The 144179-nt window shown below is 43.7% G+C and overlaps 1 protein-coding gene across 1 annotated transcript; it reads right to left on the bottom strand.

The window, feature by feature from the left end:
- Nucleotides 1–23216: 23216 nt before the first annotated feature.
- KLHL14 (kelch like family member 14) lies at nt 23217–118132 on the bottom strand. The gene is made up of 8 exons (XM_074985810.1): nt 116857–118132; nt 96725–96846; nt 47233–47322; nt 43635–43713; nt 34372–34562; nt 34104–34262; nt 26286–26443; nt 23217–23585 (listed from the first exon to the last, which is right to left on the bottom strand). The coding sequence occupies exons 1-8, from the start codon at nt 117780–117782 to the stop codon at nt 23445–23447; spliced, it is 1866 nt and encodes a 621-aa protein (XP_074841911.1). The 5' UTR covers nt 117783–118132; the 3' UTR covers nt 23217–23444.
- Nucleotides 118133–144179: the final 26047 nt, after the last annotated feature.

Here is a 144179-nt window from a genome sequence, read left to right as displayed (position 1 = left end):
AAAGCAGTTATGTAGCACTTTAAAGGCTAACAAAATAATTTATGAGGTGATGAGCCTTTGTGGGAAAGACCCACTTCCTCAGATCAGGAAATTCTTCAGCTCTTCAGAATTTCCAGATCTGAAGAAGTGGGTCTGTCCCACGAAAGCTCGTCATCTAACAGATTATTTTGTTAGGCTTCAAAGTGTTACAGGGCTGCTTCTTTGTTTTGTGAAGATACTGTACAGACTAATACGGCTATCTCTCTGTGACTATCCTTGAGCGGTAAGCCAAATTTTATGCTCCTATTGCCATTTCCCTCTTCCCCTGGGTCCTTGCTATTTTCTTTTCTCTCTCTCTGGCCGTGTCTACACGTGCCCCAAACTTCGAAACGGCCACGCAAATGGCCATTTCGAAGTTTACTAATGAAGCACTGAAATGCATATTCAGCGCTTCATTAGCATGAGGGCGGCAGCGACACTTCGAAATTGACGCACCTCGCCACCACGCGGCTCGTCCCGACGGGGCTCCTTTTCGAAAGGACCTTGCCTACTTCGAAGTCCCTTATTCCTATCAGCTCATGGGAATAAGGGGACTTCGAAGTAGGCGGGGTACTTTCAAAAAGGAGCCTCGTCTGGATGAGCTGCGTGGCGGCGAGCCGCGTCAATTTCGAAGTGTCGCTGCCGCCCTCATGCTAATGAAGCGCTGAATATGCATTTCAGCGCTTCATTAGTAAACTTCGAAATGGCCATTTGCGTGGCCATTTCGAAGTTTGGGGCACATGTAGACGTAGCCCCCCTCTCTCTCTCTCTCTATCCCCCTCCCTCCCTAGCTACGTCTAAACGTGAAGCCTACATCGAAGTAGCTTATTTCGATGTAGCGACATCGAAATAGGCTATTTCGATGAATAATGTCTACATGTCCTCCAGGGCTGGCAACGTCGACTTTCAACATCGACATTGCGCAGCACCACATCAAAATAGGCGCTGCGACGGAACGTCTACACGCCAAAGTAGCACACATCGAAATAAGGGTGCCAGGCACAGCTGCAGACAGGGTCACAGGGCAGACTCAACAGCAAGCCGCTCCCTTAAAGGGCCCCTCCCAGACACAGTTGCACTAAACAACACAAGATCCACAGAGCCGACAACTGGTTGCAGACCCTGTGCATGCAGCATGGATCCCCAGCTGCAGCAGCAGCAGCCAGAAGCCCTGGGCTAAGGGCTGCTCCACACGGTGACCATAGGCTACGTCTACACGTGAAGCCTACATCGAAGTAGCCTATTTCGATGTGGCGACATCGAAATAGGCTATTTCGATGAATAATGTCTACACGTCCTCCAGGGCTGGCAACGTCGATGTTGAACATTGACGTTGCGCAGCACCACATCGAAATAGGCGCTGAGAGGGAACGTCTACACGCCACAGTAGCACACATCGAAATAAGGGTGCCAGGCACAGCTGCAGACAGGGTCACAGGGTGGACTCAACAGCCAGCCGCTCCCTTAAAGGGCCCCTCCCAGACACATTTACACTAAACAGCACAAGATACACAGAGCCGACAACGAGTTGCAGACCCTGTGCATGCAGCATGAATCCCCCGCTGCAGCAGCAGCAGCCAGAAGCCCTGGGCTAAGGGCTGCTGCACACAGTGACCATAGAGCCCCGCACGGGCTGGAGAGACAGCGTCTCTCAACCCCTCAGCTGATGGCTGCCATGGAGGACCCCACAATTTCGACATTGCGGGACGCGGATCGTCTACACGGTCCCTACTTCGACGTTGAACGTCGAAGTAGGGCGCTATTCCGATCTCCTCATGAGGTTAGCGACTTCGACGTCTCGCCGCCTAACGTCGAAGTTAACTTCGAAATAGCGCCCAACGCGTGTAGCCGCAACGGGTGCTATTTCGAAGTTAATGCCGCTACTTCGAAGTAGCGTGCACGTGTAGACACAGCTATAGAGCCCCGCAGGGGCTGGAGAAAGAGCGTCTCTCAACCCCTCAGCTGATGGCCACCATGGCAGACCCCGCTATTTCGATGTTCCGGAACGTGGATCATCTACACGTGCCCTACTTCAACGTTCAACTTCGAAGTAGGGCGCTATTCCCATCCCCTCATGGGGTTAGCGGCTTTGACGTCTCACCGCCTAACGTCGATGTTAACATCAAAATAGCGCCCAACACGTGTAGCCGTGACGGGCGCTATTTCGAAGTTAGTGCCGCTACTTCAAAGTAGTGTGCACGTGTAGGCACGGCTCCTGTCCCCTGAATCTCCTGTCCATTCCCCACATGCTTTTTCCGTTATGTTTTGCCTAATATATGACAATGCTACCCTTGCTGTTTCCACACCACTAAGGTCACTTCTGAGACCTGTTACTTCTGCCTGTATCACTTGGATGAAGAAGATTTCTGTGATCCTGCCTTATTAGTATGGACTTGTAAGTGCTCTATGCACGTGGCATGTGACGTTTCCATCTGAGCAGCTTTTTGTTGTACTTGTTTGGCAGGGAGGAATTTGTGTTTTTAGTGGTATTACTCTTGTAGGAGTCTTATTTACGCAGACATCACACATAAGTTTGCGAACAATTCCTCTGCAAGATGTATATTAAATTATTATTCACTCTTTTGGGTTTGCAAATGTAAAATGGAACTTAGTTATTAATCTTTGTCAAGTGTAGTATGTTTTAATATAGGTCTGTAAAATCTATTTAGTCCAAAAATTACTTACATTTGCCAAGTGTTTTGAATTTTTTAAACGTAGACTTTTAGCATGAAGACTTCCAGCAATAATGTGAGCAGCTCATGCCATCAGGTGTGGCCACATACTGTTATAGTAACCATGCATGGTTAATCTGTGTTTGGAAACTCAGCCATAAGTAAAAGGTTTAGGTTCTGATCCTGCGATTGACGGTACCTGGTGAAATGCTGCCCCATATAGGGCACCAGTGACTGTGGCAGTTAGGCTCCACACAATGAGAATCACAGCATGGGGGTGGTAAGGAGGTAAATGCCTGACACCCTCACTATCCACAATTCTGGTTTGCTTAAACTTTTCATTTGATCTGAGGTCAGCTGCTACCACTGTCTTTCCTATAGCTAAAAAGTGTTTAGGTGTCAACTAGAGAAACAATTTACACATTGTAGTGAACCGTATGTTATAATATGTCAAGGTGGGGAATCTCCAACTTGCCATCTGAATCTGGACTGCGGCTTGCCTGGATCTGGCCCCTAAGGTTCAGAACTCGCCTCCCCAGCTTCCAGGCTGTGGCAGGTGGTGGATGTGGAGCTGGAGTCAAGCAAGCCAGGGACAGATCTGGCCCATAAGATGTGCTGTGGGGTGGGGGTGGGGACAGGGGGGCAAAGAAGTGGCTCTGTGATGTGCTGCTGTCCCATGCTGCCATTCCCCCAGCCAGAAAAATGGTGGGTGGAAGAAGCAGCGCTGCCTGGAAGCTTTATCCTGCTGCTCTGATTGGCTGCAGTTGTGGCCAACCAGAGCAGGAGAGGGTGGTGCCTGGCAGTGGGGGGATGGAGCAGAGAGACCTGTGTATCACCAGGAGTGCTGCACAGATAAGCTGCACCCCCATTGTCCAGATCCCGTAACCCAGATCACTCCTGCATCCTCCCTCCTGCCCCGATCCCCATGCCCATCCTCTTTGTGCACCCTCGCTTCCACCCCCACTCCCCACCCCCACCCCGCACCTGCCCTCTTCCTCCCACATCCCTCACCCTGACCCCTCCCGTCCAGACCTCTCTCCCCAAACCCTCCTGCAACCCATCCCAACCAGACTCCCCTCCATTCGGATCCCCACCCACAGCGTTGCACCCCACTCCAGCCCAGATTACCCATCCCCAGTCTGCTCCTGCACCTCTTCCCACTGAGACCATCCCATCCGCAGCCCACTCCTGCATCCCCCTTCCACCCAGGTCCCCTGATTCCCAGCCTGCTTTCTGTACCCTGCCTCCTGCCTAGACTCCACACCCCATTCCTGGCAGCCCCCTCCCACATTGAACTCCTCATTTTTGGCCCCACAAAATGTGCTCGCCCTCACCTGCCTAAGCTCTGGGGCTGGTGTGCAAGAAGATTGAGAAAAGTGTATGTTTTGTTTTGTTTCTCGGTAGGGAATGATGCCAGTGAGGGCTGTGTGGATTTTTGTTGATGTTTTTCACGCCTTGCGCTTGTATGGCCCCTGACTGATTTTCTGTGACCCCCATCCCTGTAATATGGCTTTGAATACAGATTCTCTAGAGACTTGTTCTGAATGGCTGTTCGGATCTTTCTGGAGAGGTCTTGTACATTTATTGAGTTCAGTTTATAAGTATGTGTATGCTCACATTCTGAGCATCTATTCCCAGATTAAAAATAGACCTAAATTGGAGTTACGGTTCAGTATCTATCAATAATTAAAGAGTAAAAATACCGGGTAGTTGTGATTATTCCCCAAATAAACATTATAAACCCAGAAGACTCAGAATTAAGGTTAAATGTAAAATAAATCCAAAGATATAAAAATACCCAGTTAGGGCACCCAACAGCCTTAAATCTGCTTTCTATGGATGTTGTGAAATAACTGTACAGTTGTGATTAGCATTGAATGCTGAATCTCATTCCAAATGAAATTACTCATATCTTTCTTTAAAGACACATTAGATTTCTCTCTTTTTACTTGCTCATTTTCATTGTGCCTGAACAGGAGCTAGGGAATAATATTCTTCAAAGAATCCCACAATGATCTACTCTCTTTCAAAATGGCTGCCGTCTCCTATTGTTCTCAGTAGAAGGAAGGTTATATGCTGCTTTTACAATGTACTCTTTTTCCAACATGGCCACAGTTTCCTGTTGCTCCCAATGAGAGGGAAGCCCCCCTGGGAAGACTGTAGTTCTTTGAACATTAGCCCCCTTTTAAAGGTGCCAAAATATGGATTTAAGCACCTAATTGTAAGTGCCTAAATGTGAACATTTAAAGCTTCACCTTTCTTCACAATTATTCCAAATAGCTCTGAAAGGCACCAGCTTAGCCCTTCTATTCTAATCTTTTATGCACCTGTGGTTCCCAAAATCACCTCCATGAATAAGAATATTCCTAGTTTGCAATGCATGCCTACATGATAGATTTATACTTCCAAGAATCCACAAATCTTAAATTAATTCTAGAATGTATGTCTCCATGAATCGCAATATGCGCCTAAAATATTAGTGGGCAACAGGGTCAAGTTATGAATGTTAATTCAGCTACTAAAAATACTCATATTGACCTATCTCTTAGGAATTAGTGTTTATAAGAAACACTTCTGTAATTCCCACTTCCAGTGCCTTTTGGCAGAATTTGAAGAGAGGCATGAGAGCTGCTTGGATTCCAGGGAGGTTTCTTGCAGACTTAAGGACTTTATTTTAAAATAATTCCCAGTGTCACCAGGAAAGATTATAGGCTAACGGTTTTTGTGGATTAAGAATTATACCATTTGTTCCACAGCTATCTGCAAATCTTTGCTGGTGTGATAAATATCTGTAGAGCTAACAAAAGATGGGGAGCAACACATGCCCTTGCAAATCAGAAGAGGTCTGTTTTCAAGACAGTGAGGTAGCAAGAGCAACAGTTGTTGTTATAATGCTGTTAATGGGTGACAGTATGCTAATTAGTCAGATTAACTAAGCGGGTGAGTCATGCAGTAACCCTTCTTGACGGAAAGTGCCCATTTTAAGATGCTAAATGAGAACATAAATGCAGTCAGGCATAGAATTCTTGAAAGATAAAAGGAGCGCAGACCTGCTTGTTAATGTAGCCAGTGAAATTAATTTTTCTTTTTGGGAGAGGGGTACATCTTTTCAGGGATCATCTTAATGGAACAGGGTTCAAAGCCACCCAAGATACACAAAAGGTTTCATTCAAATTTAAGCGGTTTCAGTGACCTAGTCTTGCAGAGGTATTTCTAGTACTCTTTGCTATGATTGTACATTAAGAGTTTTATTTCTTTAAAGTAGAGGAATTCAAATGTTTCAAAGATTGAGCTATAATGTACAGAAAATATGTGGATTGTCTCATCTGTATGTGGTACAAAAAGATTACAAATGTTTCCTGCAAATTCTGAACTTTTCATATTTAAAAATATAGACTTACAGGCTATCACTTTCTTATGTGCTATAGATAACATTGACCCAATAATGAGAGATCTGGATGTGCAAGGCAAGCAATGCACACAGTAAGGAGTAAAGCTGGGTTACCATACTCCTGGTGGGATGATGGGAGCCACTACGGGAAGCAAAGCTCTGCATTTTTCTTTTAAAAAGTTCATAGATGGCTGCCTCCTTTTGTACATTTCAACCTCTGTCCCCTGAGAAGTTAGGCGGTATTGTACGACCCCAGGTGGTACATTAAGATTTCTCACTGATAAGGGGTATTATGTATTCATCCTACGCATGCTCCAAAATTTACACAGTCCAAGCAATTTGCTGAGGTCAAGGGAAGGGGGAAAAAAAAAAGAAATGAGAATAAATCCTGAGCCATGCAATGGCTCCTTTGCACTACTGGAGTAGTCCAGAGGAATCAGGCTGTTGAACTGGGCAAATGAGGATTCCCCTGGTACAGATAGAACCTCTCTCGTCCAGCACTCTTGGAACCTGAGTGGTGCCAGACAAGAGAATTTGCCAAAGCAGGGAAGGTCAATATTTTCTAGCACATTAGCAACACTTTTACTCTTAACTGGGCTCTTAGAAGACATTTAGAGGGGATTTACAGCTAATAACAGCACGGAACACTGAGAGCCAGAACTGGTGGCTGTAAATAAACTTTCTGAGGTCATGGGAAACTTGGCGATGCCCATGATAAGTGGTCATCCAGCTAACTAAAATCATGCTGGATTATGGATGTTGCTGGGTGAGAAAGCTCCAGATTAGAGAGGTTCATCCTGTACTGTGAAACCCCTGGGCAGCGTAGCTGGTTCTGCACAACTCTGGTATATGGAGTATGTTACAAAAGTGCCTGGGAGAGAGTTATGGTTGGAGCCCTATTCTTTCTTGTCACCCCTGGCTGGTATAACTTACCCAAGGCTACTCACACCTTCACTGGGCACTGAACTGGTCTCTGACAGTCTCCAAGGATCAGGCACATGCAAACGCTAGCAGCCTATGCAACAACAGTCCTGTACCAAATACAGTGTAAGGAGCCTGCATGTTCAGAGCCACAGTCTGAAACATATAGCATCGAGGCCAGCTTTCCAAGAACCCAAGGGTGGTTTGCACCTGCAAAAATGTGTAGGCACAAATTCTTCTCTTAAGAAACATTAAGTAGAGAGACTAGGTGAGTGAGATAATATCTTTTACTGAACAAAAGATTTACTTCACCCACCTTGTGGATCTTACGTTATTAGGCCAATGTGGCCACAAAACCACTACACATCCAGTAGTCTCTTCCATACCAATAATATGTGACTGCGCTAGTACTTGCGTATACCTGTGTGTACACAGCCATGTGCACACAGGGGCCTTTGTAGGGAAAAGCTCTTTGTGATTAAAAATATACCTGTGTTCTCGACAGACAATGTCAGGTAAACATTAGACATAATGCGGTATCCATATGCAGGTCTCACAGTCAGAGTGAGGCTTAGGAAGCTTACATTGTCACCGGGGGGGGGCTGAGAAGAGAGTGTTGCCTTACACGCAGCTTTCTTATATATTTAATTCACACGTAAAAATATTCTCGTACGTATTTATTTTTGGTGAAATTCAATTTACTCAACATTTGCACTAAAACTGTCCTTTTTAAAAAGATGTTTGTGCTTCCAGTCTGATTCCAAGGCACTTATGAAACAGCTCCTGGGTAGCAGGACCATTAGAAGACACTGGACACAATATTCTTTTTCACTTTCTGACTCTTAAAGGTATTCAGTGCCAGAGGTGACTGCCCTTAGGCAGTAGACAGTAGCATCAACAGCCACCACTGGCTCTGGGGAAAGATGCAGGGGTGCTGCCTCGGTTCCCCTGGAAGGGACAGGACCTCAGGCAGAAGGGGAGGGGCCTCAGGCAGTCAAGCCCTTAGTGCCTCCCAGACTGCAGTGCGCTCCACTCCCCTAGCCCTCAGAATCATGCAGAGCAGCACTTGCCAGCACTTGCGCAGTCGTGGCAGCCAGGGGCTCCACATCCCTTTGAATCTCCAGCCTCGGTTACAATTGCCTCCTTTGCCCCTGTGTTGGTGGGCCTGGCAGCGGGTATAGTGGTCCTATATGTATTTGTAATTCTGTAACGCATTCTGAAGCTAGCAAAAAGCACTATATATATATCAATTAACGCCACCAGCACAGATCATTCAGCCAATCAGCATACAGTTTGGTTTAATGAGATAAACACGGCAGAGAGAGCTACACACACAAAGCCAGGCTGTGAATGTGGTATTTCTCATGGTCATTGCAAGAATTTTCACATACATAGAGGACAGTTGTGTCACTACCATTCCCTCAGTCCAGTGTAATATCTGTTACTGGTTTTGATGTCTTACTTAGCTTTGCACCAGTATGATTTTAGGAAGGGTGTACATTATATTCATGAAAACAAATATGAGCATGAGGAAGCATTTTCCCCTTGCGTGCAATTCCTAGTAAAGAATTTACATTCTTCTAATTTACTGGTTTACCGCACCACTTAGTGCACTCCTGAGATGTGCAGAATGTCCTCGCCGTTAAGAATGTGAAGATGAAATTTACCCTTTTTGCACCGAATCACTCACTCTCTCCCTGATGAAGTCACCATATTCTTTGTTCCTTCAAATTCTCTTTTAACCTTCCCCATAAGAGAGTTTATTTTGAACACCTGCACATAATGGATCAAGAGCTGTTAATGAAACATTTGTTTTGCATTTTCAACAGTTTTACATTTTAAAAATTAATTTGGTTAATTCTCATACATTCTGTTCCTCCTATCTGTATAAATCAGTGGAAAGGAAAAGAGGCATGTCAGAACAGACTCTGGGACTCAAACAAAACCATGTGACACCCTGTCTCTGAAAAGTCACACTTCATAAGTTGTCAGAGGGAAAAATAGGCAAGGGCAGGAAACCCACTAATTCAAGGGCCAGCTGGGCAGAGTGTTACTCGTGATAGGTTTGTGTTCAACTAGTAAATGCACTGAAGATGCCAAGCAAACTTTCTGTCCTAGATTATCTGGTTACAAAATTGAGAGCAGAATATTATACCTGTGTATCTGGAGCCAAAGATTCTGGAATTGATCTGACCTGTAGATTCCAGGTGAGCAGGTCAAGCAATGCAAGTGAATGCTAACTTGGTCACCATTAACTTACATTCAAAGTCTGGCCTCATCTTATGCATATTCCCCTGAGGAACATGTCCCATATGGGGTTATTCCCAGACAACTTTCATCATGTCCAGGCCCTCATGGCAGTACCAGGTATGATATTTGCCTGTGTCATGTCATGCCACCCTTTCATTTCATATTTAGCAACAGGAGAAGGCCATTCAGGGATTTTTGAGATGCACCTTCAGAGGGATTGTAGTAATCTACAGTAAATTTCTTCTTGCTATGGCAGATAATAAAAGGAAGCAACTGGCCCTAAGCATGGTGCTGGAATATTAAATAACACATTATTGTTTTCAACTACTGTTCTATTTTTTTCTTGTAAATGAAGTGCTACTTAGACAGTCCCACACCACAGTAAACATGCCACGTTATACAGCAGCGAGAAAGTGTGAAGAAACTAGAACTACTCCACCAATAGTAGCTCATTCACTAGCTCACCCATGACCTGTTCTTCCTTCTGATCAGGTGCTATTTTGAACAGGAGAAGTTGTTGTCTGAATGTATTAACTTGCTATTTATGCATCCCTTAACCATAAAGTTTCCCTAAAAGTCTGAAACCAGACTCAAACAACAGCAGAAGCAAAAAACACTGGAATTAATTATCGAAAAAGCAAACCCGGTCCCCAAACACCTGTAAAATTCATACACAGCCTGGCTAATCCCCCTTCTAAATTCCTTCACTGATTCATAAAGCAGAAGAAAAATCCAGATAGAAATGGGTTTGCATTCTTACACTAGTCCTACTTCATGGGAGTCAACAGGAGTTTGGAGTGTGCATAGAATGTCAGTATGCACCTGTTGTCAGTGCAGCTATTAATCAGCTATATAAGTACAACCAGCAAAAAGCTCAGACATGCTCAATTCACAGTGGAGAGTTTAGTTGTGAAGAAGTGTCTCACGATGGGCCCAGCCTTGCTCCCACTTAAGCCAACAGGAGTTTTGCCATGGATTTCAGTCAGAGCAAGATCAAGCCCATGGTGAACTTTCAGGAAGGTGCACTGCGGAGAACAGGAATGGGTGCAGTTTAATAGCATGCAAAAGCAGTCACCTTTGCATGGATGGAATTTAAATCAAAAGCAACCTAGGACAGCCTGAATCAGTTCCTGAGCCTGCAGATGGAATGGCAGTGGTTCACTCAGAGGGTCATGCTGAAGCAGAAGACTAGTTATAAAAAGAGGAAGCCATTATTCAGTCTGGTAACTTATCCATGCACTGTACTTAGCAATAATGGAACTCGAATCCTCATGGGCACCTAATGAACAACCAGGTCTGGGACCAGGAGCCTTTGGATATGTGGAAGTTGTGGGTTTTTTGTTTAATTCCGTTTATTTTTCATAGTGGCAACTTCCTTATTTATGCCCTTTGACTAGGCAGTTTCCAACTTAGGAGGTCAATTCAAATGCATTAAGGAAATTAAGGTATGTGATATAGGACTTACTTTTGCATGGCCCTCTTCGGGGCTTGACCTCTAGAAGAATGCTCAGGAGAAGCACAGAATATGATAGAACCCCATTGTAAAGCCATATTGTGAGGGGCTCTGGCTATCGCTGAGCCGAGAGTAGCTGGAAAGTAAAGGCCTTGCATCCATTGCTGCTGTTCCCTAGTAGTTGTCAGTGGCTTTAAGGCCATAGCCTTTTGTTGGGTAGCAGCCACAGACTCTCCTCCATGTTAGGGCTATCACTGGCTCCTCCCAGGCCAATGGGTCTGTGCTTCCCTTTTACCTGGCCTCACACCCCTTCAAAGGCCCCTTCAAAGTACATTGCCTCTTTAAGAGCTTGTTCTTTTAGTCTTTCCCTCAGCTCCTGCTGTTCTCAAAGCCTTATGTGAGATTCCTCACAGACTTGGTAGAAGGATCACAGGGAATCTGGTCTTGCTTTAGCTCCTGGAAGCCTGTTTAGACTGGTCAGATTTTTCCCCCAGCAATCTCACCTCAGTCCTCAGGGCCTTTTCAGTCCTCCTCCTTGAGCAGTTTGCTGCTGGCAGGGTATTCCTGAGCTTCTCTGGCAGCAACTCTGGGCTGCAGATTCTTATCCTGGCTCTTTTTGGTCATTCAATTGGGGAGGCAGCTGCTCTGTCCCACAATCCCTTAGTGATTGTATTTCCCATCATGCATGCCTTTGGTCATGTGGAATTGACATCAACCCACAAAGCATAAAATAAGAGGTAGGATATGTGACTGTACATTTTCTGAAGGTCTACAGCCTGATCTTCCTTCTTGGTTGCAGTATGACTCCCTTGAAATTACATCAGTAATTAATTTGCCCAAGGTATTTCCACCCACTATGATAGCTCTGATTACACAGAAATTAAACACCCCAGGCTACCCCCCCCCCCAGTTGGACATAGTCAGTGCTTTGTCATCTTTCTCAAAATGACAGTTGCAATACTGGTCACTTCGATAATCTCCTGTCACTTTAAAAAACAATTAGAAATGAGTCTTATCGGGGAAAAGCAGAGGACGGTTCATTCTCTAATTAGACACAAATGAGTAAGGCGACCAATTTAGGATTCTTTTCAGTATGCATTCTAGATGTCAAGATGAAATTCTTCACCGTCTGCCCAGGAGTAAATGATGAAACTGTCATCAGAGAAATCTGAAAGCCAGACTCTGAAATGCAAAGGGTAGTACAGGAATGAAGTGACAACATACATTTATTATAGATAAAGTTCTGGCAAGTATGAGAGGAAACACCCGTGAATTCCATCATCCTTAGTAGATAAGCTGAACTATCAGTTTATGTTGACTAGAACCTACTTTAGTCTGAGACTTCAGTCTTCACCATTTCTGGGCTATGATTTGTTAATGTGATATACAGTAAAATCTTTCTTATCTGGCATTCTATCATCCAGAACTCTCAGATAACCAGCAATTTAACCATATGTAAATTTTAGTTATTTTTTCCATAAGTACAGTATAGTGAAAGTAAATACAAATAAATACCGTATAAGTTTACAGTGTACAATATTACTGTGGTTGGTAAATAAAGTCCTCTGCATACATTTTTGTTTGTTTCTTAATAGCTAATCTTATAGAATCATAGAATCATAGAAGAGTAGGACTGGAAGGGACCTCGAAAGGCCATCGAGTCCAGCCCCCTGCCCTCATGGCAGGACCAAGCACTTTCTAGACCATCCCCGAAAGCCATCTATCTAACCTCTTCTTAAATAGCTCCAGTGATGGAGATTCTACCACCTCCCTTGGCACTTCATTCCCGTGTTTGATCACCCTGACAGTTAGGAACTTTTTCTTGTTTTCCTTTAGTGTTATGCATTGCTAGGTATACCTCTCTATTACCCAGAACATTTGAATAACCTCCCAGGCCTGGGGCTGCTGGATATGAAAGAGTTTACTGTATGACTTATTTTTCCATGGCCCCTCTTTCAGGCCTTGAACCCTAGGACTATATCAACCTTTTACTTCTGCAGGCTGGGGTAATAATCTTTTGGGCTACAAGAGAAAAAGTTGCTTCTAGGTCCACCTTCATTCCACTTCCAAATACCCAGCTAACACAACAGTCTTTCTTTCCTCAATGGAGGCTAAAGGTTGTAACTGCAGGACTCCTGAGCTACAAAAGCCCCTAATGTCATTAAACCTATGGCAATTAGCCAGTGATGCTCATTCCTCCCTTTCCTGAGCAAGAAGCTCACTCTGTGAGTTTTTGCCAGGGAAGAGAAAACACAAGCAAAGATATTCCCCGCATGACAAGGGCATGATAGAGAAAAATGGAAAAAGATCGATATAACATTATGGTTGACAGAGACAAAATTCGAAGTTTTAATCCCCCTGCCACCTCCATACTATAACACAACAGTGTTGGCTTGATCCATCTCCCACTGAAGTGAACAGGCAAATTCCTGTTAACTGCAATGGTGCAGAATCACATTTTATATTAACATAATAGGTCAGATTTACTCCTGAACCAGAGATCCGCTGTACCTGAGGGGTTCCACCTCAAAAAGAAGCAGTGTTGATGTCACTGCTCTCATTGAGGAAACAGAGGCCCATGTAAGGCTTTGCCGGAGGGCTGCATAGGAGAACTGCCAGGGAAGGCTGCAGAAACAGCACATTGCCTGGCTACACATCATTCCTATCTAAAATTTCCCACTTTGTAGGCTGTGCTGGTCCCTGATTGGCTGGCCCTAATGTAGAGGGAAAGTTGGGGATGCCTTGTGTAAACAAAGGCTGAACCTAGCCCAGTCCCTTAATCTATATATGTAGAATATGATTTATAACCAAATGTCCGTGCATGGGTCTATTGCTAAAACCAAGAGGGTACGTATTGTTCAAATGTATATAATATTATTTCCCAGCCAATTTTCTGATACCTTACAAATTCTGAATTTCTCACTGAGGGCTGCTCATCTGCCAGTCCAGCACATGTAAAATGAAACATTTCAGAACAAATATTTTTGAAAACTTTAAACATCTTTTTAACATGTGCAAACTTTTATTATTATTATTATTATTATTACTATTATTGCACTTAGCTACTTCACAAACTGTGAGACAGACTTCAGCTTTTTCTAAAAAATCCTCTCCTTTGGGTGGAGAATCAACACACGACCTGGCAGTCCTCCCCATCCCTCCCATCCCTGCATTATTTATTTTGGAACATTGCAAGTTTTTGATAACACATAGGGTGACAGCCTGCAAATTTTTACTACCACATAAAGTGTTTCCGATCAGAACAGTCACATTCGATTTAAGAGATGATACTGGATAGCACCAATGCCTGAAATGAAAAGACAAAAATTGTGACATTTGTCTTTTCATTTCAGGTGTTGGTGCTATCCATTAGCTCTTGAAATCACTGGGCTATGTGATGGCGGAGCAAAGAGTGAATGCTCAGAGCACATTTCAGATATGGTAATGCCGTGACAGACGTAACTATTCATAAATGTGTTTCATCTTATTCTAGTAAGGGAAGAACATGAGCCTAAAGGAAAGATGTCTTTCCTCATTGCCCATCCACTGAGCAAACTGCCATTTTCTGACAATAGATCACATCTGTGTTCATTTGGGTGAATAAACACTGTTGACATAAGTAAAGTTTGTGGGTCTGAGAATACAGGATATCTGGATTTCAGCTTTATTCCTCACCCTTGAAGGAAAACCTGACATGACTATTAAAACGTGAATATATCACTTTCTTATTGAAAAATGCTGAAATATCTGTCCCAGTAAACCCTAGGCTGGGCAACTTATATAACGATCTAAATAGTATGGAAATAATGAACTTTAAATCTCTGAGTCTGAGGATCTACCTCCTCCCTGAAAATGATCATTCTATCATGATTTTGACCTACAGAGTAATCTGCTTTCCTACCACGGTTATATACAGCCTCCTTGTGGTTATGCTCTCAGCTGTGACTAAGAGGATCTTCAAAAGCTAGAGTGTCTTAGAAAGAGTTTCAAAGAACTTCACTATTACCCATAAGTTTATAGTATTGAAAAGAACTGACAAAGGGGCCTTACAGACCTCATACAGATTGGACCCCGGTCTGGCACCCTGGGTAATTAGCTGGACCAGGGGAGGTCAGTGCTCCCCACCTCTCCATTGGCCCTCTGTTCCGGGGCTCCCCTCTGGCCCATCAGTCCATTCCCACAACCAGTCCTGGCCACTGTGTTCCACTCCCAATCCGGCAGGGCTCCTGCCTTCTGCTCCCCCTGCTGCCAGCCTCACTGTTGTTGCTCAGCTCCCACTGAGGCTCCCAGATGCATCTCTCCAGCCACTGTCGGCCCTGCTGCTGCCAGCCTGGCCTGGGGCCTTTTGGGTCCCTGCTCCCAGAGGCTGGGGCTTGCTGGTCCAGCAACCTCAGTGGTCCAGCAATATGTCGCTGAAGCAGAGAGACATGGATTTCAGTGGTTCAAACCGTATATACAAAATACAGCTCCATGTTTCTCCATTTGGTTACTATTTTCACCAACAGACCTGTGGTTGGGATTTAGGTAGTGTAGCAGTATAGCAAACACACACACACAATCTGGATACTCATAATTACACCACCAGCAAAAGAAAATTTGTTTCTTGAGCAGGGTGACCATATTCCCTAGCCCAAATATGGGACCAAGGGGGAGAGGGAGGTGGCTCCCCAGCTGTGGCTGACAAGAAAGTGCAGCTGCCTGGCTGCCCCACGCCATGGGTTGCCAGGAACAGGGCTGTGGCCCCAGGGGACATCCTTGGCTGCCCCACACCTGGAAGTGCCAGGAAACTGGGCTGCTGCCCCTGCAGTGGACCTCCCTTGCTGCCCCATGCCTGGGGTGCCGGGAATGGGGCGGCAGCTGTGCTGGTGTTCCTCCCAGCTTCCCCGAGCTGTGGGGAGCCAGGAACTGGCTGGTGCAGCTCCCCTGAGCTGCAGGGAGATGGGAACTAGGTGGTAAACACACCCCAACCTACTTCCATGGCAAGGCCCCCTGCTGGCTTCCTCTCTGGCATAGTCGGAGAGTACACGAGTGGTCTCCAGCCAGCAGCTTCATCTGTGCTCAGCTGGGGGCCTGAATAGGGACAGGGAAATTAGCCCGTTTGTTAAAATAAATCAGGATGTTCTCCTGGTGCCCACAATACAGGGCTTTCCTGGCCAAAATGGGACAGATGGTCACCTTACTCCTGAGCCAGGTGATACAGCTCAGCAGTCTAAGGAGTCAATGTTCACAATCCAAACAAGTTTGGTACGTATTATCTATTCATTTCATGTGAAGTACCTGTAAGGAGCCAGAGGTTCTTTGAAAAAGAACTGTATGGAACCACTTTGAACAAACGAAAACAAAAATTGCGGCAAATGGCAAACCACTGGAAAATGCCCAAAACACACAGAAATGAGGAGCTAAGCAAGAAAGCCGTGAGTGCAATTCTTCCGGGGCTTAGGCTAGATTATATTTGTTTTTATGCATAGCTGTGAGCTGAGTGCTAATGAAATGGAATGACGTTCCTGAAACTGAAGTAGTTGTCCACTGAATAAGTAAAACTGAGGAGCTGCCGTACACTGCTCTACCAGTGTTCCTCAGCACGGTTGAGAAGTCACTTCTGGAGAAGGGAGTGTTCCATCTCTGTGCCCGTTCAGACCCTGGCTGCCAGGGCAGATTATTAGCATTTGCAGTTAGGGCTGGCCTTGCAATGTAAGCGGCCCTAGGCGTATTACCTAGGGCTGCCATAGTGCACCACTGGCCAGCTCCTCCCAGGGCTTCCCTCGCTCCTACAGCACACAGCTCTTTATGGGGTCAGGCCTTCCCTGAGCTGGTGTGGAGCCACAGAGGCTGAGGGCTGCTCTCCACCCCCGCTGTGGCATGAGGGAGCCCTCTGCTCAGTGGCCAGCTGGCTCATAGGGGTACATGGGCAGAGGGAGGGGACAAGGAGAAGGCAGCCCTGCTGCCCCTGAGCGAGCTGCAGGGGGAGGGGTTGGGCCAGAGGGGAACCAGCAGATGGTCAGGGCCATCTAGAGGCACATTAGCACATATGGCTGTGGAGGGGGACCCACACCTTTGGTGCCCCACTTTTGCAGATACCCTACACAGCCACGTACTCTTCATACAAGCAGCGACTCTGGTTTCCAACTGTGGCCACCTCTTCCCTGGAAATTGAATGGAGAACATCAAGCTCAACACACGTTGGCCACCAAACAGCTCCAAGGTAATAACTTTGTTGTTGCCAATCATTTTGGGGTCAATGGCATTGGGGCAAATTGTATTGCATGGTGGTGGTGGTGAAACCCATTGAACAAAACTGCAAACCCTATATATAAGGAAAACCACTTCTTGCCAGGGCCCACAGCATCCTTAGTGCCAGTACATATGTTTGGCAATCTAAGGTGCTTTTGCAACAAAACTAACAGCTGGGCTGAAATCTGAACCAGCGTCCAAGAAGCAAAAGGCTTCATATTCCATTACTTATCTGATGGAAACTGTGCTATGCAAATTGTAATGACGATTCTGATTACATGGGAAATTTCCTGGTGAAGGTTCCTCTAGATCTGCACAAACCTGAGTGCACTGAGACCGCTTAATAAAAATAACCTCTCCCTTGAGCCCAGGAGTTCCTGGGTTGGCAGGTTCTTGCTTTACTTAGGGCAGATAAGTACAGATAATTACTGCTGTCATTGCCTTAAGAAATACCAACATGTATTTCCTTTGAATTCTTGCATTTTTAAATCCACAGTGGGATTCTGACACATTTATAATGGCACAGGGAAGCTAAAAAGCCAATTCAAATTTGAAAGAGTTTTTGAGGCATTTGCAAGAGACTTGCAGCTAATTTACCTCAGCCATTAATAAACATTTCTTCTGTTGCCATTGTGATGATTAATTGCAGTTTTCTGAACTGAGGAACAAAACCACGAGTCTGAGGATGCTACTTTCCATAAATCCAATTGATTGCTCTTTCGATACTAGTGGGGAACAATAATTCGGGAGAAAGCAGAATTTGTAAAAAGCAACAAAGTAGTTTCCCTGAATCAGTTCACATCCATTTGGTTTTATTTCTAAGGCCATTTTAAATACAAGTGCAATGAATCCTAAGTGGATGATGCTTCTAGAATAAGAATTCTAATCTGGGCACAAGCACAGGGAAGTAGAAAGTACCAACAACAAAGAGATCTGAGTTAGCTAATGGTTAAGGTCTTGCATTTGTTGCCAGTGATATCATGTAAGTGATGAGTGGAGACTGTGGGAAATAAGCCAGTGACTCTGTACTTAGTCACCGTATTTACTGGTAAGCTAGTGTCTTTGTTCTTCATAAAAGCAGTGAAGTGACACAATAATAGATTGCAGTCGAAAGGGAAAACACAAACCATTAGGAAATAAGTATTCAGTCCCCTACAATTAAAATAACACATTGGTTGACCACATCTCTTTGAAGTGCACATTCCCGTCTTAAGCTTCAGTAAAGGATACAAATATAACAGCCCCACAAGTCTTCTCTGGTTTTATTTTGCAATCCATGGATGCTTTATTAATCAACGTTAAGATGCATTCATTGAACTGGATTAATCCTGCATAAGTAATTTTGAAATTTCCTGCTGAAGTTATTTTTCATTTCTGTGAACAAATCATTTTATTTGGATTTTCATATATCAGGATCACAGAGATTTGCCACAGTCAGATTTTAATTTTAGCTACATCTGAGCTGGCTTATGTATTAGGGCACATAGTTTTGCATGAGAGCATCTTCTAAAATCTGTAATTGGTGTGGAACACTGACATGCACAGAATACATCTGACAAGGTCCAGGGACTCAGGTTCAGTTCCACTGATCAACATCTATGCTGCAGATTAACTGAATCTTTTATGGCATTACAAGCCCTCTAGAATTCATTAATGCAGTTTCCCCCCCGCCACTAATCACTGTGAACTCCAGCATTACCGCTGCAACTTTTTGGTCTGAATGTTAAAGGCCTAAACAAACCAGGGTGCAAAACAGCTTTTCTACTGATGCTATATAATAGAAAGCAGGATCTGTATCTTCCATTGTACAGAATAATATCTTTTGATAACTGAAGTCTTGTACTGCCACTTGCATGGAATTTCTGTCTCTGCTCACACCCTTCCAGCATGCTTAGTTTAAGGAAGGTTCTGTAATGTGAGCTGCAAAGTGAACTACAGTTAGTTGGTCTGATTCAATCCTTTGTGAGTTACTGCCTGAATTTTCCCCATAGGCTGGCCCCTGAGAGGCAGGGAGACCATATGGCCCTGTATTTTACCAGCAGGAAAACACAAAATAAATAAATGCTAGCAATAGCCTTACATCTCTGGCTTCCTACACAAAACTTCAGGGCTTCATTTTGCTGTGGAGATGGTGAAGGCTTAGCACTTTTCAGGACGGCAATTAACCAGTGGAAGACATGCACCCTAAAGAAAAAACTATATCCCCGCTCTCCCCTCTTGTGCTTCCTGAGCACTGTGGAGGGATACTGGGATGGTTGAATGTAGAGGGGGAAAAGTCTCATTTCCCCTTCTCCCTCTTCCCCCACTATGACGCCAGTCAACAAGATTTTGTCCTGTTTAGGGACCCAGACCTATAGCACTTTCTATGAATTGGCTTTGGACAGCAGAACAGCAACTGTCACAAATCAGCTTACTTTACTTCATGTCTCTCCTTTTTGAGTATTTCCTTTTGTGTCTACTCCACTCCAATCTTCACTCCGCTGGTCCTCCAGCTTGTATCTTTGAACCCTTCTCCCCTTCCTTTGTCATCCTGTCTCATCAGTTTCTCCTCTGACCCTGATCCAAGAGAACTTGTTCCTTTCTAAAACTTCCTTATGACTTTTCCTCCTACTAGTGTCCTTCTCCTCTCTCAGGACTTCCTATTTTTTTCCTTTCATTGATACTTGTTCTTCCTAGTTTCTGTTCCTTCTTTTATGTGTCCATCCCTCTCTCCTTTTTGTTTCCAGCTTCTGTTTTGCTTTTTCTCTCCCCATAAAAAAAGAATACAATCCTCTTCTTCATTCTCCTTTTTCTTCCCTTCTCCTTTGTCACATTTTGTGCCTAATATACACACTCAAAAAAACCCTCCCCCATCCTCTTCTCATTCTCCCATCACTCTTCCCTTCTGGGCAGAAGATTTTTACATCCCTCCATCTCCTTTTTAGAACAGGGGTTTTAAAAAACTCCATGTTTCTCTCAGCCCTCTAACAACACCACCACTGCTGCGGGTTCAATAGGACTACACTCAGCAAGATCCATTCCTTTCCTCCTCTGACCAGCCCATGGCCATTACCCTTCCCAGCTCCTTAACCTCTCACCTGCATTAGTGCTTCCAGGCTAATGACTAAGGTACACATACTCATAAGTGTTAATCACAGTTTTAAGGAAATTTTGAAAGTGGACAAAGAAATCCCCATGAGTACAATGTACTTTACAACTGAGAGTTTGGATTTAATTTAGTGATGATCCTTTCCATTTATTTTATGATGAAATGGATAATAGATGGTTTTTCCTTCCCCAATGGGCAGAATACAGTGACACTATGGCTACGTCTACACGTGCCCCAAACTTCAAAATGGCCATGCAAATGGCCATTTCAAAGTTTACTAATGAAGCGCTGAAATGCATATTCAGCGCTTCATTAGCATGCGGGCGGCAGCGGCGCTTCGAAATTGATGCGCCTTGCCACCGCGCGGCGCGTCCAGACGGGGCTCCTTTTCGAAAGGGCCCCGCCTACTTCGAAGTCCCCTTATTCCCATGAGCTCAGGGGAATAAGGGGACTTCGAAGTAGGTGGCGTCCTTTCGAAAAGGAGCCCCGTCTGGATGCGCCGCGCGGCGGCAAGGCGCATCAATTTCGAAGCGCCGCTGCCGCCCGCATGCTAATGAAGCGCTGAATATGCATTTCAGTGCTTCATTAGTAAACTTCGAAATGGCCATTTGCATGGCCATTTCGAAGTTTGGGGCACGTGTAGACACAGCCTATAGGACCAGAAGAGGTATATTTCAGAAGTGTGTGATAGAACTGTATTTTCCTGGGGTCAAATTCTGCCCTCTGACCTGCATGTGGGGCTTTCACTGACTTAAACGTAGTGTAAGCATGTGCATTCAAGGGAAGAATTTGATTCATTACACTTACAGCATAGAGTTTATGATCATTCTTGGAGAACAGTGAAACGGCTATGCATATCCGTAAAATAAAAATGTTTACACACCTACATGATAAAAAACTTCCAAAGAATTTAATGCAGATAGTATTTATACATACACTTTAGAAGTAGGAATATGGCAGACAGCTGAATTAGTACATAAAGTTTTATTTAAAGTTTTTGCCCTACAAGCAAGCTTCATTTACACATTCTAATACTGTACAAAATTTACATTCTTTGTGACTTATTCAGTCAGCACTTTCCTTGGTCATGCCTTTCTGAAAGATAAAGATTTACATACAAGCCTCATAAATCTTTAAATTAGCTTGGTAAAAAACAGAACCATTTAAAAGGACAACAAATACCCTTTTAAAGTCATACATTTTAGTACAGACAGGTAACAGTCAGTGATTTATGGCAGACCTTATCCTGATCTTAAATGTCATTCTAGGTTTCCTCGTTTAATATTGTAGCATGTTTCCTTTTTATATATATTTATATATTTTAAACAGAAAAGAAAAAAATGTCATGATTGCACCAAATATATTTTACAAGGGATCCCAGATATGAACAATACAAATAAATACAAAATCAACTAAAATTGCACTATACAGTAGAAATGGATTGAGATTTCAGGATACACACTCCACCTTTATGAGATCCTTAGTGATGCTATGTGTGGCTTTGGAAAATAATTTATTTAAATAACTTTTGTCTGCATGGGCAGCTGCCTCACCAATTGCTTTACTGCATTTCCACAACTTCAGTGTCTACTGAATTACTCCAGTTTTACTTCAATGTAAATCTTCTGCATCCAAGAGTTACACTCTCATAAAACTGGAGTGAAGCCAGGAAGAAACAACATTTATTCTCCACTGTGTATATCACACTTGGAAACGTGAATGTGTGGTTTAATTTCCAACCAAACTTGTCCTTTTTCTATTTCCGTATATGAAAAACACAGTAATTTTAGCCTTCTGTCTATTCTTCTATGGCAGCAGAAGCTAACATATGGTAGCTGTTTGCTTATTGTTTATGGATCATCGTCAATTAATATCAACAGAAATATGCACACCTTTGGAAATACTCAGCCTGATCCCAACTGCCTTACACCCAGTACAAACACTTACAACTTTACAAATGAAGGGCCAGATCATCAGCTGGTGTAAATGGGAATGGCCTGATTAAGTGTCATGGAGCTATGCCAATTTATACTGGCCGAGGAGCTGACATGAGTGCATGTGGATGTAAAGTATTTTATATGCATTGTGCACAGATTTAAAATCTTATACAAGCCAAGAGGCAATGGAGAATCAGGTACAGTGTTTGTTAGTCAATTACTGCTGCAAAGGGAAGACATAAGCATAAAAACATATAGGGCCTGATCTGACACTGCCTGGCACTCTATGGTATCAAGTACAACTGTGTAAAGTGGGTGGAACATGCAACTGTTCTGATCCAGCAGCATTTTGCACTCACTTTACCAGATGCAAGCTACATAAGGTATAAAACAGTGGAGAATCCAGGGCTGTATTTCTCTAGATCAACAGAGAAAGCCCTTCGACTTACAAACATCTGAAGGTAAATCAGAGGCATGGATTGCTTACCAGAGTCCTTTCAATTCTATGCACTTTAATTTAAGACTCCAAAGAGGTACCATTATACTTAAATTAAATGCTATTGTCTTTGAAAGCAAATAGCCAGTGTGTTTACTTCTAACATTAGTGAAAACAAAGAATTCTTCTGTGTTTATGATATTAAGGGACTGTGTTCTCTTCTAACTGCTTGTGATATAAACTGACTTTGTAAACCCACAATCTGAGGTTTATGAGAAGGTTTCAGCCACACCAACCATAAAAACATTCATTCCAATGATTTTAGTGGATTGCCTCTGGATTTACACCAGTGTCACTAAGAGCAGAGTTTATTCCTAATCCTTAAAATAACTATGGCAAGAAATGCTCTGTAAACCATCACTGTCATCGTAGTTTGCTCTTCACTACACTTACGCATGGAGACTTTGGAGGCAGAGTGTATGATAAGCCAAGATGTGCAAAAATGGAGTGACATTTCTTTACCTGTTATGATCCTTTGATGCTATGTTGCTTGCAGAGCATGTGAAGTAGCTGTAGGTTAGGATGATAGAGCAGGAGACAGTTCTGCAATGCAGAGTGAGCTTGTCGGTATCTGAATTTTGAAGTGTTCATGAACACAGCATCCTCATGACTTCACACAGACCACAGGCAGTTAGAATACAATGCTCATCTTGTGTTTTCAGGCTGTTTGTGGGCATTCAATTTTAACTGTTAAAAATCCATGTGAGGAATATTTCTGTTGTGGGAAAAAAAGTTAAAATCAGTCTGAAATGGCAGTCTGTCAGCATGTAATGTCCCGTGTGTTCTAGCTACTTGTTTCACAAGACACTGGCATCTATCTGAGCTGGGACTTTTTGTTGCTAGTTTGCTTTTTAATGCATAAATCTGAAACAAGGGGTCAATTATGGTAGTTTTGTTTTACCAGGAATTCTGTCCTATTAAAATATTTACGTCACCCGTCATTACTTTCCAGAATGTAATACTGTTCATTTCAGTGCTTCTCAAATATTATTTGTTGTACGGTACACAGGCTGGCAATATGACAGTTGAACATGCAGGTCCTGCGAGTGGCTCAGCTACATCTCCTTCTAATTCTGTCCAAGTTCCTTTCTCAGGACTGTAGCAAATAGTAGAAGATTTGTAGGCTCCCTACAATAGAACAAGAGCTTATTGAAATACTGTGGGAGCAAAACTCAAACGGCAAATGTAATGTAAAGTTCAAAGGCCAAGATTTCCAAAACTAATGAGTGATTCTGGATGACAAATATTAGATGCACTGAAGAGCCTCAATTGTCACAAGGGCTGAACGCTCACCCCTTCAAAATCAAGTTTACCTAAAGATGTGTTCAGTGAGGAACACAAGGACTGAGCAGTGGTCCCACTAATTTTTTCCATCCATGTGTGAAACAAATGTTGTTATGTTGCACCACCAACACAAACACATGCTGCTGGCCATGGGAACCACGGGTGCTCTGCTAATCAGTTGGGTGGCACGTGAATCTTTCCTGGGTGGCTGCCCGTTTGCCCAGCTTACGGGGAACAGTGTTACGAAGATACTCAAAATCACTACTCGCTTTTGCCAAATGACAAAAGCGTATCTTTCGTATCACTGCCCTTTGTCTGAATTAAAATAATTGATTCTAGAATAGTTTATCTTAAAAGCAAACTGCACTAATGAATGAATGCTAAAAGTTCTCTCCTAGTGACTCATGCTCATATTTAAAAACACCTGATGTTGTCTTAACTCCACCCATGTCCCCTTTTCCAACTCCATCAATGCATATATACTTGTACATCATGCGAATAACATTATTAAAGCTTTACTTCATTTATTCCAAAGCCAACTATACAGGGTCAAACCTTCTTACTCAGCTGTGACACAAGAGATCAGAAGAGCTACCCGTGCTTGGTTACTTCTCCATGAGAGGCTTTTCCCAGCAAAACTGGGCTTTTGTTGGGAAAAAATGAGGAGCGTCTATCTGCAAAATGTGCTCTGTCGACAGTTGGTCAACAAAACCCAGCACATCCTCTGGCAGTGTTATACCTCTCCCCGTTCACGTGTAATGCCTCTCTCATCAGTATTGTGTCGACAAAACAGCCAGGCAGATGCTCTGGGACCCTTTTGTGGACAGACAGGACTTCCGGTTCACTGGTGGCGCTGTTTGCAGAGCTTCCGGTCAACCATTCTGTTGAGAGAGAGCCGGGCAGTCTGGTTGCTCTCTGTTGACAGAGCGGATTGCTCTTCCAATCTGCTTTGATGTGCAGACGTGGTCTGTCGACAAAAGTTTTGCCGCGAAATCCCTTCCAACTGTGACTTCTGTCGACAGAGGCTTCTTGTATTGACATAGCCCTTGTGTAAGTTTGAGGAGAACCAGGGTCAATGAGTTTGTAAAAATATTTTAGTCCAAGTCGATGGGACCATTAATGTAAATAAGACAGGCAAGATCTCTAACAAGTACTGAAATTATGATTATTTAATACTATTCAGTTTGTTTATAGCCACCAGTCATGGTGTTTTATGCTATTATTTAGCTCTAATGAGGTGACCATCCGCCCCATATTAGGCGGGATGGTCCCATATTTGGGAAGCCAAAAAGGCGTTCCTAGTTATTTTTTAAAAGGGTCTAAGTGTCCCATATTTGGGCTTTCCCCACCTTCCACTGACCTTTTCTGCCAGCAGAAAAGGCTGGCTGGACAGCAGGTAAGTTACTTCCCTGAGCTTTGGGGAAGTGGGGGAGTGTGGGTGGCTGCTCCATCCCTGCCACTTCCCCAGGGCTCACAAGGAGGGCTGGGGGCTGCTGCTTCCCCAGGGCTTGGTGGAGCTGGGAGGAGCTGCACCTCCCCCCATATCTCCCTGTCCCAGGGAGATATGGTCACCCTAACTCTAATTTACCCCTAAATATCTTCTCTGGAAGTGTTGGCAACGTGCTAGACCATATGGACCTCCTGCGGTCTGGCAAATTCTGTCATTCAGCACCAGTCAGGTCCTGATGGTGCCGGAGTAGAGAGGTTCAACCTGTAGTCCCTTCCAGGGAATTTAGAATGTGAAATGACAAGTGCCAGGCCATGCATGGAGCTAGTGCAAGGACTGAGCTTATAACCCTGCACCTTTTGATACCCAACTGTGTGCTAAATCCTGTCGACTACAACATTTCACATCATCCGTTCTGCATGCTCATTCTGCACTTTTAGAGCTCTGCAAATCTGTGGATATCCATGGGCATCCACAGGTGGGGCTATCTGCCATTCATTTTTGTGGACACAACTACAAATTTTGTATCTAGAACCATGCAAATTTGCAGCTATCCACATTGTATCCATTATATATGTGTATTTTATGGCTGGAACTTGAGCAACGGTACTTGCAGGCTAAGGCCCAACTTTTTAAAGCTATTTAGGTATTGGTGCTCCCAGTGTTGCAACAGCTAACTGATTTAGGACCTTAAGTCCCATTTTCAAAAGTGACTTAGGAACTTAATCCTTTAAATCTCACTGTCAGTTAACATCCTAATTGCCTAAATCACTTCTGCACATAAGACGTAGGCTCTCAGGTCAGGCAGTGCAACATTAAGTGCAGCAACACCTATCTAGCTTTAAAAATCTGGGCCTAAGCCCTTAATTTATATTTTCATAATAAAATTATTTCCAGCGAAGAATCAACAGGTAATGCCAACTGTGCACACTGATCTGTAAATCACCCTCAAAAACATTTTCAATGCATCCAAGATTTTGACAGCCCTTGATTTATATTTTCTGCATTTCATAAAAAGAAAAAAGAACAGGCACAACTTTTTTTCAGACAGTAACTAAAACTGCATGAGGATCCTTTTTCAGAAAACTGGTACGCACCATACTCCAGCTGTAGCCTCCGACAAGGTAAATACTGTCATCAAGAACTGCGCATCCTGGGCCACTGCGACCTTCCAAAATAGGAGTCTGAAGAATATTCCACTGGTCACCTTTTGGGTCATAGCATTCCACAAGCATGACATCAAGATGGGAGAAACCTGCATAAAATATTTAGAAAGTACCTTAAAGCAGACATTTTAAGTTTCCAGATCCTTTTAATAACACAAATTTAGCTGAAAAGAACAATTGCAACCACTTCTAAAAGGTGCCTGATTATCTAATAGAAACAAGAATTTTTTAAAAAATATGGAAGTCAGGAGATACATGCAAAGTCTGGATCTGAAATTCTGGAGTGAATTTGTGCAGTGTATTGGTTTGGGCCCAACAGAGTGTGAAACTACACAGTAACAGTTCCAATTGCAACTCTGTATCTTATCCTGGCTATTATCTTGCATTTAATTTCCATAGTCATCAGAAATAAAGACACCGTACTGGCCTATGAGCTGCGAAACTATTCATATTCCCTCCCCATCACAGAGATCTCCCACGGGCCAGTGATCACACTGATTTACATTACTCTCCACAAATGGGCCATCCATGACAACTATAGCTGCAGACCAATTTTGTGCTACACGTTGAACCTCTCTAGTCTGGAAACATCTGTGGTTTGGCATGCTTTTAGTTAGCTGGATGTTCACTTATCATGAGTGGGGCCAAGTTTCCTGAAGCTCCATAAAGTTTGTTTCCAGCCACCAGTCCTGGTTCTCAGTGTTCTGTGCTGTTGTTTAGCACTGATTTACCCCCCCCTCAAAGATCTTCTAAGAGTCCGGGAAGCAGTGGAAATGTTGGTAATGTGCTAGACAATACTGACTTCCCATGGTCTGGCAAATTATCTCGGCACCAGTCAGGTCCCAAGAGTGCCAGTCTAGAGAAGTTCAACATGTAGTAAGTTTTCATCTTCTAAAAAAAGTTATTTTAGTAAAGAAGGCTGTAAAAAATCTTTCACAGTGTATGCAGACATAAGCCAACTCCTCTAATATTTATTTCTACAACTATTTCAGTTTATAGCATCTCTTTAAAAAGCCCCAAATCTAAGGACTCTGAGCCTCTGTCATGAACCAAAACCACAACTCCATGATAAACTGAACCAAACCAGAGGCTTCTCTGCACCCCAAATGACAAAGTAACTAAGAAATTATAAAAGCAGACCCCAATCTAAGAAATGATGAAAACGGACTCCAAACAATATTCCTCCTCTCCAACCGTTATCCTACTCATCCCACCCAGGTCCGTCGATGGGGGCGGGGGAGAAGTGGGGAGCCACAGCAGCAGCTGCCCCCAGACCTGGCCTTTCAAGGGGGCCCAGAACTCCAGCTGCTGCCACTGCCAAAGAAGCAAGCAGCAGCAAATGGGGCTCCAGGCCCTTTTGAATGGCTGCGGCAGCGCAGCTCCAGCTGTGTGCAGATGGTAGGGACCAGGGAGGGGGCCCAGCACTGCCAGGCCAAATGCCTTAGGTCCCACCCCTTCTGCCACTGGCCCCACCCCTTCCAGGGCATGGAGCTGGGCTCCTCTTCCACCTGGCCCCAGGGGTTGTGGTGGCTCTTGGCGGCACTGATTCCACCCCAAAAGTGTGGGCAGCGTTCCCCAAGAGTTAACAGATCAGAGCTATTCTGGACCAAAAGATGGGGAGTGAGTCTCAAAGTTTAGGTTGCCTCAAGCAGAACACCTTGCTAGTAGCTACTATTTTATACAGATGGGATTCCCACCTAAGCACCAGCACTGACCTCTTCTGCAGCAATAGTGCATGGCAAGAAGCTGTCCCTAAAGCAGACAGGTTACAAGGCAGTTGGGAGTCTATCATTCAAAGCTCTCTCAGGAACCACTAACAGCTAATGCAGACAGGGAGCAATGGGGTCATATGCTTCCAGCAAGATACTCTGCTTAATAAGCAGGCTGCCATCTTCTGAAGGAGCTTCTGTTTCCAGCTGATTTAAGGCAGCCTCATTAGCTGCAGTCATGCAGTGACAAAGACACGGGTTAGGGTGACACAAACGACATCCACAGACAGCACCGTCACCCTCTTCTAACTGAATGGCAAAACATGCCTGATCACCGCTGCCATATTTATCATTCAACAGCAGCGCGGAGGCAACAATTCATCCAGACTGTGAAAATGTGGGAACAAGTCTTACAAGCAAGAGGTGGCTGTCTGGTTGGTTCCTGCAACCAAGAAAGCATCGCCTCAGTCTTGTCCTCACAGATTGCAGCCAGCTAGATTGTATCCATGCCCCAATCTCATCTGGAGACTGACTAAAGTATTCTAGAGCACTGGCTGGACCAGACAAGACAGCCAAGGAAAACTGGGATGTCATCAACTAAATGACCATACTGCAGCCCAAGATGGACTCCTCTGGAACACCACAGCTGAGCTCCCAGGAGTGACTGCTTGAAACCACCATCAGGGAATGCTCAGTAAGGAAAGAATGAAGAAGCCACATAAGAGAAGCCTTATGACACCACTTGTGCAGGAGAAGAGCACTTAGCAACCTTGCCACCACTACTGCACTTGTACCATTCACAGGTCCATATCCAGACTGCCAAGGAGATCTGAAGCATCTAGGGTGCCTGACGAGTCTCCATCGCTCTGTATCATTTACAGTTTTGCAAAATGGGTGAAAAGCTTTTGTAAAACTATCCAATCAGAATGGTAGCACTTTGCACAAATGTAGATGGCCATACAAGATACAAGCAGAACTGAAGAATCAAGATCTGTATGTGAAAGCCTACAAACAATATATAAAAAACAAAGAATTAAGTCCTCAAGAAAGCAGAGCTAGATCTGTGCTCCAAGTTTCACTGAGGATCATTACATCGCACAATTCTGAGTTCTTGTTAAGCCATTATGGCTGTGTCTACACGTGCCCCAAACTTCGAAATGGCCATGCAAATGGCCATTTCGAAGTTTACTAATGAAGCGCTGAAATGCATATTCAGCGCTTCATTAGCATGCGGGCGGCAGCGGCGCTTCGAAATTGACGAGCCTTGCAGCCGCGCGGCGCGTCCAGACGGGGCTCCTTTTCGAAAGCACGCCACCTACTTCAAAGTCCCCTTATTCCCGTGAGCTCATGGGAATAAGGGGACTTCGAAGAAGGTGGCGTCCTTTCGAAAAGGAGCCCCGTCTGGACGCGCCGCGCGGCGGCAAGGCTCGTCAATTTCGAAGCGCCGCTGCCGCCCGCATGCTAATGAAGCGCTGAATATGCATTTCAGCGCTTCATTAGTAAACTTCGAAATGGCCATTTGCATGGCCATTTCGAAGTTTGGGGCACGTGTAGACGTAGCCAATGAGTTATAATAATTTTTAAAAGTGTAAATCTACTTTTTGAAAAACAGGTTGTTACACTGCTCTCAGAGATCAAGCCTGTGAATGTTTTAAAAGGGTCAAAATGTGGTTTAGAATTTACACTGTCTTACAGTCTAGATTGTGAAGACTACAGGTTCCACATCCTTAGTCCGGCACTCTTGAGACCTCAGTGGTTCTGAGTGAGGGATTTTGCTGGACCAGGGGACATTAATGCCTCCTAGTCCCTGTCCACACACACACCCGCTTTGGCCTCCTTCAGCTCCCTGGCCCTGCAGATGTGGCTTGCTGCTGCAGCAGGCTCCCTTCCCCAGCTCCGTGCGGGACTGCTGGCAGACACCTGCACCCTGGTTCTGCACAGTTGCTGGGAGACACCAGCATCCTTGCCCTGGCTCTGCGTGGCTCCTGGGGGGCATGGGCACCCCAGACACAGTTCCGGCTCCATGTGGCTTCCCAGGAATTTCATCTCCCCTACCCTGTCCCTGGCTCCATTCGGCTGCCAGGGGATGCTGGCTTCTTGACTCTGGCTCCCTGGGAGGTTGCTAGGAGGTGGCTTTCTCTGCCCTGGCCCTGCTGTCCTCTGGGGGGCTGCCGGAAGGCCAGCTTGTCTTGCCCTCTCACCCTGACCATCTGGTCCAAGAGCATCCCTCCTCTTTCCAGATGAGGGGCGTTGCTGGACCAGAGAATGCCAATTTTAGGAGGTGCAACCTGTTATGATTCTATGATTCTCACAATGCCCCTCTGAGGTAAAGTGTATTATAACCATTTTACAGGTGGATAAACTGAGCACCAGAGATGTTAAATGCTTTACCCAAGTTCAGCTACAGATTGCGTTTAGCTAGAAACAGAAAACTCCTAGTATCCATGAGCCCATTATACAATATTTTCTCTTATCAACTATCCTAAAGATCCCAAACAGTTTTGTTCTTGGGTACATTATAACAAAATTACAGTCTTTGTCACACACCAATATGATTTGTTTTACACTCGTATCTTCTTTCCTTTCTGTTGAAAGGGAACAGAAAACAGAAAAAAGAGAATTTAAGACTTTCTGAAAGAAGGGCATTTGGTTATATGTGTAGGCCTTTGAGGCGAACCTAGTGTGCTCAGAATCTGTTAAAGACCCTCTCCCTCTGATCCCTACCCCGGATGTATGTATATAATTAGTTATGATGAGGTAAAGACACTGCTGACACTAGTACAGAATTCCAACTTCACAAACGAGTGCTATCGGAACATATTTGCTACCCCTAGTCAACACAGTATTTGTTGAAGAATCTATAGTACAATCCACTCTCCCATCCCTTTGCTTACAAATCTTCTTTGAGCTCCTCAACACTGGGCAAAGAAGAAGAAACGATTTCCAAAGAACACTTTCTCAGAACAACAGGCTGCATTTTGGAAGCGAGGATGGCAAACATCCCACAACTCAGCTATGATTGAAGAATACAAGGCAACAATATGTTACAGCAGAAAATGCAATGCTTGTAACACAGTCCATTTTATTTGTTCAATGAAACTGGGAGATGCCACCTGGGAGACCTCAACTGTGGTCACAACTTCCTGAGGGAATAGCCCTTAGTAAACTGTGCACTACGGCCATCACAGTTCCATTTTACTTTCATCAGCACATGTTCAAAAGTATTTTAATAGACTTTTTGCTACTCTGTGAAACACGAGTCAAGGACTGTAAAACACTTTACTTAAAACTCCCACTTTGAACAGGTAGGCCTGATCACAAGGCCGAATCCTCAGGTGGTATGTATCAGTGCTATTCCACTGAAGTAAACTGGAGTGATCACAATGATTGTGAGCTGAGGATCTGACCTCTATTTATAAAACATGAAGAGTCCAATGCCGAAACATTTCTGCGAGAATACTGGAGATATGTAAATGCACTCTCTTTAAAGGTATACAGTACTGCCAACTCAGTCTCTTTGCTTTTGTCTGTTGCAGGGAATGAGAAAACAGAACCTAGCAGAAGAAGAGGCGACCATTTCCAGTTTTTACATACCTCTTCATTTTGCTATTCCTACAGAAAACAGAATGGCATAGCTCTGTGGGAATAAACCTATGGCTACACTTAAATCTCTGGAACCATGCAGGTTCAGCGCTTGTATCGCCTTGATGCAACAGCATGGGTGTTTCCACCACTGTAGTTGGTCCCCAACAGGTAGTAGCTAAGCTGACAGAAGACTTCTTCTGCCAACCTAGCACTGGGTGTACAAGGGGTTAGGCTGACTTAACCACATCACAGATTTTCAAAAACAGACATTTCAAAGCACTCAGAGACCAACATTTTCAAACTTGGAACCTAAAAGTGGCCTGCTTGTCAGGTATGTAGCACTTTAAAGACTAACAAAATGATTTATTCGGTTATAAGCTTTCGTGGGACAGACCCACTTTGTCTGTCCCACGAAAGCTCATCACCAAATAAATCATTTTGTTAGTCTTTAAAGTGCTACATTTCTGCTGTTGCGATTTGTTGGAGTACAGACTAACATGGTTACCTCTCTGATTTTCAGGCATACAGAATATAGATAATGCCTTCTCTTTTCTTTTGGCCTGTCCTCTAGGCTGCACAGAACTAGCTGACCCAGTTCTGCACTTGGCTTAGAGCCACTATGTCCACAGTGCTACTTACAGAGCAGACTTACTGCTTACTTACTCCTATCTACTGAGGGGACTTTATGCTTCCCTACGGTCCTTATATGTGCCAGCTATGGTGATTCAGACCATCACGCAAAAAGAGGAGTTTCCCAAGTGCGTGAGGATATATTTACAAACATAGATATGATTGTATCACCCTTGTCAAAGTTAATCTAGCTAGCATGGGTAACAGCAGCACTGTGGATGCAGCGGAACAAAGTGCTAGCTCAGGCTAGCAACCAGAATATGTAACCAATCTCCCTGCAGGGACTGTACTCTGGTTGCTAGTCCATACTGTAGCCTGTGTATCTGTAACAGGGTTATCCATAACAGGGGTCACAGCAGTACTCCATTATGAACATCCTTCTAAAGGAAATATACTTTTAAATGCACAGGAAGGTGTTGCCTTGCACTAGGAATTTGCCTGTGAAATTTTGTACACTACTATGCTGCATTTGCATTGCAAGCTAGGGGTGTGAGTCCCCTGCCGGTATACCTATACTGAGGCCTGGTCTACACCAGGGAACAAAGTCAATCCCAGATACGCAATTCTACCCACGCTATTAGCATAGCTAGAATCAACATATCAGATCGACTTTGTTTCCTGGTGTAGATCTGGGCTCTTTGGGCTCATGCTGACAACCCTTACTCCATGCGATAGTGCTGTGTATCACGGTCAACAGAGGAACCCAGAGAGACTGATTTTGCCACGTCTTCACAGAAGCAGCAAACTCGAACTCCGGAGGGTTGATCGTGGCATGTCGAACACAAGGTAAGTATACACATACCCTAAAACTAGTTGGAAGGCCTCTGCTGCCTGAGATATTGTGGCTACACTGTTAACTTATACTTGTGGTATCATGGTGAGAAGTAGCTTGAGTATGCGTAAACAAGGAGGGGAGTCCTACTTCACAGCATAGGCGCAGCCTTTATTTTTCTCCCATTTTAGCTAGATTAAGCTACACATGCTACACTCATACTTTCACGTGTTATGCAGACATACCCAGAGTGAGTTAGGATTTCATTGGAATTTAGGCTCCTACATCATTTAGACACTTTTGAAATTTTACCCATACTCATTTTGACAGCATTGCCAATTAGCTTCCCCCTGTCTGTGAGGTATATTTATCCTGCAACAGTGGAGACAAAACAAACACACACCCAAACAAATGGCATTGTCAGGGAAAAGCAGGGGGAGGAGAGGTGTATAAAACTTCTTGAAACTCATTTTTTAAACTGACTAAATTAAACAGCATCCTTTAACATTAATGAGAATAGCACATATGTACTAAAAAAACTTTTAAAAGATGAAAAGAAGAGAACTTTAAACAGAACTAGTAAAGATTTAAAATTAACAGGCTACAAATGGATTTTAAGGGTCTAGCCCCAATATTTAATGTATGTTTTTTTTCATTAAATCAGGGACTTGTTTCTCTGTGCAGCTCTGAATAAAACTCTTACTTCACATCTCAGAAATTGTTTTTGAGAGGAAAATATTGCTCTTATCTTTGGATTAAAGAATAATCTGTTTGTTTCACTTAATTCATAGTAATGACAAATTGTTTGTGCTTTTGAGTAATGGAAGCTCCTGTTTTGTTATTACCTAAAGAATTCATTACTCATGTATTTAATGTACTGTTATTATTTTGAAACAAACAATTTGCATAAAATGTTATAAAACTGCTAGTTCAAGCATCCTGTTAAATTGTGTTGCAGGGTTTTTAAAATTAGTTTAACAATGACTAGCTAACAGAAATATCTTTTGTTCAGAGGCAGGACACTGAAATGTTGTTTTACTATAAAAATGTGACCTTTTAAATGGTTTCCTCCAATTGCATACAGTCGATCATTCATTACAGCCAAAGTGTGGATTGCTCGCTTTGTGTTCATGTCCTGTTTTCGGGCCCAGACGTCCATAACCGGGTCATAGCAGTAAAGCCAGGGGACATATTCTCCATTATGAACACCCCCTAAAAGGAAATATACCTTTATTAATTAAATGTAAATGAAGATGTTGCCTGGCAACTGGAATTTGCCTGTGAAGTTCTGTATGTATTAGTATTAGGAGAAGAGACTTGCCTGAAATGTATATTTTGCCATTGTGCACTGCTCCTGCATGCGCTGCTAAAGGTTGTGGTAAGGAAGATACATAACGCCATTCGTTTGTCTCTAAATTATAGCATTCAACGCTGGACAAGTAGCCAGTTTCATTTCTTCCACCAATCACGTATAAGTTCTTATCAAGCCGACATGCATAGAAACTGGCTCTCCTAGAATCAAAAAATAAACAAAAATAATAATCCAATCAGTTAGTAACCCAGTTCTTTCATTCCATTCTTTGAACTAAATCAGCTGCTAAGTCAAATTCCACTTCAAAAAGCAGCGTCAGTGGGTTTCAAATGTCTACGGCCATTTACAGATTGGATCTAGTTTGCTAATAAAATATATGCTCTGCACCAAATTAGTACTTTGTTTTTCGTGTCAAAACAATTACACATGTACCTGGTGAGGAATACTTTTTTTTTCCCCCAAAACACATGTTGCTTTTAACACTTCTGAAGGATAATAAGGTGCTTATTACTGTTTGGGGCATTTGGTACTTTGTAAGGATATAACAACTCAGTAAGACAAAGTGAAAAATGAGGTAGATAATGTAACAATAATAAATTATCTTGACATTCACTTTCTTTATGGTCCTTCAAGGGTCATTGTTCCCAATTTACTAAGAGAACCACATCATCAAAATTTTTCTTCAATTATCATTTTTTTCTTTCTTCTGCAGTACTGCAAATAGAACATCTTTCCTTAAGCTAAGCACAGTATTACATTTCTGCCCTTTAACTCACAAAGGTCTAACTAACTAACTCTGTACAAAGTTTTAGCCATCTGCCTGGTTTCACATACAACTCAGGTAGACAGAAAGCTAATTATTATTTCTGGTCAGGACTGTGTGCTGACAGAACGTCTCCTATAGTTTGCTTTCCTGGCGTCTTCAAAATGTTCTGTGTCTATCACAAGAATAACAAGAGAATTTTGGGGGCATTCTGATACTTTCCTACTTTGGGCCAATCCTTACCGAGGGAAGACTCCACTGATGTTCATAGGAGATTTTCCAGAGTAAGAATTGCGGAATTAGGCCCTTTAAATTATAACAAGCATCAGTATGAGGAAGAAAACAGTTGTGGTTAGTAGTTACATGCTAGGATTAGTACATAGTTTAGACTGACAACAATTAGAGGGCCCAATTCTTCAATTCTCACTTTGGCAACACACCCAACTGACCGGAAGCCCAGACTAATGTTAGTGTTTTAGATACTACTTGGTACAGCTGTAATTAGGCCATGTAAATGACCCATTAAATCCAATTCATAAATCGTGAATGTACCGCGTAAAGAAAGCAACTGCATTTTTTTTTAAATTGTTTAGCTAATATAAGGCACCTTCACTGATATCTAAGTGCCCAAGTTTGAAAAGCAGAGTGTTTGTCTATTACACAGCCAGTCTTTTGAATCACAAAATAAAGTTCCTTAAAGTGTCACACAGACTGTCAAGTGTACTCAGGCCTCGATCCTGCAAATCTGCAAAGCAGTAAGCTCAGGCTCTATGTAGGAGTTTGTAAGGCTAGAGAGCAGGCATAATCCTCCACACTAAACTGCAATCTCAAATCCTGTATGTTGCCCCCTCCTTCCAGAGTCAGTCAATGGAGTAGAATGACCACATCTGATGTGCTCTAGCTGCTCCTAACTTGTTCTGTGCTCTTGCTACTGTGGATAATGCTATCAGAGGGCATGTCTATAAAGGGAAGTTATTTCGATGTAATATCTGCTATTCTGAAATAACTTTGCGAGTGTCTGTACTATGCAACTGCTATTTCGAAATAATTTCAAAATAGCAGACAGGTTATTTCAAATTTGGCAAACCTCATTCTACGAGGGATAGCGCCTATTTTGAAATAGGTATTTTGGAATAGGGGCTGTGTAGACAGGTAATAGGGGCTATTTCGAAATAAGCGATAGCGCACCCAAGTGCTCTAATCTGAAATAGGCTCTATTGTGTCTGGTTCCTCTATTTTGAAATAGCTGAGCACTATTTCGATTATTATTATTTCGATACTCATTTCATATGAAGCTGCGCTATTTTGAAATCAGTGATTCCAGAAAGTCTCGTCTGGAATAGCTTATTTTGAAATAATGCTGCTGTGCAGACACTGCCAAAGGGAAGAAGGCTCATACCTTACGAAAAAGTAAGGACTGGGTTTTTGCAGGTTTGCTGTCTCTTTTGGCGTTTATGGAAATATATTGCATCGTGTTGCCTTTTGCTATCTATCTATCTATCTATCTGTCTATGTCCATACACTACATGAAATAACTGTGGCCACTTTAGTATGTGACAGCCTATAAATTATGATGTGTTTTTGTTGACAAACCATATTATATTCTCCTTCTGTATGATAACTTTGGAGACCTGCATAATATTCTGATTAGTATGTGACTGTCCAATAAAATTGAAAGTATAATTTCATGAACATTCATTTTGCCAAACTGTGTATATGTTAATTAGTTATTTATCGAATGTCAGCAATATAGAGTGCTTAGATATTACATTTTCTCATCAGTAACATGACCATCTACAACTGGCAGTCTCTAACTTATGTCCAAGCTCACTATACACCACAATATACAACTGGCAGATCTTACAATTAAAAAAAAAAGTCTAATATGGTCCTGCATGTGTATTCCTGGTTTCATCCACAGAGTGTCACTGTTAGGAGCAAAAAAGAAATAGCATGTTTCAATCTTCTGATTAAATGCGTATATATGTAGAAACTCCAACAGCAAGGACATCAAGTTTTCCTCATCTTTCTCCTTCATGAAATACTTTAAAAGAACATAATGTAAAAGCAGTGTGTGACTAAAAGTCTTTTGATTGGTGTAAAATGTGCTCTAGATTGCTACATAGTATGCAAAGTCTCAGTCTAGGAATTTCTCTCCCACAAAAATGGGAAGAGTCTGTCCACTCTAGCAAGAAAAATTACTCTGGACTGTTATTGTGGATCATAAAAATACTGGTCCATCTACTTGTCCTGCATTATGCCTCTTGCAGTAGCCAATATTTGATGCTTCGATAGAAAGTGAAAAAGAACCCACAAGGAACACAGGTAAGTTTTGCAGTGCTGGACGTGGGAAAACAGGACAAAATTCCTTCCTGATCTTCATAGGCAATGAGTTTATGCCCCAAACCATTAAATTTATCAGTATTAGACTCAGTGGCTACTAATCTTATTAGTGGTCATAACAGAGTCTGGCTCTTTTAAAAGAATGCGTTTATTTTTAAGGAAAAGTGTTACTTTTACTTACATTACTATTAAATCCATCGATGAAATTATTTTATTATTTTTCTTTCTCATTTCACTTGGGAGAGTGAAACAAGGCTGGCAGTTTTGAGACAGTTTCACTTTCTGTTTGTCATGCACTGGTACAATGCTGTATGTTTTAGGTTATAAACAAGGGAGAGGAAACTGTAAATAACAATTTTTGTCCGAAAAAATTAAATGTCATGGAAATGTTTTGAATTATATCAGACTTTGTAACCTGCAACTGTGGGCTAAAACCGCCTAGAGTTGCCAACTTGCTACCAGTACAAAGCCTAATATCCTCGCCCCACCTCTTCCCCAATGTCCCACCCCCTGCCCACTATATTCGTCCTTGGTGGCTTGTTCCTCCCGACTCTGATTCACTTTCACTTGGCTGGGACAGCGGGTTGGGGTATGGTATGTGCTGAGGGTTCTAACTGGGGGTGCAGGCTTTGGGGAGCTGCCAGAAATGAGAGGTTCAGGTTGCAGGAGGTGGCTCTGGGTTGGTGGGTAGGGCTGAGGGATTCAGTATGGGAGAAGGAGTTGCAGGTTGAGGCAAGGAGATGCATACGGGATGGAGTGAAGGCTCTGGCTGGGGGTGCTGGCTCTGGGGTGGGTTGCAGGAGAAGCCTCCAGGCTGGAAGATGCAGCCAAGGGATTTGGAATGCAGGAGGGTTCAGGCAGGAAGCTGGCAATGGGGGTGGGGTGAGAACTCTGGGATGGGGATGAGGGGCTTGGGGTGAAGGAGACACTCCAGGTTTGGGTTATGTCATGGCTAGGGCAAGGGTTTGGGGCCTGGGCTTACCTTGGGAGACTCCTGGTTAACAATGCATGAGGCTAAGGTAAGCTTTGTGCCTGTCCTGGCTCTGCACTATGTCCCGGAGGTGGCCAGTAGTCCTGCCACCTAGGTGTGGAGGTGTGTTAGGAGAAGCTGTGCACTATTCCTGCCCAGAGATACTGTCCCCACAACTCCCATTGGCTGGTTCCTGGCCAAAGGAATTGCAGAGCTGCTGTCTGGGGCAGGGCAGTGCACAGAACTCCATGGTCCCCTCACCAAGGAGCCTGCTGGCCACATCCCAGGTGCAGCGTGGTGCCAGAACAGGTGGGAACTACCCTGCCTTAGCCCTGCAGAACCACTAACCGGACTCCTAATGCCCAGTCACCAGTGCTAAGCGGGGCTACCTGAATCCCTTTTCACTTGGGTCAAAATCTGGACACAGGGTCATCTAAAACTACCTGATGGTTTCTCTTTAGATCCAGATACAGGATCCGAAGCTGACATTTACCAGCAGCGAATTCCACAGGTTGGGCAATATGACCGCTATAAAGGCATTTCCTTTTATTGGATATATTAGCTTAAATGCACTGCTTTTCAAAAAGTGTCCCAGTGTGATTGGATCAGAATAGTGACCCAACTACCATTACTGGGTGGAGTAAGAAGGCAGGACTAATTAGTTTTATTATGCCTTTCTTAATGTTATATCTAATCAATTATTTAATATACATATAAAGTGTTATATACTAGTAAACACTGAGGATTAATTCAAGCAAATGGCACAAAATAGTTGGCTTTAACAAAAAAGCAAAACACGCTGCTGTGGCACTGAGTCCATAGTATGGATTAGATGTTTAAATATTTTTTATAACTCAAAAATGAGATCAGTCTAATATGGATTTCGGCATATGAGATAAAAGTTCATCCATCACAGATTTTCAACTCGAGAGTTTACTGCATGTGTACACGATCCACATTACCTGACAGGCATTTAAAAGCAGCCAGTATAATTTATTTGGTTAGTTATTCTCAGATTAAAATCCCTACATTGGCCTTGACTTGATGGACCATAAAGAGTCAAAAGGATCCATTAAACAGGCTGTATTGTCAATGATGTCTTCCTGCACTGTGCCAACAGAGAGGTTTTAATCCTGCACTCCCTACTTGGCAGAAACAGCACATTGACGTGGAAGAAGAGCTTCATGTAAGCTCAGAAGTTCTCTCAACAGCAGTAGTTGGTCCAATACAAGATACTACCTTAGCCACCTTGTATATTTATTGACATTACCAAGTGTTTTGCCTGAATAAGGAATGGAGGTGGGACTGCTGTACAGTTCTGTAATCAGTTACATTGTCTCCTCAAAACTGTCATGTTAGGCCTTGACACAAAAAGTTGTAGCACCTCTGAGGAAGTCATTATAATCTAGCAAATAACAATATATGTTTTTAGAAATCTCTAATCACATTTTTTTCAGTGAATTCTCCGTCCTCAGAGGCTGTATTGAGAGATAACTGACCACAACCTAAGTTATGTACCCGAAGTAGAAGAAGTGTTAAATTCACTTACTGTAAAGCTCTTAGCAAAAGGGACTCTTAAGATTAGAACTTCACATTACAAAAATTGTAACACTTTAAATCACTGTTGTGATTTATCACCAGACAGAGTAATAGGGAAAAGATGAGTGGTCACAAGGCTCTAGAAGAGGAAGTTTTCTTGAGTTTCTTGGTACAAACTCACCCTAAACTAAAACTGACTTTACCTAGGAGCTTTGATCCAATACCCATTGAAGCAAATGGCATTCTTCCAAATGATTTCGATGGTTGCTGTCTCGGGTCTTGCAAGCATCTTAGTACAATACTATCTTGCCAGTGCCTATGGAATTGCTACACTCTACCAGTCGGGTAACTAGCAAAGAAAGTACTCTCCAGGTTTGCTGAAGAGATCGGTCAAATCCAGAACCTGGAGGCCAAGTGATGGCTGCAAGTTCTAAGATAGTTCAGTCTTCTATGACTGGGCCTGTGATCGCACTCACAATAGACAGGGCCTCTTGGTTCAGATGCAGCGAAAACCCCACAAGATTTCCAACATTTCTGAATGCCAGACCTAACGTAGATGCAAACATCACTTCCTCAAATCCCACTCTTCTGTATCACAGAAACAGTTGGTTTAGCACAGACTAACCAGGCATATCATTTGACACAACACACAGAGTGAAGGGCACACATAGGCATTCAAAAATATAAACTTGTTCCAATTTCTAATGGTACTGCGCTGCTCATCATAGCTGCGTCTACACGTGCACGCTACTTCGAAGTAGCGGCACTAACTTCGAAATAGCGCCCGTCACGTCTACACGCGTCGGGCGCTATTTCGAAGTTGAAATCGACGTTAGGCGGCGAGACGTCGAAGTCGCTAACCCCATGAGGGGATGGGAATAGCGCCCTACTTCGACATTCAACATCGAAGTAGGGACGTGTAGACGATCCGCGTCCCGCAACATCGAAATAGCGGGGTCCTCCATGGCAGCCATCAGCTGGGGGGTTGAGAGATACTCTCTCTCCAGCCCTTGCGGGGCTCTGTGGTCACCGTGGGCAGCAGCCCTTAGCCCAGGGCTTCTGGCTGCTGCTGCTGCAGCTGGGGGTCCGTGCTGCATATACAGGGTCTGCAACTAGTTGTTGGCTCTGTGTATCTTGCACTGTTTAATGAAAGTGTGTCTGGGAGGGGCCCTTTAAGGGAGCGACTTGCTGTTGAGTCCGCCCCGTGACCCTGTCTGCAGCTGTGCCTGGCTCCCTTATTTCGATGTGTGCTACTTTGGCGTGTAGACGTTCCCTCGCTGTGCCTATTTCGATGTTGGGCTGAGCAACGTCGAAGTTGAACATCGACGTTGCCAGCCCTGGAGGACGTGTAGACGTTATTCATCGAAATAGCCTATTTCGATGTCGCAACATCGAAATAAGCTATTTCGAAGTTGGGTGCACGTGTAGACGTAGCCCATATGTCCTACTCTTGTTTCCTTCCCCCATTCCATCCTTCTGCGTCTCCTTTCTGACTGGCCCTTCTCTCTTTCTCATCCAAATAAGCCTCACGTGCTGCCATTCCTTAAGTTTGGACGAGCACATAAAAGAGGATAGCCTACCCACCCTCTTCACAGGACTTTTGCTCTCATAAGATCTAGTGAGGATTTAGATCAGACTTCAAAATCCCTAAGGGCTTGTCTACACTAGCTCCCTACTTTGAAGTACTGGCAGGTAAGCCGCGGCTAGATGTGAGCCGGCACTTCTAAGTTTAACACTTCAAAGTTGCTGCGGGGGGCAGGGAATTTGCTTAATGAATTGCTGCATATGCAGCGCAGCACTTCATTATAAACTCCCAACACTCTACTTACCATCCTCCCTTCGAAGCAGGGAGCTAGTGCAGACAAGCCCTAAGAATAGTATCCAGCTTCCAAGCTCACTGGGTGATCTACATATATCTATGCGCTTTTTACATGTTTGTTACAGAGCTAGCCCCAATGTCTGAGGTGTTTCTGTCAAAAAAAAGAAAAAGGTATCTTTGCTGATCCCCATCACGTAACTGTAATTTTTTGTATCAAATCTTATTAATTCCCAGAAACAAAATTTTATTGCAATAGGTTGTAAATACATTATGTGTAAAATACCTTAAGAGGAAAGCCCTTAACAGAGCAGTGCTGTTCTAACTGTCTTAAAGGCAGGAAAAAGAATCCCAGGTATTTGTAAACATGGAAATGCAACACAAAGGTACTCCACAACAGTCCAAATTCTGCCCTTACATCCTGACAATCAAAAATGTAGATTCATGATGATTTCATTTGACTATTTTGATTGAAAACAAACAATAAAATTTCCAAAAATACTAAGATGTTTCATTTAAACCTTTTCAAAACAAAACATTTTGAACTTTCAGTTGCAGTTGATTTTTCGTTTGGAAATTTCCTTTTAATTTTTTAAAAATTAAACACATACAAATTTCTGGAAATGAACACAAAATGTTTTGTTTGATCTGAAATGATTACCCTCACCCAAATTTTCATTTTCCTTGAAATTTTATTTTATTTTTTTTGTTTCAGTGGACCTGAAAACCACATTAAAAATTGCTTTTGGAAATGCAAGCAAACCAATCCATTATTCAAACATCACTACTAGTAAATTACTTAGCAGTCCTTACAGCTAGAGCTCTCTTCAATCCCGTACTGCTTGACATTTCACCTGTGGCCCTCTCAAACTACGACCATAGATGCATGCAGCGGGTCAGCAGCACCCATTGAAGAGTAAACAAAGTTTCAACATACCCAGCTTTGAGAGTTAGGAAACTATCTTAGGAAGGATGAGAGCAGGTCAGGCCTTTGTACAAAGTACAAGAGGAGAGATTTTGGTGAACTGGAAGACACTCTTTTGATTTTTTTTTCCTTTAACCTAAGTATAAATTTGGATTTCTTGGCTTTCAGATAGTTATTTTAAACCTCCACTGAGGTCTTTTCCCCGCTATGGATAGTCTTTTTGATGGAGAGGTCAGCAGAAGGAACCTTTACTTTCCTCTGATCCTGGTGCTCTAGTGCCAGGCCACGCTCCACTACAAAATAAGAGTAGCAGACTGCCATCAGTTCGCACTGGCAGACCAAGATCACAGAGGAATGCGGCAGCTCTGGCTAACTAAGTTATGGTCAGGCAGTGCCTTTTTTGTGAAAAAAGAGGAGCCGGCATCCAGCCAGCTCCCCAGAGATACCAGTACTGCCACAAAAAAAAGCACTGAGTTGAGGATATCTTTGCCTTGCTGGAGTGGCAAAAAATGCATTCATTTTGGTGTTTGTTTCTGCTGCCTATAACTGATACTATATTGTGATTTGTCCTGTGTCTACTGCACACTCTGTGATGATCAGCTCATGCCATATGACTGGGAGGTGATGGCCAAACAGCTTCAGAAAGGACACCGTCCTGCCTTGCTTTCTCAGGCTGCTTTCCCCCATGAAGTCAATGGGAATTTTGCAGGAAGCAGCACTGCAGGATTTGAACCCTTGACATCTGAATTTGTAATGCTTCAATAAAAGCAGGAGGACAAAGGGAAACAAAGGTTGAGATTTTATCTTCAATGTCTTTACTAATTGTACAGCATTCCTTTCTCCCAGAACTGCGCCAATCTTCCGCTCCTTTTAGGACAACAAAAGAAACAGTGAAAAATGCATATCAGGTTTTTACCTCTCTTGCATAGGTGGAAGTTGTATCCAGCTGTTAAACCTGGGATCATATCGACTGACAAAGTTTGTACTGTGTTTCCCTGCAAAGACAGATTATTTTGACACTTGACTGTTCATTTCATGTACTCAGCATCACCATTTAATATATTAAATATATTTCACACGTTAACAGCTTTTATGAAGGATGCCCCTTTTTACAACAGTATGACCATGGCTACACTAGCCTCCACCTTTTGGAAGGGGCATGCTAGTGAGCCACTTTGGCAGATGTCATGAATATGCAGCGCTTCATTAGCATAATGGCGGCCACGCATGTTTCAAAAGTGCCACTTTCGAAACGCACACTGCTGGTGTAGAAAGGGGCCTTTCGAAAGGACCTCTGGACTTTAAAAGCCCCTTCTTCCCATTTGGTTCCCAAAAGTTGGGGCCTAGTGTAGCCGCAGCCCGTATGAAATCAGCACGTTATGCAATAAATGGGGAGATACAGTATTATGCGACACAGTTAGTAAATATCAATGGTATAAATAAAGGTGTAAAGAATATTCTTTCCTTTTCTAACAAGAACTTGGAAATTTGAATTTACTAATAGAAGTCCTGGTGTTTTCAAGTCCACCATAAATAAAGTTCTCATGACAGAACAAAAAATTACTGCTTAAGAGGGGGCTTCTTCATGGCATTTTTATGGCTAGCGGATTTTGTGACAGATTGAAAAATCACAGGAAGAACATGTGCTTTCTTTCCTCCCCACTTCATTTCTATTTGTAGCAGGGTGGAAAAGCTTGTTTAAATAACCAGGAACTGCACAGACCACTAGGATGTGTTGTGCCACTACTCCACTATTCCATTTTATTCTATTCTCTACTTTTGGTGTAAGTTAGTAGGAGTCATGTGTGTGCAATAAGAGATGAATATACTCTTCGGGTCTTATTACAAATGTGTTAGCTAAAATGGCAAATATAAACAACAGAAACCAGTTAACTAACTTATTTCTGCTGTCAAACCCCAGAACCATATGCATGCCTTCATGATATTAAGATTTCACCTTATTTTACATACAGATTGACATCAAAGCAAGAAAACTGAAGCAAAGCAGCACATGGCAATTTCTGTGTAACACCTGAGACTTCAACACATGAGAGTCTCTGAAAAAGAAACCTTTGTTTACATACGTGTGACTAAAAAATTGAATTAGAGGTGCCAAATGGATAATCCATCCCTATGTGTCACAGTTAAATAAATGATCAGTGGGTATTCTGCAAAGTGAATATTTTATGTTGTCAAAGCATCTCTAGGACTGGTCCCCCTTGCCACTTGTTTTGTGCACATACCATAGAAAGCATTTGTAAACATCAAAATTACAGATAAGAACAATAGTACAGCTACGGTTTTTATCTCTAATAAGCTAGGAATACATTTAGAGAAAGGCATATGTTGCCTTCTGCTTCTGGAGGTAAATTTATCTGCAGTACTCTGTGTGAGGAATGTTGCTTGCAAGACGGCCTGTAGTATGTGACAGCTGAAAAGTGCCATCTTTTCTGCAAGGCCTGGAATGTCCCAAAATCAGGACTGAGGCCCCATCTTCCTGGATATGACAAAAATATGCATAGCCTTGAGAAGGGGCAGCAAATAACAAAATGGGTCTCAGGCTGCCAGGGTGGAGGAGAGGTCCAATGTATGTCTTGGAGAGTCCAGGTGCTCTCTTTAGGGGTTCCAAGTTCTGTGCAGGTGGGAGCAAAGCTCCTCAACTGCATGCCAGCCTGATGGCTCATCCCCATGGCCCCCAATCTAGTTTCACCCATCCCAACGCAAATCTCCATCCAACAAACACCGAAGTACCTCTGAAGGCCCCACTGTAATTCACACAAACAAACTAACCAGGTTCCTATTAACACTACAGCCCATCTGCACAGCTCTGATAAGTCAGTTACATTCACACCCTTTTTTTGCCCTCCCACCCAGCCCTGTAGGCTGCCAGCATGGTATAAAAGGGCCTTACTGTGAACGACATCGGGTCTACTGTGTGCAGTGATGACATGCTCTATTTAGTCTGAATTAGTTTAAATAAGTGGACCAGGAATGGGTACACAATGTATAGTGGATGATATTTATGGTCAACTTTTTGTAATGTCTCAGATCCATCTTTCATGGAGTTTATGTGTTTAGTAAACACTAATACCAATAGTGTTCCCATGTCAGATCCAGTCTGTCCATACATTACACTTATTTGGTATTTACACGGTTTGAAAAACTTGATCCTGTGAGCTAAGGTCTTACATGGCAGTTCTTCTACTCCTAGGGGAAGTTTCTTCAATTCACAGAATGAACTTCAGACTGTGAGAGTTGATTTTGATTCCTTTGCGGTTATGACACTAGCAGGGATGGACTGGTGGACTGTCTACTCAGGAGGGCTGAGTGCAATTCCTGCTGCTACCACATAATTCCTGTGGAACCTCGCTCAAATAAATAAGTTTCCTCATCATATCGATATTTACATTTCCTTCCTGAAACCTTTAATTTGTTTTCACTATTCAACTGTGCACACATTGATGTAGGGTTTGTTTCTTACTATGGGCCTGTACAGCACCAAGCACAATGGACCAACAAACAGCACCTAAGGGGCCTGAGTACTACCACAGTACCGAATAATAATCATAATGAATAACACCATGTACAATCTCCTTCTCAGAATACCAGAGATTCAGCAGAGATGAAGGGTTTTCCTTTCAAGACATTCAGTGATATTTTTAACTGCACCAGAAATATGCTTCTAGAACGGACTGGATTGCTTGACTCAGATTTTAGGAAGTGAACAGATGTAACAATTTTCTATAATTTGGTTTAGTGCAGATGCTGAAATGGGGCATTCACAATAAAATATATGCTGTATATGTAATTTCAGTTGGATCTTCTGGTGTTTTAAAGTAAAAATGTGTACCTGCAAGCTGTTTTATGGTTTCTCAGACATAATTATCTCTGTTACACCGACTGCTACAACTACAACTCGTTCTTCATGTGCATGTTTTCTAACAACATCTTGACAATTTTGTGAATTTTGCAAGACACGGTTTTCTCCTTTTGCTTTGCTTGGGAGCCATTTAAATTGTATAAATTCTCTTTGCAGTAAATTTATGAAGTAATCAAATCAAAAGAAGGTAGGGTGGTAATCTGTAGGGGAAGCTTTTGTACAAGACTAAAAAAGGACCTGTTAAAGAGTCTAGATACTTTAGATAATTAACACACTAACAACTTTAGCTGCAAGTGTCTTGTCAGACATCAGAAAGACCGAATTCATTTACTACAACAGCATTATTGTACATGACTGGAAGAAGGCTGGAAATGAAAGTTAAGATTCTTAACAGCTGTTGCCTGGTGCCTTCACTTGAAAGTGTCTGCTCTGATGCCTCTGGCATTTCCCAAAGGACATGGGACCTGATAACAAATGGAGGAACTAAAGCTCCAGATATTTATTATGTCACTGGTCGGGCATAAGGGATCTTGACCAGACCAATAACTAGATCAGGCTCATTCACTGACTACTGCATCATTTGGCGTGATAGCTCAGAATTTGTGCATGCTTTCTTTTAACGTTGTGTACATACCATTTGGGTTCCACTGGTCTTCTCCTCCCAAAACGAACAAAAAGTTTTCTACTTCCACAACACAGTGATGGGCGCTATTATATGGCATAACTGTAAATACAACAAAAAAATTCTTTATAATGCTCTATCTTAGCACTCCAGTTATTTAAAAACATTTACGTTAGCAAAGGTACAAAATATGACTGCAAAATCTGGAACTGGATATGAAGGCAATGCGTTGCTCCAAATGTGTTTATGTCCAGTGATTTAGCAACAGCCAAGATCTAATTGTTTCACATAAGAGTGTTCTGCAAATTACTGAAGAAGAATTCATGTTACTAGAATTATGGTTACTGGGACTGCCCACACTTGTCTGACTGACATCTATGGGCATTCTAAAAAGAACAGAGACACAAAAATGGGTCAAGATGTTTGACATTTCTCAGAAAAAAAGACAGAAAATGCTAGGACACATTAAAAAAAACCTCATCCCAGCTTTGTTCTGTTGGCAATGCTTCCACAGCAAGAGTCAGTGTGTTCAGCAGCTTTCTATTACACAGCAATGAACAAGCTGCATTTCCATACAGTTTTAAGTTTTTAAATTAAGGTCCTGCTGATTTAATGCTTTCTCCAAATGTATACGCTTAATTTCCTGTACAATGTCATTAGCAGCACAACCACACATTTTCTATTCATCTAATCAGGAAGCCCTTCATTAACAAAGATCAAAACTGTGATATTAGGTTTGCAATATCCTTTTTTGGAGGAGTTTTTAGGATTGTTATTATAGATCCTGACTAAAACCACCAAGACTCTAGTTTTCTTTTCATTTACATATGCTACAGCAAGAGGTAAGGTATAAAACCAGGCCGCATCTATGCTATAATGTGTACTGATCTGTGCTGTACAGCACTATTGTAATATTATATGGTAAATATAAATGTACATGGTATTAGTTATCATACCATTTGCAGTAGTTTTAGCCCAGTGACACCAGTAGGAAAAATGATGTCCTTGTTCAGCTCATCATATGGGCACCTTAAATCTAGGTGAGGACAAATGGGGAGGTGATGTGCATGTACAGGCAGGGAACTTATTGCTTGACACGGATCAACAGAGCACTTAGGAAACCAGTGCAGTGGGAAATCAATATGACTCAGGGCCAGCTCTTACTTCGTGCTCTTTTGCCAATGCCAAAAAAAGAAAGAAAAAAAAAAGGCAGCCTATCTCACACTTGGATTATTTTGGGTGATATATCTCTCATTTCATTTGTTTTATTATCTTTTATTTTTCTCAGAACGCAGTTGTGCAGTACAGCATATGCAAATAATAATAATAAGACATATGCATAGCTTTGTTATTTAGGACACGTTTTCTTAAAGATCAAGTGGGCTCATTTAAGCTCCTGATTGAAGTTTCTGCAAGACAATGACAAATAAGCAAGGTGCATTTTAGTTTTTACTGAAGGTCAAAGATTATTTTCATAGTCTGTGGTCTCACAAGCCATATAAGCAAAGTAATTCTTAAATTAAGCATCCTGGTTTAGTGGAAATACATTAATTAAGGTTATTTGCTCATGGTAAATTTTATACAACCATGAAGTGGCCTAGATACTCTATAGCCGTGTCTACACGTGGACGCTACTTCGAAGTAGCGGCACTAACTTCAAAATAGTGCCCGTCACAGCTACACGTGGCGAGCGCTATTTCGAAGTTGAAATCGACATTAGGCGGCGAGATGTCGAAGCCGCTAACCCCATGAGGGGATGGGAATAGCGCCCTACTTCGACGTTCAACGTCGAAGTAGGGCACGTGTAGACGATCCGCGTCCCGCAACATCGAAATAGCGGGGTCCGCCATGGCGGCCATCAGCTGAGGGGTTGAGAGACGCTCTCTCTCCAGCCCCTGTGGGGCTCTATGGTCACCGTGTGCAGCAGCCCTTAGCCCAGGGCTTCTGGCTGCTGCTGCCGCAGCTGGGGATCCATGCTGCATGCACAGGGTCTTCAACCAGTTGTCGGCTCTGTGGATCTTGTGTTGTATAGTGCAACTGTGTCTGGGAGGGGCCCTTTAAGGGAGCGGCTTGCTGTTGAGTCCGCCCTGTGACCCTGTCTGCAGCTGTTCCTGGCACCCTTATTTCGATGTGTGCTACTTTGGCGTGTAGACGTTCCCTCGCAGCGCCTATTTCAATGTGGTGCTGCCCAACGTCGAAGTTGAACGTCGACGTTGCCAGCCCTGGAGGATGTGTAGATGTTATTCATCGAAATAGACTATTTCGATTTTGCTATATCGAAATAAGCTATTTCGATGTAGCGTGCACGTGTAGACGTAGCCTATAAGGCTTTAAACTATATACAGGTTGCTAGCACACTGGATGAATTTAATCTCTGGAGGTTTTTGTACTTTATTAGTGAATGCACACTGTTGTCCCCAAAGACAAACTATATTTTCCTCATTCTTTCCCCATTTTGCAAAGCCTACCTTATGAACTGGACCTTAGCCATTTTTAATGTAGCTTGCATTGCACAATGAGGTTGTATCCATAGGACATTAATGGTTTGTCTCCCACACACCAGTAAGGGTCTCTTCAGCCACAACACGTAGAGCCATCAACTCTTACCTACATACCTACTGTTATTTTCTAAAATAAGGACCCAGCCAATGACTTGCATCTATAACCAAGCTCTCTCTTGCTCTCCTTTAGCCAATTGTTGAAAGATTTTATATTTCCCAAAAAACAAAACGGCCATGATACATCACACACAAATATTTGTTACCCTTTGTGTTTGCATTACAGTAAACTCTTTTATATCTGGCACTCCATCATCTGCAACTCTCAAATAATAGACCTTTTAACCATAAGCAAACTTAAGTTATGTTTTCCAAAAGTGCAGTATAGTAAAAGTAAATACAAATAAATACAGTAAATACAGTATGGTTATGTCTAGAGAGCTTTGTAGACAAAACTAGGGTTGTGTTCACAAAACTCGTGGAGCATCCACACACAAAATATGTTTTGTCTGTCAACAAAAAAATGTAGACACTCTGGGGTGCCCTTCTGTTGACAGAGCAGGTCAAAAGATGATCTGCGTTTATGTGTGGACATGATCTATTGTTGCAAGTTTTGTCAGAACATCTCTTCTGACAGGAACTTCTGTAGACAGATGCTTCTAGTTTAGACATAGCCTGTAAGTTCACAGTGTCCAATTCTACCGTGGTTGGTAAATAAAGTACTCTGCATACATTTTTCTTCATTTCCTAATAGCTGATCTTGTTTTTCTTTAGTTTAATGCATTGCTAGGTATACCTCTCTATTATCCAGAATATTTAAAAAGCAGGTCCCAGGGCTGCTGGATATGAAAGAGTTTACTGTACTTTGTTTAATCCCCCACATTGGTACATAGAGAGGGTCCGCAGAGAAAGAAATTATATTTTACATATTTCAGCCACTGCCATGAACATACATAATCACGTATCCAGGAGTCTCATGCTTATGAGGACAACTAAATTTTGAAAATTGAAGGCTTAATCCTGCTCCCACCGAAATAAATTGTGGAACTCTTGCTGGAAGTTTACCTAAGTAAAGGCTGCGATATTGGCTCTCAAGAAAAGAGGTGCTATGGCCTGACTTTACACTTGGGCTGCATCTACACTATTAAGTTTTTTCAGAACAGCTGAGCCTTTTAAAAAAAATGTGGAATATCTACACACAAAATGCACTGTTTTGATCTAAAATCGGAAGAAGGCGCCCCTTTTTCTGGTGGCCCTCTTCCCTTCCCAGATGAAGAGGGCCTTCTTCCGAAAGATTCTTTCAACAACAAAAAAGCATATGTAGGTGCTTCATGGGCCCTTCTTTCGAAGGAGCAGTCTTTATGCTGCTAGATTTTTCAACCCCTGGCCTGTTCTTTCAAAAGAGCAGGGGCTGCATGGACATTCTCTGTTGAAAGAGCGGATTGATCTTTCAATCCGCTTTTTTGTGTGTGCATGCAATCTTTTGAAAAGAAAGGTTACTCACCGCAGTAACAGTGGTTCTTCGAGGTGTGTCCCCGTGGGTGCTCCACATTAGGTGTCGGGCTCACCCAGCGCTGCAGATCGGATCTTCCAAGAAGTTTCTGCCGGACCGCGCATGCGCCGGTGCGCGCCGCTCCCTTACGCGCTCCTGGCCACGTGCGCGATCCGGTCCCCGCCAGTTCCTTGACCAACCACCTCGGATGCTCCTGCAAAACACTAAACAGAGATCCGGAGCGGGGAGGATGGGCGGGTAGTGGAGCACTCACGGGGACACACCTCGAAGAACCACCGTTACTACGGTGAGTAACCTATCTTTCTTCTTTGAGTGTCCCCGTGGGTGCTCCACATTAGGTGACTACCCAGCAGTAACCCAAGATAGGAGGTGGGTAATTGGATTATATGCAGCTTGTCCCCTAGAGGACCGCTGTCGAGAGACGGGTATCCTCTTGGAATACCCTGTGAAGGGCGTAATGTTTGGCGAAGGTGTCATAGGATGACCAGGTCGCCGCTCTGCAAATGTCTTTTAGCGCAACGCCCTTGAAAAAGGCTGTTGGTGCCGCCACCGCCCTAGTGGAATGAGCCCTGGGCGTGGCCAGTAAAGGAGTCTTTTTGAGTTTGTAGCACATTTTTATACAGGATACGATATGCTTCGAGATTCTCTACGAAGAGAGACCTTCTCCTTTCGATTTGGGAGCGAGGGAGACTAGGAGTCTATCCGTTTTCCGGAAGGACTTGGTCGTGTCTATATAGAAGGCTAGCGCCCTCCTCACGTCCAGGAGGTGTAGGTGCGCCTCTTTGTTAGAGTTATGAGGCTTTGGATAAAATGAGGGTAAAACAATAGGTTTGTTAATATGAAACTCAGAAGAAACTTTAGGAACAAAGGCTGGATGCAGCCGTATGGTTACCGCCTCCTTGGAAAAAACAGTGCAGGGTGGCGTTGCCATAACTGCCGCAAGCTCGCTCACCCTGCGAGCTGACATGATTGCTAGAAGAAAGGTTGTCTTTATCGTAAGGAGGCGGAGGGAAACCATGGCCAAAGGCTCGAACGGTGGTCCCGTTAGCGCATTAAGCACCAGGTCCAAGTTCCACGAAGGTGGAAGCGCCTTCCGAGGCGGGTATAGGTTTACCAACCCTTTGAGGAACCTGGTAACCATGGGATGGGCGAACACCGTGTGCCCTTCCTCTTCGTGTCTGAACGCCGAAATGGCGGCAAGGTGAACCTTTAACGAGGATAGTGAGAGTCCTCCTCTCTTGAGGTCCAGTAGATACTCTAATATTACAGGTATAGGCACCGAAAGGGGGGCTAGCTGTTTGGTAGAACACCATGCCGTGAAGCGAGTCCATTTCTGCTTGTAGGTCTTCCTGGTGGAAGTCCTCCTGCTACTTTCTAGGACTTGCTGCACTTCCTCCGTGCATGTGCTCTCTAGGGAGATGAGCCATGGATTAACCACGCTTGTAGTCACAGACCTTGGGGGTGCGGATGCACTATGGACCCCTGGGCTTGCGTGAGCAGATCCGGCGCCACCGGAAGAGGCATCGGTGGACGGTCCAACATGCGCAGGAGTAGGGGGAACCATTGCTGTCGATCCCACGTTGGGACTATCAGGATCTTTTGGGCTCCTTCCCTCCTGGCTTTCTGCAAGACTTTGTGGATCAGCACTGTGGGAGGAAAACCGTAAAGCAGGGGCCCCCTCCAGGAGATCGCGAATGCGTCCCCCAGGGATCCCCGTCCCAGTTCTGCCCTGGAGCAGAATTGTGGGCACTTCTTGTTGTGTTGAGTAGCAAACAGGTCTATCTGGGGAAAACCCCATGCGAGAAAAATCGGTCGTAGCAGATCGGGATGGATCTGCCACTCATGCGTGAGTGCAAAACGCTTGCTCAGCTGGTCTGCCTTCACATTGTGAGCGCCTGGTAAGTACGAGGCTTTCAAGGTTATATTGTTGGCGATGCACCAGTTCCACAACCGGACTGCTTCCGTGCATAAGGCACAGGACCGAGCTCCTCCTTGCCGATTTATATAAAACATGGTGGAGGTATTGTCTGTACTGATCCCGACTACTTTGCCTTGTATATGGTCTCGAAAGTGTCTGCAGGCGTTGAACACTGCTCTGAGCTCCAGTATATTTATGTGCAGTGACTGCTCCGTGGAGGACCACAGCCCTTGCATCACCTCTTCGCCCATGTGTGCTCCCCACCCTATGAGGGAGGCATCTGTAGTAAGAAAAACCGATATTTGTGGTTGGTGGAAGGGTACCCCTGTTAGCAAGTTCTTGGGGTTTACGCACCACTGCAGGGATTTGCACACCTCTGTTGTGGGCGACACCACCCTGTGAACGGTGTGTGCTGCCGGTTTGTATACACTCGCCAGCCAGTGCTGCATGCTGCGCATGTGTAACCTGGCGTTCTGCACTATGAATGTCGCTGCTGCCATGTGGCCCAGCAGCTGTAAGCACGTCAGAACAGGCACCGTAGGGCTGAAGGTGATGACTTGCACGAGGGAGCCGATGGCCCGAAAGCGTGTCTCTGGTGGATACACTCTCGCTGTAATAGAATTTATGCGTGCCCCTATGAACTCTATGTGCTGTGTGGGGTCTATCTTTGATTTTGCCAGATTGATAACCAGGCCGAGCGAAGAGAACGTGCCTGCTGTGACGCGTATCATGCGTAGTACCTCCTCCTTCGAGGCCCCTTTGAGTAGGCAGTCGTCCAGATACGGGAATATGAATACCCCCTGTCTGTGCAGGTAGGCTGACACCACTGCCAAGGTCTTGGTGAAGAACCTGGGGGCCGAGGAGAGGCCAAACAATAGGACCTTGTATTGAAAATGTTCTTTGCCTACCATGAACCGGAGGAATCGTCTGTGAGCCGGATGGATAGTTATGTGAAAATACGCATCTTGTAAGTCGAGGGCTGCGAACCAATCTCCATTGTCTAGTGCCGTAAGGATGGAGGCGATTGTGATCATCCGAAAGCATTGCTTGCGCAGGTACCGGTTGAGGCCTCGAAGATCTAAGATGGGCCTCCAGCCTCCTGTCTTTTTCTCCATGAGGAAGTACCTCGAGTAGAACCCTTTCCCTTGCAGTTGCTCCGGCACTCTTTCCACTGCCCCTATGAGCATGAGATGGTCTACCTCCTGCTTGAGCCTCGCTACATGGGAGGCCTCCTGGAGGTGGGGCCTGGGTGGAGGTTGTGGCGGTGGGAGCGACTTGTACCCCGTGGCTATGATCTCCAGCACCCATTTGTCGGTGGTGATCCTTTGCCACTGGTCATAGAATGGTCGGAGGCCATGGTGGAATAACCGCTTCGGATGACCTTGTGCGATGGTAGTGATGGCGCAGCCCTGGATCTGTGTGTCAAACTTGTGGCCTTTGGCCCTGCCCCGAGGACGCACGGCTCTGTTGGGAACGTCGCCTGGGAGTTCTGTACTGCTGGTGCTGTTGATGTCGCCCTTGCTCGTAACCCCTGTGGTACTGGGGACGCTGTTGCTGGTACTGGTACCGTCTTTGTTGAGGGTAGTACTTTTTTTTTCTGTATGGAGGGGTGTAAATCCCCAGGGTCCTAAGTGTGGCTCTCAAATCTTTACTGGAATGAAGGACCGAGTCAGTTGATTCAGCAAACAGCTTCTGCGAGTCGAAGGGAAGATCGACTATCTTTGCCTGCAGATCCCTCGGTATACCAGAAGTCTGGAGCCAGGACTCCCTTCGCATCACCACTGCCGTAGCTGTGGAGCGTGCTGCTGTGTCCGCAACATCCAGGGCGATCTGAACTCCCATCCTCGAGGCCGCGTAGCTTTCTTGCAAGATGGCCTTGAGCACCGGTTTCTTGTCCTCTGGAAACGAGTCCATGAGGGAGGTTAACCTAGTATAGTTCTCGAAATTATGGTTTGCTAGATGCGCTGCGTAATTTGCCATTCGCAACAGTAGAGTGGAGGAGGAGTAGACCTTTCTGCTGAACAGCTCTAGCTTCTTGGCATCTTTGTCTGTTCCCCCTGTCTTGAATTGAGATGTCTTTGATCTTTGTTGCGATGACTCCACCACCAAGGAATTTGGTTGTGGGTGGCTGAACAGGAACTCCATGCCCTTCGCCGGCACGAAGTATTTCTTATCCGCTCTCTTGTGAACAGGCAGAATAGTCGTGGGGGTCTGCCATATCATAGTGGCGGACTCCAAGATTGCTTCATCAAGCAGTATTGCTATTTTGGAGGAGGCCGGAGGTCTCAGATTTTTGAGGAGCTTATGGTGTTTCTCTTGCACCTCTGCTGTCTGGATGCCTTGCGTGAAGGCCACCCTCTTAAACAGCTCTTGAAACTGTTTGAGATCGTCCGGAGGGTGGACGTCCCCCAGGGCCATAGCCTCGTCCGGGGAAGAGAGCGAGGAACCACTAGGGTACGCCTCTCTGGACCCTTCCAGTTCCTGTTGGTGATGGTACATCCACTCGCTGGAAGCTTGCAAGGGAAAATCTCGGGGTTCCATAACCAGTTCCCCCTGAGATACTTGAGTCTCTGTCCCTGTTCGCGACTGCCCTCGGGGATACGGGACCGTCTGTGGGGATCTTTCCCTGGTCGATTGCCGGTGGTGTCTATGCCCCGCGTGATAGGGGTGACCATGGCAGCATGGGCACTGTTCTTGGGAAGGTGACCTGGACCACTCCCTTGGTGCATACCCTCTGCGTCTGGGGGAGCGAGATCGTTGAGAGACCTGGGACACTGGAGAGAGCAATTTCTGATAGTACTCCAGCAGCTCAAACCCCAGGAAGGGTGAAGGTGGTCCCAGCCAGGGCGAGGCTGGTTGTAAAAATGGAGACGGGGGCTCTGGGTAGGCTAGGGGGGACCCCTGCCTTCTAGCTGGAGTCTGCAGCATGAGCGGAGGGCTGAGAGAAAGCAACTCTGCAGCCCTGTCTGGAGAGGGGCTGCGGTGCCTTGTTTTGTGTGCAGCCTTCCCCCTCCCTTGAGGGGGTAGCTCTGCCCCCTGACGTGTAGGGGATCTCAGCCCCGTCCGCGCCGCGCTCGGCACGCTTATGGGTGGTGCCACACGGGCGGTGTCCTCCAGTGCCTGCAGGTTGCGTGCCTGCGCGCTCTGCACCGCCGGTTCCCCGGGGGTCGGTGCCGCTGCTTGCGGTGCCGCTGGTACCGGCGCTTGTTTAGCCGCCGCCCTGCCTGCGGTGTGGGGCGCCTGTTTGATTATCGGAGGCTGAGCCGCCTCCACATGGCTCTCCGTGCTGCCACCGACCAGCTGTTGCTGCGGCTGGGGGCTGTGCGCTCCTCCCGTCCCACTCGCTGTTGCTGCCGGCAGAGATCGGGCTGGGGAGACTTTCCTCCATTTTTGAGCTGATGGGGTGAGGGAGGCGGCTTTCCTTTTATGGGCCCCGGCGGGTCCCTCCTGCTGCGGCCGCTCCGGCACGTCTGGCTGGAGGGCCTTGTCGAAGAGCAGCATTTTAAGCCGCATCTCCCAGTCCTTCCTTGCTCTGGCTGTTAATTTTCCACAGAAGGAGCATTTCTGCGTGACATGGGACTCCCCAAGGCACCTTATGCAGTGACTGTGCCCATCAGACGCTGGCATTGCCTCTCAGCAAGACTCACATTTCTTGAATCCTGAAGAGGACATTGTTGGTGAGTCTTTCAGTTGTTAATGGGGTACTTAGCACCTTCTCTGTGCTGTTTTCCCCCTCTCCGATAGCCTGCCGCGGCAGGAGGACTAATGGCCCTAGGCTCCTGGCCTCCGGTGCTCTGCTTGTTACTAGGACTGGACTGAATGCCGTCCCGCTTGTTGTTTCTTGTTTTTTTTTTTTTTTTTTTGAAAATAACAACTGGCTAACTTAACAGTAGACTAAGAACTTGAAAACTTTAAAGAAAAACAGTTAAAACCATTGAATATGCTAACTTGGCCGTAGCCTAGTCGGACTCCGTCTGCAGCCGATGGCGGTTAAGAGGAACTGGCGGGGACCAGATCGCGCACGTGGCCAGGAGCGCGCAAGGGAGTGGCGCGCACCGGCGCATGCGCGGTCCGGCAGAAACTGCTTGGAAGATCCAATCTGCGGCGCCGGGTGAGCCTGACACCTAATGTGGAGCACCCACGGGGACACTCGAAGAAGAAGAAGTAATTTTGGAAGATCTCTTCTGAAAGAACTTCTTTCGAAGGATTACTGTAGTGTTGACGCAACCTATTTGTGCTGAGCCTTAGTTTACTGTAACATTATAGGCAAATATTGTGCTAAGCACTACATGAATCTGGGCTGTAATATTGTACTCTGCAAGATGTTGGTAAGGCAGAATATCAGTTAGTATTAGATGGGACCTTCTTGCACTGAAACTGCAGTATCACCAAAGTTACATTCTTAACACCTAAGCATTTTCAGCATCCTTCATTATTCTGAATTAGTTATGGATGAAAACTATCAGAATGTATGGCTTTTATAGCTCTAAAAATGCCCATTAAAAGAGAAAAAAATCCTCTAGGTCTAAAATGTATCTTTTTAAAGACAGGTATCTTAGGGTAGGTCTGCACAGCACAGTTATTTCGAAATAACAGTTATTTTGAAATAATTAACGTAGCATCTACACAACGCAACCACTATTTCAAAATAAATTCAAAGCAGTTTCTGTCTTATTCAGAAATTGGTAGACCTCCTTTCATGAGGGATAGCGCCTATTTCAAAATAGTTATTTTATGTTAAGACAGGGTAGAGAGCCTATTTCGAAATAAGCCATAGCATACCAAATGGCTCTATTTCAAAATAGGCTGTATGGCTATGTTTACACTTGCATTCCTCTTTCAAAAGAGGCATGCAAATGAGGGAAATTGAAAATGCAAATGAGATATAGATTTACATATCTGGTGCCACATTTGCATATTCTTCTTTTGAAAGAAGAAAAGCAGCATAGATGAGGCTCTTTCAAAAACCCATCTTCAAAAGAACCCTTCTTCACTTTTTTTATTGGAAGAAGGGTTCTTTCAAAGATGGTGGTTTTTTTCGAAAAAGCCATGTCTCCACTGCTTTTCTTCTTTCGAAAGAAGCTCTTTCAAAAGAAGAATATGCAAATACCACACCAGATATTTAAACGTGCACCTTATTTGCCTTTTCAATTTCCTCATTTGCATGCCTCTTTCTAAAGAGGAATACAAGTGTAGACACAGCCTATGTGTTTAGAGCTGTGTCTACACGTGCACGCTACTTCGAAGTAGCGGCACTAACTTCGAAATAGCGCCCGTCGCGGCTACACGCGTCAGGCGCTATTTCGAAGTTAACTTCGACGTTAGGCGGCGAGACGTCGAAGTTGCTAACCTCATGAGGGGATCGGAATAGCGCCCTACTTCGACGTTGAACGTCGAAGTAGGGCCCGTGTAGACGATCCGCGTCCCGCAATGTCGAAATTGTGGGGTCCTCCATGGCAGCCATCAGCTGGGGGGTTGAGAGACGCTGTCTCTCCAGCCCGTGTGGGGCTCTATGGTCACTGTGTGCAGCAGCCCTTAGCCCAGGGCTTCTGGCTGCTGCTGCTGCAGCGGGGGATTCATGCTGCATGCACAGGGTCTGCAACTCGTTGTCAGCTCTGTGTATCTTGTGCTGTTTAGTGCAAGTGTGTCTGGGAGGGGCCCTTTAAGGGAGCGGCTGGCTGTTGAGTCCGCCCTGTGACCCTGTCTGCAGCTGTGCCTGGCACCCTTATTTCGATGTGTGCTACTGTGGCGTGTAGACGTTCCCTCGCTGCGCCTATTTCGATGTGGTGCTGCACAACGTCGATGTTGAACATCGACGTTGGCAGCCCTGGAGGACGTGTAGACGTTATTCATCGAAATAGCCTATTTCGATGTCACCACATTGAAATAGGCTACTTCGATGTAGGCTTCATGTGTAGACGTAGCCTAGATGACGTATTTTGAAATAGCTAAGTGCTATTTCAAAATGCATTTTTGTGCGTAGCAGCGTTATTTTGAAATAAGCTGTTTCACGATAACTCTTCCAAAATAGCTTATTTCGGAATAAGACTGCTGCATAGACATACCCTTAATTTTGCACACAGTCTACCTTTTCATACTGTGAAATCAAAATGTGTCAGTGGGACAAACCAAAAATAAATTCAGGATCCTATAGCACTGATAGAATCTACTGATGTCATTAGTGTTACGAGGATGTAACTGACAGAATTTGGCCCATCACATTGTCTGCCTATAGACAACATCATTAATTTTATCTCTATCCCTTTTTCTGCAGATTTATTTTAATAACATGGATCTCAGGCTCTCATTTTTACATTTCAACTCAGGTGAACACCTGCCTGTCCCATGGAAAAGGTATTTGAAGTTTGTATGCCATGCTCAAACACAGCCCAGTGTGAGTTTTTAGCGTGTCAGTCAGTGAGTTAGAGGGAAAGGGTAAAGAGAAGCTAATCAGGATGAAATGAGATTAAAGGCTGTCTAATTTTACAGCAACTGTGATCCATCAGCCACTGTGAAAGTGACAGTGGAAATGAATGATGGAGACAGACAGGTGGGGCTGTACATTTCACTGATTTATCCTCAAATGCACTGGGCCTTATTTTATTGAGTGAACATGACCGCATTTATCATGACTGTCATCTAAACCCACTTCCCTCCATTTAAAAAGGTCACTTTACTTGGAAGGAGTAGGATAGAGGCACTTTCAAAACAGATTTAAAATCTAACAACACATGTTTATAAAGCACTGTGCTAGAATTTTCAACTTTATTAAATGAACTAGTAGCGTTAAAAGAAAGGGGGGGAAAATCCACTAAGTAAAAGAGAAGAAGGTCCCTGGCTATTTGAAGAACATGCTTTGATACTAAGGTGGTAAGTGCCTCAGAAATACTGTAGACAGACAGATACAGGTGAGACAGAATAAGCATACATCACCTCTTTTAAGCCTCCATCTCGTCAATGCCCTTGGACCTGAATATACATCAACTCAGGATATACTGGACTAAATGTGGAAGCCAGGTGGCTCAGCTGGCAATTCCTCAGGTAGTTAGGTACCAAACTTTTTAGAGCTTTTCAGGACTATGAATAATATCAGAAAATGACCTGGAAATCAGTGGAGCTAATTGTGGAAGGAGCTGTCTGTGAAACACCCCACTAAACAAAAGATCTGTTGCATTCTGCTTGAGCTGATTCTCCTGAATGCTCTTCTAGTGCAGTTCCATGTAGGAGACATTCCAGTAAGATAAACATGTAGTAATGTGCCCCTGAAGAACTCTGTAGAACAGGCCAATTTTGAGAAGACAAAAGACATAGATAATTCTAGTGACACACCTAAAAAGAAAAATTGTAAACTTATAGCCAAGGACTGATAGGAAAAAAAAATAAAATAAAAAAGCACTTCCTGGTCAATGCCACATGGCTATCCAGAAGCAATGGGGATCCGGCAGTACATCCAGTCTACAAACCTGTGTCACAGCAGGCATGCCCCCGGTACACATCTGGCTGTGCTTTGCACTGCTCCCCTGATTCAGTTTTGCACAGATTGAGCCTTAGGCAGCTCTCTCTCATCCCAAGCATAGTCCGTGATGGGGGCCCCAGAAACTCCCCAGCCATACCGAAACTCCTTTGGTGCCTCCCACTCCAGACTCCCCTGACTGGCTTGTCTTCATTTCAGCTCTAACCAGTAAACAGGCTGAATGAACAGGAGTGGACCACCCCAAATCAGGAGCACTACAACGGGATCTTCCTCCTGGCTTCTACCAAAGGAGGAGAGATGTGACAGAGATGCACACGTGTGTACGCATGCCTCCTTGGATTTAACTCAGGGTGGGGGACCTTTATGGGGTTGGGGGCCACTGACCTACAGAAGAATCAGTTGAGGGCCATACAAAAAAGAGAAGCAAAAACAAAAGCCTTGAGAAAAGCAGACAAAAGACACCTCACTCCCTTTGCCTCCAGCCCCATCAGAGGTGGGAGGGAGGACCGCAGCTCAGGGCTTCCCCATAAGCCGGATGAGCACTAGTAGATTGTGTGGGACACCCTGGGCTCTAGGGCGGGGCCAAAAATGAAGGGTTCTGTGTGTGGAAGTGGGCTGCCATAGAGCAGGACAGTGGTGTGGGATCTGGGCGGTAGGTAGGGTACGGGAGCAGTGTGGAGGGTGGGGATGAAGGATCTGAGCAGGAGGCAGGATGCAGAAATGGGATGTGGATGAGGGTGTGGAATCTGGGCAGTAGGTGGGATAAGGTTGCAGGGTCTGGGCGGGAAGCAAGGTGCGGGGACGGGGGGGCAGGGTCTGTGCATGGGTGGATGTGTGCGGGGTGTTTACCTGCACAACTTCTAGGGGCTTATGTGGCTCTGTGACCCACCCCTTCTCCCACTGGCCATGATTCTGCCTAATGAGAGCAGTGGGGGAAACACGTCCAGGTGAGTGGTTCTCTGTGCTGCCGTTCCCCCAGCCCCGGAGGAGAGAGAACGGCGGCATGCAAAGCCACATCCTCCACCTGCCAGGAAGAACCCACGGGCCAGATTCAGCCCATGGCTTGCCTTGATCCAGCCCATGAGGCTTGCCCTCCTCCTTCCCTCTGTGCCCCCACGCAGTAGGGAGCCTGTGCTGGAGCTTTAGTCACAGAGGAAAGGAGAGGGACGAACCCCGAGCCTGATGGGTGAGATCCAGGCAAGCTACAGAGTGTAGGTTCCCCATCCCTGCCTTAACCTCCTTGGCTATGAAGAGTCAGCAAACAGCCTGAATCTGAGTGATCTTATCTGCCACAAATCCCATCAGAAACCATACCTGACTCTGAGCCTTGCTGTAAACAACCTAGTCAAATAGATTTTTCAGTACCCAGAACAGTTCATGTGATTGGGATTTTGCACGTGCTGTGGGGGAAGTGAAAAAACTTTTCTTTACCTACAGCACAGCCATAGATTAGCATTTCAAATCTCTATACATCCCAGTCGTGCTTGCCATCTGTTGTAGGCCTTCAGTACACCACTACGACTTCCGAGGATGAAGTAAGGCAAGAGAATGTTTCAAAAGGAAAGGATAATGCCTTTTAGGATGGCAATATTGTCGTCTTTGGGCTGGATAATATTAATTTCCTCAATCCAAACAGTTTTTACTAATGTATTTGCTATTTGTTCATATTCAACAAAGCGTTTATACAAATAAATGCCAACCTAGAAGTTTTTGGTGAGCTGTTCACTTTGAAGGTTAACCATTATTTGTGATGCATGACTGATCATTTAAAGAGCTTGGTGTGACATTCTAGCCCCAATGAAGTCTGAAGTCAATCAGAGGTTTTGCCATTCATTTCAAGGGAGCAAGGGTTTCACCCCTGGACATTTTCAGATCATCAAAAGATGAAAGTAACTTCAACCAGGAGAATAAGCTATGACAAACAGCAAATAACAAAGACTTTGTTTTCATGTAGATGTAGTTGAGCTATTTTAAATGTTAGAAATTATTTGTGACCTGTTTTTCCAGTATCAGAGCAGCTCCAGTATAAAGTATGACTGCCTACATGAGCTGCAGCAGAAACCACTTGGGACAGTCCAACACTAATTGTACCAGATCCTAAGTTGATCAAGACAAGTCACTGTTCCCATAGATGTTGAAGAAACCCATAAGAGTAAGTCTCAGTGACTCCAGCAACAAAGCACAGAACCACTCTATCAGCACCGTTTAAGATTCAGCAACCTTTCTGCTAGTTGGCGACATCTATATCATCATCAACCCTTTCTTAACTCCATTATAACACTCGCACACAAGATGGACACACACTATTAGATCTAGACTGGGGTAAAGGTCTTCATTCAATTGAAGTTGGAAGTAATCAATATAACATCACCTTTCAACACATCCTCTAAATTCAATCTAAACTGAGTAACACGTAGGTGGCATCTGGGCGAATAAAGTGATAAGGGTCACCCAAAGCATATTATATATGCTCTCTATTTAGTAACATACTCTATTTTAATGAAAAGATTAACAACAGCCAGCATTTAAAATTAAGTTACTAATGGTTGTTAATTATTTTGTTTCTCTTTTTATCAAAAATTTCTGCAGCATGGTTCTCAGTTTTAAAAAAGGTATCACCACTGATTAATTTTTCAAACATGAATGCCTACAATAAACTCCCCAAATCCATACTTAAGCACCTAAAGAGAAGATCTGATTTTCAAAGGTATCAAGCACCTATGTCTCCTCCTGAAATCAAATTCTTTAACATGCTTTAAATGTGAGCTCCTTGGGGCACAGACCTGTCTTTTTATATGGATGAAATTCACCTCAGTGCACAAAGCATTAGAAGAAACGTAAGTGGTGATAAGCCTTGTGCTGCTGGGTTTACCCATGTATTTGTAAGGGCTTGTCTATACTTACCGGAAGATAGATGTGCTGGTGATCGATCTTTTGACGTTCGATTTTGAGCATCTGATAAAGATGTGGCAAAATCAACCTCTCTGGGCTCAGCAGTCAACCACTGTACTCCATGTTATTGTGTAGAGTAAGGAACACTGATGCAAGACTACAGATGCTTGGACTTCACTAGGGAAGAAAGTCGATTCCGATACATCGATTCAAATGCCACAGCTAGAATTGCGTATCTGAAAGAGACTTATTTCCCTGGTATAGACTTACCCTAAAGGTCCTACCATTCACCTGGGCACTACATACATAATAAAATAAAGGTATCCACTTGGACATATAGCTGCAGGGCCCAGATACAGCCAACAGATACTGAGTTTACATTCTAGTACTCGCTGGCCCCTGTGCACCTACCTGCTGACATTATCATAGTCACATACTGTTCGGAAATCACCCATTGACTTCTCTTTGCACTCCTCAAAGAGACTCTGTTCAGTGCAGCCAAACTGCCATTTTATTTTCTGAGATGCAAAAATACAGAAATGTACCAATCTTATTCTTATGAAGTACAGTAGTGAGAATTGATGGATATTATTATTGGGGTGTTAACAGTGACTAGTTTGGGACCCAGGAATATTTCCTCTTGTATTGTTTTTCTCTACTCCCTCCAACCGCCCGCCACCTCACTGAAGGCTGCTCATCACTGCCAAAAAATTCTCTACTACAACCACTCTATCTACAGGCAGACACTTCATGAGGCAACATTTTGGCCACAGTATGCAATATTACATCAGTGGCGTTTTGTTCCCAATAGCATATACTGTACACACACTCAGGCTTGGATTTATTATCTGTAAATTAGAACCCAACACAGATTACTACGGATGACATCTCATCACAACTAATAGTATTATGACAAAGCACTCATGTGTGGCATTTTGCACAATAAAATCTCATCATGGAAGAAGTGATGAATGGTCCCTGCTCAGCTTAAGCCATGGCAAACATACCAGAGCTCCAGAAAGAAATACTGTGCAGTCTCATGAGAGGCTGCTGGATCCTCCAAGATAACTGTTGAGGACAAAATTTCCCTCTTCCAGCGGCATTGAATCAAAAACACGTCCCCTCCCCCATATCTATCTATAACTGAAACTTCTGCTCCTGGAACTCCTTAGAAGAGTGGTAGCACTGCAAATAGCAGCTACCAGGGCTCTTGTATGTGGTACAGTGCAGAGTGCAGAGTGAATTTGGCCCAACAGTTGTTTCACACATAAAATGGATAATAAAACTAATTTTGACAATATTCTAGCTATAGCACTAATGCAGTGTTCAGAGAGCAAGAAGAAATGGAAGGTCCACACAAAAAATCCTGCATCAGCTCAACCACAGCTTAAGTGAAGATGCTCCTATGCCCATGGGAGAGACTTTTGCATTGGTGTATTTAGTCCACCTCTGAATCCCGCTATGTGTGTGGAAGAAGATCTCCTGTGGACATAGTGCTGACTACATGGGGGTGGCATATAGTTGGTATAATTACATTGCTCAGGAATATGGATTACACTGACATAGGTCTGTAGTGCAGACATGGCTTTATTCACGCAGAAGCTAGAGAATGCAAAATTAAGCTTCCCAAAAATACATGGAAATGGCATGGGAGGCAGTTCTCTTAATACCCATCCTAGAAATTCCTCCCTGGGCAGGGAAATGGATTGTCGGATACGCAGTTCATCAACGTTTAAAGAAGGAAGTTTGACGTGTTCAGCATAATAGCTAACATGCAAAATCGGCATGAATTACTTACTGAGTGGATCTGCATATGGGGTAATCTGAGGACATTTGAACAAAAACCATAAACCCATTCTGATGATATTTCTCTCTCCTTTTATTTGCTTTCTATGAATAACGGTAAGTGAAAGTGTCACAAGCACTCAGGCAAATATGTATTCACATGAGCATTCATGCCAGAAAATTTTCAAAGCCATCTTGAAAACTTTTTTTGAGTTTGGGACTCATCCAGTCAGGAAACAAACAAAGCTGTTTCTTAAGTGAGCAATCACACAGCTAAGTACCAAACTGCTGATAGTTATTACTTGAAGAAAGGGTGGTGACAGTTTTTCAACAATACACAGGCTGACATACGTCCATATAAAATCATTCATGAATAATTTCAAATAACATACACTTATTCATAAACATTAATGTTTGTTCATAGACAATTCACAACCAGAATAAAGAGCTAAATTCATGGACAACAACGCCCACGGTGGTTCATCCAACTGAGCATAGTATGCCTATGTCTAGACGTCGGGAGCTATTTCAGGATATAAGGCGTAACGAAATAGCTGCCCACATCTATGCAATGTGCCTGTTGTCTCAAAACAGTTTTTGAGGTAATTGGTGCACTATGCTGGTATCCCTGTATACTTTGTCACAAGAGGAATAAGGGATACCTTGAAATAGGGCTTTATTTTGGCATGTGGCACTGTTTAGACAGCACCAAATGCTGAGTTAGCCTATTTCGAAATCTAATCAAAATAAGCTATGCAATTTGCGTAGTGCAAATTGTGTAGCTGAGCTTATTTCAAGGTTAGGGCACCATCTAGACATAACCTATCTCCCCCAAATTAGTACCTTAGTTATCTGTTGGATTTATGCACAAATTGGTAATTTCAGCAGCTAGCACTTTAAGATATTCAACTGTTTTCTCCCCAAACTGGCTTATTGAATGTTCCTTCTTAACAATAACAATGATGCCAAATATGAAGTTTATAATTTTATTAGTTTGAGTTATTAAAGTATACAAAAAGTTAATAAAATTTAAAGCAATTGTAGTTTATGTTTGTTTACTGTAACTGAAAAACCACTCAACAATAGTTCAAATACAAAATGAGAAACAACTTTGTCCTGTAAGAGGTCTGAATATAGTTTTGTGAAATGTGTCAATGTATGCAAAATATGAGCACTTTCACAGGTCGGTGTGAATTCAGGTTCATAACTGAGTCCTGTTTTAGCAACTATCGATACCAAAACAGGCCAGCTTCTGAACAAATCTGTTTTCATTATAGCAACATGTAACAATGAAAGGGTCTGACATGTTTTCATGTTTCCATGTCATGAAAACTTAAAATTTTCGGGCATGTAAGTGAGGAAAATTAAAAGGGAAAATTTAATAAAATGGAGCACAAATATATGCAGCCTCAAATGGCAATGACTGAAAGCATGAGTTGAGAATGGAAGAGCATTTACAACCTTAATCACAATGCTCATTATAGCGCATTTATACACCACAACAGAATGAATTTTGCTAATACAGGTTGAACCGCTCTAATCCAGAACTCTCTCGTCTAGCAAACTTCATAATCCAGCATGACTTCAGTTAGCCAGGTGACCACTTATCACGGGTGTGGCCAAGTTTCCTGTGGTCCCATAAAGTTTATTTACAGTCACCAGTCCTGGCTCTCAGTGTTCTGTGCCTTTATTTAGCTGTAATTAACCCCTAAATGTCTTCTCAGAGCTCAGTAAGCAGTGGAAGTGTTGGTAATGTGCTAGAAAATATCGATCTCCTGTCATCCAGCAAATTCTCTTCTCCGGCACCAGTCTGTTCCCGAGGGTGCCGGATGAGAGAGGTTCAACCTGCAATGGAATTAATGTCATGTGTCTTTAAGTTTGAATGATAGCTAACGACCTCCATATCCATGTTTGTCATCACATATTGAATCTATTTTGGTGTTTCTTGGGATCATCCACAGAAATGCTGTAGGAACTCCAGTCTGCCAAGTGAATTGTGACACTTAAGTAGCCGGTTGTTGCCTTCCTTACCATTCTTCATAAATTGCAGTTCTGTACTAAGCCACTAGATGGTGTGCCCTGTTCTCAGCTCCCTCCCACCCCCTTTCAGAAAATCACTTAAATTATCCTTAAGCTTTGCATTTTGAAGCCAGCCAAAAACAAAGAAGTGAAATGCAACACAGAAATGACATAGCCAGTTTCCTCCCAAGCAGTTCACTTCTGTTTGTTCCTCATGTTCAGTCTGAAAGGAGAGAAATCAAACGTAGTGCACAATAAACAAAAGCATTAGGCACAAATCCTGGGAGGTGCAAAGCCCCTATAATTTCCTTTGAGAGACTGCCCACTGACTGAAATGGGAATGTCAAGTGTTCAGCAATGCTCAGGATTTGGCACCATATCAGTTATACCTGCTTTGTCTTATCTGGTTTCAGTTCCCCGAACCCAAACTGCACAAGAATCAGTCAGTGATTCCTCTGGCAGTCCACACACATCTGCTTTTCTACTCCACACTACAGTCCCAATGAAATGTAACAGGCACAGTTCCCTTCCTTACCAATACATGGCAAAACTCTCTCATAATAATGCTGAGGAAACCAGAGAAAATAAAGTGCCTGCCTTTGCCAACAAGAGTAGTTCCCCATTATGGGAATCAGGAGGGGTAGGGAGGATCCTCAGGAACCGTGGCTAAAAACAGGGACTTGTAGGAAAAAAAATCATTCTAAATCACTCATTTCTTCCCAAGGAAACACAGTATTTTATCCAACACTAGTGAAGCTGCTGGACAGAATAAGGTCAGATGTATTATAGCTGTCTTCTTGCTCTTTCCCTGAAGAAAGCTGTCATGGCTAAAGCAGTGGAGTCTTGGAAGGAAGCCCAGGCTTTCAGAAACATACAAGGGATTTACTACTGCCTACTTCTCCATTCTGAAACCTTTACCCACCACTTCACAGGGCCCAGGGGCAGTATTCTCTGTAAGCGAAGTCCTTAGGCATCTGCCCCAGAGTGATTCAAGGGCCACCCAGCTGATTAGCCAAGTGCCCACAGACACCCACAGAGGGCAGCATGTGTTTCTATTGGTGGGGCACATTCACACATGCCTTGGTGCACATAAGAAAATTTACTTGGCCCATGGATGGAAAAAATTAGAGGGAATGCTGCCTAGGGCCACAGTGGCCCAGCCAGAGGGGAGAGGGATGACAGACCCATTGGTGTGAGAGCTTTTGGCGTTGGAAAAGTCCTAGCCTCTCACCTTCTGCAGAGCATGTCAGGAGAAGCAGAGTATGTGCTGAGTTTTCTATCACTACTCAGCTCAAGGCACCTTTGTTCAATCTCACATCACATCTCTTGACTCTTTTACACCTGGAGACAAAGTGGTTGCCTAAAAGTGTATTACCTGTCCCCGGGTGGGCGACAGCACCCTTCTCATGGATCTGGCAGGGATGTGGGGAAGGGCCAGGGTTTCGTACACCAGCCTCTTCTCCTTAGATTAGACTAACGATGCCTGTGGGGTTATGTAGGATGAACTCCCTACAGTCAGTGAGATGTTAGAGGAACTGTTCAGCAAGGCTGAGTTCTTGGAACTCTGATGCACTCCAACAAATCTTGGGGGCATTGAAAGGCTGACCATAGCATTCAACTCTGCATTCCGGGATGTCCTGGGCTCAGACCAAGCCACTGAGTGGTCCAAGTTCTTAGGGAGCAGGGTGGTCCCCCTGTCATTCAGGTGGACAGTGATTGCCCGCTTGCCTAAAAATGGGGACCTCTGAGGCCTAAAGAATTGGTATCCTGTTTCACCCTTCAGAATGAGGTGGAAAGTCATAACAAAATCTATCTCATTGCAGCCTGTGCTAGTGGACGTGATCCACTCTGACCAGACTTACACCCTCCAAGAGCAGACCATCTTTGGTAAACTCTGTCTGGTCCATCTAAGATGCAGGGACGATCTGTCACTTGCCTTCCAGCCCCTGCCACAGGAGGAGGTGCTTGATAGGATTTATTACAGGTATCTTGAGCTCTCTGTGGTCTTTTGGCTTTGGGTCACACTTCATGGGATTTCTCCAGGGGCTACATGGTACTGCAAAATGTCTGGTCAACTGCACCTTGACCAGACCTATCAGCTTCAGTTAACGGGTTTGCCAGGGTTGTCTGTTGTCTGGACAGCCCATAATCACTGATATCAAGCCCTTCCTTCTGTTGTCTCCTCCATAAGAGGAGGGTTGTTAATTCAGAAGCCAGGCTTGTGCGTGGTCCTGTTGGCCTATGTTGATGACATGCTCTATGAGGCCCAGGACCTGTGAGACCTGGTGCAGGCAGAGACTTGCCAACCCACCTCTTCAGTTGCCCCCTCTACTGTGATGAACTGGGTCAAGAGCTCTTGCCTGATGTCTGAGGTCAGGTAGCAGGCAGACACTCTCCCACCCTCGTGCTATGTGTCATACAGAGCAAGTCCAACTCTACTGCTTTATCAGCGCATGCACCTTTCAGCCACTGATCTCTCCCTGATAAAGACCTGTGTCACTCTAGAGGCTAGGGTGTCTGACTGGTTGTGAAGGTGGACAGGGCTACGCCGGTACCTTTCCTTTTGGCGGAGGACACTGGTGCTCAACCACCTGGTCCAGTCCATGCTCTGGCTCTGTTTCACACACGGAGTCAACTCCTGGTAACTGTGGACAGCCTCCAGGAGAAGATCCTTGGAATTCTTCTGACTTGAGTTGCCCTGAGTCTCTGTGAGTGTCCTGAGCTGCCCCCTATAGGGGGGCAGAACAAGGCCTGGTTTATGTCCCTCACCTTCAGGCTCTGCAGAGACTCCTTTAGAGAGCAGATAATCCAGCATGTTGGCACAGGCCTTCCTCCACTGCCTACAATACAAGTAGCAGCTCTTTTATCTCCACCCAAGAGGTTTTCCACAAGACTCCTCTGACCTGCTGATCTTTTACCACGACCTCTTCAGCAGCTGGAAGCTAGTTTCAGTGACCAGATCTGTGTCAGACACTTAGAAGGTGATCCTCCTCACCGAATCCCATGCGGGAAAGTCCTGGCACCCCCTTTGTTGCTTCAGAGGTTGAACCTGGCTGGTACCACCAGATTCAGAGACTTCATGGACAATGATCAGAGGTACTGGCTAGACCTGGCAGTGCTCAGCCATTGTGTGCTCCAGGAGGTAAAGGCACCCTTGACTCCTACTCCTCTCTCACGATGCTCCTAACATGCCACTGGAGATGGTACCACTGGATATGGCACCACAGTATCTAGCTGATCTACCTCAATACTGTGTTCAGAGAACATCTGTACATGATTATGGTTCATACCATCCATTTCCATACCCCTGTATCCTGTCCTGACACTAAGGCTGCACCTACACTAGCAAGTTCTTTTATAAAAACTGGGCCTCTTCAGAAAGAACCCACAAAACGTTTACACACAAAATGCGCTCGTTTGATCTGAAATCGAAAGAACACTGCAGTTTTTCTGGTGGCCCTCTTCCTCTCCCAGCTAAGGAAGAGCACCTTTTTATGAAAGATTCTTTACGAAAAAATGTGTAGACATCCCAGGGACACTTTTTTTGAAAAAGCAGTCCTCACAGAACCGGATTTTTCGATCCCTGTTCTTTCAAAAGAGCACGGGCTGTGTGGACACTCTCTACTGAAAGAGCAAATTGACTTTTTGATCTGCTTTTTTGTGTGTGGATGCACTTTTTCAAAAGAATCTTTTTCAGAAGAGATCTTCCAGAAGAACTTCTTTCGATAGATCGCTGGCGTGTAGATGCTGCCCAAAGGACCTTTGCCTGGAGGCATGACTGAACAAGGGAATGGAAATAAACCATGGCCAAAGTGGTGAGACCTGTTGCCAACCCAGGAAGGCAAGGAATGCTGATGGGCCAGCATGTATTCCACTCTGGTTCTATGGCCCACCAGAGAAATTATCTGGTCACTCCTCCATGGAGCCTTGAGTATGAGCACATGCCTGATGTGGCAGACAAACTCCTATTCTCTTTGGTGGTGAGCCAGAAAAGCTGACATCCACTTCTCTAAGGCAGGGATTCCCAACCTACAGATAGGGACCCAAACATGGGTTGTGATTATATTTGTTAAGGGTCACCAGCAGCTCGGAGCTGCACGTGGCTCTCAAAGAAGCCATGTCCAGCTCCTTAACACTGCCACATCCAGCAGCTATTGCTATCAATAGAGAAGCAATTACGCATTACAGTGTTCACTTCTCCACCTTTGATATTTGTAGCTATCCCAGGCAAGCCATTTAATAGATTCTTGCAGTAAGTCATTTTCACCTCCCCTCCACCGTTGGGTCACCAAGTCTTCCTGAATTGTTAAAATGGGTCCTCGCCTGGAAAAGGTTGGGAACCGCTGCCCTAGGGTGTTGGACCCCCTCTTCTGGATCCTCTAGAACCTCTTATTGGGGTTCTGGCTGCACTTCTTCCTGCACCTCCTTATTTATGCACACCCCATATGTGACCCCACAAAGCCACAGGACCTTCTTGTCAGCCCCTGCCTGGTGTTGGCTAAGATGGCCACCCATCATTCAAGGACTATGCTGATGTCCTGGGATGCTCTGCAACAGTTGATTTATTTCCATTCCCTTGCTCAGTCATGCCTCCAGGCAAAGATCCTTTGGGCAGCACTTACTGACAGGCTAGACATCTCTGAGGTGGTCGGGTGCTGTCAGGGTTTCTCTGCTCAGTGTCCCTTCTCGTTCTCTTATTTATTTTGTAACTTTTGCCCTCATACCTGTTCCTTTTTATTTTATTTTTTTTTCCCTTGTGATCTCCAGGAAACAATTGTAGACTGAGCTTAGTGGTACTTTCCCCTTTGCTGAGGATGCAGACTTGTAGTTACGGGTGGGCCTTGACTCATCTGCCCAAGTGCTACAAATATTATATAGATAGATCAGTGGTTCCCAACCTTTTCGAGACAGGGACCCATTTTGACAATTCAGTAAGGCTTTGTGATCCAAGGCAATTCAAAACGAGGAAGGTGAGAGGGAGGATCTCCCCTGGGAAAAATGACCCCCCCCACCAAATCCCCTGACTTAAAACCCTCTCAGCCCCAAAACGCCTCCCCCGCAGACTTAAATCCCTCTCAGCCCCAAACCTGTCCCCCACCTACCTCACACAAGCTCAGTGCACTGCCGCTGCTGCTCCTTCGCTGGGCTGTCACTGCCTCCTCTGTGAAGCTCCCCCCATTTCTCCTACTCCCTTCTTCCACCTACTGTGTGGGCAGATCCCTGACCTGCTGCGCTGAAATAATGGGGCTCAATTTAATTGATTTAACACCTGGATCCTTCCTGCTGGCCATTAAACCAATTAAATTGAGTTCCATTTCAGAGCAGGAGGGCAGGGACTGGGAGCTGGAGAGTGAGCAGTGGCAGTGGCAGTGGTGGGAGCTGCAAATGGCTCCTTAAAGAGCCACATGTGGTTCAGAGCTGCCCAGCTAGCGACCCTTGGAAAATCTAATGGAGTCCCATGCTTTGGTCCTGACCCATAGGTTGGGAATCCCTGAGATTTATGGATAGAAAGAACAGTTCTTCACAACCCAAAATATGGTCTCACTATCTGAGATAACCCTTCCATAGGACAGTTTGGGGGGGCAGGCCCCTCGCTTCTAGGGGGGCCCTGCTGTGGCCACTTCAACCATACTATGGATGGGGCTCAGGGTGGCCCTGGGGATTACCTGCGGGCCTGATGTAGGGCAGCGGCAAGGGTTACCTCCACACACTCACCCTGGTGGTGAGGGCTGGAGCAACCTGTCAGCCTGCTACACTCTGCCACCTTCACCCAGCCTGCTGCGTTCTGCTTCCTGCTGCTGTGGTGTCAAGGAGGGATGGGGGGAAAAAGGCTGACTCCTCCTGCAGGTCCCTGGTAGTCCCACGGCTCTCATTGTCTGGGGGCTTCAGGCAAGGGAGAGATCCAGGTGGGGCTTGTGGGAAGGAGTGTAGGGGGGGTGAAACAGAAGTGGAGCAGCATCAGGGCCTACAGCATGGGGGGAGGGGTTTGCTTCAGGACCCACACCCTCCTTGGTCTCCCTAGGAGTCTCCCTATTGCACATATCTCACCCAAGGCCCACATGCACTAGTCTAGAGTGCTTTCTCTGCAGATACTGGGGGAAACTCTTCCTCTCTCAACTGGCCAAGAGATGGCGAGAGCACCGTCTTCCTCAACGAGGGGAGGATTTGGAGGTTCAGCAGGTAAAAGTAAAGGAGCACTCAGCACAGCTGCAGCCTGGTTATTTATCTCTCTCTCTCTGCTGAGACTCAAGCGGTCCCCTGCCAACTGGTGCCACGCTGGACGGAGAGTGGGAACCAGGTAAGGTAGGAATTTCAGGTGCCCCCTGCTGCTGCTGTGTGGAAACACCAGGAATGGTTTAAAACAGATGCACAGGCAGCTCAGCCAGCCAGTTCCTGGCTTTGTTTCCACCTGTCCTCCTGGAGCAGCAACCCAGTCCAGGAGACAGAGATGGATGTATCACTTATGCTGATGCCTAATGTGGTGTGCAAAGGAGGAGTGAGGCGTGGACTAAGCATGCACACAACTCCACCGTCACTCTCAGCACAGAGCCTCCAGCCACCACAATTCCGTAGTCTGCGAGAAATTGTCCTCTCTCTGGTTTGTGCACGTGCCCACGCTAGTACCTGCATTGTAGGCCAGGCACAGCTACAGCAACACTGCTGTATATTCCTGCGGAATACTGCACCGCATCATCAGCTGTGCCAGGGAGGATAGAACCAGAACAATGTAATCTGATCTAGGGATGAACAAACACCCCCACACACACTGCATCTGAAGATGTAACTTAAGTGGCCTTATTATTGAGTTTGAATTCTCATTAGGAATGAATGGAAAAAAGGCACAAAGGAAGAGAGAAAAGAATACCATAAAAAGAGGTTGGAAAATAGACTAGAGAAAAGCAAATACGGAGTGTGTGATAAAAGGAGCACAGCAGTAAGGAGAATAATTTCTTTATTATGTGTAAAGCACAGACAATTTGCTCAGTGCCAAACAAAACACAAAATAGACGACCCTTCCATGAAGAAGGGACCCTTCCATGTACAGTCTTGCAAATGAAAAAAAAAAAAAAACCCCAAGCAAACAGATATTTAATTTTGAAAATACCAAAAATGCAGCAATTTTAGATATTTGCACAGTCGTAACATAAGGTAAGGACACTTCTCATGTGACTATACTTTGCCTGTGCAACAGTGCTACACTGAGTATTTTGTACTTCCTTTGCACAGGTTAGCAAATGCAGTCTGTTTTTTCTAGTAGAGAAATGCTTCATTTAAAAAATAAATTCCTTGTAGCTATGTTTGGATATCTAGTCTGGATGGGTCTCTGCACAGTATAGGAGAGCTGGAGTCAATTTCAAATAATCCTTCCTCTGGCTTGATCTTTTCTGACCTTTAGAAGTAGTTTTAGTGTTACAGTGTTTCCCACAATAGACAGAATACCTAGCCGATCACAAAAATGTTTTAAGAACTGTTGTTGAGGTCAGTATCATCTCATGATTTCAAAAATATACTCATTCACGTCATAGTACATATGCTGAATGTAGGCATAATTTTCATATATGTGTGTGCTAGCCCTTTATATAGCAGTTCTAATCTCCAAAGTAAAGGGTCTAATTACAAACAGTAAGGGCCCACTGCCAACCTTTAACGTTCATGAGGCAGACCCAAAAGATTGTCTGATTGGCTTAAAAATGAGTTTGTTGTTTTTTAAAGTAGCCTGGAGGGTTTATTTACTTTCTGGTTTATGAGCCTTGAAGTGTGCACATGAGTAACAATTTCAAGCTTTTCTCTCAACCACAGCTAGAAACTTATTCTTTACAAATGAAAGCCATCACTTGAGCACAGGCACTTTAGGCCTCGCCTACACTACCAAGTTTTGTTGACCAAACTTATGTAACACCCAAAAGTCGACAAAACAAAAACCGCCAAAGGACGTTCACATTTGGTCCCTCCATCGACAGACCATGCCCCCACTGGCGGTGCCATTATCGACAGTGTGAGCAATGCACTGTGGGTATGTATTCCACACTGCAGTGTTGTGGGCAGGCAGAGCTGATCCTGGCGCATCTTGGGATTGCCTCTGAGTTCTCCCCCAGGACCCTCAGCTGCGGGAGCAGCACCAGGAGCAGCTCTGTGAACTCGCTGTGCTGAGGAATGTCAAAGCTGCACAGCAATCTGTTTCCCTCCCCCCGCCTGCTCTGTGTTCCTGGTGCAGAGCAGAACAGGGGCAGTCCAATGATTTCTTCTTTAGTCCCCAAATGAAGCAGCTCACTCAGCTGTCAGGCTCTCCCCTGAACTTTGAAAGGTGAGGGGCAGCAGAGATCTGAACACAGGGCTGGTCCGAACTAATTGGCAGCCCCAGGCAAATAGGGGCTGCAGGCTGGGGAGAGGAGGCAATGGGTGCACCCTCCTGGCTGCTGAGCCCTTCTGCATGGCCCTGGTGTTCCCTGGCCACCCAGCTGCTCCCAGCTGCAGCCTGACCCTCCTCATGCGGCAAGTGCCCGCTGGCTCCGGCCCCGCATGGGCCAGTCCATTTTGGTGGCCCCTTGAACTTGATGGCTCCTGGTGACAGCCCAGCTCGCCCACCCCTAGGACCTGCTCTGACTGAACAGAGGCATCAGGGCAGGCACTGTGGGATACTGGTGGAGACTAGTTCTGTTGACAAAACAAACAACAGTGTTTACCAGCTCTTGGATGACAGTGAGGGAGGGGAAAAGAAAAAAGTCTTTCCTGGGGTGGAAGTTTTCTGTTGCTGAAACTGGGTGTTTTTCCTGGCAAAAGTCGCACTCCATGTGCACACTTTCACTGCTTTCTTACCAAAAGGCAGTTTTTGGTGACAAAATGTGGTAGTGAAGAGAAGGCCTTAGGTAACACATTAAGGCTGCATCTACACTGCACCTCTCTTTCAGAAGGGGCATGTAAATGCAGCAGATCAAAAATGCTAATGAGGCACTGATATGAATCTTCAGTGCCTCATTTGCATAATAACAGCCACCTGCCACATCAAAAGTGCTGCTTTCAAAATGCAAACTAGCCATGTAGATGGGGTTCCTTTGAAAGGAAGCCCCATTTTCAAGAGCACCCTTCTTGCTAAGTTTTTTTCAGGAAGAAGAGTGCTTTCGAACGCAGAGCTTCCTTTTGAAGGAACTCCGCCGACGTGGCTAGTTTGCATTTCAAAAGCAGCTCTTTCAGAACAGCGAGTAGCTGCCATTCATAACAGAGCTTCATTAGCATTCTCGATCCACTGCATTTACATGCTCCTTCCGAAAGGGAGGGCAGAGTATTTGCAGCCTAAATATCGTGAGTGGTGAGATAAAATCACAAAAGCAATAAAAACCAAGAAGTCACTACAGGCTGGTTTACTCCCAGACCCACAACAAGGAGAGGCTTGTAGTTGCACTACCCCACGGCTTGGAACTGACTGGGGAAGAAACTATGACTCTGGGCAGTTCTACACTAGATCTGAAAGTCGATCTAAGACACACAATTCCAGCTCTGACAATTGCATAACTGGAATCAACATATCCAAAACTGAGTTTTCTGGCCGTCCATACAGAAGGAGGTTGGTGGGAGAAACTCTCTCGTTGACCTCCCTTACTCCATGTGAAAATGAGGATTACCAGGGTCGACTGTTGAACCATGATAATTCCATTTAGTGCACCCCCACTACGTGCGCTAAATCAAACCTTGTAACATCAACACTGAGTGGGTTGGTCTATCTACCCTGCTTGACAGGGTTGATCTTCTGGTAAGTGTAGAAGTAACCTCTGCCGGACACAATTCCCTCCCTGGCTTCTCTGTTCTTCCACTGTAACTAATTACTTCTTCTGCCCCAGTGACGCGGATGTGTTGGGCAGCATGTTGGAAGGGTAGAATTGGGACCATTCTCTTCTCCTATTTCCCCAATCCCTACTGAAAATGCTGCTCTCCCCATAACAGCGCTACATGATACCCAGTGAGTGAGGCACAATCCTACCCTAATTAACTCTCTTAAACTGGATGTACACTTACCTTGAATATTGACAGCTGCTACACAATTTTAGGTATGCCAATTGCGTACCAAAAATCGATTTTGCAGCCATCAATATTCATTCCTGTCGTCATGGAAGAATGCCGATGGGAGCACTCCTCCCATCGTTTTTCCTTAATCCTTGGGGCTCGCAAGGAGTTCTGGCGTTGACCCCAGAATGTGCTGTTTCGTGCATGAGCAAAACAGCACCCTGGAAGATCGAACCTAAGCGTTCAATTTTCCATGGCCAGTGTAGACCCAGCCACACATACTACTGAGGAATTACTCTCCTGCCACAAGGATAAATCTCATTAATTCCAATGGGAATAAATTATATACCACATTCAGTTGCAGTAGAGCCCAGAGGTTCCCGTAAGAAGCAGGGCCATATGCCGCTGGGCACTGTGGGATGGCTCTATAGCTCTATACCATCTAACTGAAAATGCCGAGAAAGTGTCACTTGGAACTGTGTCCCTTTCACTTGGATAAACACATTCCCTCTCTTGCGCTCTCTCTCCAGAGATGGAAAAAGGCAGTAAGCTAGGGGAGAAGAGCTAAGGTCAAGTCTCACTGAAAATAACAAGAAAGCAATGTTGGGGAGAAATAGTCAACACAAACCTGTCTGGTGAAAGTTAGAATAGACACACAAGGCATGAGCATGTTTTTAATATTGGACATTTCCTTTATCATTATTAGTGAGATAATGAAGTCAGATTCTCTCTCTTTATTCTGGCTAGCAGAGAAAACGCCCATTTTCCCCAGCTTCTAGTGTTGGCTTGTGTGTGTATGAGTTAGAGACAAACAAGGCAGGTGAAGTAATATTTTTTTTGGACCAATTTCTGGTGGTGAGAGAGTGGTCCCAGCCTTAGAGCAAGGCAAGCAAGGCAGTTGCCTTGGGCCCTGTGTCTGCAGGGTCCCACATGCCCACCAGCCAGGCCCCATTGTCAGTATGGCCCCTTGGGCCCCACAAACTCTTTGGCCAGACCTGAGAGAGAGATGAACTTTTGAGCTTTATCCAGAGCTCTTGAGAGAGGGAGAGAGAGAGAGCACGACAGGTGGCTTCCATGTAGATTAAGGGGAAGTAATTTAGAATGGCATTCTGAGATAAAATGCAGAGCTGCATATTAATATATTAACGCTAGATACACTAACATCCACCTACCAACCTGCGCCTCCTTTTCATTGCTAGTGGCTACCTGTTATTAGGGAGGTGGTGTATTTGCAGTGAGGTTGAAGAAGTTTTAGAGAAGTGAATTAGTCTCTACAATAATTAACCCAGTAGGAGCCCAATATCCTAAGTGAACTGTGAAGTGAAGAGACTCCTTTGTTACAAAAATTGGTTCATTTCTACTACACAAAAACTGCCCTGAGTCTCCAGAGGACCGATATGAATGCCTGTGGTATATAGAAAGGCAGGTAAAGTGCTAGATCATTAGCCTGAGAATCTCAAAAATGCCACTGTGTTTAATGCAAAGTACTGCTGAATAGGAAACACTCAAGTTTTTAGTAGATGTATTGATTTCAATTCAGTGACACTACGGATAATGCCTGGACCATTAAACTGAATATAGTTCCCAACCTTTTCAGTCAAGGATATAGAGTGAAATTTCCAGGCCTTGCTTCTTCTGCACTCCGTCTAGCCATGTTCTACCCTCACCCTGCCTCCTCTCAGCCCCCTTGCTGCCAAGACCCTGCTCACTTCTCCCCATATTGTCAGTCCCCGTTCTGCCACCCAGAAGAGACAGTCCCTGCCATGAAGGTCTTACAAAACAAACTCCGAAACTGCTAGTCAAAGTGGCTCTTTCCAGGCCTCCAGATACTTATTCCTGGTGGAACTGCCACGAATCATGATAAATCACTGTTAAATTGCATGGGGACAAATGCTTTCCCTTTCTTACCTAGTAAGGGCTTTGTTTCACTCTCCCTGAAACACTTGAGACTCTTGTTCTAGTGCAGATTTCGTCAGCTAGTATTTTCTACCATGACACTCAAATTTTGGATCAGCATTTCCTGCCTACTCAGAATTAATTCTAGGTGTCGCCTAGCAAACAGAAGGGTAATTTTCATTCCTTTCAATTTTTCATATATTACTTAGACATTAAAAACCAGACACAAATTTATTATAATGGAAACCTTAAATTAAATATGTCATGCCCAAAGAGAAGCCTGAGCCATATTTAGACACTTTAGTGTGTTGGTGTCATGTTACAGATTTGCTTATTCAATGTGGGTAGTTTGGCCCTAGGCCTAGTGGGAGAAATCATATGCCCTCAGATCCACAGGTACTGGAGTTAGAGCCAGTATAAGGTCCCTGCATGGACAACTCCAGCATCTCACTGATCCTGAAGGAACAGCACCTCACTGCTTCTATGTAATGACACGGAACTCTGCAATGATCCTACCACGCCCATGCAATCCAGTCTTTCATATGGCTAAAGCACTGTCTGTGACAAAGAGTAACTGATGACTGCTCAACAAACAAGCAAATGCCCTCTGTGCTATATGATTAAGTCACCAATCCTTAGGGAATGTTTCCATAGAAATCACCAGAAGATTACGATTTTTCAGTAGAAAACTGTTATCCTCTAAATTCTATAGGGTGATTAAAAATCTAAGGAAAGATTAGCATTACCTAACCAATTGTGCAGGTTTTTTAAAAGAATTACTCTAATTTTTACTGAACATTATTGATTTTGTGATTATTTAATTCTAAGCACAACTTTCCCAGAACAAATTATAGAAGATCACTGTGTTTCCCATATTAAAAATCTCAGGTAAGAGCTCTTAAACAGCTGTAGCCATTTCAAGCAGGCTGTTGCATTATATTATAGGAAAAAGCCTACCATGGCAGTCCTTTTTCTGTGAGCAAAGGCCTGGCCATGGAATTGAAGCAGTTGGAGTGAAGCAAAACAATTCCCACAGACAAACGGACACTAAGGAAGGACTTTATTGACTCTATATACATCTTTAAGAACAATAAAAATTCAGAACATATAAATAATTATTCTTGGGAGCTCTGTTGTTTGGCTAGAAACACTCTGTGAACACTGGGTGGGAGAATGTTAGTTGCTCCGGCTTCTATCACAGTGGTTCTCAACAAGGGTTACATGGAGACCCAGGATCCGTCTTCCGGAGTTTACACCAACTCATCTAGATATCTGCCTCATTTTACAAAGCCTATCTAGCAAGCGCTTGTGCAGTGAGTATAAACTAAAATTCCACACAGACAGTAACTTGTTTGTACTACTCTACCTACTATACAGTAAGTGTAAATAGAGTTCTTATGTTCAATTGGTTTATAATTATAGGGGGAAAATGAGCAAGCAATTTTTCAGTAATAATTTCCTGAGATACTATCTGTGTTTTCAGGTCTGATTTGGTAAGCAAGCTTGTTTAAAGTAGGGGATATGCAAGGCAAATCAGACTTCCAAAGGGGATAGAGCTGCCTGCAAAGGTTCAGAGCCACTGTTCCGCCAGCTTTCAATAAATGAAATCCCCACCCCCAGTATCCTCTGGCAAAAGGACCACAAAATGCTAAAGGCTTAGGTCTTGTATTGGCCTTTTGCATGTGGATGTAGTTCTCTGCTAGGGCAGAAATTGAAATTCTGCTGAATAAACTGAAGTTTAAATGAGCTTGTGCATACATTAGGGGTAATATAGCTGGGAGACAAGGACTGTTTCTGTACTAGTCTGAAAAGGGAGGTTAGTATGCCGCAGACTCATCAATGCTGTAGGACTGGCTACTACATTTGTTTGTTTTTCTACACCATCTCAGTTCCCTAGTGGTAATGAAGATAAACTCTCTCCTGTCTAACTGCACAATGGCACACATATATTTATAGATCTTTATTTAATAAAATACAACAACATGGACTTGTCTACACTTGCCCCCAACTTCAAAGGGAGCATAGTAATCAGGACCATGGGAGATTACTAATGAAGTGCTGTGGTGAATACGCAGCACTTCATTAGGCTAATCTGCCCTCACGGCAACTTTGAAGCTTCAAACTTCGAAGTGCCAGCATGCGTTTGAAGCTTCAAAGTTGCCACAGGGGAGAATCAGCCTAATGAAGTGCTGTATATTCACTGCGGCACTTCACTAGTAATCTCCCGTGGCCCTGAATACCAGGCCCTCTTCAAAGTTGGGGGGAAGTGTAGACACAGCCTATATGTTTAATATCAGTGCTTTGCTGTATAGCCATGGACTTAGGCACAAGCTTACACAGATTGCTGAAATAGGGCCATGTTGCACAGACATTTCTCTGTTATTACACTTTTTGATTATATATGGTTTTCTGTTTGGATAATAAAGACTTCCTTTCAATTTTACCTCTGACCATAGGACAAACTCTCGCGTTAAATTCTGCCATCAGTTACATGCCGACAAGTCCACTGATTTCAGGGAGGTTGCAGATGTATGACAGAGGACAGAAAATGGTTCTACAGCCTTTGGATATTTTTTTCCAACAGTCCTTAGCTATTCAACCAGAAAGGCAATCTTTTTTCATCTGGCAAAGGTTTGAAATCACTTAAAATGCCTCTCATGTTATTTCAACAGGAAATGAAAAGCACATTTTAAAATATATTCAGATGGTATAATTTAACAATACATTCCTGGGCATCATCCTCTGAACCTGCTGATCCAGAAACAGTGCTCCTCCAACATCCTTTCCTGCTTTACCAGAATCAGAGCATTGCAATTCTTCTAGTTAGCTATTTTGTAGAAAAACAATTTGAACATTCAGGCTTAGGTGTGGATGAGAAACTATTGAAAGTTCAGTTTCTCTCCCTTACAGGACTATAAACTTGATTTATTTAATACTGCTTAACCTTGCCTATCTCACGTTTGCTTTTTTAATGAAAGCCAAAGCATGTGAATTAAATACTTTGTTATAAAAAGGGACATTTTAGAAAGCTATAGTCACAGATAAATGGCTAGTGAAAGCTGAAACCACACAGAAAGTCATTAGTAGTTTATGGGTGTTTGTTGGTCTATGTGAAACATGTTGGTATTCTCATCCAGTTACTAATGATCAGGAATTCATATAAACCTCACTCCCTTCAAATACCACAATGGTCCTTAACTGGCATTCTTGTTGACAGTCCCAAACAAAACCCAAGGACTGATGGCCTAATGACCAAGAGATAGTCAATTATTTTTGTCAGGTCCAAGTATCTTGGTCAAGGTACAGTCAAGGTCCAGACCTCAAAGAAACAGTTTTCACACCATGATCCATTAAAAAGCACCTCGTGGTCTGGATTTTGCCTGTCATCTGCCTATTGACTACTCCCTGTCTACTCCAAAGGCTGCCAGAGTCAACGAAAAGACTCCCAATTAATTTCAATGGGGTTTGGATCAGGCTCCGCCTTAGCAGAGAGATTTAACTACATTTTTTTTACCCCTAAAACCATATGGGTCTACTCTACAAATTTTTACTGGCATAGATACATATCTTTCAAAGATGTGATGTGGCACAATCCCTGACTGAAACAGCTGTGCCAACAAAAGGCCCTAGTGTAGATGTAGTTATACTGGCAAAATTACATTTGGGCCAGCATATGACTTGGGGGGAGCTGGATATACTATATAAGCAAAAGCACAGCTTTGCCCATTCAAGCTGTATCTACAACAGGAGCACTTTACCGATATAGCTATACCAGCAAAGCACTTCTGTGGTAGATCTAGCTCTAGTCACATGGCAGGTGAGTCACAACACCGTCACTACAACCATCTTTGCTATTTATGTTCTGTGAATGACATGAGGACTTAAGTCTCCTAGGCTCTCACGCTGGTGCATTTCGAAAGCAATTAATTCATTTTCCAAAAAGATTGTGGTCAGGCCAAGAGATGAACCTCTTCTAGGGCTCTGGATGGCTTTAAACAACTAAAGTAATGGGACTTCCCCTACTTCCCAAGGGAAACTATTTTACAGCCTTATAGATCTCAGTGTCGGAGAGATTTTCCTGATACAGACTGAACCTCTCTAGTCTGGCACCCTTTGGACCTAACCTGGTCACAGACCATGGGAGGTCGACACTGGCAGCATTACCAACACTTCCACTGCTTACTAGGCTTACTGCTTACTTAGAAGACATTTAGGGGTAAGTTACAGCTAAATAAAAGCACAGAACACTGAGAGCCAGGACTGGTGGCTATAAACAAAACTTTATGGGACCACAGGAAATTTTGTCACACCCATGGGAAGTGGTCATCCGGCTAACTGAAATCATGCTGGAGTATGGATATTTCCAGATGAGATGGTTCCAGACTAGAAAACTTCAACCTGTAATTCATCTACATGAATTATGAGATCCTTTTGACATCACAACCATTACAGCATTGTTAAGGTCCGGTTCATTTAAAATTATATGCTCTAGTTTATGCAGGGTTTCTCTGTGACTATGGCAAAATACTTTCTAAGGTTAACGTATTATTATTCAATTCACTTTTTTTTCAGTGAGCATGGACACCTCTAATTTACAGACCCCAAAAATGCATAATCCCAAATGGGAGTGGAGTCAGAAGAATGATGAGTACACAAAAATAAATCTTCCCAGTAGAAAACACATTAACTCTTTTATGCAAATATTTACACTGGTATTCAGATAAAACAAAGTAATGCTTCATATAACATTTGGTATAACATATCATGCTTATAATATCATTCTTCCCACTGAAATATTTCTAAGATTTTGTTTTAGGTTTTTACTGATTCTGCTTTTTAAATTTGGAGGTCTAGAAAAACTGCACTTCATTTTTTACTGATTTTCACCTGAATTTTGGATCACTCAAGTCCATGAAAATACTGATTATGTTAAGAAAATCCAATATATTAATATAAAAAGCGTTGTGTATTAAAATGACAGCTTCTCACCTTTCAGAAGGAAGCTGTCTTTTTATGAAAAAAATGTTGACAAAGTCTGAAAATTCTTTCACTTCCCTGCAAAAATGTGACTATTTTTGTGAGAATTTCTTGTGATCAGATTAGTTTTGCTCACTACAGAAACTTCACCAAGCTGTCTGTAATCCATTCATATAAAACTAAAACATATACAGAAACAAAAGGAATAATTTTGATACAAACAACCAGAAACACATTAAACCTCATTTTCAATTTTGATAACGTGCCTCATTCCCATTAATGTTACACGAATACCAGTGCAACTAGATAAAAATAAACACATTAATTTTACCTGAAATCATGCAAGAAACTGAAAACCACATTTGCAGTGAGGATCCTGTTTATTCACTGGAACACAATTTTGCAAGACTGTTCCAGATGGCTGGAACTGCAGTGAAGATTCTCCAACCCGACAGTGTTCAGAGAACCCAGTATGAGATGAGTAAATGGGGTTGGAAGGAAATAAGGTCTGTGAGGCTGGAGATCGTCCAAGAAAGATTTTTCAGCAAGGGTTTTGATTTACTCCCAAGCAGGGAGCAGTATTTCCAGGAGAGACCAGCTTTAAATTTTGAGCAAAGGTCCAGAGAAGCCTTCCAGCAAACCTACCATGGAAAAACGCTAAACAAACGTATCTCCCGATTGTCTTAGACCAGTAGTGTCCCACAGTAACTCAAGGATCACTGCGCTTGTGGTTGTGGTCTTTCCATATTTGCCACAGCTGCCTCTCGCCTGCTCTAAACAAATGCCCTCCCCCACCCTACAGCCAGGCTCCCCCAGCCCCCCGCCCCCCAACTGAATGCCCTCCCCCCGCCGCAGAGCCAGGTGCCCCCCCGGCCCTCCCCAGTGACTCACCAGAGCCACCGCTGCTGCTGGAGGCGCAAGGGCCACTGGAGCCAGAGCCCTTGGGAGTGCTGGGGCCACTGGCATTGGGGCTGCGAGGACTGGTGGGGCTGTGGGGGCCCACAGGAGCTGTGCTGGGACCAAGCCAGGGCCGCAGGAGCTGCGCTGGGGCTGGAAATGCCTAGGCTGCAGGAGCCACATGGGCGCTGGAGTGGCCGGGGCCTCTAAAACTGGAGGAACTGCACCAGGACCAGAGGATCCGCGCTGGGGCTGGAGCCGCAAGAGCTGACGCCACACATATATCCCATCAAGCAGTGGGGCACTTGTGCGGAGCAGGCGGGGGGCACTCCGTGTGTGAAGCTCTGAGGAGCTGCATTTAAGGGCTCCAAGAGCCACATGAGGCTCCACTGCCTGGAATCGCCACACCGTGTTGTTCTGTTCGCCACATGTGGCAAGTGGTGAATGTACTGAATACTGTGACCTTAGACCCATCCTCCTACCAGCTGAACCTGCTCACCTTCAAGGCTGTGCCAGTCATCTCTGAGGTCCTCCTCTCTATCAATGAAGGAAAGGTTGCAAACAGCTTGTTTCCTGACCTCTATTCCATATTGACTTTCCACTGCTCAGGGCTTGATTATTGGTGGCTCAGTGTAGAAAGAAAGATAGTAATTTTCAATTATGTCTTGAAATGATAAGATGGCAGTGAAATTTCTGAGTAGGGAGGTAACTCATGCTTCTTTGTACCTCTGAGAAGGAAAGCAACAGCATAACACACATGGTGGAATCTGGAGGGCTAGGAGTTCAGAAGGCCATAGAGAAAGGTGATATAATAATCATGAAGAGGCGAGCCTATGGATGAAGATGGAGTCCCAAAAATGGTATGCCATAGGCAGTGTTATAGAGGTAGTGACAGTAAGACATGATGACAAAGGGAATATGGGAAGAGATGGAATCAAGAGTCAAGGACAACGCCAAGATTATGAATAGAGGAGGAAACAAAAGTTCTGAGTCGTGGAGATAAAAAAAAACGAACTGAGTTACTGGAGGATGCTTTGATTATCTAACGGTATGTCTACACAGCGAAGTTATTTCACAATAATAGCTGTTATTTAAAAGAAGCTGTCAGCATCTACAGCTATGTCTACACGAGAAGCCTCTGCTGACAGAAGTCACTGTTGGAAGGGATCTCCCAGCAAAACTTCTCTCGACAGTTTGTGTCTACACATGAAAGCAGATCAAAAGAGCAATCCACTCTGTTGACAGAGAGCAGCCAGACTGCCCGGCCCTCTCTTGACAGAACGGCTGACCGGAAGCTCTGCAAACACGGCTGTCTGGGGAACCAGGAGCCCTGTCTGTTGATAATAGGACCCTAGAGTGTTTACACGGCTGTTCTGTTGACAGAACACTGTCTAGAAAGGCATTACACCTGAAGAGGGAGAGATACAACGCTACTGACAAATGTGCTGGGTTTTGTCAACAAACTGTTGACAAAGTGCATTTTGTGTGTCGATGCTCTGTGGCTTTTCCCGACAAAAGCCCAGTTTTGCTGGGAAAGACCCTTGTGTAGACATAGCCTTCATGAACACAATCACTATTCTGAAATAATTTCAAAATAGCAGGTGTCTTATTTCGAAATTGGTAAACCTCATTCTATGAGGAATAGCACATCAAAAAAGCTATTTCAAAATAGGTGCTGTTAAGACAGGGAATAGAGCCTATTTTGAAATAAGCCATAGTGCATCCAATGGCTCTATTTTGAAATAGGCTGTATGTGCCTAGACACTGGATTTTGAAACAACTAAGTGTGTAGCAGTGTTATTTTGAAAAAAGCTATTCCAGAATAGCTCTTCCAGAATAGCTTATCTCAAAATATGACTGCTATGTAGACATGCCTAAGAGGATCACTTTCGTCTTTGAACCTTTTAGCTGACAGAAGATGAAATGAAGTCACAAGGCTGTTTGGTGAAACCAGGCAGAGTCATTAAAATTGTCAAAGGATAAGAACAGTTGAAGACCATCAGTGTAAATGTGGTAGCTAAGGATAGTCTACCAAAAACACAAATATGTAAGAGCCATGTTATCTGGAATTCTGATAACTGGCACTCTCCATTAACCAGCATCTGCTCCATCGGTGGCCACCTGGACAGGGCTGGCAGAGCAAGACTGGTGGCTACAGGGACGGGGCACATTTGATTATCTGGCATCCCCTGTTCCCAATGGGTGTGGGAAAATAAAGCTTATACTGTGCCTAGGTTCAAGAAAGAGTGCTGACATTTCTTGGAAGTTATTTCAAATGGTACTGCAAGAGAGAATAATATTTAATACACAAATAGAGCATGCATTTTAACAACTAGCTATATTTTCACTCATTCTCAGAGTTCCATATTGCTCTTAGATATTCAGGCGTGCATCATTAATGAGAGTTGCATGGTTGAATTCCCATGCATCATGCTCAGAATGAAAGTTGCGTGGCTAGCTATCACACACAAAAATTACTCTTTACTGTCTTTATGCTTCTCACAGATGTATTGTCACTTGCCCATGTGGTATAAACCCGTGGCCTGTTTGAAATGTGCTTAGTTGCATCAAATAAAACTCCTAAGTTTAGACACACTACTGCACATTTGTTCCCCTCATATGAGCTTTTCAAAGTATTCGTGTTTCTTCTTTCATGTTTGTGCTTGACTGTTTTGAACCTTTAAAAATGAGCTAAATATATGGATGGAACAAACTGAAGGAATGTACATTAAAAAAGCAGTTGGCTTTTATGTAATTATTACATTTATTTATTGATGAGGAAAATAATGTGTTTTGGGGGTGGGGAGGAGGGTCACTGCTTCTATAGATCTCCAAAACATTTATTACATCCATCTAGCAAGGAGTGTCAAGGCTTCTGCCTCAGTAATGTGCCAATGCTTGCTCAAGCTTTTCAATGCAGTGCTGAAACCAACCTCGACATGGCACTGAAGCAGAAACCTTGGTGCTTGAGACTGCAGAATGAATGGAGTACGGTATTTTAAATTTATCAGGCCTGCCAAGAATGGCTCAGCAGGTTACCTTTTCGATGTGCACATGTGTATGAGTCACACACGTAACTGATAAAAACAAATGTGAGGACATGTCGCAAGGTTTATCCCTCTGCCCCACTTCACCACCCCTTTTAATTGTTATTCTTCAATTATAAATCATGTGGGGGGGGCGGCAATGGCACAAGGAAGTTCTCAAAACTGCTCTAACATTACTTTTCAAAGAAGCAAAAGTGAGAAATCCTGGGTTCTCTAATGCTGACTGATTTTTGTTCTGCAAACTTGGGAAAGTCATTTAACTGCCCGTTGCTTTGGTTTCCCTCTTCGTAAAACAGAAAAATACTAATGCTTGTGCTACTTTGGAAAGTGCCTTTAGAACTAGTCGTATGGACTAAAGTTACAACATACTATTATTTACGATCCAAAAGGGTTTATATGAAAGGAAAGATATTCAAATTATATTTTGAATGAGTCTGAGGGGCAGATGCAAAAGAAGGGGCTGTACTGTAGAGGCAGATGTTCAAGGAAAACCACTAGATCAAAATATGGTAAAAGATATACATATTAATCACAGAATGGGCTACATCAGAGATGTGCAAAGAGGGGGTGGGTCTGAAATTTCATAAGCGGGGTGCAGCATTATCAGTTGCTGGGTCTCAGGCACATCCATCTCATTAAAAATGTTGCAATATGTTACTCTTTTTATGTATGTATATTCACATTTATGTGCTGATTAATAAAGTTTTTACATTCAACATTTATTTCCTTACACATGCTGAAAGTTTTTGTCCCATATGAACATTACCAAAATTTCTGTTGGTTTGGATTACATTATTAGATGGGCTTCGGAGGCTGCTAACTGCAGGGATGAAAAGTGGGGCCTGATGTAAAAAGTTTGTTCACCGCGGGGTTACATCATTGACAAGATAAAAGTGAGTGGAAATAAAAGCAGAGGAATGAAACTGATCTGGTGAAAGAGGGTGAAGAAAGACTACTTATGAGGTGTTTTATCATTTGTATGAGTGAGTCACAGACACAGAAGAAACGTGCAACATCCAGTCTGTGTCTAGACTGCATTTTGCATATCTTTTGCCAACAATTCTGTTGGGAGAGGCTTTTCTGACATTTGGGCCATCCACATGGGGCTAAATGTCAGAAAAACCCCTCTGTTGAGACACCCCTTCTTCCTCATGGAAGAAGGTGTACAGGGATGCTGACAGAACACTCCATATCGGCAGATCTCTTCCAAGAGATCTGCAGTCTGGATGCGCACTGTGTGGACAAAACTTCTGTCAACAGAAGTTTCTGTCAACGTAAGTCTGAAGTCTAGAGATAGCCCCAAACAGCCTATGGTTGGCTGCAAGCATAAGGGAGGGTTGGTTCAGTCAAGCACAGAGCAGGACATTCAAAAGTTTCTGGTCCATTACTTTTCTGGGTATAGCGACCCAAGCACCACAACCCTACACAAGTAAGCATATCAAGCACCAGAAATCAGAAGGGAAAGAAGCTGAGAGCAATTGAAGTATGGGTGAGGTAATAAGAAAGCATTGGTCCTTTTGAAAAAGAGAGGAATAAAAACTCTAATTCAATGTCTTCTGAATGAGTCACAGTCACCATTTCTTACATATTGACTACAATAATATTCTTTTGCTGGACAAATGATGTTTGTAAATTGTTTAAAAATCCAAATTCGTATAGTTGCTGACCACAAGTGTTTTTCTGCTCAGCCCATAGATGTATTTGCCACTACTGTCAGCACTTGTCAAATCCTATTTGTGGTTTTTAACTACATGATGAATTCCTATTTTGAAAGCTTGATGCAAGTTTCAGTTAGCATGTTATTGAAGAAAGAAGTAAGGATGTTAACGTCAGACTGCAGTTTAGTACCAAAAGGAATATGCCCTCTAAACTTTCAGAAATCTTTCCTAATAGTTTCTCCATTCATGTTTTAAGGAAGAAAATCCTTCACTGAAACTGAGGATGCAATGTATAACCAGAAATCTATAAGATATAATCTCATCTCTTCTAATCATGCAGATGAATATGCTGCTATTCAAGAAATAGAAAAAGTAAATACAAAAATAATGACTGCATCATTTTTATCTCTTCGGTTCTATGTTCAGACTGCAAGAAATTCAATTCCAGTTGGACCACACTCTTGCTTTTTATTTCCTTTCACCTAAGATTTTTTTTTAAATGCGAAGAGGTATTAATATAGAAAAGCATGTATTTTGCCCTGGTTTACACCCATCATCCTAACCATTACAACAAGACAAAAGCATTAAAGTAAAATTAATCATGTCAAAAGATTTTAGCAAAAACAAGTGAGACCATGCATAAAGCATCGTTTTGTCTAGTGTGAAGTCATGCTCTGATTAAAAACATATAATGAAAGTGAAAGTAATACATCATTGCCTTAGCAGTAGGGTTTTTGGAAGTGCTATGCAAGTCTGAACACAAAAAAATCTTTATGGGTTCTGGCTTTTGAAACTTACAATTATTATAGTTTCATTTTAAGAAATGAAACAATGGGTGTTTTTAAAATTCACTCAATCTTAAAGGTTACAGTTACAAAGAAATAGTAAGGTGTTAGGCATAAACAAGGGGACTCCTGGTAGGATTATGGTTGATAATTAAAATATAAGCAACAGCCATTGATCTTGACTAGTGAGGCACAGTGATGCTGCAATGAAAGAATCACCTTCAATGCCCACCATGTAGTTTACTCAGTTTTAAGGAGCACTGAGAGAGTATTAAGTGATGAAGCACCCAGCAGCAGGGGACTCCTTCTGTTCCTAATTGGGACCACTAAACACCTGTCAGTTTAAGATTAACTAGCGTCATTGGTAGCTGTAGTAGCCTATTGCTGCTATGAGACACATAACAACCTTTAAAGAGTGTGTGTGAATGCACATGCACATTTGAGAATCTGGGTGACTCAGCAAAGAACAGTTAATATGGTAAATGTGTTCACTCTACATTGCCATGTAGCTTGTAAAACCTTCTACTATGCTTGGATGCGAATGTGCAATACTGAATATTTCAAGATATATAGCAACGTGCATCCATGTATCTCAAATTAGAATTGAGCCCACTGAAGGTAAAATTGGCTGTCAACATATTCTTTTAAAACACCACATTTCCTCCTCTCTTTTGTTTCCCAGCTAAGAAACAGCCACTCTGTGAGGAATATTAGCAGGGAAAAGGGGAAAATACACAATAATACTGGACTGTAAAAAAATCTAATTAGCCCTTGAACCATAACATTCTCGCTTATCGAAGATGACATTAAAATTGGAAATGGGTTCATATCTCCCCTCCTCTTTTGGTTGTATGATGAAGGTGAGTTATTTTCCTGATACCTTTAGAATTACTCCCATTAGTCCTGATGCATTAGTTGCTTTGTGAAGCCAGGAACAGAGAAGAAGGCAGTATCCTTTGCCAACAGATCAAGTAAGCTAGCATGAACAAAGCAAAATTTTTATTTTGCAAAGCTCTTATACTCAACAGCTGCAGTACTCATCCTGCTACTCTCTTCATATCCCTGAGTATCAAGACTTTTGCGGAGTCTTTGGTCTCCCACAGATGATATTCTTGCTCTGATTGTATTTCACACAGGGCATCTCATGGAGCTTTGATACAAAAGCTGATACAACTCTTGAGAGTTGAGGGTAACTACCTTCCTCTAACAGATTAACAGGGCCACTTCAATAATATCTGGGTCTCATTCCTGAGTCATTTGATACAGTCTCCCAGTTGCAAGACTTAAAATTTCCTTTGCAGTCTTCTCTTCTCACCTGCCATACTCCTATTACACACTACTTGTAGAAGCCAAGGGAGAGGAGAGGAGAATAAGTAATATGGACAAACCAAGGGCCAAATTCTGTGTACATGTTACATCAGTGTAAATCCAAAGTGACTCTACATAAATGGACTAACAAATTTATTTATTAGGTAATGAGCATGAAATTTGCCCTCTTGTGACTGGATAAGTGATATTAGGAAAACAGCTGATAGACACCACAGTTAACTATGAAGAACATCCATTGTATCTCAGCCACTGATGAGATAAAGGGAGAGACATCCTGCATCTCCATAGGACTTCTCAACACAGCATTGTGTTAGCATGATGCAGCTCACACTCCACTTTAAGGCTCACTGGAGAATGAACAGTACATTTTTACTTCCACTTATGGGCTACGTCTACACGTGAAGCCTACATCGAAATAGCTTATTTCAATGTAGCAACATCGAAATAGGCTATTTCGATGAATAACGTCTACACGTCCTCCAGGGCTGGCAATGTCGATGTTCAACTTCGACGTTGCGCGGCACCACATTGAAATAGGCGCTGCGAGGGAATGTCTACACGCCAAAGTAGCACACATCGAAATAAGGGTGCCAGGCACAGCTGCAGACAGGGTCACAGGGCGGACTCAACAGCAAGCCGCTCCCTTAAAGGGCCCCTCCCAGACACAGTTGCACTATACAACACAAGATACACAGAGCCTACAACTGGTTGCAGACCCTGTGCCTGCAGCATGGATCCCCAGCTGCCGCAGCAGCAGCCAGAAGCCCTGGGCTAAGGGCTGCTGCCCACGGTGACCATAGAGCCCCGCAGGGGCTGGAGAGAGAGCATCTCTCAACCCCCCAGCTGATGGCCGCCATGGAGGACCCGGCAATTTTGACGTTGCGGGACGCGGATCGTCTACATGGTCCCTACTTCGACGTTGAACGTCGAAGTAGGGCGCTATTCCGATCCCCTCATGAGGTTAGCGACTTCGACGTCTCGCCGCCTAACGTCGAAGTTAGTGCCGCTACTTCGAAGTAGCGTGCACGTGTAGACACAGCTATGGTGTCATCATGATGTGGGGTTGCCTTGTGGCTCTGGGATAGGCAGGATTGTATAACCTGGTCCTACTGGTAAGACAGAAAAAAAGGATATTCCTTTCTCACTCTCCCTAGCAGTCAGTAATTGGGGTAAAAAATAGGAAAATTATTCTCCTTTTCAAACTCTTGGTACCAGACAACAGAAAAATATTTCATTTCTAAGGACCAAAGCTGTGTCTATGCTAGCCCAAAACTTCGAAATGGCCATGCAAACGGCCATTTTGAAGGTTACTAATGAAGCACTGAAATACATATTCAGCGGCTCATTAGAATGCCAGCAGCCATGGCACTTTTAAATTGACATGGCTCACGGTTGCACGGCTCGTACAGACAGGGCTCCTTTTCGAAAGGACCCCACCAACTTTGAAATCCCCTTATTCCTAACAGCAGATAGGAATAAGGGGATTTTGAAGCTCCTGGAGTTCTTCCAAAAAGGACCCCTGTCTCGACGAGCTGCGCGACAGTGAGCCGTGTCAATTTCAAAGTGCCACAGCTGCCAGCATTCTAATGAGCTGCTGAATATGTATTTCAGTGCTTCATTAGTAAACTTCAAAAAGGTTTTGGGCTAGTGTAGACATAGCCCAAGAGTGTGGGGTATGACTAAAAGAGATATTACATCAGAAAATACAGTTGGCTCAATGTACTCGAACTGCACTGTTATATTTGTCTCATGCTACCGCTGCAACAAAACTAGGAGGGCAATCTTTTGTGATAACTAAACACACCAACACATGCTGATGCAACACCATGACCGTGATCCAGTGTTTGGGTGTTGTGATGTGATTCCTTTCTGGTTCTCTCCAAATCTATTCCCTCCTGCTCTTCAAGTTAATGAACCACTGCTCTTTTAAGTGATAGTTTATGTTTTATGAAGAGCTTGGGAAGAAAATTTTCTACTCATATTTCCATACTTCCCTTGGTTCCTGTGTTGCTTTGTGGAAAATTAGGTAATGGTGATGGTGGTGGATTACAGAACTTGAAACAGTTTATGGGCTATTTCAACTTTTTAAAAGAGTTTTAAATTATTGCCTTTCACATTTAACGGCATCTGTAATATGTTCTAAGAAGATGTCCCTATTACATTTGACCTTTTCTACTGTAAACATGCTAATATTTTTCAGTGTTTCCAATATAACATGAGGGATGTCTTCACACCACAGTTAGTCTGAATTATAACTTGAATGTTACCCCTAACTTAATACCTGTCAACACACACAAATCTCTACCTCATTAAGTGGTACTTTAAAGCTCAAGGTGGAAGATTTGCTGGGAGGTGAGGATGGCTGATGCTTAGCTATCAATGCAGTGGTACTACAGGGCTGTGTCTACATGAGCCCTCTCCTTTTGAAAGGGGCATGTTATTGAGGGAGTTCGAAAGATGCTAATGAGGCACTTCTATGAATATGCAGTGCCTCATTAGCATAGTGGCAGCCATGGTGATCGAAAGAGCCTCTTTCGAATTGCGCACAGCCCATGTAGCCGGGGGCCTTTCAAAACAACTCCCCAGTCTTCAAAAGCCCTTTCTTCCCAAAACGGATAGGATGAAGCGGCGTTCAAAGTCTGAGGGGGTTGTTTCAAAAGGCCCCCGGCTACACGGGTGGAGCGCGATTTGAAAGCAGCTCTTTCAAATCGCTGCAGCTGACCTTATGCTAATGAGGCACTGCATATTCATGGCAGTGCCTCATTAGCATCTTTTGAACTCCCTCAATAACATGCCCCTTCTGAAAGGAGGAGGCTCGTGTAGATACAGCTCATCTGAGTTACAACTCATTAGCAACTAATTTAATTGTTCTGATACTCTGATCACTCTATGCTGTTAATCAAAACTGCGTAACTCCAGTTTTGCTTTATAATCTGGTTGTGCTCACTCAAGCTGGGTTCTGAAAAGTACTGTCCTAGTGTGCACTGGGAAACTTTGAATTCACACAAGTAGGGTCTACATAGACCACTTATTGTACATAAAACTAGTGCCTAGTAACGGGAAGAATATGCTTTATCTTGGGAAGTTGTACAAAATTAATCTTTAAAAACGTCTTGAAGTTCAGAATCATACCTTTTTAAAAAAAAACAAACACTAGTCCAAATTCATCTGGGGTGTAACTCAAATTCAGTCATTTCAGTTACAATGCGTGTGAATTGGGGTCAATAAATTTAGAATCTGAACAACGTTCTTTACCAGAACATACATATAATGTTAGCATGATTCACTTTTTCCCCAAACTAATGGATAGTATCTATTTAACTAATCAGCTGTCAAATTTAATTCCTAAAAAAGTATATTTGCAGCATAAATAGATTCGGAACACTGTCCAGGTCTGCTAGACAGTGAGTATGCAATGAAACAATACATCCTTCACTCAGCTGTAGACCAAGAACTTGAGTCAGGAACCGCCTACTCTACAGAGAGCTCTTGTTCACTTGTGCCTCACTCTGAGGTGCTATATTTTACTTAACAACATCAGAAAATAGATTACTTCTGTCTTACAGAACACATTGTTTTTGGGCTGACTATTATTATCCTACAGAATATTCTTGAAAGGAATCTGTCACAATAAAAGGCAGTATCATCATAGTTTTGATGGTTGAAATATTATTAGTGACATGTCTACCAGAACAGAGTGATTAATGTAGACTTTTCTAGACTATAGTTCATATCTTCCCTTTAATACTGCTATTCTTACACAACATCATCTACAACTAATTCGGAGTATTTGTACCTAGGGAGTGTTCTTGTAGTTTGCAGATAATGCCAGTTTAGTTTCACTCTGTAAAACTAAACAGTTTGAAAAAGCATTATTTCACACGCTGCATCTCATCTATCTTTACTTTTGCTTTGTCTTATGATCCAAATACTATTTTTTGCTTTATCCTATTAAAAGATTTGTACAGAAGTATAGAATTTTGTAAAAGATGTTTCACTGGGAAAAACCAGAAATGTTAAGAAATCCAAGTTTTACTAGCTGTTCAGTGTAAGATGTATGTGTTTGGTTTATAATTCAAAAATGTTCATTTATTAATTTATCTATACAACTTTGGCTAAAAATTAATCTTATTGATCACTGCAGCCAGTTTCACTACAAGGGGCTAATACACATGTACCCTACTTCATTCAAGAAACTGATCTGATTTCATGAACAAGTTAGACTGGGAATTGTAACTAATAAAACAATAAGTTCCAAAACTCAATGCTCAAGGCAAAATACTTGCTGTAAAACACAATTACACTTTAAGAAAGGAATGGAGTGAAAACATCTGTACACAAAACCTCTGAGCACTGTCTACTGGAGCTGATACATACCAATATGCTGGGAGCAATGTACATAGGGGAGAATGGGGTAAAGTACCTTATGAGAATATGGACACGACATAAAGGCTGAAGAGGGATGCAAAAGTGCGAAAGAGAACAGGAAGTGTGTTCTAAGACCCAGGTTAGCCGGAGATCTGAACAATTCCAACATCACATTATTTTTTTAAAAAACGTGATTATATGTGTTGTGGTAGGAAAGCTTTGCAAGTTTACTTTTAAAACTTACTGGAATGATTTTAAGCCAGTTTTAATTTAGGCCTGCTTTATTACAAAATTAGCATCTTCTGCAATCTCAATTTATTGCTCCATTGTGAAACCTCTTGTGATACATAAACAAACCTCTGAAGGGAAACAAATCAATAAAATGTCTTATTTAATTAACCATGTTTTTAGATTCATCAAGACAACTCTACAAATAATAAACTACTTACTTGTCAGTATTTTCCATGTCTTCTTTTCATCATCATAATACTGAACCAAATTGCTGGGTAGCCGGTCAGGTCCGGGAGGCAAGCCTCCGACCAACAACAGCATTTTCTTATTGGAGCGAATTCTTCACCCAAAACAAGAGAAAAAGATGAATAATTGCATTATCATGGAGTAATTTTAGCGGCAACAAAATCATAACCATCAAAGGAATGTTCACTGCTTGCAGTTTTCTATTTCATCTTTTGTGTTTCTCTCTCCAATCATGTCTTAACAATTTTTTGAACCAAGCAGAAAAATGATCAGAAAAGCTGCATATCCGTCTACTCATGGAATAATAAGCTTCCTTTATGCAATTTGTTAGAGGTTCATTCTAGAACGACCTTTTTCTTATATTATCCCTTTAAATCATCACTCTTTACAGCTGAATACACATGAAATGCTCTGGAGTTGTACTAAGGTTAAGCATTAAAGTTGCATGTCAAAAATCGTATTAGTCAAAATCATTATTATAAGCCATTCTCCACTCAAAGAACCTTGAAAAAATTAAGGTTATGCAGAGAGTTTGTGAGCCAACTCTTTAATCACACAGTGAACTTCCAGGACTATAGTTTATTAGTAGCACTAGGCAAATGGTTATGGGTTAGGTGCTAACTTACAAGTACTTTTGTGTTTGTTTAATTTAGCCCAGAATCCTGCTTTCCAATTCCCCCATAGCGCTCTCCCCACACCCGCCAGTTTTCTCTGCTCTCCCCCTGTGCACCACTGGCTATAGTAACACCAATTGGTAAAAATGAGACTGTGATGTTGTTGTGAGCCTCCCCAGAGTGGAGCCCTGCCAATGCTTGCTACTGATCCAGCGGCATGAACCTGCTCAACTGTGCAAAGTCACTCTAATTCCCTCCCTCTGTTTTTCTACCTTCTCCCCCCAGGGGGCAACCACTGAAAGGAGTGACTACCCACCCATCAAGAGCTGGCAATTCGCTGCTATTAACCGTGACCGTGAATCCCAATCTGCCTGGCAGTTTTTAAGAACAGGACTGCAATGTCTCATATGCAGTAAAAAGCAATATATGCACCCCAGCCTCCATCATTATACCGAGTGAGTGTACATTTCTTTGCAACATTAATGAATTTAGCACAACTATATGCGAAGACAGGAAGGAAGTCCTAGACCCCCGGATGAGTACTGATGCTTTAATAATAATGTAACATATAACTGAACTTCTTATTTGTCATCCTAAGTCTCAAAATATACATAAACACGTCTGATAAAACAATTCATTCTAAATGGGATGGTGATATGACATTTTAAAACACATCCATACTATTTATTGGCCATAAGAAACAGCATGTTTACTATAGTACACCCTTTCTATACACCACTGCTTTGTTGATTAGAGTAGTGATGTTGGCACTAATTTATATATTGCTAATGAACGTTTCTTTGAAAGAAAGACAGAAAATTGCATTAATCAAGCCCCATTATCACTAAATTGTGTATACTCATGAACAGGGTGAATTCTCTGCACAAAAACTTCTTAGTAATACACTCCAGTAGAGGGAGCCTTACACTGATGTCCATAGACTGTTTTTTTTATTTATTTTTAAATACATTACACTATTATTTGACAAGACTGTCAGACTAATTTACACGTATATTTATATTGCATCACATTAAAAATTGTGCAAAATAAACTCAAGAAATAGTGATTTTCTTTCTATATCAGTTGCCTTTAGATATGTGCTATCCCAACTGATCTTAATCAGAGTGAGGATATACAATGGGAGATACCAGCTACATTTATATTAGGAATCAAACTTTTTTCATGATACTGTGAGATGTTGCTACACAGATTATACTCGCAGACTTTGGGAAATACAACCACATCCATCAGAGAGAGGGGAGATACCATAACAGACAGCTTTATACACTCTGAAATGAATTTAAAGCTTTTGTAAGTTGCCAAATTGATAGCACAGAAAACAGAAACTCCATTTTATGTACAGAGCTTATACAGCATGGGCAGTGACACAGCATGATTCACTCACACTGCCTTATCAATGTGCTTGAACCCTGATTTGGAGAGAGTCATTCAGTCTTTCTGACAACTCAGACTTTAGCTTCTGCACCAAAATTTCTATTTATTGTCAAATAATGGTTGTTACCAGTCTACTAGACTCTATATGTAAGTGAGGTCAGAAATTGGGTCACAGTCATTTCCAGAATGGATCTGATTCAAGCTATGACTGAGCTGTCAAAGCTTCTATACAGCTACATCTATACTTGGGCAAAACTTCAAAATGGCCATGCTAATGGCCAAATTGGAGAATACTAATGAGGTGCTGAAATGAATATTGAGTGTCTCATTAGTATGCTGCCGGCCACAGCACTTCAAAAGTGCTATGTTTTGCTCATGCGCAGCTCGTCTACATGGGGATCCTTTTCAAAAGGACCCTGCAAACATTGAAATACCCTTATTCCTATCAGCTGATATGAGTAAGGGGATTTCGATATTTGCAGGGTCCTTTCGAAAAGGACCCCTGGGTAGATGAGCTGCGCGCAAGCGAAATGCAGCACTTTCCAAGTGCCACGGCTGGTGGCATGCTCATGGGGCGCTGAATATTCATTTCAGCACCTCATTAGTATTCTCCAATTTGGCCATTAGCATGGCTATTTGGAAGTTTTGCCCAAGTGTAGACACAGCGTACATGTTACCAACTCCCTGAGATGTTCAGTTCCTCCAAATAAAGACTTTTAATGAAAGTAGAGTAGATAGGAAACATGCAATGTAAGAGTATGATAAACTCTTTTTTGTCCGAGTTAGGAATGACTGCATAGATAACTAGCATTACAGCAAACCGGAGCCATTTATGTATGATCATCCCTAATGACAGAGAGTAAATTCTTTATTCCAACCCTCCTGTGTAATATGTTATAATTATATCACAATCAATTCTGCTTATATTTAAAAAAATGGAACACTCTTGAAAGATCTAGTAGATTAAGGAGCATATTTCAATTTTCAGTTTTCATCTAATAAACTCCCTTCTCCTTTCAGGTCACAGCATGGTGAAAAACCAGTGAATGGCTATGGTACAGAATGAAATGTCAGATGTAACTTTGAATTTCAAGACTTTGGCAACGTTCAATCTACCTTCCATTTTATTTAAAAAAAAACCAACTTGTATATTGACAATATCTGAAGAGGGAGCAACACAGCTATAAAAGACGTTTTTTTTTTAAAATGTTTTAGTCAATGAGGTAAATAAGAATAATTTTATAAAAGGGTCATGCAAACTCCATAGGCAGTATTTTTTTTGAGGAAAAGCATCTAGGTCTTTCAGATATTTACAATATGTTTTTACCTCAAATATGCACTATTTAACTGATTTATGTTTAGAAACATTCCAATAGATTGGGTAAATAAAAGTGTCTACATATCTTTTCAAACATGTTTTATTGGCTTGGTAAACCAGATTCAAAAGTAAGTAAATCCCTCTACACTAGGTTTTGAAATAGGTACTTTTTTATTTTCTAGATCATACTATATCCATCTCTGATATTACATCCACTGGTAGTATTACAGCAGAATGTTAACATACACACAAACATATTAAAATATGATGACGTGAAAAATCTCACTGTTCACAGGCAGTAACATAGCTTCAAATATTAATGTAATTAAATAAAAACAGTAAGATAAAAGCATAGTCTAAAGCTCATGTGATTTGATAGCAGAACCCAAAAAGAGCTATTTTCACTATTACGTTGCTAACTAGTTCTTATTTTGGTAATACGTAATTACCCTCTGACACACTTCAGACTGCAACTCCAACAATATGTTTATATTCTGTATTTCATGGCACTGTATGTCATATGACTTACTAATAGGATCTTCATTCACACTCATATTAATATGGCTATTCATATTCCCAGATACTCAGTTAACACTACAGGTTGACCTTCTCTGATCCAGCACCTCAGGACCTGACCAGTGCCAGACGGGAGAATTTGCCAGACGAGGAGAGGGCAATATTGTCTAAGAGTGTTATCGACACTTCCACTGCTTACTGGGCTCTTAGAAGACATTTAGGGGGTAAATTACAGCTAAATAACAGCACAAAGCCAGGACTGGTGGCAGGAAACAAACTTTATGGGACCACGGGAAACTTGCCCACACACCCCATGACAAATAGTCATCCAGCTAACTAACATCATACCAGATTTACGGATGTTCGTGGACGAGAGAGTTCCAGATTGCAGAAGTAGGCCTGAACCAGGAGAGCTTGAAAAATGTTGTTGACCAGTCTGTAGTAGGCATACTTGCATAGCATTAAAAACTGATACAAGGTACTCTAAGAATTTGTCTACACGTTCAAGTTCAAAATGCTGCAGCAGCAGCAATATACCACAGCAGTGTGGTTGCAGCACCAGCACTGGGAGAGAAGGCTCCCAGTGCTGTAGATAAGCCACCTTCATGAGGGGAGTAGATAATAGTGTGGGACGGCACCTCCCAGTCCTGGGAGCCTGTTTACACTGATGCTTTATAGTGGTGTAACTTGCCGCTCTTGGGATTTTTTCAGATCCCTGAGCAAGAAAGTTACAGCACAGTAACCTCTCCTATAAAAAGATTTTTGATAGCCACACTGTAAGTGGTATAGTCTACCCAATGCACACACATATACCTGTTAACTGTTGTTATTATTTTCCATGGGCATAGCCGCTTCCCCTTGAAAATCTCAAAACACTGAAAAAACATAATTAAACCTCAGAGAACCCCAAACCATGTGGAATTTATTTTACTCAATTCTAGGTGAGTAAACTGGAGCAAAGATATTTTAAGGCCAAAATTTTAAAATGTGGAGGTCTCAAGTAAGGCACAAAAACATATCTTAAGACCTATGACTGGCGTGATTTTCAAAGATGTTGACATTTCTGCAACTCCTGCTGACTTCAAAGGAAGCTTCAAGTGTTCAACATCTCTGACCAAAGATGTCTAAGCTAACTTTGTGTTCGCAAGTTGAAAATTTCAGCCTAAAGATACACCAACAATGCACTTGCTCTTCTTTTGGTGGTGTGTTCACAGCACAAGTGTAGTCATCCTAGCAGGGGTAGAAAAATCAGTGGAGCCAGTCACACATGGTTCTGGCAAGTACAGTACAATAAATATATGCCCGATCAGTGTGGGTACATGAGTACATACCCTGCATGACTCAGCTAAGCCATACTTCTCCATCTACACTGTATTTTAGCAGTGTGATATCCTTCTGCCTCTTTGCTGCTGGAAGCTTTCCCATCTGCAAGAAGAGACTTAGCCAGCATGAAAAGACTGTGGCAGGAGGAATTCAGGGAGAAAGACTCAGGCAGCAACTCCAGCAGCAGGGAAAATCTTTGGCAGGGGTTTCTCTCCAGTGCCTCTCCCCTGCCAGACCCTTCTGTGTTGCAGTGAAAGATTTTGGCAGTGGAGAGCTGCTGAAACCTTCCCCTGCTGCTTGAGTATTTCACTGACACATGTAGCTACCCACCGCAGTGCGAATGCTTCTTGCTTTTCACTATGGCATGAAGTTACACATATCCTATGCACTGCCCTGCCAGCAGTGTTTAAAACAGACATAGTCTAAATCAGCGTTTCTTTAACTACGTTCTGTGGAACACGGATTTCCGTGAACTTGCAGGTGTGCTGTGAGTGTTTGGCACTTTTTTGATATATCCTGATCACATATATTTTTTGCTTTTAAAATAATATACAATGTCACTTCTTCATTGCTATGATACCTGATTAAATGACTTCATTTTGGTTTTGCTGTATATGTTGCTGTTGGTTTTATGTTTTTGCTTTGCCAACAATTTTTTGAAGATTTTCATAAGTGTTCCGCATAAAAATATTATTTGGTGTTCCATGGTCTCAAAGGCTACATCTACACTTGCCCCATCGTAATCAGAATGACGGCATCGCAGCACTTCATTAGTAATGTCCCATCAGCCTGATTACTGTGCCCCTTTCAAAGAAGGGAGCAAGTGTAGACATAGCCAAAAACTTTAAGAAACATTAGTCTACTGACTTGCTCCTGGTCATGCCATGAGTCAGGGTAGAGACAAGCACAAAACTCAGAACATCTAGTCCTCAGCCAAAGCAGTTATGCAGCCTGGCCATCCCCATGTTAAAGTAAAACAACACTAGGGGAGATACCTTCTTTGTCAATTTATTTCTTCTGATTAACCACCACCTGCTGTGTTTTCCTCATCTCAGTAGCTACGGATAGCCATTCAAAATTCTCTCTACTAGTGAAGGAAGGAAAACCTCCTATTCCAGGTTTGCAAGATTCCAACCTGAATAAGGAAATATAATCTACATTAATTAATATTTTAAAAACAGATTGGAATAAAATTCAGAAATATCAAGCTATTAACTCTTTGTATCAAGTGTCTATGTGATTAAAAGTAATGAAGAAAGCTACATTTTAGGGTAGATCCAGACTGGTGGTTATGTTAATCAAAGAATGGAAATTAGTAAATAAAAATATGACCCCTTAATTCAGTAAGACATGATTATCTTTATGCAAAAATTTAAATCCCATTGAAGCCAATTAAGTATTTTGCTGAACTGGGGCCTTTATAGGACAACATAGCAGTATTCAAAATCATAAGTAGTACGTGTCCTAAGAAAATCATACTGGCAGATTGAGCTGAGTTAATTACCAGTGTAAGCAAACAATTATTCTAAGGCTCTGATTTGACCTAAAAATTAAAAATACATTTAAATATACAGCCTCATTCAGTCCCAATGTTAGTCCATTCATTTAAAAGAAGTAACACAAGTGATTAGTTTGACCCGCAGTGTTCGTGACAATTCCTGGAAAACCTTTACCCTGAAAGATACATCTGAATGCAACGGTGCCCAGTTCATAGTGCCCAGCAAAGGTCTAAAGAGAGAATCAGGTTTGTGCACTGCAAATCTCTTCTGCTTCTGCTGCTTCAGTCTCCTCTTGGAACAGTCTGAAGGTATTGTTCTTGCAGAATTTGCTATAAATCCCCAAAGAACTACTTTGCCATGTTCTATACAGCCATTTTTATTGTGCAATATAAGCTATCTAAAGAATGTTTTCTTTGATGTTTTCTGTCTTCTGCAGTTTAGATGGAAAGACAAAATACATTCGGAGCTTCATCAGTCTCTTTTTCACTCTTTACGGGCATTCTGAGAACTTTTATCACAGCACATTTAACCCACAGCTTTCCTTTTTCATGTTCTAGTTTAGGTCTGAAATTTAGGAAGATGGTCTCTTGCGGCTGGTGGGCAGCAGAATTGACATCGGGCATAAGTGTTCAGGGATGATTTAAGAACTATCCTACTGCTGTGGGAGGTGCAATATGAGGTCTTCTAAGGCCACGGTTTCCAATAAGCTCTCCATTCACTACCTATGGTGAACGGTGCATTGGGGTGTGGCGAAATGCAGCTCAGGAGAGCTGCTGCACATGTGGAGTACCCCTCTGCCTGCTCTGCGCACGCGCTCCACCACTTGGTGGAACGTGTGCATGGTGGCAGTGGTGGGGGTGGCCCCCACAGCAGTTTCCCTGGCATGGCTCCTTCTGCCCTGATGCAGCTGCACCATTCCTGCTTGGAGCCGCCCAGCTCCTTCGGCCCTGGTGCCGCTCCAGCCAGGAGCCCCACGGCTTATGCTGCTCCAGGGTGGTCATGGGCCTGTGCAGCTTCTGTGGCTGGGGCTCAGCTTCTGCTGCCCCAGAGTGGCCACAGTGCTGCTTCTGCTGCCCTGGCATGGGTGTGGTGTGGCTTCTGCTGCCCCAGTGTGGCCGTGAGCTGGTGCAGCATGGCTCCTGCAACCCCAGTGGCCCTGGCTCCAGTGAGTTGCTGGAATATACAGCTAGAGCCGGGGGGGAGGGGTGCCTGTCTCTGGAGGAGGTCATCCATTTGAGAGGGGGTGGCAAATATGCGAGGACCATAATCATAAGTGTGGCCATCCTTGGATTATTATTGGACTCCACTGTATCTAAGGCTAATGCACCCAGCGCTGACTCCCTTGTTTCACAGTCAGTCAAGACTAGAAACATTCATTTAAGAGAAAGCACTTTAAAGTGCTACTTGACTGCTTTGTGTTTCGATAGTGTATAGACTAGCACAGCTTCATCTCTGTTACTATTCATTTAAGAGATGGAAGATAACAAGATACAGATAACTATGGGCTTGGATTACTGAAGACCTGGAACACCAAATATAAGTTTTGGTTCGCACACATATTTTCAGATACTCTTTATTAAATTAACACATCCCATGGGAATGTATATATATCTGGGGTCTCTTCTATCTGATACTACAGACAGACAAGGTGGGCGAGGTAATATCTTTTATTGGACCACATCTTTTGATTTGGGGGTTGGAGTCACTGTGTTGTTATATGGACTAAGTATGAGCTGCTATCCTTGAAGGCTGTCCTCCATTATAACTGCCCCTCCCATAGGAACATCACAAATGTCCTTTTCACCATTGTCTCCTTGCATTAGCAGTTTATTATTTATCTTGACAAGAGACTGGTACCAGTTCTTCATAAAGAATCTCTGTAGTTACTGAATATGGTATCTTGTCAAGGTTGTTATACCATTACATGAAAACAGTTTTCCTTGTAGCTTGAGACTGGCTTAAAGGCTTTCTTTGCCTGAGTTTCACTGTGAATAACCAGCCAAACTTATCTTCTAGAATCTTTCCTTTACCAAAGGCATCTCTGATCTTGTGTTAATGACTATGTTGAAACCACCTTCTTTTTTGCAGAAATTTATTATTAATCTATGTTTCTGCATTTTTGATGCTGCAAGAGTTAGCTGGGTCCTGTTTTTGTTGTAATGATTATATCCACACCAGAAAGTCATCCAAGCGCAGGTATTCGTAAATTCACTGAGACCTGAAGTTTGCAACCATATTTACTAACAACTCATTAATCCTTGAGGCACTCAGGATCTCAATGGAAGGAACCTATGCTGACAATGTTTAACTCAGTAAGGCTGTGTCTACACTAGCCAAAAATTTCGAAATGGCCATGCATATGGCCATTTCAAAGTTTACTAATGAAGTGCTGAAATACATATTTAGCGCCTCATTAGCATGCGGGTGGCCGTGGCACTTCGAAATTAACACGGCTTGCCGCAGCACGGCTCGTCCAGACGGGGCTCCTTTTCTAAAGGACCCCGCCTACTTCGAAATCCCCTTATTCCCATCTGCTCATAGGAATCAGGGGACTTTGAAGTAGCCGGGGTCCTTTCAAAAAGGAGCCCCGTCTGGATGAGCCGTGCGGTGGCGAACCGCGTCAATTTTGAAGTGCCGCGGCGACCCGCATGCTAATGAGGTGCTGAATATGTATTTCAGCGCTTCATTAGTAAACTTAAAAATGGTCATTTGTATGGCAATTTCGAAGTTTTGGGCTAGTGTAGACATGGCCAAAGTGAATAACAGAAACTTCTGTGCCAGTCTTATGAGCATGTAGACCTTCGAAAGGTATGGGAATGAAAGTTTCCTGCAGATATGGGCCTTTGCTTAATTGCAATGTTAGGAGTATGTGTCAAGGTTCTCAGAGCTGAAGCCAGACCCAGCTCATTGCCCTCCGACATATCCTTAAACCTTGCAGCAGGAGTTGATCCCTGGCAGCTTATTAGTGTTCTATGCCTGTGGCTATGTTTCTCGTCCTGCTACCTGCTCTCAGTTCCTTTACTGTTCCTACCTCTTGCTCTGTGTTCCTAGATCCACCCCTGGTTTTCTTCCCCAGCTCAGAGTTCCAAATTTCTGCACCTGCCTCTGCTGCAGATAACAAACTGACTCTGATGCTTGACTATTGATTACTGGCTCTTGACAATGGTTCACTTCCTGAACTTAGTTGACTGACTCCGGATTTGGGCTCTGGACATTAGATCTGCTCCACCCATCCGGACTCCTTTCCTGACCATTAGGTAAGTTTGCCCACAGCCTGTTTCATAATGGTATGTGGCTGTATGGGGTATTCTAGATCAATTTATTCTTTCTTGCTATCTGTAGTTCCTTTCCATTAGGAAGCTCAGCTTATGAAAAGAGAATTGCAGCTGTTATCTGAATAGAAGTGATCCTGGCTTGATTTGTCTCCTCCATTGTCTCTGTTCCTAAATTTGTTTCTGTTGTATTCTGAGTTCTTCCTAAAATTTCTCCATAAGTCCCACTGGAGCTCTAAAAGGCCTGTCTGTTCCTTTGTTAAGGTTGGTTATCTTCTTTCCTCTCAAGTTTCTGAAGGCAAAGGCATTTATTTATTTATTTATTTGTCTGCTACATCAGTTTCTATTTTTCCCCGCTTTCCCTGAACAGTTCGCTTCCTTCAAACTTGGCAGGTGATAATATTTCTTCAAAGTTGGCTGTCTGCCTTCCAAGGACACAGCAGGAGCTATCTACTAGCAACAATACTGGGTGCCATGGTCCTCAGGGAAGTTTCAGGAAGCCAGTGATTATCTCAAATACGAAAAATGATGCCAAACAGTGTTTTGGATGATAGATTTTAACTTTCTTGTCCTTTGAAACTTCTACATATTTAATTTTGTTACATTAAGAAGAAGTGGGTGGGCAAAGCCAGTGATGAGTAGAGCTAACTAGGAAATGATTTCCCAGGGATATTTCAAAATTTTTCCCACTTTGAACTGGGATAAAAAGTCAAACTCAAAAATAGTCAGTGAACTATAAGTAACAATAATATAAAAAATTAGGTTCAGGTCAATTTTAAACATTTCATTTTCAAATCTTCATTTAATAACTAAAACCATTTTTGTTTTGATAAATTTTCATTACAAATGGAGTAGACTTAAATGTAAAAACAATTAGAAGTCCTGTGGCACCTTATAGACTAACAGATTATTTGGAGCATAAGCTTTCTTGGGCAAAGACCCACTTTGTCAGATGCACCTGCCCACGAAAGTTTATGCTCCAAATAATCTGTTAGTCCGCTAGGTGCCACAGGACTTCTCCTTGTTTTTGCGGATACAGTCTAAGATGGCTATCCCTATGAGACTTAAATGGAGTGGATTTTAAAATGGAAAAGTTAAATTAAATTAAATGAACCCATTCCCGCAGAAAGTTTTGGCTTAAAAAATTAGTGTTTTCCTGTGAAAAAATATTTTGCTGAAAAATTCCCAGCTAGCTTTACAGTGGAATTCAGCTCAAAATTTTGCCCAAGCATCCCCACTGAATGTCCATAGGTTTCTTCTTTTGGGAAGACACATTGCTGTACAAGAATATTCATGGCCTTTGTCAAGGATGAAGCTGCATTCACTTTTTGGAACAGAAAGGCACTTCACTGCATTTTCAAGACTTACCTGAACTATGAAATAGTGACCTTATTTTTATGGGGATTTTCCCTCAGTGTAGCTGGGTCTACACTTCAGAGTTCTGTCAACAGAAGAGGCCTTCTGTCAACATAACTAAGGAGCATCCACACTAGAAATGCGTTCTGTCTAGAATCTGTTGACAGAACACAGCAGTTTTCCCCGAAGAGTTCTCTCTTGACCTACGAGATACAGTGCCTCTGTCAACAGATTCTTCCAACAAAAAAATAGTGTAGACGCACTGGGGAGCCCTCTGTCAACAGAGAGGGCTTCTGGTTCACTGGGCTGCCCTGTTTGCAGAGCTGCTGGTTGGCTGTTTTGTCAAAAGAGGGCTGGGCATTCTGGCCGCTCTCTCTCTATAGAGGGTGCTGAGAGGGGGATCCTGTATTCTGTTCTGTAGACAGAGGTTCTGTCAGCAGTTTCACAAAGTTACGTGTTCTGTAGACAGAGGTTCTGTCGGGAAATATCTTTTGACAGCGACTTCAGCTTTTTCTTATAAATATCCAGGTTGGTTACCACTCTCTTAACTATGAAGCTGAATGATTATACTGAAACGGACCTTTCATTTACAATAGCCAGTAATTAAAGATTCAGAATTTAAGAGTTATCCATTGAGATACTTCTCTGCCTTCAAGATCCATGTGCAGAAGGTAACAAATGTATGACACTATCCTCCTTCAGCAATCCTTACTTCTGCCCTTCATGGGACTGGGATGCCTGTTGGGGAAAGGGAAGCAGAAGAATGGATTGGGGGAATATCTCACTAAGAACATCAGGACAGCAGGGGGACAGGCACATTCTCTTCCCTCTGGTTCCATAGCACTAACATGTAAAAGATAACACAGCCTGAATCTCTTTGTTCCATGAGGATTTCTCACTGATGGCTCCTCCCTTAGGAGAATTTCTGGGGCCACTTCTATTGGACGGTGAGATGCAATGAGGAAAGGAAAGCAGCCAGAAAGGTTAAGGAGAAATGGTTAGAGCAGCAATGTGAAGATCTAGAGAGGTATTACGGTGAATGTAAGATCATGGAGGTGTATAAGACAATTAGGAATATTAACAGGAAATAGCAACCGAAGCAGATGGCGATCAAAGATGAGAATGAAGGAGTGCTCATGAACAGGGAGAAGACTGTTCAGCGATGGATGTGATATTGCACTGATCTATACAAAGCACAGTTGGACACGAGTATCTGAGAGAGACTGACTGAAGAACTGAAAGAGATATCTCCACCGAGCATCGAGAGCGAGAGTGATATTTTGAAGGAGGAAGTAGAAAAAGCAGTGAAACGACTAAAGGACAAGAGCCCTGGAAATAATAAGCTCATGGGAGAGATGATCAAATATGGCAGAGAAAGCATGATTCGGGAACTATACCAACTATGTAATATAGCATGGAAAGAAAGGAAGGCACCTAAGGAATGGACAAGATCTGTGCTAGTGACAAAACACAAGAAAGGAAGTACATTGGAGTGCAAGAACTACAGAACGATCGCCCTAACGAGTCATCTAGGCAAGGTGCTGATGATGATACTGATGGAGAGACTAAGATCGCAGATAGAAGAACATATACCAGACGAGCAAGCGGGGTTCCAAAAAGACAGAAGTACCATACAGCAGATATGGGCACTAAGACTGATAGTGGAGAAAGCTCGACGAAAGAACAAGAACTTATACATTTGCTTCGTCGATTTTCAAATGGCATTTGACAGCACAGATCAGAAAGTGACTTGGGTGGTGTTGGAATTGTACGGAGTGGATAGCAGACTGATACGGTTGTTGAAGGATATCAGTGAAAATGCGGAGGCAGTAGTGAGAACATGTGGCGAGTTGGGAAGTTGGTTTAAATCAAGTAGAGGTACGAGGCAAGGAGATCTAATATTGCCAAGTATCTTCATCACACATCTGGAGAGAGCGAGGGACAAGATCAAGGAAAAGGTAGAAGGGATATCTGTGCATAGGAAAAGAATTAACAACTTGAGATTTGTGGATGATATAGTTATCATTGAGGAAGATGAGGAGAAGCTAGTGAAAACGATGCAGGTGCTAAATGAGGAAGGGAAGCGGTACAGACTGATTATGAACATCGATAAAACAAAAACAGTGGTATTTGGAGATAAGAAAATAGGAAGGAAGGTCAGTGTAGATGGTATTGAACTAGAAAATGTAGAGAAGTTCACATATCTGGGGATCAACATAATGTATGATTTTGGCTGTGTCTACACGTGCCCCAAACTTCGAAATGGCCATGCAAATGGCCATTTCGAAGTTTACTAATGAAGCGCTGAAATGCATATTCAGCGCTTCATTAGCATGCGGGCGGCAGCGGCGCTTCAAAATTGACGAGCCTTGCCGTCGCGCGGCGCGTCCAGACGGGGCTCCTTTTCGAAAGGGCCCCGCCTACTTCGAAGTCCCCTTATTCCCATGAGCTCATGGGAATAAGGGGACTTCAAAGAAGGTGGCGTCCTTTCGAAAAGGAGCCCCGTCTGGACACGCCGCGCGACGGCAAGGCTCGTCAATTTCGAAGCGCCGCTGCCGCCCGCATGCTAATGAAGCGCTGAATATGCATTTCAGCGCTTCATTAGTAAACTTCGAAATGGCCATTTGCATGGCCATTTCGAAGTTTGGGGCACGTGTAGACACAGCCCTAGACTGTAAGAAGGAAATAGCGACTAGAATAGTGAAAGCAAGAGCGAGTTTGAAGGCAATGGATAAGATCTGGAAAAGCAAAGCAATTAGCTTAGGAATGAAGCTGAGCATCTTGAAAACATGCGTATTCAGCAGCATGTTGTACGGATGTGAGACATGGGTGATAACAAAAGATTCAAAAAGAAGAATATTGGCATTTGAAAGGAGTTGTTATAGAAAGATTCTGAGAATAGGATGGATGCAGAAAGTCACCAATGAGGAATTATATAGAAAGATACAGCCAAAAGAGAACCTGCTGCAGAAGGTTATAAAACAGAAGCTAGAACTATTTGAGAATATTTGCAGAATGAATGATGAACAAAAAATTAAGACCCTGCTATTTGGTAAAATGGATGGCTCCAATAGGAGAGGCAGACCCCACAGAGAATCGATAGATGATATAGTAGATTGATGCGGAGCTAGTCAACAGAAACTAAGCCAGTCCACACTGGACAGGGAAAGATGGAAGGAAATTGTGAGAGAGGCATCAGACACCAATGGGCGCTGAGCCCACAGTTATTGATGATGATGATGACTGTGATTGGAAGTGTTCCCAAGGAGTGGGACACGGTGGGTACAAAGCCTCATTTAATGGCTTAGATGGATCTCCTAGGAATCCCCTAAGTTTGTGAGTGTGCCACACAGCAAGTTTCCTGTAGTAGAGGATGAGGGCAAATCTAGCCCCTTCCAAGCTGAATGACTGAGGAGTTACCCTATGAAGAGATTTCCAGATTTCCACCCTCACTAGCTCCATCCCAGGGAGAGAGATTGTTTTTCTGCTTAAAGAATGGAGTCAGAGACTCTTGAGCAGAAGACTTGATCTGAGATTCAGAAAAGTGCACTTTTAAAATAAATCACTTACACTTCATTGATGGTCCCAACACAGGAGACTTCCAAAACAGACTTTGGAATGTATGGCAAAGTCCCTTGTCAGCCCCTGTGGGTCCCTGTGCTTCCTGGCGGTTTCCTCTGTTGTGCCTCAGAGACTCACGGAGACCCCTTGCCTGCCCAGTCCCTTCCAGAGGCCAGAGTCTCCGCTTAGCGAGCCATCCTCATCATAGGCAAGTCCCAACTGGGGAGGACGCAGCTAGTCCCCTTGCAGGCCCATGCCTGTTCCAATGTAGTAACCCACTGGAGAAGGGTGGGAGGAGTCCAGACCCACCCTCTACCCTGGACTCCAGCCCAGGGTCCCTACAAGGTCAGGTGCCTGCTGGCAGGGCCTTCTCCCCTGCCCCAATGTAGCAACCTACCCCTGGGCCACTTCACCCACCGCTTCCCTGTGTTACCACTTGCTCTTGCTCTTGCGCGCGCCTTCCAAAACCTTTCGCCTGCAACCAGCTAGGGGGAACCTTTTATGTGGAGTGCAGGGCCTCAGCTAGCCAATGACTGCTGACTTGGCTACTAGTTAATGGGGCCCCCAGCTGTCTGCCTTAGTTGGGAAACAGGAAAGCATTCCCCCACCAGCCTGTGTACCTGCCCTCTTGTAGGATTCTGTAGCCCCCAGGCAGCGGTCTGTCACAAATGCTATCGGAGATGAGACATTTCTCCTAACTCACACTGTAGTTGGGCCTAGAAACTGGGTATCACTTAACCAAGCTGTAGTTATAAAGCATCTCATCTGTCTCACAAGGATCCCTCTAAACAATTTTCTGACCTACTGTTGAAGTAGAAGTCCCACTGGAGTCTCAGTATCTCCTTCCACAATGGTTAGACCTTTAATCCTTCCTCTGTCTGGGATATATTAATATACCTATGCTTGCTCTTTGGATGCACAAATGGATGGACATAAGACAAGTGAAACTAATTAGGATTAAACTAACTACAGTTCTTTGGCTCACTTTCCTGCAGTCTCCATTGTCAGTCTTAATCGGGAGCTCAGTTGAGGACATCTTATTGAAGGTACAATTTACAGATATTAATTCAAGCACATAAGGCCTGATCCAAAGCCCACTAAAGTCAACGGAAAGCCATGATCCAATTCCACTAAAATCAATTAGTCTTTCCACCGAGTTCAATAACAGATGATTGAGCCTAATATTAACAGACCTCTGGAGAGCTGTTTTGAGGTTATTACAGTAACCTATGAACTATTCTTTGTCCTAGCATATGAACACACATACACATATTTCCATAACAAAGACTTGGCCTGATTCTGCACATATTTATGCCAGAGTAAGGCCCTGATTCATCAAGAAAAAACAATGGTGAAACTCCCATTGACTACACTGGATCCAGAATTTCTCACATGTGACTAAATTTAAGCAGTGAGTGATCCCCCTGGACATGATCTTAAATACCTCCCTGAACCAGGACCTATAACAGGAACAAGACCACTATTAAGAAAGAGAGTATCATTTTTATAGTTACTTTTTGACTCAGAACAACCATATGTTAACCTTTCTGATATTTACTCTTTCTACTTGGTGAGAATTTAAGAAACATGTCTAGGTCAAATCCCAAAGTTATTGTGAGCTACAGTTTTCACAGTAGTACAATAGGAACAAAAGTGTCGTCTTAAGTAAGGAAGAAAGTTATGAGGTGAATTTTTAGAGTGTGTGTGTGATCTTCCCAATTTCTTATACATTTACCAAGCAAATGACTATGTCATTGTTCTGTTTACTTCTCAGGGTACATCTACACTCACCGGGAGATCAACCAGTTTGGAGTCAATATTCTGGGGTTTGCTTTTGCATGCCTGGGGGAACATGAAAAATTAAACTATTGGGGTCAGCAGTTGACCCCTGTTCTCCTCATTTTTGTGAGAAGTAAGGGAGCTCAATAGGAGAGTTTCTCCTGTTGACATCGCTCAGTGAGGATGGCCAGGTAAGTCAATCCTAGATACGTTGATTCCAGCTATGCAACTGCCATAGCTGGAATAACGTATCTAGGATTGACTTTAAGGTCTAGTGTAGATCTGTCCTCAGTGATTAAAAACTTCAGTGTAAACAGGGAGTAACTTCTCTCTTTCTAAAAAGGCTCACAAATCCTTTCTAAAATAACCTTTCATCAATTTTGTAAGTTCTAGTCTATTAAAATTATTATTGCTCTCAGGAAACCAACAGCAAACTTTGAAAATCCTACACATATTTTCTTCATCCATTTATTTTACTGTTTAGTACTTCTTAGATATTATTTTTAAAATTCATAATTCCCAAAAATGTTCCCTTATCTTTTGCCCTAAAAATAACATTTTACTGAATGTTAAAACTATCAGAGATCTTAGTTTTAGCAAAACTATATACAGCAGACTGCAAAAGTCTGTCTGGAGAGGTATATAAGTTTCTATTTATTTATTTATTTAGTTAGTTAGTTAGTTCATTAGGTAAAGTGATGTGTCTGATTCAATATTACCCATGCTTTGTACGTATTCTCAGTCATATGTTGGTCAGTAAAGTAAATGGTAAGTTTTTGCTCTTATCAGAACTTCAGAACCAGTATAGTTACGAGAGTGTGACCTGGATTTTTAAAGGGATGTGCAGATTAGTACCATCTGATGACAACGAGAGGACTCTAAGATCATCAAGACAACAATGAATGAGCATTAGTAATTCTAAGCACTGTGATGCAACCCCAAATATGAAAATACACCAAATGTGTTCTGTATCCTAGTTTGTTTTGGTACTTTTAATATTTTAGAACTTAATGGAAGGTTTTATGTTAGACCTACCATTTGTGATGCTCAAAACAAAACTACCGAAGCTAGTTTCAACACTATAGCTAAACTATGTTAAGGTTCAGAAGGTGACAGTGTATTATTCACCTTTGAAGTTAATAAACAGATATCTGAAATATTATCAACAATACCCAGACCTATTATAAATAAAAAAGTGTGACTTTATAGTCTCCCTTGGCCAATTAAACAACTGCCATTTAGAAGCCAATTTAAGTCTGCTAAAGTCTGCTATGTGTACTTTCTTCCTTAAAGGAAAAGACAGCTTCCAGCAGCAGGAGTATCAGATTCTTACAGCATCCATGACACTTGTAAGTATTCAGTGGTCAGAACACCACTACATATCCTTCAAATGATATGGACCAGTGAAGCTGGAAGGTATCTTCACTGAACCAAACAGCCTGGTATCTCAGCAATCCACCAGGACATGAGCCCCCAGCATGCCCCAGGTGGTGTGCAGAATCTAGACTAAAACAGGTAGTGGAATTTGCATTTTGAAAATCAACTGTTCTGAATGTTGAACTCTAAGGATACTTTCCAGTTATAATACTGGCCTCCAAAATACAAACATTTGCAGTTAAAAGGTATTCAATTGTTATTCGAGTATCTAGAAATGGGAATTGTTCAGATACTTAGGTAATGGGTGCCAACAAAACACTAAACAAACAAACACAGATAATAAAAGAAGGCATTTATGGTATTTCTGAAGCTAAATTATCCTGGCACATATTAAAATTAGATTTTCAAAAAATATTCTACATTAAACAGTAATGTATCATGTAATTTAAAATCTTATACTGTTTTTTCCTATTAGTGCAAGGTATTAATCAGAAATCACTTAATATTAAAATAAAGGACAAAATCTTTTGAAAATGCTTTGCTTTTTGTAATACCGTACCACCATACTTGTTTATATCATTACATTCTTTGAACAAAAGGAAGTATATACCCATTATAAGGGAAAAAAATTAAACCCTTCAAATACCCTTTTAATTTTCTAACTACTCTTTAAACTATACACAGTGCTTTCACCTCCTGACACTATTTCATATGGTCAATCTTCTACATCATGATTCGTTACCACATTAACATGAAAATAACGAAGTTGTCGTAGATACAAACATTATGGAATCACAAGTTTTGATGCACAATATGGACATTACCTGAACGTCAGTAATGTTAAAACACATGTAAATATGATTCTTTGTACAAAGATCAATTCATAGGATTTAAGTATACATATTACAGTTTAAAATATATTGTACTGATGATAACATCCCCTTTGTAAAGAGACAGAAGTGTGGGGAGTGGGAAGGGGAAGAAACGGCCTATAATAACAACAGGTTTCTCAAGTCATGAGCCTTTATCTGCACAGTCAAATCTAACATTTACACTTTAGTATTATGGATTCAGTATGGTATCTCATGGTGTTGGGGTGATTACCACAAGAGAAAGATGGGAAGCTGGCAAGATGCTGCCTCCCAAAACAAACAGCCCAGGGAGTTCATAATGGGATTTAAAACAGATGCTAGTAAACCATGCCTGTTTGCCCATGCAATCTTCTTTGCACATTATATTTTAAGAGGCAGCTACTAAATTGTAATTCTGTTTGCAATACACACCTCTAAAACGGTTTTATAAATGGAGAGCTATGCATATACCAAACTATATGGTGTTACAGGGTCTAGGGACTTTTCCACTTTTCTACATTTCCAAGCACCCAACACTGACAGTGATATGCAGGGGGAATTACTCCTCTCTAGTCAACTTCCCATCAGAAGTGTCCTAGCTTCACAAACTAATGGAGAAATTTTACCACACTGAGTTTTTCTCTCAGGTATCAGGCAGATCGGCATCAACTTCGGCAACAACTTCTCCGAGCACTCAGAAAAGGGGAGGGAACAAAGGAAGTTTGTTTGGCGAGGCTAAGCAAGGAGGGTAGCCAGAGCAATCCCTCATTCCCATCTTTGTCTGATTTGTGCTAAACAAGATGACATTGAAGAGATTTGACACGTCATTATCGTAAGTCCTTTCCCGGAGAGGAAATATTACAGACTCTATTGCCAAAACCTTCCAGAAATGTTAGTTACCACAGCACCATCCTTCCATATTAAACTGACCGCACGGATCATGACTAATGGGTCAGTGCTCCTTTAAGGTGCAACACACGTGGTATTTCTGTGATGCGACTGTGGGTTCTACATCCCATACCTGTGGTTGTGTCGTCCCCCCAGCTCAGTGTGTGTGTCCGAGGGGGAATTCCCCCCTCCCCGCCCATGCCCCTAACTCCATCTCCCCTCCTTTGCTGCAGCTTGTCAGGTCGAACTCAACTTTTCTCCCTCCAGGCATTTACTGAGAATCACTAAGTTTGGGGCTGGATCGCACCACCCCTCCCACCTGCTAGCTTCTCCCTCCATTCACGTTCCCCCTTACCTGCTGGCCAGGCTCTGCCTGCAGTGCTGCCTGAAGGGCATCAGGTGGTAGTTCATGGCGTCCAGCAGCAGCTTCTGGCAGACCGGGTCGGTGCGCATGAAATCCACCGACTGGACCCGCTCTACCAGCTCCGGGGCCGGAATGAGGGCGAAGCGGAGGCGCTTCATGAGGTCCGGGGCATATTGCATGCGGGTCTCCCGGTCGTGCTCCAGCCACAGCACGGACATCTGGAACAGCGCCAGCTCGGACTCCACGGGGGGAGGCAGCGAGTCGAGCAGGGCGCGCATCTCCTCGAAGTTGAGCAGCAGCACGTCCTCCACCAGGTACTTGTTGGCCAGTTTCTTGGTCTCCTCCAGGCCGTGCAGGGCGGCGATCTTGCACACCTGCTTGTAGTTCTGCACCGAGATCTGGTCGTTCAGGAACTGTACGCACAGCTTGGTGACCTGCGGGATGTGCAGGATCTTGCTGACCGACAGCACCTCCTCCACCGTGTCCAGGGACAGGGTCACGTTGGCCGTGTACAGATACTCCAGCACCAGGCGCAGCCCGATGGAAGAGCAGCCTTGCAGCACGAGGTTGTTGATGGCCCTGGGGCTGGCCAGCAGCTTGTCCTCGGGGGAGGAAGAAGGGGTGCCCGGCTCCTCCTGCTGCTGCTCTTTGGGGGGTGCCCCCAGGCCCAGCCCGTCCTGCGCGCCCGGCCCCAGCGCCAGGGCTTGGGGGTGGGCGCCAGCGGTGCTGGAGAAGAGGGATCGGAAGTACTGGGAGCAGGAGGCCAGCACGGCCTTGTGGCAGTGGAACTGCTGGCCCTGGGCCGTCAGGGTCACGTCGCAGAAGAGCTGCTTCCTCCACAGCAGGTTGAGGCCATGCAGCAGGTTGTCGCTGTGGCTGGGGTCGAAGGTGGAGGTCCTGTCCCCGGATCTGGACATGGCGAGCAGCCTCCACGCACCTGCCTCGGAACCCTCCTCCAACCTGGGCAAAGGGGGCGGAGGGGGGGGACACGGGACGGGGACAACAATAAACACAGGGCGTCACAGCAGGCCTGGAGCGCTCATGATTGCAACCAGAGCCTCCCCGCTCAGCCGCCCCCGCCCCAGAGCAGCGGCCCCAAAGCCATGCACCGCAGCACCCAGCCGGCGCCGGGGGCTCCTGGCGGCACGAGGCTGCACAAGCTCCCGGGGCCGGCGCCTGGCGCGGGGGCTTTGTCCTCCATGCACGGGGGCTGCGTGGCGAGGCGCAGACGGAAGAAGAGGGGCAGGGACGGCGCGCGGCTGGGAAAGGCTCGTCCTCCACTCCCGCCCCTGCCGGCTTTTTTTGGCTGGAAATCCGGCCGGTTACCAGGGGAGGAGCGAGGAGGAGTCGGGGGCTGTTCACAAACGGCAACGCTCCGCGCTGCCCGGAGACACCCGCGTGGGCCTGGCGGAGGACCCCCCACTCCACCCCACCTCATCGCTGCCCAGCGCGGCTCGCCCGCCCCCACCCCGCGCGCCCAGCCTGTTGCTCGCCTCCCCCCCCCGCCGCCCTGTAGCGCCAGGCTCAGCTCCGCGCGCGCGCCGGTAGGGGGAGCGGGAGGGGGCCCAGACTCGCGCTGCCCCGGCGCGGCTCTGCACGGGGTGGCGCCTGGGGGGAGGGGGGTTGTGCTGCCCTGAGGCGGGAGGCGCCGCCGCTGTTAACTCCGCCAACTGCGGGAAGTTCAAGTGTGTGGCCTGGTGGGGAGGGGTAGGCCCGGCCCTGCTGCCGCCCGCCCGAGGGGGCCCTGCCCGGCACCTTCCCGGCCTGGCGGCATCCCGCCGCAGCTCTTCCCCCGCCTCGGCGGGACGCTGCAGGGCCCGGCTCAGTCCCTGGCCGCGCGGCGCCCGCCTCCCGCGCACTTCTTCTCCCATTGCCCGGGTGGCGGGGGGGGGGGGGGGTCCGGAGCCACTTTCCCGGCCCCGCTCCGGCCGCCCCCGGCACTCCCAGCCCGGGCTGCAAAGCTCCACGCGCCTCTCCCTTTAAGTGGACCCGGTCAGCCCCCCCCCCCACCTCCTCCCTCCCCCGTTTCTTCCTTCTTTGCCCATTTCTTGCAATCGGAGTTTATCCTCCAAAGGCGTTTGTTACACAACTCCCCCCGCCCCCGCCAACACACATATACACACACACACCCCGCTCCTCCCCACCACAAACAAGCCAGGAGACACCAGAAAATGCACACAGACGGCTACACACAAGGCCAGAAACTTACCTGCTCCACAACCAGCGGCCAAAGTAAAGGTTCACTTAAGCTCCCCCCCAAGAAATCAGTTGTCCTTCCTTTGGAAAGGTTTGATCGCTCCTTCCAAAAAAAATAATAATAATAAAAAAAACCCCACAACCTTCTGGTTCCCAACTCGGAGCAGTCACTCTTTACAATTTATTTTGTCGTACATCATTTGATCACCATGAATTAGCAACAGCCAGAAAATGTAGGAGCGGGAGAAGGAGAGAGAGAGAAAGAGAGAGAGCGCAGAGCTTTCTGCAAGAGAAGAAGAAGAAAAAATGTACGTGTGACAAATTATGCTACCAAGAAACAACACATCATTATCCTTGGGCCTGGGGCTCAGTGAGTCGTAACGAGAGTAATAGGAAATCCACGGTTGGGGAGAGAAACGGTCGTGCATGGCCAGTGGAGAGAGACCATACAGGGGGATGGATGCTGGAGAGACTCGCAAAATTATGGCTCAAGGCTATTGTAAAAATTGTCGAGCGTAAATGACTGCGATTTCAAACATCTTTGGAAGAAAGAAGGGGAAAAAGCTAGCCCCCCTCCCTCCTCTGCCTCCCTCCCTCTCTCCCTCTCTCTATAAAGAACCGTCAAGTTTTAGTGCGCATTGCTAATTAGTCAATTTCTCTCTGCCTTCACAGGCTGGCGACTTTGCTGCTGAGCTGAAACTGCTAATTTCTGTGACCAGCTTTTTTCTTAGCTGTGATCTGGATGAATGAGTAGCTGTCTCACAGAGATGACAAAAATAAACTCTAATCCCTCCCCCCCAAATTTCCACTACATCTTTCTCATGCATAGATTTATGATCCTCAAGCGCCCTGTGCAAAATGCAAACTTTTGTGTGTCTGAATATATATATGCCGTTGTATTCAGGTTGCACTGTATTTGTATTCTGCCTCCCCCCCGGATGTAAAGGAAATAACGTCTGATCTTAATACACGATATATTTCCACTTTTTTTCCTCCTTGAACGTTGCATTTATGTAATTGGTTCGGCAGGGTACATCCTCCGTCCTTGCATGCGTGATGGGGCTGGTGGTGAGGTGGACGACAGACGAAGAAAGAGAAGCTAGTAAAAGGTGTTAGTGGTAAATCGTTCCCTTTACATTTGTTCCCCTGCACTGTTCAAGATTTATGATCTTGTTTGAAGGCATATTTTCTCTATCGTTTTGTCTGGTTAGACAACCGTCTCTGAACTTCACTGTCAGCTCTTCAGCAGATAAGAGTTCAGAAGTCACATTTTTTTATTGGAAGATTAGCATATTGTCAGATTTGTCTTTCGGTGTGGAGGCTTCGCAATGCAGAAACCTGAATCAAATGGCACGCAGGCAGCTGCTATTTCACAAATATAACCTTTCAACTTTCTGCTGGATCTGATGCCTTGGGAAGGGTGTGCAGCTCATGGTTTTTTGACTCCTCTGTAGAATTAACAATCCGAGGAAGTTCTCTTTCAGGCATTTTGGCTTTTTTCTTGCACCAAGGGGCATTTTGTAGAGGACACGTTCTCCACACTTTGTCTCATGATATACTGCACACCCTCCCATTTATAGCTCCCTTCCTCTGTTGTCAAGACTCCAATCGTGGGGGGTAGAGTGTGGGGAGGGGAGGGAGGAGGAAGGTATGCCCTTGAACCAAATGCATATGAAAGGAGACTGAAGAGCACTTATAGAAAGTTTTAGCTGGTGTGAAATCCATAAGCACTAGTGTTCTCCACTAATAACAGGACTCGGCATTAAAAGAAGTGCTAGGAGTGTTTCCTTGAAAGGCAGCACTCATGGTCTTTCTCCTTAACTTGCAAAAAAGATGCCAATGCATCTACGGTTGGAAGGAAAACAAGCTGGAAGTCGGACTGCTCAGGATTTGGAAAGTCTTATTTTGAAATCCTGGAACTGAAAGGAACCAGTCTACAACTTCCATGGCAGTTCTCACTTTAACTTGCTTTTTTGATGACCCTAAAGAAAAATGGACGTGCCATATCTTTTCAGCTTTTTCTTATCAGAAAGCTCCCTCCTTTTAGAGTGAGACTCCCCTTCCTCTGCACAGTACTGCCTTCCCCTGTTTACTTATCAATGTAAGAGATTTACAGGAGAAATAAACAACATAATTAACATGATAAAAGATGGTATTTGGATACATGTTATTTTATGTTTCCTTTAACACCATTTTCTTTGTGTTCTTCCTTTTGTGTCTTTCTTACATGGTGTCCCAGATTTGGGCTCTTAGCATCCATGAAAAAAGTATGAATCTTAAGACTCAATAGCAGCTACAGTTATCATGGATGTGAAGTGTCACTAAACTGTGGTAGATAGGAAGAGCAATTTTTATGTCATCTTTGTGCTGTTGAACTTTACTATATTTCTGCTGTAATGGCTGTAAATAATCCCAGAAGGCTTTTGTATAGCTCTTTATTAGATTATGCGACACATACTGTTACAAGTTATTAGTTGCAAAAAGCTGTCTTTGAAGGTTTTGACTGACCGAGCCAATATTTGTCAGATTTCTAGCACTAACCAATTGAAATGCCTTGCTCTGTGGAAAATGCCATGGATTTTTGTTTATTTTGCTTTTCACTTTGCTACCCAAATCAGTATCAAAATGTAGCTTGATCTTATTTCCATTAATGAGCTTTGGCCACTTCCATATTGTAACTGTGTGACCATCTCTTATTCTGTTTGAAGTGGCTCACAAACTGGATGTTGTGCAATTAGATGTCACCAGCCCAGTAACAAATGAAATCAGAGACCACTATAACAGTCTGAAAGCAGCATAAGAGTATGAATTCACAGATGGTCCCCTTGGGCTTTCCAATCTATCGTGCTATCCAGCCAGGATGGACTATGTGAGAGATGGTCACTTTACACCAAAAATCACAATAATATTCAAATTATTTCCAGTCACAAAGGATAGGTTCACTTATCTGAGGCCATTTGTACTCAGATTTCAAATCAAAGGCAATGTCTGGACCCAGTCCTGTAATAAACTAACCAATGATTGATTAACTAGGAAAAAGAAATGACAGGATTTTTCACAGCATCATAGAACACTAGAACTGGAAGGGACCTTGAGAGGTCACTGAGTCCAATCCTCAACCCGTATGGCAGGACTGAACACCATGTAAATCATCCCTGATAGATGTCTACTTAACCTGCTCTTAAATATCTCCAGTTTTGCAAGGTTAAAATAGGCAACACATATACAAATGAGTTACCTCTTAGATTTAAAAAGTAAGATAAACACCTATACTAAGCAGCTTTTTAGAACCTTTAAGGCTAACCCATGCCAAGTAGATTGGGGATGTCTTGCTTTTGTTTAGGAACCTTTACCCAGAAATTACTTTCAATCCAGAATCCAACCATGGGATGGGTTCATGCACAGGCCTGCTCTGCCTGGAGGGAGTGAGAAATGCAGTCAACAAGGTCTCTGTCTTTTGATGCAGCAGAATGCCTCATTTGCCTTCCGTAGACCATCTTGTATGAAGGACAAGCATTTTCTCTTAATTAATGCTTTTTTCCCTGTTCGGTGAACTACACAATGACAGAGGTTTACAGTAAACACTCAATATAACTTTATACCACACAACACAGCTCATGTAAGTAGGATTAATACATGAAGAGTCCTACAAGAATTCCATAAAATCAAAACACTGAACATATTCTTATAACCCGCATATCTATTTTGAACTCTGCTAGCGCACAGAAAAGCCAGCCTGATTTCCAACTTTGCATTTGTCAGTATTCAGCAAAGCCCTGGTCCTTGGCATGAACTGGCACCTGGTCTGCCAGCATCACACCTTCAGCAATCAAAGTCTTTGCAAGAGAAAGAACCGAGTTAAACCAAATTGGTTAAAATTTGGAAAAGTCCATGGCATTTAGGCTCCTGAGTGGCACAGGTGTTTCTGAAAGGCTTACCCCTCATGTCTACAAAATATGACGTTTTTGTTTGTGTCTTTGGACAAGACTGCCTCCTCCCATGGAAATCCTGTAGAAGGCAGCCGAAGGAGGAAAGTGATGGGGTTTTTTTCTTGTGGGTTTCCTCCACAGGGAGTGGCTATCAAGTGGCTATCTATCCACATATAGATTACAGTGAATTTATTGGTGGTAAAGTTCATCTACGTGCAGGCTCCATACTAGTTCCAGAGATCTCTTACAACTAGTGAATGCCCTGACCCTGCATGGGAGTTCCACAAAATGGAGGACTCTGCCTCTTAACTTTTCAGATGTGCTGCCAGAGGAAGGTCAATACATATTGTCCACCAATCTCTGTTCCTCCATTTCACCTCATTCCTCACCCGGGGTCCTGACCCCAAAGAGGTTTCTCTGACAGTCTTGTGAAAGGGAAGATCACATTGCAGAAGCAGCTGAACCCCTCCAACCCACAGCCACAACCACCCCCACGGGGACCGACAGACTTGTTGAGCCCCAGGGCAAGATGTGTGTGGAGGAGGGCGGCTCTGGGCTCCCAGAATGAGCAGATCCTGGGCAGAAGGAGCAGGGCTGGGGTCAGCCAACGCCCAGCACTGCCCACAGTTTGCTATGCCATGCCCCCCAGCAGCAATTTCAAGGGCTCAGACCTCTGGCTGTGGCTACTCTTAAAGTAGCAGCAGCAGTGGCTGGGAGCCCTGAGCCCTTTTGAATCACCAGCCCCTGGGCAACCAACCCCTTTGTCCCTCCCTGCCCTGCATCAGCAAGCCTGGCCACCACAACTTCCTACCAAGTGTTTGGAAAGGAGATACTTAGAAGCATTAACATGACAAAATAGGACCCTGCCTTTAAACTCCCAATTAACAAATCCATTTAATAACTAAGCAGAGTAAATATTTTCAATACAAATTCGCAGTGGGGCCAACTGCTGGAAGGGGTAGGGCCAAGGGCAGAAGGGGTAGGACCTAGGGCATTTCATGGTCAGATCATGGTGCTGCCCGCCCCCCCAGCTGAGTGGAGGGATGGAGCAGCGCTGCCACAGCATTTCAAAGGGGCCCAGAAATCCAGTGGCTCTGCCAAAGGTGATATAGCCCTATGGCATTGATCCAGCACAGCGTTTCCTGTGAGACTCATCCAGCATACTGTGGTCCCTGCTGAGGGGACCCTTGCTGCAGCTCTATGGCTGTCCCATGTTCATCTGGGAACGAGTCTAAGGATAGTTGTAAATCCTCCTGTTCAACCAACTCCCACAACAACCAGCATGTACAGGTTGAGCCTCTCTAGTATGGCACCCTTGGAACCTGACTGATGCCACAAGAGAAAATTTGCTGGATAATGGGAGGTCATATTGTCTAGCAGCATTATGAACACTTCCACTGCTAACAGGGTTTGTAGAAGACATTTAGAGGTAAATTGCAGCTAAATAACAACACAGAATACTGAGAGACAGGACTGGTGGCTGGAAACAAACTTCATGGGACCACAGGAAACTTGGCTATACCCATGATTAGTGGTTGTCCAGCTAGCTAAAATCATGCTGGATTATGGAGTTTGCCAGACAAGAAAGTTGCAGATTAGAGAGGTTTAACATGTAGCCAGAACTCCTCTCATCTGCAGAGTAAAAAAAACCAATCCACCAGAAAGTTGTCCATCGTCTCAAGGGGTGCTGGGGCCTGACACAGCCCCTGTGAGCAACCCATGCTCTGTATGTACCAGACATGTTCATTTGCATGAACGTGAAGTTTCCCATGGAAGATGCTCCATCACGTCTCAGTATTTAATGGGCACGTTTGCCATTTGCAGATACTTTAAGGCTCCCTTCCGTAAGTTCCGGAGACAGTTGCTCACCTTTAGAGGAACCTGCTGGAAATCGGCCGACATCACCCTCTGATTCAAAGCCTACTGCATGGACCAAGCTGAAGCAGGGCCTTGCTGCTGTGTTCACCTCTGCTGCTGTGAGGGAGGCCACTGCTGTGGCTGAAACCAAGTGGTTCTGACCCTAAAATGCAGCGACCTGCACAAAAATCAACCACACCTAAGAGCAAATCAGACAAAAATTAATCACTTGTATGTGATTACACTAATGTGCAATCGAGGTGGAGCAAATAAAGTGTTTCAGGTGAACACATTTTCTAGAAATAATACTCTTTGAAAAACAATTCAGATTTATTGCATCTAAAATAGCTGTCACAAATAATTTTTGGGAGCAGAACTCAGAACTGTAAAAAAAGCAGCTAAGCTTGGGGAAATTACCATCGGAAGGCAAGGCAGGTTAAGCAAGTCCCTTTGTACAGAGCCATGCTGTAACTAAACCCAAACCATCGCTTCTTTATATGTTGTGTACCAAATGACTGGGAGCTCCTACACTCAGGTATGTCGTAAAATAAGTTTTAGCGGGCGCATCTGAACTATAGTCCCAATTCATGGAAATATTACTGTGCTTAAGTCTCTCTGTGTTCTGGAATACATTTAAATGGATGCCTAACTTTAAGCACATTCTTGAGTGCTTTCCTGAACCAGAGCTTCCACTCATGCATTCATCTAGGACTGATTAAAACTTTTCACTGGGCTCACTATAAAACTGGGGAAGGGATTCTTTAGTGGTATGTGGCAGGCAGCCTCTTAACTGGTTTTCCTAAAGTCCAGGTCAGGAGTCCAGGATATATCCCCAGGATATAACAATATTCTTCCCCAACTGCTTCATTTCCTGCTGAAACTTCCATGGTAGGACAATGCTTATCATGCATGATGGAGGAGGTTGCTTGTAGCCCCAAGATAGGCTCTAGAAGTAGTGGAAAGAGATGGATTATAGTAGTAGTACTTGGAGTGAGTCTTTCCTGCTCATAGATTTACTGCGGTTCTCAGTCTTTTGATCACAATCCCCAAGGGAGAGCTCATAGTTATTTGTGAGGGATTGCAAACATGTTTCCATTCCTTATCTCGCAACCTCCACTGAAGATGATTTTCAGAGCCAGATGGCAAGAGTCACATCACATCACATCATACCACATCATATCACAGTATGTCAGCATTTTTATGGCTGACCTGGAACAGTGCTTCCTCAGGTCTCGTTCCCTAGTGCCTCTCCTGTACTTGCACTACATTGATGACACCTTCATCATCTGGACCCATTGGAAGAAGGGCCTTGAAGAGTTCCACCATGATTTCAACAGTTTCCACCCCACCATCAACCTCAGCCTGGACCAGTCCACACAAGAGATCCACTTTCTGGACACTACTGTGCAAATAAGTGATGGTGAGAAAAACACCACCCTATACCAGAAACCCACAGACCTCTATGTTTACCTACATGCCTCCAGCTTCCATCCAGGGCACACCACATGATCCATTGTATACAGCCAAGCACAAAGATACGACCACATTTGATCCAATCCCTCAGATAGAGACAAACACTTACATGACTTTTACTAAGTTTTCCTGAAACTACAATACCCACCTAAGGAAGTAAAGAAACAGACTGACAGAGCCAGATGGGTACCCAGAAGCCACTTGCTACAAGCCAGACCGAACAAGGAAAACAACAGAACACCACTGATCACCACATACAGCCCCCCACTGAAATCTCTCCAGTGCATCATCAGTGATCTACAACCCATCCTGGACAATGATCCTTCACTCTCACAGACTTTGAAAGGCAGGCCAGTCCTTGCCTACAAACAGCCTGCCAACCTTAAACAAATTCTCACCAGCAACTATAGATCGCACCACAGTAACTCTAAACCAGGAACCAATTCCTGCAACAAACCTCACTGCCAACTCTGCTCACATATCTATACCAGCAATATCATCACAGGACCTAACCACATCAACCACACCATCAGCAGCTCTTTCACATGCACATCTACTAATATAATATATGCCATTGTGTGCCAGCAATGCCCCTTTGCAATATATATTGGCCAGACTGGACGGTCTCTATGTAAAAGAATAAATGGACACAAATCAGATATCAGGAAAGGTAACACAAAAACCTATAGGAGAACACTTCTATCTATCTCCCTGGACATTCAATAACAGATTTAAAATAGCCATCCTGCAACCAAAAACCAAAAAAAAAAAACAAAAAAAAAACGACCTTCAAAAACAGACTCCAAAGAAAAACTGCAGAGCTGCAATTCATTTGCTAATTTGACACCATCAACTAGGGCCTGAACAGATCCTCACCAGGAGTGGCTGGCCAATTACAAAAGCAGTTTCTCTTCTTTTGATATTCATACCTCCACATTAGCTACTGATAATGGGGTCACATCCTACTTGACTGCATTGACCTGAGTTCTCCTCTCTTGATGTTCACATCCCCACATGAAGCTTCTGATAATGGGCCACATCCTCTGTGACTGAATTGATCTTGCTGGCACTGGCCCTCCTCTTGACAGGGACTCCCTGCTTTTCATGAGCCTATAAATTTAGACCCTCCTCTGGGACTCCCACTCATGCATCTGATGCAGTGGGTCTTTGCCCACGAAAGCTTATGCTCCAAAATATCTGTTAGTCTATAAGGTGTCACATGACTTCTTGCTGTTTTTGAAGATACAGACTAACTTGGCTACCCCTCTGATACTTATCACATAAACAATTGCAATGCATCCCACAGTACCTCATTTGAATTGCCTAGACCCTCCTCTGAGATGTAGCACAGAAAATTTCTTGGTCACTGATTGACTTTTGAGGATAGCATGATTTAAAATAAAATGTAGAGTTATGAGACAATGCTCTTGATCCAGAAGAACTTTCCTGATGACTTGAGACAAAAAAGTCTTGTGGCACCTTATAGATTAACAGATATTTTGGAGCATAAGCTTTCGTGGGCAAAGACCCGCTTCATCAGATGCATGGGTGGTGAGGGTGGTGGTTTCAGAGGCGTACTTAAAGAGTGGGGTCCCAGTAAAGTGGGAAGGCCAGAGCTGATAAGGTCTATTCAGCAAGGTGGAAATGGCCCAGTATCAATAGTACTTATCAAAAGAGTCAAAAACGAGTCAGATCAGGGGGGTGTGAGCCATTGTCAGTGTCTAATGAGGAGCTATCAACACCTCGAGTAGAGAAACTGTTTTTGTAAACTGCGAGCCACTCCCAGTCTCTGTTTAATCCATGGTTAATGGAGTCAAATTTGCAAATAAATTGCAGCTCAGAGATTTCTCTCTCCATATGATTTCTGAAATTTTTTTGTTTCAGAACTGTCACCCTTAAATCTGCCACTGAGTGTCCAGGGAGATTGGAATGTTCTCCCACAGGCTTCTGTACATTACCGTTCCTGATGTCTGATTTATGTCCATTTATTCTTTTACGGAGAGACTGTCCAGTTTGGCCAATGTAAATTGCAGTGGGGCATTGCTGGCACATGATGGCATATATTATATTAGATGATGTGCAGGTAAAAGAGCCTCTGATGGTATAGTTGGTGTTAGGTCCTGTGATGATGTCACTGGTGTAGATATGTGATCAGAGTTGGCAGCAAGGACTGTTGCAGGGGCTGGTTCCAGGTCTAGAGTCACTGGTTTGTGATTTGTAGTGGCTGGTGAGGATTTGTTGAAGGTTGGCAGGCTGTCGGTAGGCGAGCGTGTTGGTAGCTCCCTATCAGACACTGACAATGACTCACATCTCCCTGTCTGATCTGACTTGTTTTTTAACTCTTTTGATAAGTACTGTTGATACTGGGCTGTTTCCACCTCGCTGAATAGACCTTGTCAGCTCTGGCCTCCCCCTTTACTGGGACCCCACTCTTTAAATATCCCTCTGACACCACGCCCCCCCCCACTCATGCATCTGATGAAGCAGGTCTTTGCCCACGAAAGCTTATGCTCCAAAATATCTGTTAGTCTATAAGGTACCACAAGACTTTTTGTTGTTCTCGAAGCTATAGACCAACATGGCTACCTCTCTGGTACTTTTCCTGATGACATGTATTTATTTATTTATAACAATAAGTAAAACTTCCAAATGCCTTAGAGCTGAGAACTGACACTTGGCAGAATGAGTTGACTTATAACTTCAACCATGTAAGGGTAGCTGAGAGAAAATGGTTAAGTTCAGTGGTGATATAAAGGTTACAGTCTTACTGACATAGAGTTGTGCCCACTCCCATAAGCTATGAATCTAGCCAATCATATTTTACTGACACTATAATGGAAAGATAAGAAGAATGAAGAATACCCATTTGCTAGGGAATTTCAATTTTTAAATTAGACATATTTCAGTGATAAAAGCCTGTTAAAGTGTTTAAAATGATAAAACTTAAGAATTTCTGTCCTCCTTTATCTTAAGAACAGCTACACGGATTTACAACGAATATGATTAAAAGCAAATATATATATTGCAGCTGGTTTCAGACTTTGGTTTCAGACCTGACTGAAATGTAACTGCTGAGCAACAAACCTTTGACATGGAATTAATAATGGACATATTGGCATGTTTTTTAACTTAAGTGGTGCTGCTGTAACACTTAGGGCTCTGTGTTGTCCTTGGTCTGTTCACAGAGTTCTAGTGTTAGTTACCTAGGCTAAGATGCAGCAGCGACCCCAGTTGGAAGTTGCAGTTCACCATATCATAAGATTTCATGCAGTAGCTCCGTGGACTAAAATGAATTTACCACATGGAATCTCACAACATATTGTGCGGTAACTCAGAAAATAGCTTAGATCACCACTGCACATGCATATATAATATGCATTGATGGGATTTATAGACACTGATATTTTAAGTCATTTGCCTACAATACCTTCATGCCTTTGGTATGAAACAGAAAAAAAAAATCCCCATCATTAAAGCTATGGTTTACCAGACAATTACTTTGTCAAATCTCAAGAAATTGCATAATAAATTGTATACATGCATCAAACATGAACAGCAGAGGGGTATAACAAGCTGTATATTTCCAGTCTACTTAGTTTTTCATCTAAACAGTAGCTTTTGTTTTGAAGAGCATACCCAGATTCTTTTTCAATGCTGTACATAAAATGTACATATACATTTATCTACTAAGCTAAGTAGAAATAATTGAAACACTTAATATGCACAGTAATAAAGAAACGCACGAACAATTTCATTATTAATGTCTATTGATTATTTATGTTTTCAAATAGGCAAATGTAGCAACTAATATTTTATCATGGTAGTCTATATGTTCACTTTGGCTTTACCTGTTTACTGGCAAATTTACTATCCACAGTATAGGCGTTTTTATTGCTGTACACTCATTTGCTGTGTGCATAACTGAGTTCAGTTTACAAACTGACTAGTATTTACTCAGTTTCATTACTACATAGCACTGCCGAGACTATTTCCCCTTTGGAAAATTAACTGTACTAGGAAGCCCAGTAAATCTTTACTTAAAAATTCCAAACTTTAGATTGATTTCAGCAATGGGTCTGTATTGATCTAAAAAGCTTTGCGTTCCTAACTAAAAACTAATCTTTATTTCACCCTTTAGTGACTGCAGCCATAAATATGTTCACTTGTACTAGAGTTTAGTGGATTAATGGTTATTGGAGATTATGGCTTCCAACTGAGGTTGGTAAACCTTAACCTTTGGAGGACAACATGACGGCATTTACCCCATGTCATCTATAATAGTGAGATCCACTTCTGACAGTTACCTGAGTGCTAAAGAGAAGACAGAGAAGGAGGTAGGAAATAGAGTGCCAGCAGCTCACTTTAGCTATTAATCACTTATTAGACTGACCACTGTAGCTGACTATTTTATGATACGAAAGCATTGAAATGAATCATTTTGTTTCTTTAATGATATTAGCTAGGAATTTTAAACTTTTTTGAGCACAATATCTTTCATCCAAATTAGTTAGGTCTTAAAATTAAGACCTCACTAATGTGTCTTTTGTTCTCACATTTTCACATTATTTGTGAGAGGTGCTTTATGAGAAGGTATGTGTACACTTACTGGGAGATCGACCCAGTCAGGGCTGATCTTCCAGGATTCGATTTTGCACACCTAGTGGGGAAGCATGAAATTGAATCATCAGAGCTCGACAGCTGACCTCTGTACTCCTCATCATGAGGAGTAAGGGAGGTCGATGGGGGACTTTCTCCCATCGACCTTGCTCAATGAGGACAGCCAGATAAGCTGATTCCACTTGCACAATTTTCATAGCTGGAATTGTGTATCTAGGACTGACTTTCAGGTCCAGTGTAGACCTGCCCTCAATTAATGCAGAGTCTCTCACTGGCTACGTCTACACTAGCCCCAAACTTCGAAATGGCCACACAAATGGCCATTTCAAAGTTTACTAATGAAGCGCTGAAATGCATATTCAGCGCCTCATTAGCATGCGGGCGGCTGCGGCACTTCGAAATTGATGCGCCTCGCTGCCGCGCAGCTCGTCCCAACAGGGCTCCTTTTCGAAAGGACCCCGCCTACTTCGAAGCCCCGTTATTCCCATCATAATTCCCCTTATTCCCAACCTTTGCAAGGTTGACCTTTCATGGGAATAACCATCATGGGAATAAGGGGACTTCGAAGTAGGCGAGGTCCTTTCAAAAAGGAGCCCCATCGGAACGAGCCACGCGGCGGCGAGGCGCATCAATTTCGAAGTGCTGTGGCTGCCCGCATGCTAATGAGGCGCTGAATATGCATTTCAGCGCTTCATTAGTAAACTTCGAAATGGCCATTTGCGTGGCCATTTCGAAGTTTGGGGCTAGTGTAGACACGGCCACTGTGGCTAATAGAGGATTTTGAAGGCAACTTGCAGACAGCTTTGCATTTTAGTCAACTACAATCGGCTGTCACTGAAAATAGAATTATATCAGTTGTTACAAAATCATTAATTGCATTAAGGCTTTAAAGTCATGTCTATTTCTCAGCATCATTTTCAGAAATGGAAGTCAATGAGAATGTGTTTAAACTATGAAGGATCTGGTCCCGTAAACCCTCATTCAGATAAATTATATTTACTCAAGAAAGTAATGAAATTGAGGTCATGTGAGTAGCAATTATTCCTATGACTAAGACATTAGTTTTTATTAAACATTATATTAATAATTGATAACATAAAATGTTTGTTCACAAGTAAGAAAGGGAAGATTTCAGTGGAATATGAAATACCTAAAATGGTAGATACCCATGACAAAGATTATGGGGACAATTCAATCTTTCTTGCTCAAAAAAAAAATCTGTTCATTTCAGTGGGAGATTTTCTGGTGAAAGGAGTAGTGAACTGGGCCCAAATTCAGCACAAGAATTTAACTTTAATTTAAATTGTGCAGTCTTATAACTCTGACTCTTGCAGTATTCCTATTTGACTTCAGTGGGAATACTGATGTGAGAAAGGGTTTGCAAGACCTTTACTTTGAAGAATGACTCTTAGGCCAGGTCCACAATACCATGGTATATTGATCTAAATTATGCTACTTCAGTTGCATGAATAACATAACTGAAGTCAACGTAGACAGATTCATTTACTGTGATGTCTACACTGCGCTGTGTTGACAGGAGATAATCTCCTGTTGACTTTACTCTTCTTGGGGTGGTGAACTATGGAAATCGACTGGAGAGGACTCTGCCATCAACTTAACACATCTACACCAGCATCCATTGCAGCAATGCTGATTTAGCTCTGTAGTGAAGACGTGCCCTTAGTTTAATGTTATTCCTCATGTCTCTGTCAGTTCTTTATTTATATAAATCATATTCCTGGGAAGGAAGAGTACTTCTGTAATAGCAAAGAACTCTAGTTATTGGCAGCTGCTACAAACAATTCTAGTCAATATACGTTCCCCCAAGACATTTTTTCCAATATCAAGGTACTCGGAGCCAGTAAAACATGATCTGGGAGCAATTCCTACAGAAGATTTCTAATCTTGAACCAAAAATCACAATGCCAGAAGACATGCTGATGGTTTATGGTGCCTTGACCTTCTTTTCTGACACCCTCTTGTAAGTTTTGCCTTTGTTTGGTTTATTGGGCTATATGTAGTGGTTCAAACAAACAAAGGTAAGGGAATTATAGACACATGGGCTATGTCTACACTAGCCAAAAACTTCAAAATGGCCATGCAAATGGCCATTTTGATGTTTCCTAATGAAGCGCAGAAATACATATTCAGCACCTCATTAGCATGCGGGAGGCCATGGCACTTTGCAATTGACACAGCTCGCCACCACGCGGCTCGTCCAGATGGGGCTCCTTTTCAAAAGGACCCTGGCTACTTCGAAGTCCCCTTATTCCTATGAGTAGAAGGGAATAAGGGGACTTCGAAGTAGGCGGGGTCCATTTGAAAAGGAGCCCTGTCTGGACAAGCCGCACGGCGGCAAGCCACATCAATTTCGAAGTGCCGTGGCCGCCCTCATGCTAATGAGGCGCTAAATATGTATTTCAGCGCTTCATTAGTAAACTTCAAAATGGCCATTTGCATGGCCATTTCGAAGTTTTTGGCACGTGTAGACACGGCCATGGAGTATCTGGTACGGGCATCTAAGCAACCCTTATGCATCGATTTCATTTGTCCTGCATTTATCATAAAGTTATTTCTCGATCCTTTATGTTCTAGTTTAAAATTGTTGATTAAGTCACCAAAAAGGGTAACTAAAACATAGATCTATGATGTGACAGGTGTGACCCAAATTCATCATTATACTGTCCTCACTGAGGGGATTTGTAGGCTCTCACACAAGCCTCTTGTTAACAGAGCCAGTTGTAGAGCCCTGTAAAGGATAGTCTCGGTTTTAATAACAAAGGAAGCCTCTAGCTCTTTGCTTTGCAAGGTTAACCTTTCAGACACAAGCTGAGTGCAGAAAGAGGAAGGAATATGCTGCTGCATGCTACTTCTACATCAGGAGGTGGTGGGAATCTAATCTCTCAGACTCTCACACACGCATTTTAGGTATGAGGTAGCTAAGTTTCTCGGATATCCTAAAAAATCAGCTCATTAATCTTTACCTAAAGCCTAATTCTCTATGCCCAGAGGGAGGTGGTATGATAATCGGAACAGACAGAAATTTGGGATGGGCACTGGAAAAACTTAGTTTCCAACCCACCCCAAAGTGCTAAGGCTAGCCCTGCTTGTTACAGCATTAAGCCCCCTTTGGAACGCACTCTACTGATGCAACTGTTTCTTGCCTCTCCTGCTATAACCTCGTTAGGGGAGAGTGCCTAGAGGCTATGTCTGCCCAGCTGGTGGTGTGTAGCATACATACACTGCACACCCAGGGCAGACTTGGCTAGGCCCTGGGCAATGTGTTTGTGTGGGGGTGCAGGGTGGCCTACACTCCAGGTCCCCCAGAGGGAGTACAGCCTCAGGCAGAAGGGGCAAGATGGGGGTAGCCAGCCCTCAGTGCTGCCCAGATGCTGCTGTGGGGGGCCCCAGCAGCAATTTAAAGGGCTTGGTGCACCTGCTGCTGTTGCTGCTGCTGTAGCAGCATCAGCAGCCTGGAGCCCCAGGCTCTTTTAAATAGCCATGTCCCAGGGCAACAGTTCCTTTTGTCCTTCCCATTGGTGGCCCTGTGCATGCCCCCCAGCATATATATGAGCAGCACTGCAGTAGTGAGGCACTGCTTAGGTGTAGAGGCAATGTTTGAGGGTACACAGGGGTCCCATGCATTCTCCTCCGCATTGCACTCCTGCCCCACACTCACCTCCCTAGCTTGTGCTTCTCTTGCATCATGCTGCTCTGGTGGCTGGGGACTGCCCCCCCCACCACTGGAAGAGGCACCAGGCTTACACAGGAAGAAGCAGGCAGAATGGGGGGCAGTGGTTGGAGTAGAGAAGGGAGCAGGAGGGGGATGGGCAGAGCATGGATGGGGAGGGGATGAGGAAATGGGTGAGGAGGAGGTGGAGCGTGGTAGGGGCAGGGAAGGGGAGGGAGTGGGGGAGGAGCATGTGGCCAGCGACCCCTGGAATCCTCACACTAGTTGCTTCTGCTGAGGTGAGTGAAGTGCGGACGTGTTGGAACCTTAACAGTCCTCTCAACACCACCTTTCCCATGCTGTCCTCCATTCCAGCCACATACAAAGAGCAGCAGGGGAAGAAATGGGGCTGATCTGCTGCATCAATCATTGGGAATCCTGTAGCCAGGGTAGGTCATCCGTACCTCCACCAGAACTTGTCTGCTCAGCCCCACCCTACAGAAAGAAAAGCCTGACCCTCTCTGCACTATTCAGGAGAGATCCCCAAACACAATCCTGAGGATACCCAGGCCCCACTTACAACTTCAGCCAAACTGCCAAACTTCTGAAGCCAGGGTGACCTATTCTCACTCTCAACGGCTACGTCTACACATGAAGCCAACATCGAAATAGGCTATTTCGATGAATAACGTCTACACGTCCTCCAGGGCTGGCAACGTCGATGTTCAACTTCGACGTTGCGCGGCACCACATCGAAATAGGCGCTGCGAGGGTACGTCTACACGCCAAAGTAGCACACATCGAAATAAGGGTGCCAGGCACAGCTGCAGACAAGGTCACAGGGCGGACTCAACAGCAAGCCGCTCCCTTAAAGGGCCCCTCCCAGACACAGTTGCACTAAACAACACAAGATACACAGAGCTGACAACTGGTTGCAGACCCCGTGCCTGCAGCATGGATCCCCAACTGCCGCAGCAGCAGCCAGAAGCCCTGGGCTAAGGGCTGCTGCCCACGGTGACCATAGAGCCCCGCAGGGGCTGGAGAGAGAGCATCTCTCAACCTTCCAGCTGATGGCCGCCATGGAGGACCCGGCAATTTCGACGTTGCGGGACGCGGATCGTCTACACGGTCCCTACTTCGACGTTGAACGTCGAAGTAGGGCGCTATTCCGATCCCCTCATGAGGTTAGCGACTTCAACGTCTCGCCGCCTAACATCGAAGTTAACTTCGAAATAGCGCCCGACGCGTGTAGCCGTGACGGGCGCTATTTCGAAGTTAGTGCCGCTACTTCGAAGTAGCGTGCACGTGTAGACACAGCTAACCTGACCATCACCCAACCAGACTCTGCTGGTCACACCGCCAGCAGAAAGACAAAACCTAGCTGTAGGTGCTCTGCTAATCAGCTGCATGGCATCTGCATCTCTCCTCAGTGGCACAACAAATCACAGCCTACAGGGAACCCTGCTGTCTGCCCATCTGACCTGGAGGAAAAATACTTCCCAAACCCAAAGGAGGTGATCTGTTAGAGCATGAGCACGTGGGCAACACCCACCAGCCAGACCCACAGGAGCCTCAATGAGCTTCAGGGGATGAGGAAGCACCATGGATCAAAAAGGTGCAGGATCACAGGGGGGTCAAGGGCAGGAGTGTGAAACTGATGTTTTTGGGGGAAAGAAAAGAATATGGAATCGATACGTTTTTGCAGTGTGGAGAAAAAGGGGAAGAATCTTTAGCTTGGGTCATCTCATATGTATCACTGAGTGAGGCAGAACATTTTTGTGGGAGCCTGTTGCTAAAACGGTGGCAGCACATTACTATATTCTAGCCAAGCACTTAGGAGTGTCTCCCAGAGTAGTTAATGCCACCTTCTTTGAGAATGCAGCACAGCTGAGATTATTGTAGGAAAAATACAAAAACATTAAAAGAGGATCAAATTATTTCACCTGGATTTGATGTGCATTGAGCAGCAACAAAATTGGTCAACAGAAATAGCTGCTTCAAAGCTAATATGATCTAATAAGCTAAAAATCCTCTTTTTGTCAGTGCTTAAATCTGGATCTACACGATGACAAATCCAAATATGCCATTTTTGTTTAACATGAAAATAATAATTACTTTTCAAAATTAGAAGGCAGATCAGAGTAGGTCTTTAAATTGCAGTGGTCTCTTTGGTCAAAAATTAACTCAGTGAATAGCTCACAAATATGAAGGGTTTAGGTTGTGAGCTCCTATATTTAAGGCCCATTAGAGTAACTTACACATCTGAGTAGTAGTGTTGAACTCAGTGGCACTACTCAGATGTGTAAATTAATTTACAGGCATAAGTGTTGACAGAAGTAAGGCCCTAGCTTGTTAGCATCTCAGTTCAAAGACTAATTTTTCTGGCAAAGTACTGAGCACTGTATCAGCACTTGGACTATACTGTTGATTATTAGGGAAATAATATGCTAAAAACCACATGCAATGTGATTTTTTTGTTTTGTTTTGTTTTGTTTTGTAATGCTGTCGTTTACTGCAGGAAATGTAAGCAAAATTATTAAGGACTTTTTTTTTGTGTGGGCTGAAGTACCCCTTTAAAAATGGCAGGCCCCTTTGCCTGCACTTAACTTTGCAAATCACCAAATGACAACTTGCCAGTTTGTATGGACAAAATTTGCATGCAAAAATGTGGGATTTTGTGGGAGTACTAGTTGCGCCCAGTTTTGGTGTTTTGGCCTCTAATGTTTAAATGGCAAAGTTATTCTAGTTGTTCAGCAGGAGGAAATTCCTCTTTGACACAGTTCTCACAAAAAAAGGGCCCAAACCTGCAGTGATTCCATGGGTGAAACTCAGCACAGTCAGAGGTGCCAGTACAAAATCTGTGCATCTTTTAAGACCCAAATAGTCTCTCAAAAAAGCCAAAATAGCTGTATTTTCAGGGCTTGAATGGAGTTTAGCCTTGTACTGGCCCTCTACAACAAGGCAAGGTGCAAAAATAATTAAAATCCAAATGTTGGAAGGGCAAAAGGAATAATCAAGGACAGATTCAGCAAATCAGCATCTTTTCCCCCTCTGCTCCCATCTCCTTCTGTACAGAGAGAATCCATCTCTTCCTACTTCCTTTGAGTTAATTGTAACTTGCATTGAGTAGCATCATGGAGAGAGGCATAAAAACCAGCAACAGTAATAGTGCTCAAGGGGAATTAGCAGCTCTACTGCAGAACAGAAATCTCTGAGTAAATGTCTTGGCAATAACTGAGTCAGTTTGATACCAAAGGCCACACACAAAATATCCCTCTTATAGTACTGTCAAGAATTTGAGTCAGGTAAGCTTCAGGACACAATGGCAGCCCCTTTATAATATTTGCCATTTAGCTGCTTAATTTGTTTTGTTAGGTTTTCTATAGCTACTTTTTGTTTTGACTGATCAATACTCATGGCTTTTACAGCCTGGGCACCTGTAGGCTGCAATTTAGAGTCCTCCAATTGCATCCTGGGGCAGGACCACCAGGTATTATGATTCAAAGAGAAAAGTGGGCATAGTGTCTTTCAGACTGGATCTAAACCTGCAGTAAGTACCTCTGTCAGTGATTTACTTAAATTTTATTCCAGAGTTCTTTTTCCTGAAGGCTAAAGTGTTGCTTGAAAATGCACTGCATCATCAACAGTCATTTTAGGCTGCACCCTATTTTTTTCTCCTCTAGGCAAATGAAAGTGATGTTATCATAATTAGGACAATGCCATGGCAATTATCTCAGTGACAGAACCTGTGATTTTGAGGTTAATATTTCTCATAAGACTTATTTATATAGAGTTGGATCAGAACCAAAACCCTGGATCCAAACAGCTCAGAGTTATAGGGAAAATCAGATGTGAATATGAATGCTGTGGCTGACCTCTGGCAAGGTTATTGGCTGATAGTAAATAGTTGATCCAAACACTAAAGAAGTTAAGATCCAGAACCTTGAAATGCAGTGTAAACTCTAGCTGGCTCTCAGAAAGACTGCTGTCTGTCCTCTTGACCACAGCTAAGATACTGGCAGGTTTCGTGGCGGTGGTGAAGACATTCTGCTGGTCCCCACAGTCCTCCCCAGTGAGAATAAAGACATACAAGTTGGTCCCTGCAAGGCAGTGTAGACATCCTGCAGTGAAAATGGGCTTACCCAAAGAAAGGGAGGCCCAGGAATCAGCACTGAAGATACACGCTGGAAAAGGCAAGGAGGTTTACAAATATGAATTATATCCATGACTGAATCAAAATTTACTATGATTCACCATTCACATTTCTCCAAACAAACTCAAACTGCTGCTCGCTAGTTGGTCTTCTCCAAAGGTTTATGGAAAATTAGCTGATGTTCCATAAGAGCTCACTTCTAAGCAGGTATTAGATATGGAGAACTCCCTTCCCCATAGTCACTCTTCTGCACCACAGCAAAGACTTAATGATTTACATTGTTTGAAGAGTCAATCAAGCATTTCTACCTGGTCAGTAGCACAGGGTACTTCCTATATGAGCTTGTGCAAGAGACATTTTGCAGCTAAAGCTCTCAGGATGTGTTAAGAGCTACACAGGCATGACCTGGGTGACTGTAGACTCTCAGTGCATTTTTGTGCATTTTTTGTGACGGCCTGGAAAATTATATAGAGCCAAATTAAGGCAGCATGCAAAATGAACATGCAGCACATCAACATATTCTTCATCCTTAACTGTCTATGCTATATTGTTCTCCATTATCAGACAAAAGAGACAGAGATCAAAGGGTTAGCTTTCGAGTGATCTTGTCGTGCGGCTTTTTTAAATTATAATGTAAAGGTTTTAAAAAAACATTTAGCATAATTTCTACTAAGTGTCACAGCCTAGTGAACCATTAAAAGTGAACTAGTTCACTGAACCGAGCTGAAGTGAACAGATGGAATTCCACCCTGAGTATGCTTGACAGACTCCATGAACAATACAAAGTCTTCTTTTAAACCTCCTCCCCTGAGCTTGTTACCGGGGCAAATATGTGGTGGGCTCTACAGTCACAAAGGCTGTGGTTCACATGCTGTGCTGCAGGACTTTAACAAATGTACCTTACTTTAGTTTTGCTTTTTAAAATTCGTTTCTTGCATAAACGTGGCAGTTGGAAAACGGGCTAGACACCCTGATTTCAGCTTTTTGCCTCCCTAGCAACCTCATTTTCTCCAGATTTCACTTAAAAATGAAACGTTTTCCTTGGGGACAGATATCTGTGCCCCTGCAGTTCTGGAATTCTACAGAGGTAGGTGACACAGGCGCAGTTGCTGCTGCAGCACTTGTTCACCCTTCCTGACGCTCTCTTCCCTGCTACACCGCACAGGAGGCAAACAGTGCCGTGCAGGTGTGCGTGATCGTGCTTTCTCTCTCCCCTCCCCTTTTCTGAGCTATTTACAACTTACTCTTCGTGGAAATTTGGATCGTTGTCTCAAGGTTAAAATTTGCATGGGGTTTGCAATTTTGTGAACAGGGTGAGAGCCCTCTCCTCAGGCCAGTTTGCCGTAAAGGCTGGAAGGGTGCCTCTAAGCTTTAACAAGCCATGTAAAGCAGTTGTGCAGCAGTCCTAAGGATAGTCAGCCTGGTGGGGAGGAGAGAATCTGGACCCAGTCTGTATCTGGGAGGTGCAGAGTTGCTCAGAGGACAGAGACATGCAATACATTCCTGTCCCCACAGAAGCAGCCCTCTCCCCACCACTCCAGGAGTAGAGCTGCAGTTACAGCTGTACAGGGGAAAGACACAGCGTTGCTTCCCCCTCAGACTACATGTACCTCTACTGAAGTGCTGTGGTTGCTGCGGGGGGGTGGGGTGGGGTGGGGGCGTCTTCCCCCTTTTCCCACTCCTCAGCGTCAAGGTGGATTTTCAGCTTGATGAACAATATGTCTCCCGTGAGGTCATCTTAAGGGGCTTGACTGCCACGTGTAAAGCGTCCAGGCTAGCTGGAGTTATGGTTTCAGCCCCAAGCTAAGAACAAGAGGCAACGGGCTTAAACTGCAGCAAAGGAGGGTTAGGTCGGACATCAGGAAAAAGTTCCTAACTGTGAGGGCGGTCAAACAGTGGAATAAATTGCCAAGGGAGGTTGTGGAATCTCCATCGCTGGAGATATTTAAGAACAGGTTAGGAAGATGTCTATCAGGGACTTGGTCCTGCCATTGGGGCAGGGGGCTGGACTCGATGGTCTCTCAAGGTCCCTTCCAGTCCTAGTGTTCTATGATTGATTCTGTGACTGATCCATGGCCGCATGAGATGATTACTCCTCCTCAGGATACATGCTGCCTTCCAGGGCTCGGACTAACTGAAGAGGTTCTCAGGTCTCCTTGCCGAGGAGAGTAGCAGACCTAATATTGGTACATATTCATTTTTCACAGCACACATTTAAAACCACCACAGCTTTGCACCCTCTGCCTCAGAACCTTATACCCCCTGCCCTAATTAAGCTTCTTTCTGAAGATCAGTAGGTACTTAGCAGCTTGCTTCTCTCGCCTTCACCAGGCTCACTCTGTCATGAATCAGTCGACATCAGGGTTCTTCCCAATTCACACCAGTGCAAATGGGATCGGAATCTGGCCCCTAGCATTTTGAGGCTATTCCTCTGCATTACTGGACTGTGCTGCATCTGAGCTGCCCAACTGGTAGTCTAGACAAAGTCTTGGAAATATTCATCATGCATTAGGGATTTCTTCCAAAGTTCATTAAGTTGTGAAAATGTAAGAAGTCCATCGGTGCCATCTCCATGTTGTTTTGGGCATTTCAGGCATGAATTCTTTAGGTCCAGAGTCGGATGCATTTTCAAAGCTCACAATGAACCTTTTCATCAGCTCTGCATTCTGAAAATGTATGGCAAGAATCAACAATTATGAACTGGTAACAGCAGTTGTAAAGAAAGGTTTTTAATTAAACGGGTAATTTCTGGTACAGAAATGCAATGAAAAAGAACCTAGCCCATTTTCTCTCCAGCTTTAATACAGGTGGAAAATCAGAGGAATAACTTTATATAAATGGTAGCGGTAGGCTCACTGTGGAATTTGCAATATGATTGCCCCAGGATTTGGGAGGGAGTTTAAATCTGACATCAGCAGCTTATGCCTATTTCTACAATGGGTTGAACTAGACCCCCAAATTCAAGCACCTCAGAACTTTGGGGAAGGTTGGACTCAAGCTTCATTTTGCTCAAGGCTAAAGCCTGCCCCATGCTGCCCCAGGACAGTGCTGAGGGTGGTAGAGTTGGGGGTAGCTATGGAAGAGTGGGGAACCTTTTTCCCTCACACAAGCAGCAAGACAGAATCTTTCTCATAGAGCTCCAGGCATTAGCAAGAGACTGCCAGCAAGACAATACATTCCTAAGGGTCAGGAGCTGCTAGTTAGTCAGGCGTGCTTAGCCCTTCCCCCATTTGGCTAAAGAGCCTGCTGCAGCCAGCAGCGAGCTCTAACCAAGGACACAAAGAAGGCACAAAATACTCTTGGTACATTCTCGTTGCCCACCATAAGGTGACTAGCCTTTGCTGATAGAAGTCTCATCCTTTGCAAAGGAGTCATTTGGCAGTATTGTTGTTCTCCCACTTTTCACTGACCAGGGTAAGATGTACAACTGCAGTTCTTCTGGTTATCAAATCAGCAGTAAAGCAGAATGGAAACTGGGCTCTCGAGTGGCTTTCTGGTATCTCAAATTATGGCATTTTGGAGAAAGATGGCTTGCGCCGTCAGTCAGCCCAGAAATGACACCTGCAATTAGAAGTTGGAATAGTTTACATGCACCAAGACATGCGTCTCACCTTAGGGACTTCCAGATTATGACAATGAACAAAACTGGAAATAGCCTATTAGCAAGGCTCACACTTATGCTCATATCAGGCCATTTCTAAGCATTCTAAACTCTTCCTCCAGGAAAAGGTGGCCAGCTTCTAATGGCAGAAGTAGTCTTGTAATAGACACTGGCAGATGCTTGCCTCAGTAAACGACCAGTCCTGTAACCTATATTCATACAAAAGTACCAATGGAGCCTACAGTTCCAGGGTTAGTCCTTTATTTGTAGACACAGACAAGAAAAAGTGTTCTCTGGTTCATTATCATCTTTTCTTTTTTTTTCCCTCCTTTCATCATTTACATTGCATGCATATACTTTGGAAACTTGGCTTCAGTCTTGATTGAAATATTTAATGAATATTAGTCATTGTTGATAGTCTCATGATGTTGTTTTCATTCATTTTAAATCTGCCAAGCCATTTCATTTTTCAAGGATGCCTAGCCTTTTGAATAAGGGAAGCCTGTTGATACCTTCATGACATCTTTTGGGGACCTCCTGTTGTGGTATCGTTTTGACTTTGATTAAGGGAAAATGAATAGCAATGTCAGGGTCTAAATTTTTAAACACTAAATACTTTTTCATGATTGTCCACAGACAGTTGATACCCATCAACGTTCTTCAGCTTTTCCCATTTCTAATATTGATATATGTCTATAACCTTTGACAAATATTCCCAGCAGTGTTTCCGTCTCAAGATATTATCATAATGTAACCCTAAGAGCTTATTAACACCCATGCTGTTCCTTTCACCTAGTTTCATTTCCTTAGACTAACCCCAGAATGGCTCCTGGTCTTGCTGATTACTCCTCAAACTGAAGAAGCCGTTCCACACACCACATTTAGAGACATGCTTCCAGCCTTAATGACTTCACTACTGCTATCCCCATCAGTGTCAGGGTAATTGAAATTCCACTATAGTCACTGCCTCTGTCTGTTTACTGCTTATCCCTTATCTATATAAGCATTTCCTATCAACTCTTTTGTTTAAACCACATCCTGGGTCCAGCTCAATTTTTTTGTGATTGTTTAGCACCATGTTGAAGTGTCCCTTTTCATGCTCTGACACATTAAGATTTTTGGTAAGTTAAATGAAAAAAAAATCATTATGAGGCTTATATTATCTGATGTTTTCCTTCCAGTTAGGATTAGAGTACGTGCACATCTTAGGAAACTTGCCAAGTATACAATGAGCAGTTGCTCAGGTCTAAAAGAAAATGGAGAAAAAATAAGGGGGGCAAAGAGAGGGAAGTTGTTCAAAATATACAAGTCAGACATAATCTGTTTTCTACAGTTTTCTTAGAAATGAAGGGGGTACATTAAAATTGCAGTTTGGGCTGCTTTAAGTCACACAACCTACACTTGGTGAGGAAGGCACTACAGGTCTCACTGACTCTAAGGCCGTGTCCACACGTGCACACTACTTCGAAGTAGCAGCGCCAACTTCGAAATAGTGCCCGTCACGACTACATGTGTTGGGCGCTATTTTGAAGTTGAAATCAACGTTAGGTGGCGAGACGTCGAAGTCACTAACCCCATGAGGGGATGGGAATAGCACCCTACTTCGAAGTTGAACGTCGAAGTAGGGACCGTGTAGACGATCTGCATCCTGCACCATCGAAATAGTGGGGTCCGCCATGGCGGCCATCAGCTGAGGGGTTGAGAGACGCTCTCTCTCCAGCCCCTGCGGGGCTCTATGGTCATCATGTGCAGCAGCCCTTAGCCCAGGGCTTCTGGCTGCTGCTGCGGCAGCTGGGGATCCATGCTGCATGCACAGGG

The sequence above is a fragment of the Carettochelys insculpta genome, chromosome 2 (assembly GCF_033958435.1).
Source record: "Carettochelys insculpta isolate YL-2023 chromosome 2, ASM3395843v1, whole genome shotgun sequence".
Lineage (NCBI taxonomy): Eukaryota > Metazoa > Chordata > Testudines > Carettochelyidae > Carettochelys > Carettochelys insculpta.
Note: the sequence above shows the minus strand (reverse complement) of the source record. Positions and strands in the feature narration are given on the sequence as shown.

What these genes read in the sequence shown, in the direction of transcription:
- KLHL14 (XM_074985810.1), bottom strand. Translation starts at nt 117,782, where the DNA reads ATGTCCAGATCCGGGGACAGGACCTCCACCTTCGACCCCAGCCACAGC. An exon ending in CTTCCACCTATGCAAGAGAG is followed by an intron (nt 34,563 to 43,634) that starts GTAAAAACCTGA and finishes TTTTGATTCTAG; the next exon opens with GAGAGCCAGTTTCTATGCAT. An exon ending in GAGGCTACAGCTGGAGTATG is followed by an intron (nt 23,586 to 26,285) that starts GTGCGTACCAGT and finishes GTTCTATTGTAG; the next exon opens with GGAGCCTACAAATCTTCTAC.